Here is a 121,896-nt window from a genome sequence, read left to right as displayed (position 1 = left end):
GTGGTTAATTAAAAACAAAACCACCATGACATATAACATGTTAAAAACACCATTTGATTTAATGGTGGATTTAGCATCTGACAGTCACTTGCACATTTGGAGATGATTATATCTGGAGTTATCATGAACTGCCTATAGCTTTTTCTTTCCACTGCTGAATGAAATATTAGTGCAAACTATCATCATGATCTTACACACCATCTGTTTATGCTCCTCTTTTCATCTTTCTGTGATCGTACATCTCTCTATTTTAAATAGATTTATATGTCCTCTATAAACAATTAAATAAATCTTGTATGCAATAGAACTTTTGATGATCTCACTGAAACAGAGGAAGTATGCTGAAATTTAAACAGATAGGAATTAAATATTCATTGCCACTCTCAGAATGAATTAATCCAGCAGTTAAATTCGCACAGCAGCTATTCAACAGGAAACTTCTAAATGTGGATTCTATTCTATTCTGAGTATTGGTATTTTTTTTAATTGGAGGGTATATACACATGTGACCTTGTTCAGAAAAGAGTTCATTCACTGGTGTGATGACTCTCAAGCTTCCAGACAATGAGGATATAAATAATTTTACAGTAAGATGTTGGATTTTTTGGCACCTCACACCTGTTTCTTTCCTTCTTTAAAACTATCTATGTGATAGAATCAGTTAATTGATTGGCATCCTAATTTCTACTCCTAGAATTCACCATGTGATTTTTTAAATGAAATTTTCAGAAAAGAGTTTAGGCTATGAAATTTTACAATTATTGAGAGAGGCCATCACATTATCATGGTGTATAATTGTATTTGCTTCAAACAGCAACTTAATTATCAAGAAATTAGTGAACAGAGATTGAAAATTGCACTGAGGACTTCAACACAAGCTGTCATGGTTACTTCTGGAAAAAGAGGGGACGAGCAAGTAGCAACTGGGCTGGAGAAAGCCTCCAAAAAGCAGCCATGGGTCCTTCTAAAGTAACAGATTGGGCACAGCCAGGCTGAGTTAACAGGGTAGTGTGGGTGGAAGACTTCTAGAGTAGAAAGTGAGAGAGCAAAAGAAAGTAAGAGACTGATGAAAAGGAAAAACAAGGAAAAACAAGGAAAAAACAAGAAATCTGTGAAGTCAAACTGCCTGAAAACCTCTGGGGGGATGTAACAAAGCTTTTGTTCATGACCTCTTTCATTGAATGTGTAAACAGGCTGAACAACAGCTTGGGCTGCCCTTTCGGTGGCATTTAACTCTCATCTCTTGTGACTAATTAGGTTTGCTCAATAGAAGTAAACAGGATCAAGGGGCCACGTGGATTATGGCGGCGGTGATGTTTGATAAAGCGTCAGGGAACAGCAGCCTCAGACACAGCGAAACATTATGAAGATGGGGTCGCTATAGGTCATCTCAGCCGTTTTACACCACAAAGTGGTGGGTGTCTCCAAGGCCCTAACCCAGCTTGTTGTAAGCCTTTGAGACCTTTATCTTCCTTTCCTGTTTCAAAGAAAGGCAATGGTACAATATCCTTGGCATGATACACCACCCTAGAGCTTAGCAGCTAGAAGCAGGTGCTGGGCAAAGGTGCTTTACAACATCCACGTGTTCAGCTGACTCCAGAGCTGGGCAGGAGCTGCTCATTCCTCACAGAACATCAGCCACCCCACTCCCTGCTCAGCATTTTTACAGACCCAAAAATCAATCTTACACACTGGAAGTATGCTTAAGTACCCCCTGATGACAGTCACAGCATTACACTGATGTGGGAGACCCTCTGTACAGCAGAAATTACCAGAGAAAATTTGGGACCACCTAGTCCTTTTTTGGGAGAGATAAAATAGAAAGCAGCTAAGTTGGCCCAATAAATGTAAGCTATATATGCTGCTTTCCTCTGACATTCCCTACCCTCTTTTGGAATATTTCTCTTCTTTCATGCATTCCTCCTGACACATTTTAATGCAGTTCACTAAATGAAACAGTTCAGTGCTCTCACCTTACCCCATTTACCAGCACAATCATTTTTTTTATCTCAAAGAATGTACTGATCTTTATCTTTTCCAAGTAAAACACCAATACTGGAGGGCAAAATTTTCTATCATGTTTAGAGTGAAAAGCTCCAGGACTAATTTGAAGAAATGTTGTGAACCATATATTATAATTGTGGGAGGAATTACAGTAAACACCTGTATTTGGCTCTTCAAAGTAAAAAAAAAGAACTAAGAGCTTGTCTAGGCAGAACTAAGAGCTTGACTAAGATAAGACTTCACTTAATTATTATATGAAGCAGATCCCATCTTTTAGAAAATTAACCTTCAGAAAGTTGTTCCAGTTGTTATTATTTTCACTGCTAAGATAAAACTCTAATTCTGTTGAGTTTTGGCTTCAAGATTTGCCATACATCAGTATACACTGATGGCTGTGACTGTACTGTATAATTTTATTGTGTGCTGAAAATGTTGTTTTATAAAGCAAGTGTCTTAGATACTATGTTTATGTTAAACTCACAAACTTCCAGTTAATAAAGTGAATAAATTATCTTTGAAGTCTCAACCAGCATTTTCCCAAATCTTTAATAATTTTCCCAACATTTTTATTGAACTATGTGCAATTTATCTTAGACTGGACCCTGTAGCTGGATACAATATTTTAAAAGCATTTACCCTGAAAGACAGAATATCACATCTTGTATTTGATAACCCCATATTTATAATTCAAAACCACTTACTCTCCCTTTCAGGCATAGCGTTCCAGGGGGACCTTACTTCAGTGATTGCCTACCACGATCTTCAGATTTGTTCAAACCTCACTTTGTGCCTTCTGCTTCCTGAATGTTAAAAGCATGGAATAATTTACATGAGCAAGATGAGAAGCAGAAAAGGCCTTGACACTGTGTAAGCACTGTTCAGCAGTAACTAAAATATCCCTGTGTCATCAACACTCTTTTCAGCACAAATCCCAAACAGAGCCAAATAATCCCCACACAAATCCCCATACCAGCTACTGTAAAGAACTTTAACTGTCCCCAACAAAGCCAGTAGAGTCTAAGCCAAAAATTTTAAGTGTTTATCAATATAATAATGCATATGATTGTACACAGCTCTACAAGGAGGGAATTGGTGATGGTCAGAAAGATCCTCTGGTTACACTTGATCTCCTACAAGTTCTTAAGCTGGGAGAACAACTTTTTACACAGATCAGGATAGTAAAAGGGGCAATGGTTTTAAATTTTTAAAAGAGGACAGATTTAGATTAGATGTCAGGAAGAAGTTCTTTACTCAGAGGGTGGTGAGGAACTGGCACAGGTTGCCCAGAGAAATTATGGATGCCCCATTCCTGGAAGGGTTCAACGCCAAGTTGGATGGAGCCTTGAGCAACCTGGTCTAGTAAATGACATCCCTGCCCACGGCAGAGGAGTTGGAATAAGATGTCTTTAGGTCCCTTCAACCCAAGATATTCTGTGATCCTATGATTCTATGATTACTATTCTAAGATAACTGTAAATTCTTCTTTTATCCCTAAATGATAAGCTCTTACTCCTTTTTTGCAGTATCGCAATAAATAATAGTAATTTAACTTCCTGATCTTGTCTTACATTCATATTTTAGACTGTAGATAGAATTTTGAATTTTAGCAAGTGGTCAATATATTTCAGGGCTCCTTTTTTGAGTGAGCTCTTGTGTTTCATACTCTGGATTCCTCCACCTGCCAGCACACAAAGGGTTGTAGGGTCAGCCCCTAGCTGGGCTAGCAGGACCAGAAGAGCCACTTCTTCTTCAGAAATGTGAGGCAAAATAAAAGTAGCTTGTCCTCTCTGGGGCTATTTAGCTGCAACTCTCCTAGAAATTTTGACCTGCATAGGTCAAAATATAGTACTTCATAAAAAATATAGTACTTAACTGGTAAAACACGAACTGGGCATAGTTGCAATTTATGTTATCAATTATCAACCTTTAAATCTTGGTCTCACCTTAGGTAACAATACTCACCTTTACACTGGGCAGAGAAATCATCCTTAATAGAAAGTTCCTTCATAAATATTCTATTACTTGACCACATAAGAATATAATTATTACATGTGTACCCATTATTTATATAGGATGAGGGCTGCAAAGTATTTCCTGCCAATATCCACAAAAATATTTGTCTCTCAGCCTGCAGTCCCTAGAAGGCCTTGCAGAAATTCTCTTAAAGATGGCTGGCATTTTTCTGCTGATTTCTACATAAACTTTCTTCCAGCTTTTAAGGCTGAACTTACCTAACTTTCAGTGTAATATTTTTAACAATTTCCTTCTAGTTCTGTCAGTTTGTGTATAAGCATTCTCTATTAGTTTGGTCACTCATAAGATAAATTATATTAGGAGAAAATTAGGCTATTAGCAAAAACCCTAAGAAAATACAGTGAAACTTCTGCATTTTTCAGAACATTGTGGGAAATATGAATTTCAGCAGGTTCTCAAGCTCTGCTGGAGTGTCAGGGACTAATGAAAGTTATTCTACACCACCCACTGAACAGAGTTAAATAGTCTGATTAAAGTGTCAGTTCAGCCAATGGTTCCAATTTCCCTTTTTCACAAAATAAAAGCTCCAACAAAAAATTATGGAAAAAACCTATTAGATTATTTAGGTAATTTCCTGTCCTTGCAGAATAGTCCCTCCAATGACATTTTTATTCCAATTTGTTCAATGCAGTTTAAAGGCTTGGAAAGGTGTAAACCACAGCTGATGGCCACAGAAGTTACTGTCTGCTAAACCCTGATCTCTATCTTAACAGACATGTAATGACTTTTATTTTCATAACAGTATTGTATGTTGTCTACTTAAATAATGTCCTTGCACCTCTCTATACAGTGAATATTCCTATACAGCAAATACCCAAAGGCTATGCTAGAAACTTCCCGCTCATTGTCCTTCAGTGTCTGAAAAGACCTGCAATGTTTTAAGTTCTGTCAAAACACCCCAAGAATACTCCAGATGCAATCACTTTTTGTAACATCTGTACAGCGAGACACGGGCTATAGTGGTGGGAAAGAGAGAAAGTCTCCTTTCTTGCCAGATACCAGTGTTCCTCCTTTGCTCTGTCTCTGTAGTCTGGTGCAATCCAGCTGTGTGAATGTAAAATCAAATATAATATATACCACAATCAGAAATATGTTAAATTGAAGTATCAAAGGTCTGGCCTCTGGAAAGTCTGGTTTTTCTATATTTTTCATGTGGCATTTTTTTCAGGTTTTTGTAGCCCCAGTGCATGTCCTGCCTTTCCATGTGGAAGCATGCATTTTTATTGTAAAAGTGATCTGGTTACCAAAATTTTAACACCATTTTTGAACAGATTTAAAAACATTGTTGTTACAGTTCTCTGAAAACTATTACTGATTTCCACATTTCCCCCCAAGAGTAGCAGAAGATTCCACTTTTTAAATAAAACAATTGGGAAGATAAGCACAGTTCTGAACACCATCAAAGGCTTAGTGGCTCTGGATCAGGAGTATGCAGAGACAGAATTGAAAAAATCTCTCAGAGGCAGGCTCTATTAGATGCATGGAAAAAATGCATTTAAATGAAAATAGTAGCCTATATTCATCTATCTCTGCTGTTTTCATTAACAGGGTGAGAATTAAAATATTATATATTCAGGCCTTTATGACTTACTTTCTGCATTTCTGCATTCACTTTCTGCTCCCTCTCTAGAGTACATGTACTATATGTAAATACTCATAATTTTGAATGCATAATCTAGGTCAGGCACCTCTGTTTACCATGAGATCTTTGTCTTTATACCATATGTTAACTCTGCAGCAGTGGAACTGGAAAGAAAATGCTGCTTTTTCATGCAAAGTTAAAACTTTCTGTTTACCTTCCTCCAAGAAGGCAGCAGATCCCCCTGGCTGAAGAAACCACCTGGATGGACATCAATAGGTCTGCTACCTTTGGTGTTAAAGAGCTAGAGATATAGCAGTAAATTTTGAGTACCTTCTGAAGCCACTTACCTTAGTATTAAATGAGCTAGGCATAAAATATGTGAGTCCCCTGTGGTTATTTAGGTTCTTTGCAGTCTAATTACAGTATCTAATACAATTTGAATACAGTTTTGACAAAACAATGAACAATTGTGGATTATCCCACAAGGATGGTATTTGTAGCAGCAAAGCCAAGCGAGGTTTAAAACCAAACCTGGTTTTAAAGCATCCTCTGTTCCCTCAAGACATAAATTCTGTCCTGAATGTGCTTGGTTTGGTTTGGTTTGGTTTTTTTTTAAACTGTTCCGGGTGTGTCGGGCAGAATACCTGCCAATTAATTAAAAAGAATACAAACGCTATATGCAAGCAAAGTGTACTAAACCTAAAACTGGATGATGCAACACCACAATACTGTAAAGCAAGGGCCTGGAAAACGGGAAAGACAAGTAAAACCTCATTTCTGTTGCCCTGCTGAGCTCCTGGAACCTGGCGCTGCGAGAAGCCCTGTGGGCTCTCTATGGGCACCATAACAGTGGGTGTAACGGGAAGGATTTGGGAAGCAGCGCTCCTTAGGGCCGAGGCTCGGAGGTCGCCGGGCGCCGCCGACCCGCTCCCCTCAGAGCGGTCGGGCGGGCGCCTGCGCGGGGCCGCCCCTCAGGCCCCTCCGCCCCGCCCTGCAGCCGAGGCTCCCCGAGCGGAGCGGAGCGGGGCTGGGCTGGGGCCGGGGCGGGGCGGCGCTGCCGCCGCTGCTGGCGGGAGCTCGGCGGGGCGGTGCCTGGCGCGGACCGCCCGGCCCCACCGGCGGAGCAGCCGCGGGAGCGCGGCCCGGGCGACTCGGCCGCGGGCGGTTCTGGCGGCCCGAGCGCCGCGCCCTTCCCCGGCTCCATGTCGGCGTGGCTCGGCCGGGCGGTGCTGCTGCTGGGGCGGCCGGGGGGCCCCGTCGCCGTCCCCTCGTCCTGCCTGGGCTCGCTGCGGGGCCCGCGGTGCTGCTGCCGTCGCCGCCTGGGCAGCCTGCGGGGCGGCGCCGAGGGGCTGCTCCTCCCGCGAGGGTCGCGGGCGCTCGGCACGCACCCCAAGAAGGAGCCGATGGAGGCGCTGAACACGGCGCAGGGGGCCCGCGACTTCATCTACAGCCTGCACTCCACCGAGCGGAGCTGCCTGCTGCGGGAGCTCCACCGCTTCGAGTCCATCGCCATCGCCCAAGGTGAGCCGCGACCCGCCCCGAGCCCGGCTGGGGGTGGGAGGGCCCGGCCGGAACGGGGGCTGAGGCTCCGAAGTTTGGGGGTCCTCACGCTCTCGCCCAAGCGACTCCTTCGGGCGAGTAGGAAACTCCAGCCGGACGAGGCATCGAGAGGTGCTCGTCCCTGTGCGTTCGTGTAATCGGGTGTAAATGAGGCACACGACCTGAAATGTAGTTTCCAGAAGCATCCGCAGCACCTTCGGAACTTAAATCGACCCAGTGTGTCAAATCCTCGGTGGGTCTGTCATCTCACCGGGTGTTTCAGACAGCCACGGGTGGCCATTTTTCGGAATGGGAGTAGGAAAGTGTGTCTCATAAAATCCTCCTGACACCAGGGCAGCAGTAAATTGATTTCAGACCTGTTAAGAGACGCCAGGCTGCTGCTGGTCTGGGAGCTCATTCATGAGTTACACTTCCCTGCACAGAGAGTTGCCGGTTGGTTCTCGTTCGGGAAGGTGTGCATGTGTTGGGGAGGTTCATAGATGTGTCTCTGAATACGGGGCTGTGCAACGCTAATTAAAGTAATTCACAGTGATTTTTCTCGTATGATCCAACTGTTCTTGCCAACTTGACACTGTTCCTTAAACAAATCAAAACGTGACAAAACCAAATCCTCTTAATTACAACCTCCTTACTTCTAGTTCTGATCCTCAGCTGTAATTTACAATCCCTATTGTAGCAAAGATAATAGCGGGTGCTTAAGAGATCAGTGTGCATTTGATCTAGGCCTCTTTGTGACTTTGATAGTAGCGTGCCCTTGGAAAGGGCATTTCTGTGCCTTGTGGCTCCTCTGTAGATGTCTGGAAAAATTTTGGGTGGGCAGAGGACAAGTTTGAGGGTCAGCTGTAGAAGTGCTGCTTTTATGAAGAGACAGAACCCTTTCAGGTGTCTCTTTGGTTTTGTTTGTAGCACACTTGCATATAAACACTCGTGTTTCTAGTCAGAGTGAGAGTAGTGCACTTATACGCCTCATTTCAGGAGCAGCAGTGCTTCTGTTTTGCAGACAGTGAATCAGTTGTATTTGTTTTACAACATAGAAGGTAGTATGCTTTGAACTGGAAGTTGACACTAACTTTTGAATACTAACAACTAATACTCTTCCCAAATAAATCCTTCTCAGCTTCTGAAGGGTTCTTGCCATGAGGTTTTTGTGTGAGTTTCTGTCTCGTCGCTTATTGGGCAGGTTAAATGGAATGGAGCTGTGTACCTGGAGAATGATGTGGTGGATATCAAAATGAGACTTTAAAATTTCAGTATAGTGTCTCAGCGTTTACACAGATATAGATCAACAGATGGTTGTATTTAATATCTTGTTGCTCAGATGCTGCTAGTTATAATATGAAAGTCTATTGTGTAAAATAGTGTGACTTTCTGATGATTCGGGATTTAGAAGCAAAGTAACAAAAGCATTAGTTTGAATTTAGACACTTTACTGCATGGGAGATTATTAGTTGGTTTTAAATTTATTCCACTGCTGGAAATTGCAGTTCACTTGTGCCTGAAACTGTAATCATTAATCTTGCTGGAGAGATTATTTCAGCAAAATCTCACTTGTGGGCTTAGTAGCCTCACAGGTAAGGGCTGCATAAAGTGTTGTAATACCATCAGACCTCATCCTTGGAGTCAGATTCTTGATCTGCCTGCCTAGTAGCTTGATAAGACTTTTTTTGTAGATAACCTTTTCCTTTAGCTAGTTCTATTCATGTGATATTTTTACCAGACTGCAGCATGGTAACAGCGGTCAGATTTACCTATAAGAAATTCTGTTTCTTCATGTGTTACAAAAAAAGAAAAATCATAACTGAAAAAGGCTTCTAATAAGTCTGTTAAATAGAAATTGGAGAAAAAACCTATCACGGTATCCCGCAGTAATAGGGAGGAGGAGAGAGATCCAGCAGGCAGGAATTGTGCAGCAAGATTGATTTATTTAATTATTTTACAACTCTTTAATAGACTTTTTTCTTCATAGTCTAATTGGTCAAAGCATCAGCCACCCATTGGGGTGATTGGCTAAAATCCTAAATCATCCATTGTCAAAATACTTTTCTACTGCACCATAAACAAAGCTCTGCAGGGTTGCAGGTGTTCATAGTTTATAGAACTCTGCAAATATCTTTGTGAGAGAGAAACATATCTCACGGGACTGGAAAGAAGCAAGAGAAATTCTTGCTAGCTGCATATTTGTATCCACAATTGCCCATAGCTGTTTTCTGCAGAGGATTGATATTGAAAGAATTCAAATTTTGCGTGAAGAAGGGCAAAGGGGTGTCAGGTATGTATTATCACTCTCAACACTGTGGAGTGCAAGGAGAAGACAAGGTGGATAGAAGGGCTGCACTGGAAAGAAAATTAGAGACTTTTCTGAGCTACATGTTTGTATTCTGTACTTAAAATGCTTTATTATGTTTAGAAAATACTTTGTATGATTGCTCTTTCCTGCTGTTGGAATGGTGTAGCAATGACCTGAATAGGTTTGTGAGTGAGTAGCAAATGAGGGGAGAGATACTTGCTTTTAAAGTACTTTCTCTGACCGACTAGTGTCACTTTTGATTTTTACAGCTCATGAGTTTAGTCAAGACAAAACTGTTTTAGAGATGTTGGGTTTCTTATCAATCTTCTCATTCATTGGCAGCATGCTGTAGCTTCCAGCAGCTAATTCTTTAGCTGAGGTTGTTGTTTGTACTTTTGTGTTGATTTCCAGTGAAAGTGATCCAAATGCAGCCTTCAAATTCTCTTCTTTACTGCCTGAGTAATTGTGTTCTGTTTGAGTCTGAAAAATCAGTCTGAAAAATCATGAAATGCCTGTGCATTTTGCCACTGTGCTTAAGCTTGTTTTGTGCCAGTGATCTTTTCATAATTCTTTATGGAAAGGGAGGTGTTAGTCCATACCCTTCTTAACACAGTCCGTATTGGGTTAAGTTTTGACCTTCTTCCTTCACTACCTCTTCTGTGCCCTAACAGACCCCATATCAGCTAGGGGAGGCTGTCAGCAATATGGGGAGACCTGGGCACATCAAGAACCAAATGGGGCAAGTTCCTCAGCCCATTCCCAGGCCTACCACCAGAAGGATGCAGTTCCACCAACTAATTGCCCTAGCACGAAATATGACAGGACACACTATCTGTGGCCTCCACTAATGGCAGAGGCTGCAGGGAAACCCATCCTTTCCTGCGGCTGCTACGCTGAAGGACTGTCCTCAGGTAGGTGAGTTGTAGCTGTTACCTGTAAGTTAGGTGAGTCTCTGAAGCATTTTTGAAACTTGAAACATCTGCTTGTGCTGTAGTCACGAAAACTGTAGGTGGGGAGAGGTTTGAGAGTATGTTCCTGCAATCACCTTGTCACCTGTCTTACCTGGAGGTCTATGGAGCTTCCAGATGCTGGGTGCTAGCAGTTGGTTAAGCAGTGTAGCTTATGAATAAACACTGGCTGAAATTCTGTTGTTTGTTTTAGTGCTTCAGTAGACAGAGCTCTATCTGTGAGCATGTGATGGCTGAGAGCTAAAAGCCTGAGTTTAAATTCATAGATGAGTTTTGCATAGTAGAAGCTGGGGAAGACTGTGAGACTGAATCTTGATAGAATAGTTCTCAGAAAATATTTTGAAAACTGTCCTGGTTTAGACTATAATCTGTATCTTACCATTTTAAAATTTAGTCAAAACATCACTGAGCTGTTCTTTCTGAAAACAGCTGCAAATCCTTCTCATCTGGATTTAGTTTTCCTTCTGCATTAAAGTATTTTTTTTCCTTTTTGAACCTTGGAATGATGAATAAGGTGTCCAGTGTTTACACAACAAAGTGTTATTCCATCCTTCTGGAAGTCTTGTCTTGTTTGAAGATTGATTTCATGGTGCAAGTGTGGTTTGTGGTGAGGACTGCCCTCATCCCACTGAGCTGGGAGAAGAGGAACTATTGATACTGTTGTGCTTTGACAGGTACCAAGGCACCTGTTGGGGACAGTTCTCTCTTCCTCTCTCCTTTACAGACCCAGCATATACAGGTGAATGTCACGCTGTGTGTGGTGGAGCAATGTCATCTACTTCTATCTTCTTTGCTGTGACCTAGGTCAACAAATTTTTTTAACTCTAGTGTTTGATTGCTCTTCTAGGAAAAGGTTTTCTTGTCTAATTCACAAGTTTGAAGTGCCCTGTCAAGCTGGTAAAATAACAAACTCTTGCCAGCCTGTGTGAGTCCCTTTGTGTTCTTAGACCATTGCAGCCTATATCAGGACTGTTGCTAATCTCACTGCTGACTCGAAAATACTAGGTGGTGAAAGGAATATTGTGTTTGAGATGCAAAGATGTGCTACTTCTTGCTTTTGAAACTTTTTTTTTTAATATACTCTCTACCTCCTGCCCTGAGTCTTGGAGCCCTCTCATGAAGACAGAGTGCAGAAGGAAAAGTCCTACTTAGGCTCTAGTGGTCCTTTTAATTAACATCTGAACCCCATGAATCACAGAATCATAGAATCTCCTGAATTTAAAGGGACCCACAAGATTTATCGAAACCAAGTCCTGCGCTTGCACTGGACATCCCCAAGAACCACACCATGTGCCTGAGAGGAGCGTTTTCCAGACACTTCTTGAACTCTGTGAGGCTTGGTGCTGTGACCACTTCCCTGGGGAGCCTGTTCTAGGGCCCAACCACCCTCTGGGTGTAGAACCTTTTCCTAATACCGAACCTCAACCTTCCCTGACACAACTTCAGGCCTTTCCCTTGGGCCCTGTAACAGACAAAAGATCAGTGTCTGCTCCTCTGCCTCTCTTTGTGAGGAAGCTGCAGACTGCAGTGAGGTCTCCCCTCAGTCTCCTCCAGGCTGAATAAGTTTGGGCTATTCAGCCTGGAGAAGAGAAGGCTCTGGGGATGCCTTACAGTACATTCCAGCATGTTAGCAGGGTTTACAAGTGCGCTGGAGAGGACTTCTCACAAAGACATAGAGTCATAGTCAAGAGGGAATGGCTTTAAAGTGGAGGAGGGTAGGTTTAGATTAGCTATTGGAAAGAAATTCTTTACTATGAGACTGATGAGACAATGGCATAAGTTGTCTAGAGGAGCTGTGAGTGCCACTTTCCTGCAAGTCCAGGTTGGATGGGGCTTTAAGCAACCAGATCTAGTGGAAGGTGTTCCATGGTGTTGGAGCTAGATGATCATTAAATCGCTTCGAACCCAAACTACTAGGTAATTTAGGGGATGAGGTTTAATGTCATATACAAGAAAATTTGTGCATGGTCACTCGTGGTAAAACAATTCTGAAACCGCTCTCTGAAAATTTCAGCTGTATCTGTCTGCCTTTGAACCTCTTGCAGCAAGGTAATGTTTTCTGAAGCTCGTATTGTTTTTGCTATGGTGGTTTGATTTGCTTCCATATTCTGAAATTTCACCTTCTCATGTAACTTAAAGCAGGTTCTAGTCTGCTTAAATGCAGAAACTTTGTCTTATGTTTTTGCAGAGAAAACCCTGGAAACAATCGAGTGGAATTGGTGTAAAACCTACAGAAATCCAGTCTTAATATTTATAAAGGATCTTTTTCTTGCTGGTGGATGCTCCAGTATTGATTGAAAGATTTTAAATAATGACTGATTGCTGTTTTGCTTTTGAAAACTCATTGTAGCATCCCGGTATCCTAAACCACTGGTACCACTTGAGAAGCCAGCAGAGGAGGTAGAGTCACCAGAGACGACCAGTGCTTTTGGTACAGTAAAAAAAACCTGAACAGAAGAGTGTGTTTGCTGAGATGTGCATTGCATAAGGCCAGCAGGCTGCTGGTTTGACAGACTTCCCGCATGCTTGTTTTGATGCATTTGGCATGTATTGCTGCAGGAAATAAAAGTACACAGTTTCTGTTCATATTCATATAAAGCCTTCAGTCTCAAGAATTTCAGTGATCCGCATCTTCAGGTACTTACTCTTAATTTGACCAAGGTATTCAAGCATAGGTCTTGTGGAAACTGCTGCACTATACCATAGTTTCTCGTTAATACTTGACCAGAGATTTCAGACTATGAAACAACATTTTTATGAAATAGCTCAGTGTCAGCTACCTTATGCTTTTTTCTCGGAAAGTGATGTGCGTAAAATCACATGGTCCAAATATAATGCAGAAATAATACTATTGTTGAAAAATATTATTTAGTTAGCTGCCTTTGCTTTTTCCTGCAAAAGGTAAAATAAGATTTCTCCAATTAAAATTTGTTTTGTCTTTTGCATGTGTTTAAATGTGATGAATACAAAACAGGTGTCATGCACAAATACCTTTTAAATCACAAATCAGAAAAAAAATATCTGAACCTTAAGCCAGTGTTCTTCAGCTGCTTCTTTTGTAAAATAGCACATTTTGGAGCTAAAAGGAAAATTTGTCTTCCAGTAACTCTCTTGTCCAGTACAAAGACTGCTTTTGATTTAGGGCTTTTCAGGGAAGATCACTTGAAATGTAGCTTTTACTTAGAGTGCAGCTTAAACCTTTGAGAGTGATAGATTCAAAACACTCAGATCTCCCTGCAACAGGCATGAATGAAATAGATCATGTTCATTCTGTGAACACAGAAGTTCCAGTGTGTAACCTCAATGAAAAGAAAAGGAAGTCTTCCAGTTTCTCTAAGAAAGAAATTATTTAAAGCTGACTCATTCAACTGAAAACTCTTAGCTTTAATCAGCCTTATTTATTATTTAATCAATCCAAATATGAAACTACAGAGGTATCTGGTGTCTCCAGAAAAAAATCCTTTCTAAAAACAACAAGTAAGTGGAAAAATAAGATACCATGCAAGCAGAGTACTTAAAGAAGCTGTCTTGGCTCCCTGTGCTGTTGTTTAGATTTTTCTACAAAAACGACTCATTTTGGGGAAAGCTGGACATGAATATGTGAGCTGCCTTGTGCCTCCCTTCTACTTTATCCTTAAATTAGCATGGTGATATTTCAAATATCTGAAAGCATGCCTTTTTGTTTCTGTTTTGTTGCTGTGTGTGAGAAGTTCCTTTAACAGTGAATGAGTCCCTTGGAATTTCTGGGATGTGACTAACCCATGCCTGAAACACATGCTTCCTCTGAAACTTGGGGAGCATTTTAAGGCAAAGCCCACAAAATCCTTTTTTCAACCCAACTGAGTGCATGTTTCATTCAAAACTATGGAATAGAAAACCATAGGTTTTTTATTCCAATGTTCATTTACTTAGGATTCTTAGATATTTATATGTTAATTGTTAATAAAATACCCTCCCTAGCAGCCATAATACATAGTGATACTTGCTATACTTTTTTTTAAAATCATATTATTTTCTCTAGATAATAAAAAGGGGAAATAGGAACATATTTAAGACTCTGTATTTTGAGATGGATTGTATTCTGTATCAACTCTCCTATTGGCTTAAAGCAGTCATAAGAAGCAGGTGGTTTGTTTTATTGTCTCCTGCTGTATCTAGGGTTAAAACCTTTCCTCAATGCTCTTAAATACTTCATGGCTTTTAGGCATTTCCAGAATTAAAACATGCCTTACTGTTTGGCAGTGATCCTAGTGAAAGGCTCCTGCATGATGTGGGGGAAGAACACAGCTTTGAAAAATCTTTCTCATTTCAGGAAAAATTGAAAAGTTTGAGACAAAAAGGCTTCTACAGTGAGACCAATTTCAACTGAGAGGAGCCAGATATAGGGTCTGCAGTGGCCCAGCCTTAGGTTCCCAAAGCTCACTTCTTGGAGATAGTCTGGGACGTGTTGTCTGGGCACCAGCACTTCTTTCAAAACATTCTGGGAAGCTTTGAGGCAGGTTTGGGAGGGGACAGTCCCTGATATGTGATTCTTATCTGTGCCATGGACAGAGGTCTGTGCTTTGGGTTGTGTTGTTGTATGTAAAGTTGTATTGCCACAAAGCTCAGGTCCAAATGCATACTGGGAACCAACAAGTAACTGCTGCACTTTCACCTGCTACATTTTGCTTTTAGGCATTATCAGTTTCTGGTTATTGTACTGTTAGAGTAACTTTTCTTCCATGGCTTTTAATTATTTGCACTTGATAGCATTTGACTTTGTGCAGTGATCTATCCCTTAGTGCTGGCAGGTTTGCTGTAACTTATCTTACTCTAAGAGTGTGAATCATTGGTCTCCATGAGGATATTATCCCATCTTTCATAACAATCTTAAATGGTAGAAATTGTGTTTTATTGGCTTTGTTTAATTTTGTGGAAGACTAGAGAAAAATGTGCATGGAACAAACCAATTTCTTTAGCCAGCTGCTCTTTCAAATACCATCAACTTGTGTTTTCAGATTACAGATAACCTTTTGATCCAGTTGTTTCTTTGCTTCAGTTCTGGCAACAGGCTGATTTTCACAAAGTGCAGGTAAAGCTGTGATGTTACAAATGTAAAATTAACTGTTTTGCTCAAGATTGTGAGATGTAAGAATTTCTAGCTAGATTCACAGCCTTCTTGCCTAATAAAGTTTTTTGCCATAAAGAAGGGATGGGAGAACAGCTTGAAATCCACTGCTCCTTCCCCAGTTTTATTACCTACTTATATTATTTTATGGAGTAAAGTAAATAAAGTAAATAGGTAGCTGCAAAAGTGACAGTGCTATTACAAATAATCAGCCTGGTGACCTTTTCCTCCTGCAAATATCCGACAGACGAATTCTGATTCAGTGTCCCTCTCTCTCAACAGAACAAATGTACCAAAGGTTCAGTTGAGTTCTGATAAATGACAAATGGCCCAGGTTGAAAAAGACTGCTCCCATGGGAAATTATATGTGACCTCATCTAAGTTTTTTACTCATTTATCGGATCTGGTTTATCAAAACAAATAAAAAAGTCTTTGGATTTGTAAAGTTTTCACTGTTGGATTACATCTCAGGGTTGGATGCTAGGAACCTATTGTATCTACCTGGTTTCCATGCTTATATCAGTTTTTGCAGTTGCACACTAATATGGCTGAGTTTTACTGTGGTTTGTATCTGACCCTGTGTTAAAAGCTCAGCTTAAAAAAAAGAGCTCACTTTAATTTCTTTTTCCCAGCCATAGAGGAAAACCATTTTCCCGGGTTTCCCACAGTGGGTAAGGGCAGGCCCGCATGAGCTGTGGATGAGGTGATGTGTAGTAGATGTGACTTGGCCATAGGGGTGTGGATTTACTGCTGGCTTCACCTGTGTTGTTGTAAAGAGTGTTCTGTTCTTTCCCTGCTCCCAAAACCTCTGGGTATGAAAGTCTCAATTCTGCTTCCCATGCTAGCACTGCTGTTCTTCTCTGGGCCTGGCTGTGCACCTGACTGAGTGCCAGAATAAAGGAGAAGTCCCAAATACATGATCAGGAGGGAATTTAGAAGCAGGAAGAAAAGTATCAGATCACCCCTTGCAGTAACAACATGACTTTAGATCACTTCAAGGTGCAGTTTTCTGTTTGACCTAAGGTTCTGTCTTTCTGTTTTCTGATGGGCAGTGCCAGGAGGGTTTTTGTGCCTCAGGCTGGAGTCTGTTCTGGGATCTCTGTGTTGCTAACAGCACACAGTGACTTGCACTAGTGAGCAATACTGGCTTGATCTCCCAGGTTACCTTTGCAGTTTTGTCAACTACTTGCAATTTTAGTTTTTACCTCAACGTTGTCTTGTAGCTAGGAAGGGAGCTGTCTCTCCTCTCCTCTCCCTTCCTCTGGCTCTCTATTCAGGATTATTTATTGTGGTCTGAGTGGCTGCCCCCCCACATCACACAGTACTTTGCTTCAGCACTGCAAAAGGCAACCTCAGCCTGAATCCATCCCCTTCCTTGCTGCTGGAAAAGGGGCTGTGTAAACATTGCACAGATTTTGGAGAAGCAGAGGGAGGGAAGGATGCAGGAGGCAGACTGTGATCAGCATCCATTGCACAGCATGAAAAACTATAGGGGTGCATATTTCATTAAGATCTCCAGTAAATAGCGGCGTTGCAGTTATGTCACTGATGCAGGCAGTGCCACAGCATACTTTCCATTGTCAGTGGGAGAAGGGTTAAATACATTAGATTCCATATTTCCTCCCCTGTGGAAAACAAAACAGGCTTATGCCTGCAGAAAACTTTGAACTGAGGATTTGTGTTTGTATTTCACTAATTTTCAAGCTGATTAGGAGAACTGGAGGTGAAGGGTGTAATTTCAGCATTCACAGGAGTCTGCTGCCTGCTTACAGTAAAGCTGTGACAGAAGAACAAGTTAAAAATAATGGTGGAAAAGGGAAAGTGCATAAAGTTGAAAAACAAAACTGTCTTAAGTAGCAGAACTGTGTGTTTCATAACCTGGCATTGGGTAGTTTCTGGGAAAGTTAAGAAGCATTGGGATTAAATAGATGGACCAGATGTGCAGCTCTTCATAGAGCAGAGGTCCTGAAGCAGCTTTAGAGGGAGTGTGTGCACAGCTGGCACTTGCAGGGGTGTGACAGGAACCGAAGCTTGCATTGGCTCTGCAGCTGGAAGCTGCAGGGATGCACTTGCAGCTGAATCCTCCTGAGAGAGGCCTCATGCTTGCCAGAGGCTGGAGAAACACCAACCAGGAGAAGGATGTTCTTGGGTTTTTTTGTTTTGCAGAATAAAGGCAATTGGTTGAAAGAACTAAAAGTGAGCTTAGTCAGAACTGTTCACTCTTAGGAAGAGTAGAGCACAGTAGCCTTTGTCTTCTGTTTCTCCTTATTTATATGACTTTATTTACAAAACCAGCAATATTAATATTTCAGATAATTTTGAACAGAGTGAATTTTTTATTAGAACTTAAAATTCATGTGCAGAATAAATTATTGCATAAGCAACTGCATAACAGCCCTGTAGATATTCCATATTCTTATAACATAAAAGCCAAAAGAAAATATTTTAAGGTAAAGTTGCATGTGAAGTGATTTTATCTGTTTTTGTATTATAATCATTCCTTCAGCTGTTTGCCAGAGAAAACTGTCATTGCAGCTTGAATTTGATTATGCAGGGAGTCAGATGGGGAAGTAGGACTAATTTCACAAATGAGGCTTTACTAAGTTACATGGGGAAGGGAAGGGGGTATCAAAGTGATGAATCTACTGCACTACCTCTAGCAGCAGGTGAAGAGTTAAGAATAGCTTCATTGCTACTGCATTCTGTATTCATTAGGCATTTATAGAGAGAGGCACAAATTACTTGCATGTAATTTATGGCTGGAACTTAAATTGTCAGTGGTTTCTTATGGTGTTCCTTTTGCTGACAGGATTGAATAGATTCTTAAGAACTTCAAGGCAGCTGATACTTTTGTCTTTAATGCCCCAATGCAATGAAAAATTAGAAGGAATGTCATTACACTTAGTATGAGTCTGTAACAAAATGTTTGACGATCATTCAGCTTATCTGGCCTCTCTGTCTCTCTTATTTTGGGTAGCTGTATTAAGTCTGAGACAGATGATAAGCACTAAACTCTACATGCATTTAAAATTATTTCAGACAGAAGCTTATTTCTGCGGTTGTACTTGCTTCCAAGGTCGTCCTCAGGCAGGGAATGGAACTTTCTGCTTACAAGAAGGCTGTTACTTAGTGGTGTGTGTTTTAATAGCAGTTTTTCTTCAGGTCTCTGTAAAGATTGTAGTCGAGCTCTCTTAAAGGAGAAGAATAATCCCACCAAACACATTTAATGTGCCAGCCCCCTGTCTGGTGCTCGTGCACTGCTGCAGCTGCCTGCAGGTGGTGGCCACTGTGGGAAGGGTTGTTGTTGTCTGAGTGCAGGTGCTGCTGGTACCAGGGGCTGTGGGAAGCATGGCTGTTGCTGTTGACCGAGGCACAAGCCCCCTGTGTTGTTAATACTCTCAGTTTTGTGCCAGGGCAGTGGAGGAAGGAGTGTCCTGGTTCCCCTGGGTTCTGCACAGGCTGTTGTCAGTGATCTGTCTCCTCTAAGGGGTTCTGCTGCTGGCTGCAGGTACCAGGCCTTGGCCTGAAAGCCAGGGCTGCTCTTTGTTCTCAAAACTATTTTCCCACTCGCTTTCTTTCCTGGGGAAACAAGTATAGTTTTGTGCAGGAGGGGAAAGGGCATAGGTGAGAGGAGGGGCAAGAATAAACCAAGCTTGTCTCTCACCAGCTTCTCAGATTTCTTGTTAAAACAGGGCCTGGGGGAACATAAATGAATAAACGATACTATAATTGTGTATATATAACTCCCTAGATATTTCATGAGCTCTCATGTTTAGACATCAGTGATGTCTAACACAACTCTATTTAAAGGTGATGAAAGTCCTCCAATAGATCAGATCTCCGATTGTGCACAGAATGCTGATAATTTTTGTTAACAAATCTTCTGTGGTGTCCCACAGAATTGCTTTGCTTGTCCTTTTACAGGAACATGTTATGCCCTAATAATACACAGATACCACAGTCTTGTTTCCAGTTCAGCACTGTTGCTGTGCTGCTACTCCATTCAACTGCAAACCCATGAAATGTTGGATAGATCCCTGCCTCGAATGAGAGGGGCCCAAGAAGATCAGTACTGACAGAGAAATGCTGAAACAGTTAAATGAATATATTTGGATGAAGTTAATTCCACTCTGTTAGTCAGGACTCATCTGGTCTTTTTCCAAATCTATTGGAGACAGTGTAAATAATCCCAGGGGAGGATTCATTCATCCAAAGATAGAAGAGTTTGCTATGCCACTGGGAGGTGTCCCTCCTGTAGCTCCTGGGAGCTCCCTGCAGTCCTCAAGTGTTGAAATGGAGAGGATGAGGAGGGAAGGCAGAGCCAACCTCCTCTTGGTGAACTAGTATTTGGTTTTATAAGGCAGGGAATTTTAACTCTGAAGATGGTTCTTTCCAGTCAGGGAATTGCTATAGCAAGTTTATTTCCTGGCAACTCTCAAGTACCTACTTATTTTTTTTTTCATTAAATAATAATGCAACCATTTACTTGTGGAACACAGATCAGAATACCTCATTATTGTTCTTGTTTGCTCTCCTGTCAGTGTTATTATGTTGCTGGCACTTTTATACAAGCACTTCAGCTGATTTTTTGACATTTTCCATTTCTTTCTGAAGGAGACAGCTCGAACTCTGTATTGCTATCCTTATGCTGCATCTCTGTTACGAGCTGCAAGTCCTTTCTGTGTTGCCATCATTTTATGTGATTAACCCCCTTGAATCCCAAAGCAAGTATCTTACTTATAATTTTTTTTTTCCAGCTGTGGTTTGAGACCTTTTTAAACAAACCACTACTATTTTGGCATGAACCTGCTTGAGGGGAAATGCTGACCTTTACATTTATAAGGCACTGATAGAGATCAGGGATAAAGCCCTCTTAATGATGAGGACAGTGATTTGAGCGAGCCTCTGGATACCTGTTTGCATTTTATGCTTTCTCCTAGATTTCCAGTCAGTGTTTCCACCTTAGGTCTCTCTGTTTTGTCAAATGTCCTTAAAAGGGTATGAATGCTCTGTCACATTTTTGGAAAGGATAATAGGATAAGTGTATTTTGTACTCACTACAGGTGATCACAGGAATGACCTAAGCCTGAAGTCACTACTGGGGTTTGTTCTGAAGGGAGTTGGTTGGCCAGGGAGCACACTGCATTCCTGCAAAGCTTGTTCAGATCTTTGTCCAGTAGTTGTAGCAAAAGTTTCAAATAACGGTGATAATCTCCTGCTACTTCAAGGTTTTTCACGGAGGGTGATGCAACATGATCACTGTGTAATTCTCTACAGTGTTACAGAGAATATTAAAAAAATACTGTTCTATTTGTATTTATGCAAAATATCTCTTTGGGCATAGTTACCTTTTCCAGAGCAGTAGAGAATTTTTCTATCTATTTTTCTATATTTTCCTCTGTCTGTTTGTACCAGAGCTTCACCCAGCTTTCCCTCTGCTGGGCATGTGACTGAAGGGGCTGACAGCCAGGTTTATATTTAGCATTGCAGGAGTCAGCATCCTTTCATGCCTTAATTGCTGTAATAACAGGAAACCATTTGTGAGTTATAACAAATAATGGAGAATTTTTCTACTGTCAACTCATGGATTATTGTTTCCCCATCTGGAATATTAAAGGAACCCAACTGAAGATCAATGGGACAAAGTTTTTTAATTTTGCTAGATTGCAGTTTTGGTGAAAACATTGAAGAAGAAGAGAGAAGGAAAAAAGGACAATGAGGAAGCATCTTACGAGTTTATTCCATGAATGAACTCAAACATCAGAGTCAGAATTTGCTTTTAAGGATTCACCTCTGAACAAAGCAATAACACATCTCATTTTTAGGCTCCAATCCAGAATTTTGGGGGTAAAGATCCTATTGTGAACTCACGTGCAAAGGAGTACCTCTTTTTAGTAGACACAACAATTGCTCTGATTTCTTGTTCTGTGCTAGTGATGCTTTTGCTGTTTCAGTGATATGTATCTGAATGATTTGCTGAAATGATCTGGACAGGCTTTTTGGAGGAAACAGATTGATGAATTCAAGACAAAACCCTCTGTAACTTCCAGATTAGATGCCTTCGGAGCCTAAAATGATGTTATAATAGATCTAGATTATTAATATTTTTTATACTCCTCTTCCTTCTTGATATTTGTTGTTTAATAATTAAACAATTCAGTCACCATTTAAAAATCTATGAAACACTCCTCATATTTTTGTCTCAGATTTAACAACACTCAGCAGTAGCAAGTATTTTCCTAGGGTAGCTCTGGCAGTAGTACTGGCATTCAGTGTTAGTGTTTCCTGCCCCTGGGTGACAGTAACAGATTCAGCTATAAAATTTATGGTGGTGTTAGCTGCAATTCGAATAAAACATAATACATGCCTTTAGGCTTGCAAGTTCTCTTGTATGCCAGTTCTTAAAAAAATGGTAATTCAGAAACCTGTGATGACAACTTGCTAGGTTTTGGTTGGGTTTTTTTAAAATAAATGCACTCCCATTACCTGTTAGTTAGTTGTGGTGAGTTTGTCAGCTAAGAATAATAATTCTAAAACTAAATTGCAAGTACTTGGCTACAATTGGCAGAGTGACTTTAACTTGCTGGGTTTGGGCCAAGTTGTGGATGATGGTATTATTTATGTTGATGGTTTTATATTTCACTCCTTCACCCCCTGTGCTTCCCCCAGGTTCTAACTATTTCTTAAAATAGTTAGAAAAAAAGATGATTACTATAAATTTTAAAAATTTCAAGAACAGATTTAAGAAGCAGTAAATGTTTTTCTGCTTCCCAGACTTTACTAATTCAGGGCTCATGACATGTATTGCACTTCAACCTTGGCTTATAACCCCACTTATGGTAATGAATGTCAGTTAGAAAATAGCAATATTCCTCACTCCACCATTTAATTTTATTCCTTCTGCAGTAAGATGAATTCTGTGTCTTATTGAGCACTGTGGCGCAGGATGAGCTGGTGAATGGCCATCGTGAAATGCAATTCTGGAGTACTTTAGAGTTGTTTTCTTTTTCCCCCAGACATTTAAACTCTGAATTGTTTGATTCTGACTGAATTGAGCTCTTTAAAGAGGGTTTTGCAATTTGGATTTTTGTTTTCCCTCTGGTAAAACAAGCAAAGGGCATGTTTCCTTTGCTGTACTCTCTGAATATTTTTATTCTTGTTTTTTTGCTGAGTCTTGAAAGTTCAAATAGTCAGAACAACTTCCTATGAATAAATACCCTATTCTGAAATATATTTTTCTATCTAGAGTTTTAAAAAATTGGTTTAAAGAATTTTTTTGGCTCTCAGTCCGTTCATATCTTGTGGAGTTTTAAAGTATGTTATGCTTTAAAGAGGTGGTGTTGGAAGTGATTCTGTAAAAAGGTTTTTGGCTTTCCAGCCACAGTGGTTGGGGGTTTTTTTCTGCTTTAATTTTTTTTCTTTCTCCATGGCCCAGCTTTAAACTAATCTTTGGCCTCTGCAAGTAGAGCTGAGCTGCACCAGCCCTTTCCCTGTGCTCTGCACCTGGCAGAGGCAGAGTGTCAGGTTTCAGGGAAGTCTCCTTTGTGCTTTAAAGCCTTGTTTTGGTGCTCCACAGGGGACAGCTTTTCCCATGAGCCTGGTTCTGCAGGTACAATGTGACAAAGTGCTGAGTCCCCTGGTCTGACTTGGCCCTGCTTTGTGCTGGGGTAGGATGAGATGCTCAGGCTCTGTCCTGGCTCAGGCAGAGAGGGAGCTTCCCTGTCCAGCGTGTGTGCAGGATTCACCAGCCCCAGTTATCTGAACTTCATCTGGCAGACTTGTCCAATCCCTGTCTCATTAATATGTGTAACCACAGATTTTTTTCACAGATTAATTTTTATCTTAATGATGAGGGAAGCTGTAAGATAGGCACACTTCCAGATGAGTTTACAAGACTCCCTTTTATAAAATAAAGTTCTTGCATGTGCAGCACAAAGACCCGTTATTGACATGAGCTCCCTGTGGCTGATCAGGAGCAGTCTGGTCTCCAGAGCATTGTGCCACCATGCTGTCCCTAGTGACCTCTCTTGCAACTTTTGTCCTGATAGTGTTGAAGTACTGCTTCATAAAATGCCTATTTAGGAGGAATCCCACACTACTGAAACAGATTATGTCAATGATTAAGTTATTTTTGCTTATATTTCATCCCCTGGTATTTCCCTCTATATTGTACTAACTTGTCTTTCCTCTAACCTCAAAGCTGTGTCCCCCAGCCTCCCTTCTTTTAGAAACATCCCAAGGTAGTCCTTGATGTATGTTCTGAGGGACAAGTTTATGTTCTTTTTAGTTATTTAGTTAGACTCGGAACTCCCATTATTCCTAGACGTAAGACATTTCTATTTCTTTTTCCTTCTACCAAACACTTTTAATTCTTCCTTTTGGTACTAAGTTTCTAAAGTCAGTTATGCACTGGGTTTTTTAGCTTTTTTTAATAGTTGTCTAGCTAGTCTGAATAGAATGTAATTGTGTAGGCTGATGGGTGCTAGCAAACTCTTTTGTAGTTAAATCCAGAGAACTGATGTTCTAGAGCACTGTAGTTATTTTGTGACAAGCTGAATAGTCTTTTGTATGCTGTATTGGTACCCAGAATAGATGGAAACTATATAACCTAACTGGCTGTCATAACCAGGGAAAGCTATGAAAAGATGTCCTCCTCAGAGGTAGAGTGTTTCCTGGAAATTTGTTGTTACAGTTTCTTATCACAAAATCCTTGCATATGGAGACCTAGATCTAGAGACTAGATGGCACTGCAGCAGCAGGGATGGTTTCAGTGGCAGTGCTGCAGGAAGCCTAGGAACCACAGTGGTTGGTGTGATGGCTTCCCATCAGAGCAGAAAGCCATGGAGGGCAGCACTCTGTGACCTCCTGTGCTTGTGTTCGGTTTTGGGTTTTTATTCTCTCCCTGGCATTCAGCAGGATGGAGCAGATGAGTTTAGTCGAGCTTCATTAGGAATGTGAGGGTGTTGACTTAGGTTGCTTGGCCACCCTCAGGGCATCTGTAGCTTGAGGAAACCGTGGCATCAGCTACTCTCTTTGTTTCAAGGTGGCTCTGATTTTCCCCAGTGTTGTAGGAATTTACGGTCTCTGAGAAAAGCTGCCCAAAGAGCAGTACTGGTGTATATAGATCTTTCTTTGTCCATGCTTCTGTAAAAGATTTTCTTAACCTGTGAGGACAGAAGGAGACCATATGAAAATGGGTCCCATCCCCAATCTCATCCTTCTTGAACACAAGCCAAAAATTTTAGTCTGACGTTTTCTTGTTGTCAATACTCGAGGCTTCAGAAGATTGACTCTCACAGGGCTCCCCTCTATTTATCATGTTCCTCTTCCATGTTCCTCTGAGCTTTGAATCTGTGAATTTCTTGACATTTTCTAGGGGAAAGCAAAATATCTTTATTTCTGTAGTATTTGGGCTATACTTGTCCCATTTGCATGATAAGTACAACTGGTGTTTCTAGACCTTAGGTAGTGTTTACATTGGGCAGAGGGAAGAAGGACCTCTTCAGTAACTGCTATACCTTGAAAGTTGTTAAAGACCTTCCATTAATGAAACTTTATTGGAAGTCAGTGTCCTGGTTGGCTGAATACTGGTGTTATGATCTCACTCTTTTCCTCAAAGCTACTTTAAGTGAGTATTTTAGTTTCTTTACAATAGTATTGAATAGAAGAGTGACTTGGATGCAAGAATACTCACTCTAGTCTGCACTGCTCAGATATGTGTTCAAATGAATCACAGTCTGTGTTTGCAGCATTGTCTTTCCATGTACTTGGCTTCCCCAAGTAAAATTTGAATACTTGAGTGTTGTAGGTTCTGTGTTTTACCATTTTTAACCTTTTTCTGTAGAAGTTACCTCAGCAGAAGTATGGAAGCAACTTGTCAGAATCTCAGGGTTCATAATACTGGAAAATATTGTGGGAATGATTCTTTCAGTTCTAAAAAGGAGGTCTTATTCTCAATATTGATGTGAAAAAATACACAAAATAAGAGAAACCTAAAAAAGTAGCTAGGTTTCTTTCCCTTGCTGTTAAATGAGTAACTTGCTGCTGCATTCTGCACAGCATCTCTAGTCATGACTGCATTGATTTTGTGTACAGAAAGTACTCTGTCAGGTTCAGGAGTGATGTCCTGGTCCTTGCAAACTCTTAGTGATTTGAGTCCAGGATACTTGCAACATGCACCAAATGACCAAACTTAATCTGCTGTTACTGAAATCAGTGGTCTCTATTTTTCTTTTATTCTTATATTGCTGTGAAAAGATGCCTTTTGTGAGACTATAAATGGTAGGATTTTTTTTTTGTAGACTCTCAGTGGGGGAAAGAAAGTTGTCAGCTGCATGTTTATAGGACCTCTAAAAATTAATAACATACAATTGTCTCTAGAAGATTTGATTTTTCTAATTTTAGTGTGTTTTTGTAATTTTCAAATGAAGATGGCTGTTGGACTGCTTCTGAAGTGTGCTGTTACTTTGCATAATCACTTGTACCAGTTTAAGCTTGTAATATTCTAAGACTTCTTGGCTTTAATACCATGTTTTCTTTTGTAAAAATAGTAAAAATGTAGGTGTGAAGTATTTTTCTTTCCAACTTGAAAGCTGTTAAATAACATAACTGCTTTTTTGTCTGCTAGTAATTTGGTAAAGACTTTATAGTAAACCAAATTTGTGATGAAGCAGCTAACTTTCTCATTTCATTTTGACTTCTCTAGAGAAGTTGGAGGTTGCACCACCATCTCCGGGACAACTGAGACATGGTAAAAGAAGAATGTTGAATATGGTTCAGTATCTGTGGAGTCTCTCTTTGAATTGGTGTCATCTTTGTTGTACAAGTGCTTGTCTGTCCTCATCCCTGTTGTACGGAGTAAGAGAAAACCAAAGCAAGCACCAACACTCACCCTGCTGCCTTTGTTTCATAACACCTCGGCTGGAGAATGTGCAGCACTTAGTGAAAGTAGGACAGAAAGCCCAAATGAGAGCATGCTGTTCAAAGCCAGTAACAAACACTGTTTTTCAAAGCCAAGCAGTGTTGATGCTTCAGTACCTTGTGGAGGTTTTGTGTTTTAAAAGGACTGAGAAGTGGTATAAAATTGCAGAGAAATTGGAGTATTTATAATACGGTGATGATTCAAATTCTGATTTAAGTTTCCAAATTAGTGTATTTTTGTGATTTTATACTCTCCAGTGGGCAATTTATTTAGGCAAAATTTTCCTTTTCTAAGCATCTACATTTATTCTCATTTGGGGGGTTTTTTCCTCCCTTTGTCACTGGGGTTCTGTTTGCTCCATGAATTCCAAAATTCTGTCCATTTCACTAAGAATTTGAGCTCCCTTTTTAGCTCCAGTTTGGTACACACATTTGAAAATACCAGGCATATCTGTGTGCTTTTTTTGTTATTTATGTTTTGGTGGGTTTGTCTTGTGATAGCTTAAAAAGAAATTTGAAAGTTTCATACATTTTGTGCTGTAGTCTTTTACCTGTGCAGTTTGGAAGATAGGTGTATTCTCACTAAGTAGTTGCAACTGTCCATTCACGTTCTAGTACCTAAACATGAAAGATCTTGAGTGTGGCTTTGGTTTTTTGTGTGGTCATGGATTCATACTGTCTGCAGGAAGGAAACCCAAAAGGTACTGGTACCAGTTTCTTTTCACATGATTGTGAGGGTCATGTACTCTTCTTTCTTCCCTCTTTGTAGGTTTGCATCTCTTTAAGTTTATAAAATGTAGGAATTATAGTCCAATCTGAAGTGAAAAAAAAACCCAAACTCCAACCAAATCCAAAGTAATATCTGCTGCATTATGAATGTTAAAGAAAGTGAAAATTTTCAACTTTCAGCTGTGTTTTTGTCAAGTAGCATGTCCTCGAGCTGTGTTTAGTCTTACGAAGTGAGCACCTTGAAACTCAGCTGGAGGCAATGCTGTGCAAATTCAATCCCACACCCATCAAAAGCTTACAAGCTAAAACCTGGGAGAGAAAATGAAGCAGGACAAAAAGGAATGATACAGTAGCACTGTACTCATTCTTAGAAATTACCCAGAGCAGTATGTTCCAAGCTTCTGCAATAGAAAATATTTTCAAAAAGGATTTAATGGGTTTCAGAAGTAAAAAAGAAGAAAATGCATGAAACAAAAGGTGGAACTTGGTTTCTTAAGCAGCTACAAATCTAACTTGCTCTGAGGACAGTGCACAAACAAAATCAAGACAGAAGTTTGGGTTGAATTAGTGAGATAATTAACAGTATATGACACACTAGTGAAAATCACCTTAGCATTTGCCAATTTGGCTGGAGTGTTGACAAGAATTGTCTAGCTCCAGACAATGCTTTTAAAACATGAATTTTTAGGAATGTGTGAAGAAGATGGAGCTCTTGCACAGAAGTAGCGAGGGACTTGCAGAGAAAGGGCCTTTATTTCAAAAGCAAGAGAAGCATGCAGGGAGTCTGGTGAGACAGTTTGGTGATCTTCAGTGATACTGCAACATCATTGGAAGGTCTGTAAATAATACCAGAGTTTGTGTAGCTTTAAATATTTCTCTTGTGAACTAGTAGGCTTCCATGTGAAATTGTACAAGTATTTGCAGAGTAAATTTTTTAGCTGGTTCTTCACAAGCCATTAGTAACATTTCTGTGTAGCCGAGGGTTTTACCACACCTGCCAGCAACAAAAAGGTCACCAGCAGAATTAGTAGGAAATGAATTTTGTGTATGTTGCCTTTGTTTCTCTTAAAACCAGTATTAGACATTTCAATTGTTCCTGTGCCCGAGTGAACTCTCTTATAATTATTTATTTTCTCTCTTACTTATTTCTTTTAGTGTTCTTCCACAATGCATTACCTTTTGTAGGGTTTGGATTTTTGGATAACGCAATTATGATTGCTGCGGTAAGTTCATTGTTTAATTCCGTGATTGAGTCTGTAAGATTCAAGAGATTTTCAAGTATTTTTCCAGAGAACAGAATAGACTGGCCTGTGAGGTCTAGTCTAGAAGGTCCCCCTGCTCAGGATTGTCTCAGGATCTCTAGTCTAACTCCTTGCCCAAAGCAGAACCAGCTGTAAGATGAGACCAAATTGTTCCTGGTTTTATCCTGTGGGACTTGAGAAATCCAAGGGCAGCCTGTCTGAGCAACTTGTTCCAAGGCTCAGTTGTCCTCATGGTGGAACATGTTTTGCTATATCCGACTGGAACACGTCTTGTTTTAGTTCATGCCCATTGTCTCTCATCTTTGGACCACGTCGTGCTGTTCCATAGTGCAGTCCGTGTGATTTTGTTTCTTCAGCTGAAAACATAAGGAGCTGTGATACTGTGTTTTTATTTGTTTGCTCAGTATTTGTAGAAGTTTTCATTCAGTGCTGTACATTCAGCTAAGAATTGGGGTGGGGAAGATGGTGTGCAGGGATAGGGGTTGCAGCTTTGTCCACCAGCTGCCTGCTTACAAGAGTATGAAATATTAAAAGAATTTCAGAAGTAGGCTCTTGCCTTAGGGGGAAATATATATGCCAGGAAGGTAGGATCTGTGTGATCTAATAGAAGAAATGTCCATTTATCCTTTCGCTTTTAACATAGACAAGCAGTAAGCAATAATTCTGTCAGTTGTATCACTATAATTTATTTTAATTCCAGATCCCTCAAATAATGAGAAAACTGTTTATTTTTCAGGGTACCCAAATAGAATTGTCAATTGGAGTTGTCTTAGGAATTTCAACTATGGCAGGCAAGTATTAAAAATGCAGCACATTTAGTCTAATATGGCACATTCCTATATTTTAGGCTGAAAGTAGCACACAGGGCTGGAAATGGCTCTTCCTCAGTCTTGCAGCTGCCTTTCCTAATAAAGAAACAACCTCTGGGTGAAGCAAGGACATATTCCATTTCCAGAAATGGAATTTCAGTTCAAATAGCTTTTGAAATGCTTGTTGTTGGTTTCAACCTAATAATTCAAATCCTGGGTCAATTGGGAAAGTGTATTTGCATTTCTGTAGTGGAACTGCTCTAAATTCCCCAGGACCCAGTATTGATGTATGTGGATATATGTATTTGTACGTTGCTGTTTGCTTGCAGTGCTAAGTGGAGATCAGTGTTGGTGTCTTTCTACTGCAGTTCTTGGTGGCTCCTCTGGCTTGGTGAGATACCACAGGAAGGCCAAGCAGCCACCCTGCTCCTGCCCTGGGCCAAAACTGATAAGCTCTTCTTGACAGCTTTGGTGCCTCTGCAGTGTCAGAGGGTACAAAGCTGCTCATGGATCCACCAGCTGCAGGTGCAGCGTTGTTCGAAAGCACACAGAGGGAGAGCTTAACTGGAAATGTTACAGCAGAGCGAGTTAAAGATTTGGGAATTTGCAGTCCTTGGTTCAGTGTGAGAGAGTCACAGGCAAGCTTATCTCAGTAAGGCCTGCTGTGAAATCATGTATTTTGTGTGTAGCTTTGTTCATTCATGTACAGTATTTCTTCTTAAATTGACACAGTTCATGGATATGTTGACATTGTTTATCAAAGCTGCATATCTGAGTGACAGCTCCTTCTATTTCCAGTGCTCCTGTGCCTCTTCAGGCTCTGGAAGGCCTTGCTTGGTGTCCAGCATTAGCTGCATGGAGCTGGCAACCACACACAGCTGTTCTAACATTGATCTCGAAACTTATGTTGATTTCCAGGTGTTAGTGTTGTCTTTTTGTATTTGTCAAGTTTTCTCCATGTAAATTGAGAAAAATACTTGCACCTCCTATTAATTTTAGTCTGCCGCTGTTACTAAACTGTAATAAGGTCAGAATAAAAACATTATAATAAAAGGAACTTAGTTCTACTCTTTAATTCTATATAAATTGATAATAAGCGAGGGTCACTGGGGGCTGGGAGCTGGTAGGTTTTGTTCATAACTAGAATAATACCTTTTTCTCTTCCCTCTTCCTGCATCCAGCTGCAGCTTTGGGAAACCTTGTTTCAGATTTAGCTGGACTGGGGTATGTATGAACTTGTATTAGGAATATTAAGTGCATTCATTGAGATGCAAAGTGAGAAAATAAATTTTTTTGTAACATAATATAGCTCTGCCTAGTATACGTTCTCAGAGTGTTATCCCCACATCTGAAGAGATTTTCCTCTCCTCAGCTAAAACAATATCTTGGCAATGTCTTCAGGTCTAGGCACACCTGTTTCTGATAAAAAGAGATACAGCTTATTTTAGTTTATAAAGGAAATTTCTGCATAGCTGCTGAAAGTAAAGCTGTTTGTTCTGCCTGTTTTTCCCACTTTGCCTCTGTTTTGTTTTCTGCAAATTACACGGCTTACTACTAACTAGTCTGTGTGTGACCGTTCCTCCAGTAAAGGTAACTTAAAAAGCTCTGCAAAAATGCATTAACATTCGTACCAGTTGTGCTGTACTGCATAAAGTTTTTCTGGAAATACTGTATATTAAATCAGTGAGATAATTAACTTACATTGGAAAATGTGACCTTTGGAAGTCTGAACTCTTTGCCATAGTCTTCTTTCAGTCACTTTATCGGTATGCTGAAGGAAAAGCTCTTGATTTTAAGTTCAAGTATTTCAAAACCCTCACTAGAAGATACTGTGAGATTCAAAATAGTTTGTTCTTGTCTTCTGGTTCTTCCAGTCTTGCAGGTTATGTAGAAGCTTTGGCTTCACGACTGGGTTTGTCAATCCCTGACCTGACGCCCAAACAGGCTGACATGTGGCAGACGCGTCTCAGTGCACACTTGGTGAGTATCCTGTGGGCAGCACTGCTGGCGTGGAGCGTTTTCTGTTTAAGCTAGCTGATAAATGCTTTTTGTCACTTTTTCCATTTATTCCTTAATGACCACCAACATTGTGCCTGTTCCCCAGAAGGTTTAGTCATGATCCCATGTCAGGGAGAATCATGAGACTGGATTTTTTTGGGCTTGAGTGGTTTTTTGTATGCAGCAAGCCCCAAGTGACTAGTGGCGTGGATAGTCTCTGCAATAACTTTGTGTATGCTGTGCAGATACCTGGGTTGACCTCTGGCTATGGTGACAATTTACTTGGAAGTTATGACTCCTTAGTAGTTTACTCCTGTACGTTCTTTGTCAAGTGCATGCTGTTTATACCTGTGCTGGTATGTAGTAATTTCTAATATTCTATAATTAGCTTGGATATGAAATTAGCTTTACTCTGGCCAAACTTTTAGCATTTGAGTAATAATCACTGCCTGTGTTTATGGTTACAGGATACTCATCTTGCAGATTCATTTTCCGGGTGGTTACTTACTTAACATTTAAACATTTGAAGTGGTCCCACTTCAACACTGAGAGCAGTGATTAAAGAAATAGATTATCAGAAACTGAGTAAAGAAACAGATACTTATTTCACTTTGTCAGAATGAGCCTTCACTGGGAAAAATACTTTTGCAGATTTAAGGGAAGAGAAATAGCACTTACTGAGGAAAAGCTGTGGGAGAAAGTTAGGTTTAGCAGTGATAGATCAAAGCACTGAGCAGTGAAGGGTTGGCATATGGTCAGAAGGCTGCCCTATAGTGTGTCCGTTCTAAGAGTCTTCTCAGTAAATCTGAGCCTGTGGAAAAACCCTTTTATTGCACTCTATTCACGTCCCTTTTATGTGAAGACTTCTGTGCACCTTTGCCTGTATGGTAGCATTTTTTCTTTTTTACCTGCTGTCTCAAGTGTTTCAGCACTATCCACCTACTGCTGGTGATGTGGTTTGGAGGCTGCTTGTCTTTATTTCCTCTCCTCTTGACTTATACATTCAGGTCAATTCTGAAATGTTTTGCAATTTTTATTGGTTTTGCCTTGTGCCTTTGAAAGGAGCCACTCATTTCTGACTTTGATGACTTGCAGTAGCAGATACAAGCAGATGCATTTATAATTGCACCTAAAATGTGTGTAGGTGTTGTTCAGTGGTTTGTTGTTTTGGGTTTTTTTTTTTCCCTTTCCTGTCTTCCTGGCCATTCTGCTAATCCTTTGAGTGTCTGTTTTCTCTCTTACCACTTGTGCAGCTCTTCATGAGCATTGCTCTCCTCTTTCTTCAGAATTGTCTTTTATCACAGCAAACACTGTTTCTAACCTTGTCATATCTGTCTCTCTCTCATAGACTGTGTTTCTAGTCTGCATGCTAAGAAAAAATACGACTCCTAACTGAAAACTAGAATGAGGGGTGTGTGTTCCTGGTTGTGGTGGTACATGGGAAATGAGTAACAACTGATCAGTGAAAACCTAAATTTTTTTCCCCCCTTTCTTTAGGGTAAAGCTATTGGAGTGACCATTGGCTGCATTTTAGGAATGTTTCCTTTGTTGTTCTTTGGCGAGGAGGAAGAAAAACTGGAAGAAAAATAATAATCTTTTTACAAGACATATACAAATGTAAACTACTGTACCTCAATTATTCAATTATGCTGTCAATATTTAGGAATTAACAGACAGTAAAAAATGTATAGGCTTGGGAACAAAACCTTCAGCATGTCATTTTATGGAAACACTAATTTATTGTGGCCTTGTTGTGTTCAGTACTTCTTTTTATAAGATACCATCTAACTTTTTATTTAATTGTAAATTTTTGAAGTGTTTTCACTTATGGCAAGATGTTTACCACTTTCCCCTTTGAACTTATTCTTTAATGGATTATTACTTCAATAATCCACCATGGATAACAGTATCACTCTTGAGTTGCATATTGGTTGCTTAACAGTTGTAATTGCATGACAGATATATATCACTGGTGTTCATCAGGTCCTTCAATGCAGATTATTAAGAAGGTCAGTGATGAATAATTTGAAGTCCCTCATTTTGCAAGGTGACTGGTTGTCCCTCACCAGCCATCATTTTGCACTGCCTTAGATTAGATATTTCAGTGAACTTTGACAGTATAGTTTCATTTTTTTCACAATTCTGACTTAAGTGTCTCTGAATTGTCTTCTGAGATGATCATGTTGATGTTTTGACAAGGTAAGTGTTTCCAGTGTAGGCTCTCTACCAAGTCCACTTTAAAAGTAGTGTTTTAACACCTTCTGTCTTTCCATATTCATGCCTCTTTTTTCCTTTCTAAACAGTGTTTTGAGAATTGAGTTGAAATATCCTTAAATTTGTCTTTCTGTGTTTTGAGTGTGGTATTGAAGAATTCAAAACGACTGTTTCAAAACCACAAACAAATTTTTTAATTATTCTGTTTAAAATAAGGTTTGAATAGTTGATTGAGATGAGGCCAGGGAGTAGTTCAGGGTATGAATGAGTGCTGGTGTTGCAAGTTTGTAATGAGTGGTGCAGTTGAAATGATAAGTGTACCATCAGTCTGGATTAGAGGACCTGGTTTGATGATAATACCTTTGTATTTAAGATTAAGCCTTTGCTACTTTTTTTTCTGTGAGACAATTAGTAAAAAAAACCTTTTTACTTTGTCTGACTTTTATTTTTGCAGTCTTACTTGATGTATTATAGACCTGACAGTGCAGTATCATGTAACTGCTTTTTTATATGGTTATGAATAAAATGATGACAGCTATTGAATATTCATAATATTTCAAGATCTGACTTGCAAATAGCATAATGCTAAACTGCTAATTGTCCCTTAGAGGAGAAGGTTTCTTACTTGTTTGAATACCATTTGGAAAAGCTACTAAAAAGTGGCACAGCCAGGGCACTTTGAAAGTTTTATTGCTGAAATTGCTAGCACTTCACAAACCTAGAAAGAAATGTTAAAAAAAAAATTAAGTCCCCTGATGATTTTTATTTGCTATAGGAAAAGTCTTATTGTAATGTGTGTGTTTTACAAAGCTCATTGCTTATCTCATTGTCATAAATCTGACTTCTGTGTTCTGATTTCTAGAAGCCCTTCAACAGCAATACTGAAACTTTGACTTTAATGAAGGTGACACTGTTGTATCTGTTTCTTGAAAAGCAGATTTGGAAAGCTTAGACTGAGTAGTTGTAGTAGTATGTGCTGTACTTGGCACATTAAACCATAAAAATCTGGACCAAGCTGTAAAACTGAATGAAAGTTCAGCCAAGTATCAAATACAAATGCAGAGGAGTTTCTGCTTGCACTTCAAAGAGGAAGCTTTATTGAAATAAAATTAAATAAAATAACAAAAAACCCCACAACTCTAACAAAAAAACCCCCAAGCCACAAAAACAATCCAGAAAACCAATTATGCACTCTTTCCCCAACACATTGCTGCTGGTTTACAGTGCTTCTGTGTTCAGAGGTTTTTTTACTCAACCACACATTTGTCTTGCTTTAAACTTTTAACTGTTCTGCCTCTGCATGCACTTTTGTTTCTATACAAAGCTGTATGTATTTCCCATGTTTTTCTTAAACTGAAGTACAAGTCAAAGCAATTTTGCATAGCTTCTTTTGTAGCTGTTTTTATAATTATTTCAACACTGTTTACCACTATGATACTGGCATCATAATTGGAATCTTCCAGCAGTCGCCAAATCTCTGTTCTTTGGCATTGTACCATTGGAACACTGTTTTCATCACTCTTTTACAGCTCATGAGAACAACTGGAAGGTTGTGCCAGCTGTCACAGTACTGATTGTTTATAATGGCAATAGGAAAGACTATACTATTGTTAAATAGCTTGTGCATGTAAATTGAATACCTTTTGTTGCTGTATGTCAAACTATTGTACTGCAACCAGTGCTTTTATTGAGAATCAATGAACTAAAATGTCTTGAAAGAAGTTAATCATGTGTCGTCTTGTTAAACTGTTTAGCTGACCACAAAAATGTGGAGGGCAAGTGACACATGGTAAGAAATCTTGGGTGTTTCAGTCTGATACCATAATGAAGAAGGTGACCTCTGGGGTTTTAGTATTTGACAAAGGTGAAGAATATCTTGTGATTTGAGAGGATTAGTGGTGCTAATCCAGTGGTGCTGGAGGCTGAGAGAAGGTGCTTGTTGGGGTCAAGGTGCCCCCCTGAGAACCATGGGGTAGTTTCTTTGGCTACAGGATCCACACTTGAGTGGACATGGCACTGCTTCGTGTGGAAGGGAAGATTTGTGCCTGATCTGTGCCCTGTCTCTCCACAAGGAGAGTGGGTTTTTGTGGGGTGTATGGATGAAAGTAATCCCTGATGCTCTCATCACAGTTTCTAAAAACTTAAATGAGAAGACAGAGTCCCCTTTATTTTCTGGTATCTTCTCCCTCCTTGATACAAGGAAAACCAAAACACTGCAGGCTTGTTCAGAGACTTCAGTATTGCTCTATTTTTGTGTTCTATCAGTTTGTCCTGTGTTAACAGGAATTTTTTTTTTTTGCATTGAGGGACTGGTAGACTCGAAATGGTTTTTGAAATACTGTCTCCTATTGTCACTTAAATTATAAATGTATTTTTGACTGTATGTTACCTCTAGTAACAAATAACATGCATCTGATAATAGGGTCGCCCAAATCTTCTTGCCAGTATTTTCTCATGCATGTACTTTTACATAAATTATTTGAATTCAGACAACATATTTTGTATTGTCTTTAATTAAATTGTTGAACTTTCTGTAAACTTTTGTACTACAGCAAAGCTGTTCTGTGTTTCTTTATTAGACCAGATGCTGGAGGGGAAATGTTAATAATATCCTGTGGGTATTCAGCCTCAGTTATACAAAACAGGAATTTATTATATTTAAGTTATATGCAAGTGGTCCTTTGTCACTGTCATAGGAAATACCACCATGAAGTGGTACTTCTGTCTCTTCATGCTTGGAAGAGAGCAATTTAAATAATTAAAATATTTGCATGGTAAACTGGTGGTGTTTGTGATTAATATTAATCAGAAGTTCACTTGCACTTGAACTTTTGGAATTAACTGAGGTTTTTTGTATGTAACCTAAACCTTTTTGAACTTTCCTGGACTTTGGAGCTCCTCAGTTTTTTTTTTTTTAACTCATTGGTCAGTCCCTTTTGTGGATGTATGTGCAAAAAGAAGTGCTGTGAGTAAAACATCTGTACTGTAAGGATGGTCTCATCTAATTTTGAGAATCTTTTCAGGTTGGCTGTTATTTTACTCTATTCTGGTTGCATCGTGTACTTGAACTCTTCATTAATGCTGTTCAGAGACTCTGTCACACTTCTACCCAACATTTCCCTCTTATTGGTCTGATGTTTTACATGGTCTCATGACAAGCTGACAGAGCAGCAGTTTATAAACTGAAGGCTTTAATAAAGGAGGAATTATCACCCTGTTCTGAGAGTCCTATGCCTCTGGAATTTTTCAATCTAAAATGTTAAGAAAATAGCTAGAGCTCTCATAACACAAATTGACACATGCTGGAACATTGGAAGATTCCAAAGAGCTGATGAGGTTTCCTTCCACCAGACTGGCTTCTCTGCATATTTCAGCTATTGAATCATAGAAGGAACCATTAAAGGAAAAATGATAGAAAAGGACAGGGGTCCTTGAACAGGAAGAGGAGAATGTTTACAGGTGATTTACCTTTGCAGTACAAGTGTCAGGCTACCAAAGGCCACACCAAAAGCCAGTTGGATATTAAAGGGAACAGCTTATTTTGTTGAAGTTTCAGGTAAGCTTTGATGCAGATCTGTGAGTGATTTTTTCTCTGCATGGTTTCCCCTATTAGTTACTTGCCCCCTTTTGTGTAGGAACACTGAAGGGTAACATTTTCCTTCTACACACTTTGTTCCCTGAGAGCCCCACAACCTGTAAGGAATGTCAGGACTGGGGATGGGTCTGTAACCAGAGCCATTGTTTGTTGGAAAACATCCCAAGAAGAACCCATGCTGTGATAGGTAGTTTTATCTTCATTTGTAGTCCTCATTTGCCTTGTAAAGGCAGGCAGACAGTGGAATAGTTTCTCTGGGAAAAGAAATGTTTTTCTTGGATTGTATTCATTTATGGCAAGGGTTATTGTGCTGACATGCTGAGGAACAGGGCAGTCCTTCATGTGGATATTGAAAAAAGAAGAGATTTCTCTTGACCTCCATTGGAATCCTTAATGTCTCCTCTCCTTATCTCTGCACTAGATGAATGGCCTGGCTGTATGTTTGGCAGATTATAAAGCCCTGGGAACGCCAAAAGGCAGTTACATGTCATTTTTCTACAGGTCACTAAGATGACGTGAGGGGTTTGGGTACTTGTGAACTCAGTCACATGCATGTCCTTGAGGCTTCAAAGCTCACTTTTCATATGTTTGGGAGATTCTTGAAATAGGATTTCCCTGCCTAAATGTAGACTTTCCATGTTGCAACTGGGCCACTCCATCTGTGTTACATACCTCATGACCCCTTTGTGTATGGCAGAACCAGTCCTATAGGGTGTATTTTGTCTGATAAAGATGTTGCAGTTGAGGGTGGGATTGCTTATGTGCTGCTGGCAGGAGGGTACTGGCTTACAGCCTCTGCACCAAAAATACAGTGCTGATGTTAATTTTTACAGTCTTCTAATATTCTTTAGGCCATGGTGAGTGTTCAGAGTGTAGTGGAGTTTCAGCAGTGCCTTTTGTCCAGAATTTGTACAAGTTTTGATTGACCTGACCTGTGCCATGTTGCTTTTGGTCAGTGAAATTATGAATTGTGCAAGTTAGCTTGTTCCATGAAGTGGAAGAGTTTATTTCCCCATGAAATAACTGGTTCATTGGATGGAAACTGCTGACTGTTGTAAAGCAAACCGGCCTTGTGAGTGGAGCAGCTTGGTAGCAAAGAGGGGTGACAGGGAAACAAATTACTTCTTTAAAACTTTCCTGCGGGGAAGAGCTGCTCCTTTCTTGATGGCTGTTCTCTCTGACACTCTGTGTCGGCAGCAAATTACAATTTTTTTTTGGTTTTCATTTCAGCTGCTGTGACAAGTGACGCCAATGTTTTGTGTCATGCAGCAGCAGGGATCTCTGTAGAAAATTACTCTGCTTGAAAAATGAAGTCTGCTAAAATAAACAGATTGTCCAACAAAAAGGAACTTAAAGTGTACTTACAAGTAACCTTCTGCTAAAATCTGTCATCTTGGTGTTGTTGAAAGTTGGTATAACACAAGGTAGGCCAATGGTGTGACGTATCAAAAAGTGTCACTGATGAATCATTAAGAGAATTATGTCCTACAAAAAGTTACGATTTTCATTAACATTCTGCAGCTGTTCCCTCTCAATGCTGGGTTTCCTTTTTTTTTCTTGAGTCACTTGTGGTTCTGATGCCAGCATGGGAGGCACATAATGAAACATTAAAATATAATTGCAAAAGAAGAGAATGTAGAAAGGAAATAAACCCTCCCTTCAAAGAAATGCAAACAAATTATTAATGTCATTAAAATACTTTAGAAAACAACACTAGCAGTGTTTCAGTCTAAACCAGCTACTACTGATAGTTGCAAAAGTAGAAGGTTTCAGAGTTCTAGATGATGAAAACTCCCTTGGTGCAGGTCCTGTATTGACCTGATTCTGATTTAAACTGAGTTCTAGTAAAGAGAAATTGTGGATTTTGCATGGTTTATTTTTTAATCCTTCTATTTTCACATTATGTAGTTAGCATGCTTCTCTCATGTAAAAGCAGCCTGTGAAAGTGCAAGAGTTGCCATTTCTGCTTTGTGCTTGGTATTGTAAATAACTATTGGGTACAATAGAGGGTAGGGTTTTTCCCTATATGATAACATAATACCCAGCATACTTAAAAACTGTTGTATGGTTCCTAGTTGGATAAATGTTGTTAAGATGGTTTTTACGGTGTCACACATAAACCACTCTGAATCTAAAAAGGGAGTAATTGTTAGGATGTAATTCCTTTTCTCCATTAGTGGCAGTCTGTGCTTCACTTTGATAGGTAGGTGATGGCAATTACTTAGTGCCCTTTATGATTTGACTGTTTCCCTTAAAAGACCTTTCCAGCCATGATGGAAGATACAATGGCAGCTGTTACAGCGGGGATACTGTAACACGTGTATCAATCAACGAGGCCCATGGAAAAGAAATATATATATATATGACGGATTCTTGATAGATGTTTCAGAGAGATGTTTATTTTCCCAGCCGCATGGCCGGGATCTGCCCAGGAACTGAGGCAATCCCGGGACCCGAGGGTCCTTTGCCCGCGCAGGGGAACACAAAACAACCAATGGGGAACGAGGCTGACCAGGGGCAGGGAAACCCCGTGCGTCCCCCTCAGGGCCCCTCTCCCAGGACCACATGGCGGGGGGAGAGACCCCGATATTTCACCCGTTTATTTTTAACAAAAAGAGATTTAAAACTTAACATTGAAAACAACTGGATAAATATGAGATAACAAGGACAGTTTCAAAACAAAACAAGCCACCCTCCTGAGTCTTTAAATGTCCAAACAGATTCTCTGGAACATCTTAAGGCTGACAGAAGGGAGACAGGACTCTCTGAGCATGCTTTGTGGGGAAACTGAGGCAGGAGAGGGTTTCTTCATTTGTACCTGTTGGAACTCTAAACAACAATAGTTAAATTCTTCCCTCCCCCTCTTCATCTCCCACTTGGCATTGGACAGGGATTTTTGGGGAAACAATTGGTGAAGGCATGGTTTTGTGAGGGAAACCATGGGTGAAAAAACGGATTGGGAATACACTGGGGGTAATAGGATATAGGGTAAAAGGGAAAGGTGGGATTAGGAAAGGGAGACTGTAGGGACTGTTTATAATGGAGATATTGTCTAACATGACTACGATTTTTTGCATATATACTTCCTTTTACAGAAACACCATTAGGCCCAGTGACCTGCGATGCTTGTAACCCTTTTCTGCCTTGCACAATTTTGAACTCTACTACTTCTCTATCTCCTTAACTTGGGATGTATTTTTCAGGGTTATTCTTTTTAATAGCAGTTCTATGAACTAATATGTCTTCTTGATTGTCACATCTTGTTATAAAACCATAATTTTGTTTAACATTCTAAAACCGTAGCTATGATGATTTTTTCCTTTTTCCGAGTGGCTGCTGTTTTCTGTCTCACTTTGTTTTTGCTTTCGCTTTTGCTGGCTCCTGTGTTGGAATTTCCAGGGCTGCTGGGGCCGTCGGGGCTGCTCGTGCCTGCGCGCTCTCCCCGGGGCCGCATTTGGGGCCGCGTGGGCTGGGCCGGGCCGGGCAGTGCCACTCAGCTCCCCGCACGCCGCCACCTCTGCTTCAGCTGCTTTGCTGCTTCCTGGGGCCATGCCCACATCTTGGCCGGGCCCCCGAGCGACGACTTCCCCACGCCCTGCTCCAGCGCGTGTTTCGGCTGGGCACGGCTCCGCTCCACCGCCAGCCGCCACCCGTGCGCTGCTCCTCTCACGGGGCTCGCTCCACCACGTGCTGTGCAGGGCCGGGCAGGCTCCCACCACGCCTCACTCCGCCACCGACACTGCAGCTCGTGTCACTCTGCCCATGCGTGGGAACTGCCTCGCTGCTGCTCAGAGAGCGCTCGGTCCACGTGGGCAAGGCCGCACGGTCCCTGAGGCAGGCTTCCCTTCGCCAGGACACAGCTGACATTGCTCAACAGTTTTGGTAATTACATAACATTCATGAAAATATTCTTCCCTCAGCATATATTTTGACTCAGAAATCAACTGTGTCCAAAGAGTCTTCCAAAAGTCTTTGGTAAGAATCAAATCCCAAGAAACGTAGAAAAAGTTCTTAAACAACCATGAAAGGAAATGGTTCAATTCCTTTTGAGCTTGAATTAAGCTAAACTTTACAAATCATTGTTCAAAAATCTTTTCAAGTTTAAGATAAATGTTCATATGTGGCTCTGAGAGCCAAGAGTCTTTCCAGGGTTCCTCCATAGTTTAGAGATGGAACAGCAAAACAAAAACAAGAAGAGAAATCCGGAGTTTACTCACAAATGAGTCGCTGTCCTTAGGGATCGGGGGTCGTTCTGCTCTCATTACCCACCATTTGTTACAGTGGGGTACTGCAACACGCGTATCAGACAGCGAGGCCCAGGGAAAAGAAATATATATGGACTGATTCTTGATAGATGTTTCAGAGAGATGTTTATTTCTCCAGCCGCATGGCCGGAGGTCTGCCCAGGAACTGCTCAATCACGGGACCCGAGGGTCCTTGCCCACGCAGGGAAACACAAAACAAGCAATGGGGAACGAGGCTGACCAGGGGCAGGGAAACCCCGTGTCTCCCCCCCAGGGCCCCTCTCCCAGGACCACATGGCAGGGGAGGGAGACCCCAACAGGCAGCAACTTGTTAACTGTGGTTTCATACTGGTTTCATAAATTTTATTTCCTTCTTTCTGATCTAAACATGCAATCTCTTCTTGCTTTCTATTAGGGCATTGATCTTTTGTACATCCTGATTAGGTGGCCCTGAATGTTGTGGAAGAAACCTTTTTGGTATAATTTCCCACCAAAATAATCTGGCTTGTGCCTTCAATTAATGTAAATCAAGTTTAAAATGTTCTGATGGAAGTACTTGAAGTATAAATCTCTCATATGCTGTGACTCACACATGCTGATGATCTGGTCAAGTCACGAATCTCTGTTTCAGTTCCTGTAGTTTTTGTAGGAAGTATTTAGGAAATCATCCTAAATCATCATTTAGAATCCAGCTCTGTGAGTGGATGGGCTGGGACTCTGTTACACACACAGCCTGTAATCCTGGGCATGGCAGCATGGGAGACGTGATGTCCACGTTGCAGCGGTGCCATTGCAGACCTTGGGATTTGCCGTGTAGAATCACAGAATATCCTGAGTTGGAAGGGACCCACAAAGAACATGGAGCCTGACTCCTGGACATACTGGTGGCTCCAGCAAGCTCAAGCGTAGTTGGCGTAATTCCTGTGGTGAGCAAGTCCCTCATGGGGCAGCACCCACATTTCATGCCTGTGAAAACAGACCAGAGGGCAAGGACAGCAACTCAGAGGCTGGAAAGCTGCTGCTGCCAGAAGCACTTGTTTAAGAAAGAAACAGTCTGCTGCAGGACAAGTCATAGGTGTCTTCCAGCATACCAGGGGTTGTGTCCTCTGATAAACTCGCAGTATGCACTGTGGTTTTTGCAGATTTTCTCGCATGGTCATCTAATCTTACTCTGGGTAAAGTTTGCAGATAGCTTCCTTTAGCTGGTGATGTGGTGATTGCTCTTATTTCCTCCATGTTGTGAGAAAGTGCAGAGGGAGCAGTGGTGCCACAGGTGGCTAGAACAAAAGGCGGGAGAGTTTCTGCACTTCCTCAACATGTTTTTTTCTTTGCATGGATGCTCTGGAGATGTGTGAATGTTAAAAAAAAATCTCAAAGCATCCATAGCTGTTGCTGTGTCCATGAATGATTGTTCTGCCTACACCTGGCAGAATTGTGTCTGAGATGTTGCAGGCAGGATGACACTGTAGCTTTTTTACAAACTGTGGTCTACAGCTTTGATATATTTTACTTTCATTTTCACAGTTGTGTGGGTTTTTTTCCCTAACCTTCATTTTTAACTGTTCTCCAGTTTGCTGCTTTGAATTAGTACTCCTCTGTGTCATACTGAGTAATTCCTCCCCATGGTAAGTGTATATGCATATTGAAAAATATTCATCTGTTAGAAAGATATCCATTCTTTTAACTACATTTAGTCACTGTTGGAACATAACCACTCTTTTATGTATATCCTGTTAATCCCCTGTAGCACTATTCTTTCCACAAGTAAATAAGCTCCATTTTCCTGTGCTTTAAAACACAGGATGAAGTAGTTCAGGGATTGCCACAAGATAGCTATGACAAATAAGAAGTTTACTGCAGTTACTTTCCCTTCCTCCTGATACTCTTGTCTGTGCAGTCAAAACTGTGTCAGCCTTTATGACTGCACAGAGGAAATGTCCATCATATTCACTCACCTTTGAATTTCCAACCCTGATGACTCCTAACACTGACTGGTTGTTCCCAATTTCTTTGTACTTGTGCAATTAGATTTTACTTTGTATTCAAAATGTTTGAATTTCCTCCTAACCTCTTTGACTCCTTCTCACAGTATCCTGCCATTAGCAGAGTGTAAGCAGTAGTTGAGGGGAAAGTGTATTTCGTTATTAACATTAATATTTTGCTTCCTGTTTTGTAAATGCCAGTTATGTCAAACTGTCCTTATTCTCAGCATTACTGACCACCCATGCAAAACCAATATTTTTTGATAGTTTTCTCCACAATCTGTGTCTCTTTTTTTTTCCCCCCATAATTTTGAAGAACTATTAAATGTTTAACCCACAGGAGCAAACTCTGATTTTGCTGATCTTAGTGAATCAATTTATAGAAGCTGGCAGTTTTGTCACTTAATAACATTGCTGGAGGAATATACAGCATGTTAGCTTGTCATTCTGCTTGCAGGGTAATATTTGTCTCATTTAACTGTGGCTGTCTAGAAGTTACACATCCCTCTGAGCCACGCAGGGAGTCAGAGAGGCACTTCTGGAGGATGTTGCATTCCCCTGCTTTCAAAGAGGAAGAATAGCCGACTAACTGTAAGTTATGCCCCAAACTTTACACTTGTGGGTGAGGTGAGGTAAATCCAGTGTCAGCACTTTAATGGCTTTTGAACTGTGTGTAGTTTCTGGCTCCTCAGGACCAGATCCTGTGCTCATGGTGTATCAGACTGTGGGGCCGAGTTTGAAGATTTGCTACCCAGTGTGGGAGAAGGTGAGCCAGCAAAGTCTGTTGCACATCTGAATCACAGGGTTGATGCAGCCCAGTGAGATGGGCAGATGTGATGGATACCTCCTGGGGCTGTCCCACATTAATTTCCCTGACTCCTGGGACTCTTGACTGCATGGTGATTTTGATACATGGCTGGTAGGGTCTGGAAGATGAGTGACTTTTGCAATCAGTGTATGTGTAGAGAGGAATAATAGTGGTGAATGAGAATTGATTTTAACATGACTATGCTCCAACATGGAGAAAACTCAAAGCTATAATAAAGTCTTTCACCTTCAGGACTAAACACAATGAAATTCAAAATAAAGGCATTGTTTTTGGTTGTGGTGTGGGGTTAGCAGAGTGGCATTTCTGTTGGCAGACAATAAAAGAGCTGCTGTCCTTTACTGGAAAAAGAGGGAGGCTGTTGTGTTCTTGGCCTGAAGTATAGTGCCTCATCCATATTGGAGACTTGCCTCAATGTCTTAAGTGACTTTTGGAAAAGCAGCTCAGATTCTTTGCTAAACTCCTTTCACAGCCTCTAGTTCCCTATTCAGTTTCAGAAACTTGGCAGAGCAGATTCTGGCAGTGGTATACCAAGTCTTCTAGACAATTTGAAGCACGTTGACAGGGCTGTAACCAGAACACAACAGTAAATGGAAAATGTTCAAAGACTTTGTGAATTCTGTGAACAGACAGCAGGGCCTCAGTCCAGTGGCTGCTGGTCTGATTGTCCGCCAGGTGAGATGCACAGATTGCTGTGGGCATTTTGTCTGTTTAAGGTGCATGATGAGTGTCTGGGTAATTGGGGAGGCTCCTTTTCCAGGAGCATAAGCTCTGGTTAAACTTGAGCAGCTGCTACGGGATGAGCATCCGTTGTGTGCACAAGACCTCGGGTAAACTCATGTTGTGCTGAGGCCACTCCAATTTATTTCTTGTGATGAGCCCTTTAGTTAAAGTTTATTCGGGGCTGTAAGATCTGTGCATAGGTACAGAGCATCTAACTATAGATACGGTGCATTCCTGCCCTCTGCCCTGCTGTAGGTGTATTATTTGTCTAAAATTTACTTGGGCTTTTAACACCAAAGTACATATGTAACTACTAAGGATCCAGTCTGGTGAAGCTGGAATCACTCAGGTGTGGAAAGTTACAGTTCAGTGTCTCCCTGCAGGAGTGTTCTGGGGTAAAGGGTTCATGGTATCTGAGGTATAGCACCAATAGCAAGTAAGGTGTGAATGGCCCTTCAGTCTAGAAGATGAGGACTTACTGTAGGCACAGGATTTTTTTCACCAAATGATAATAAAGATTTCTCCTTATAGTGTGGAAAAATTGGTGGTTTTTTGGTCACAAGTGTGGCAGATTTTGTCATGACATCGAGAGAGGTTTTCCATCCCTGTTGCCTCAGTGTGTCCTCTGCCTGAGACACTCACTTGTCCTGTCATAGCTTCAGCCCGCCTTGCTGACCTGATGTTTGGCCTCTAGTCATGTGGGTGAAGAAATCTGCTGAAGAAACTCATTCATTGAGGAGCTGCTGGCAGACAGCATCAGTGACAGCAAAGGGTTCCAGCCAAGTCTGGCACCAGGAGAGATTGGGTTCAGCAACAGGGAGATGTTGATGCATTTAAAATACAATTTGGCACTGGACACAAAACCAACTGTCACAGCAACGCAGTGCTAAGTCCAGCTACTCATACTGAATGCTTGGTGCTGTGGAAGAGAGGTCTTAAAAATTGTTAGAAGCTCACAACTTGGGGAAAAAAGCCCCGTGGAGTCAGTGAGGAAGGAGAGGCAGGAGGAAAAGAGGAAAAGTAGCACTGAAAGTCATGGTGGTTGAAATGGGATGTAAGCTTGTTTCAGAAGGGTTGTGACATATAGGTGGGGGATGCCTACTGCTGTGGAAGTTTATTTGGAGTGCACAGAATGGATGGGTCAAACAGGGAGGTGTGAGAGAAAACAGTATTTGGGTGTTAAAAACTGGTCTGATGGGGAGGGGTAAGTGATGAGTCAGCAGGACAGAGGACAGATGAAGGAGGGATGAGAATTCACTTCTAAGAAATTGATAGAAATACGGAAAAAATGCTTCAAAATGTTGCCAAATTAACCAACATATCAAATTTCATAGGGTGTGCGGACTGTTACGGATATTAAGGCAGGCAGTAGGAATGCCCTTGCCAGTATTCTTTGGGCTCTGATAGTGGGTTGCTGTGAAAATCAGAGATGCTTTGGTTGAAGAGCTTGAGACACTGCATTTTGTTGCTCTGATTAACCTGCTTGAAAGGTTTAGATTCTGCATGACTTTTCCTTGTGATCTTGGGGTTGTTTTAGAAATGTCTGGCATTTTGTTGCAATTTGGCAGAGATGTGCAGCTTTTTGCATTTCAGAATGGAAATTGATTAAATTGGGGGGGTAATCTGTGTAGCTCAATAGCAGATAGAAGTCAAGAAATTTCCCTCTCACCTGGCTTCAAATGAAGCCATCTTAATTAACATGCATTTCATAACACATGCTTAGTCTTTATCATTAATCTTAATATAGATCATGAATTTAAGTCAAGAGGCAACAAGAATAAGTCAGCATATGAATGGCTGTGGCACATTCTTTTCACTCAGGAACACATTTATCTTGATGACATCTCTGCTGGAGTTCCAGCAAAAGTGCTTTTCCAGGGGAGATAGGGGAAGGAATATCTACTTACCTGATAGTCTGTAATACAAACCTCGCTCTGATGTTAAATTGGTTATTCTTAAACAAAGCAGGAATGTGTGTTGTTCTAGATAAGCATAAAACTGAATTACAATTCAAGGGTCATTATTTAAACTTTAAAACAGTATAATTTGTCCTGCAGTACATGTGCATCACTTCTCTCTAGTTCTAAATGAATTTGGGTACCCTTCTACAGACATGATGGGCACAGTGGTCAAGTGGAGAGTGATGGATGTTGTTTATCCTGCCTTTAGCAAGTGGACAGTGAAGTGGACTGAAAACTGTCTGAATATCTGGGCACAGAGCCATATTCAGCCAGAGGACAGTCACTGGTGGCCCGGGGGTTGATACTGGGGCCACAACTGTTTAACCTCATTGTTAATGAACCTGGTTGATTGTGCTGCTGTGTCAGCACATTTGCAGATGGTATGAAACTGGGAGGAGTGACTAATGCACCAGAGTTGTGCTGCCATCCAGGGGGACCTGGACAGGCTGGAGAAATGTGACAGGATCCTCATGATGTCCAACCAAGGGATATGACAAGTGCTTGCACTGGGCAGGAGTAGCCCCATGCACTGCTACAGTCTGGGGCTGACCCCAGAAAGGCCCTTGGGGTCCTGATGGACTCCAGGATGACCATAAGCCATCAATTGCCCTTGTGGCAGAGGTGACCATCTATGTCTGGGACCTGTGCCCAAAGATGGGCTCCTTGTTACAGGAGAGACATGGACATACGGGAGCAAATCTAGTAAAGTGCCATAAAGATGGTTAAGGAATGGAGCATGTGTCATATGAGAGGGCTTTAGAGAGCTGGGATTATTTAGTCTGGAGAAGGGAAGGTTCAAGGGGACCTTATCCATGTGTGAATACATGGGGGGAGGGTAAAGAAGAGAGATCTAGTTCTCAGTGGTTCCCTGTGTTGGGACAGGAAATTCTATTTAAACATAACAAAATACCCAACATTTTATTGTGAGAGTGATGGAAACTGGATCAGGTTGTCCAAAGAGATTGTGGATCTCCATCCTTGAAGATACTGAAAACCTGACTGGACACAGCACTGAGCAACATGCTGTAGGTGATCCTGTTTTGAGAAAGAGGTTGGACTAAGCCATCTATAGAGGTCTCTTCCCACCCCAGTCATGATGTGATTCTGTGGGTAGGATATATTTTTGTTATCATGTGAAAAAAAAATTCTTCACTGGAATGAAACTGCAACTGTTCAGATGGTTTCAGTAAAAAATAGGAGTAAAAAGCACTGTATAGCTGAAAGTTCATTGGTAGTTAAAACTTGAAAACATTGCTGTGTTCAAATCTGTGTTTTACCTTTTACTGGATTGTGAGTTCTTGTCAGAGGATCACAGAATCATGGAGTGGTTTGGGTTGGAAGGAACATTAAAAATCATTTAATTCTGCCCCTGCCACCATGGACAGGAGATGCCACCCTCTAAGTCAGGTTGCTCAGGACCCCATCTAGCCTGGCCTTGGAAGAGAATGAAGGGAACTTGCTTTGAACTACTAAGAGAGTTTTGGTGGTGGAAGCCTGGCTTGGAAAAAGTGACTTTGAATTTCTTAGCAGGATGAGCTCTTGCAAGCAGCCTATCAAGTACATGGTGTTACCTGTGTGTGTGATGTACCACAGCTGGGGGGAATTCCTAGAAAAGCTTGTCTGCTTCTGTGCTTCCCAGCCAACAGTAAACAGGACCAGGATCTCTACTGCTTTTTAAACACATCTGATTTGTTGTTCACCTCCTTTTTGTGTGTTTATTCCCAGAGGTGTTGGCTTTCTAAGTTGGTTGGCTCTGAGAAAGCTGGAGGTATAACAGCTGCAGGATCTGATCTCTCTGGAATGGGTTTCTTATAACACGTGAGAAATGCAGTCTAAAACTTCAGTAGCTTGCAGGGCTTGGCATGAAATAGCTCTTGTGGGTCCCTTCCAACCTGAGGTATTCTGTGATTCTCATGTGGGCCAAGTTTATCTCAGTGCAGCCACTGAGCATTATTCATACCCTCTGGGCTGTTCCCTCCTGTAAGCCATGGTTTTATTATCAAGCCTGGATAGTATTGATCACTGGAAGGGAATAACTTGGCAGGTTTTGAGGGCTCTGTTTGAACTGGAGGTGGCAGCAGTGGGAGTGGGCATTTCTTTTTGTCTGGAGGGGAGGGAAGAAAACTGAAGAATTTTATTCTAAACCATCTTTGGTATTAATGTGTGGTTTAAACAGTGGCTGGGGAGGGGATATAATCTGCAGTTGACTGGTGGTGGGCATAAGAAAAGGACTGGTTGTAGTGTAAGTGAAAAAGATGCTGGCAAGAAGAGCTTCTGAAGTACTATCTGCTGAATAGTAATCCTGGTTACAGGCACCCCCAGTGTAATTAGTGTGTGAGTGGGCTGTGGGGCTGCAGCTGGAGAAGAGAATTTTCTTCCGAATATATTTATCATTGTGAATAAAAACGTGGAGAGGAGGTGGGTTTTTTTATTAATAAAAATTGCTGCACATCATCAGCTTTATGCAAATACTGGATAAGAGACATGTCTTGTGCACAATGAGATGTAAAAGCTGCTGGAATAAAACTTGGAAAACATAAAGGCTTTCTGTTCTGTGCAGTGTGGGGAATGCATGGGCCTGACACGATGAAAACATGTTTTTTACAGCTGTCTGTGTTAGACTCCTGGATCCCAGGTTTCTTTTACAGTCAAGACTTTTGGGCCCATCTGGAAGTAGTGTGAATTCACTATACCAAAGCCTGCATCCACGCAGAGATCCTGCAGTAACCCTGTACCTTGGGAGAATATAAAATGATGATTGTTCTGCAGGATTTTCTGGATAAGCCATAGAAACTTTATGTTGATTCCTGTCCCTGGAGATGCAGGGTTGGATTTCTCCATCAGGAAAGAAATCCTGCTACTCCTGCATCGACAAGGAGGAGGTAGACCCTTTCTTCTTTACCCTTTCTTCCCTGACTTTCACATCAGTCATGGCAGAGTCAGGCCCTTGGCCTTTCCCTGCCCAGAAGCTCTAGGGGTGAGTGATGAGGACTCATTTCCAGTGGGACAGAAAAAAGTTCAGGATGGGCTAGTTTCCCTGTGTTTCCTCAAACTGTGCTGATGCTCAACCCTATGGCACCATCTCAGTACTTAGGTAACATTCAGGCTGGTGCAGAGCTGGTGAGAGTTGTCTCTGCACTCAGGCTGGACACTGGAGGAGGCTTTCACCAAGCACTGGGGCAGGAGGTAGGGAAGAGTCAGGGTGCAAAATACACAAGAACAGAGGATGATGAGACAGTCAGTGATTGCTATGAATCATAGTTGGCCTGGTGGAAGGCCCACGTAGGGTGGATATGGGTTGGATCCTGAATACTTATGTATGCCTGCAAGGACCTAAACTTGAAATTTAGAGGAAAACTGAAGATTTCCAGAAATTCTGAAACGCAGAAGAACTGCAGCTAACAAATCCTTTTGTGTTTATCCTTAGAGTTTCCCAGGGGCCAACTGCATCAACGTGAGCCTCCTTCAGCAGCCACAGCAAGAGCTGATACTTGCTGTTGGTGAGTTCGATCCCATCTTACTGCTGGAGAGAACTCCTTTTTCTTGATGTCTGAGGGTGCCTTGAACTCTGAATATTTAAAATTCAGCATGAAATGAGGCTGGTCTTTTTAAGTGCAAGAAAGTTGTTGCTGACAAGTTTGCAACAATGTGTAAACAAACAAGAGATGATAGGGAGCAAGAAATGTGTCTGTGGTTATAAAAGTAAATGTAAATATTAGGCTTAGAGAGAACCAGAATGGTGTTGCAATCCGGTCTCCAGGCTGTTGGTGCCTACCATTTCATGAGGCTTTCCTGCTGTGCCTTTGTACAGAGGCTTTTCAGGTTGAACCTGACCCTAACACTGGTCAAGACCAAGAAAACGCAAAGACCAGAGATGAGCGGATCACCAGAAGTGAGCCTATGAGACCAGCAGCATTACAGAGAAACCACAAGCAGGATTCACCCATTCACACCCTCTCTCTCTAATAAGGATGCTGATAGAAAAAGTATTTAATTCTCTGTGGTAATTAGAGAAGGGAATAGTGAGACTTAGTTGCCATTAGAGAGAAGACAGGCAGCCAGGGCAGAGAAGTGTGCTGGTACCTGTCTGCTGGGGCTTGGCTACAGCCTGGGCTTGAAAGTTGGAAGGAGGAAAAAAGGAGCCAGGTGAAGGGAGACTTGCAGAGATTTCGTCAGAGCAGCCTGTCTTGGGCAGATAGAATGTCTTTGGTGCACTGTAAGACCAAACACAGACATGTTGCTGAGTTGAACCTGCAACAGAGATGCCCATGATGTCATTTGCCTTTTACATAATGTGGACTTGAGAACAAACATAACTTGGAGGCAGAATGAGGACTATGCAGCTTGGTGAGCAGTTAAATTTTATTTCTATTTTTTGAAACCTCTGTAAGGACTGCTGTAAAATCTTGGTGATCACCTTGGAGTTTTTGGTGTAAACATGAATTAATGAATAACAAACAAGAGGGCAAAACGAAAATGTGTGAACCATTATAACAGCTTTGGAAGAGAGCTGTCTCCTGGGTCTCACTAGCAGGTTCTCCTGGAGTACAAGGCTATTTGCACCAGGGCTGCTCAGCAGCTGAGCCCTCAGGACAGACTCACAGACACCACAGTGCAGCTGCAAATCTGATGTGGAGAGTACCTTCCATGTTTTTAAGAATAATGTGCTAGTTGCATTGGTATAATCCAGCTGTTTCCTGCATTTGTGCTGCAAGCCGGTCATCCTTCACAGGTGAATGACCAGAACTAAGTGGTCATCACCTGCAGGGGAGCATTTTAAATGTTTTGTATTTTGCAGCATTTCACATTAGCTGGAATAAATTCAATCTTCAGGTGGAATATATTCCCAGTGAAGAGTATAGTTTCATCAAAATGGAAATGTTCACCTGATACCTGCTGATTTTTATGGATCTCTAACTGGAAGATCTCTTTTCTTCCATTGAAATGCCTTAAGTGTTTCCTTTAGACTTATGTCTGCAAAGAGGTTATTGTATTCCCTTTGGTGTAATACAATATTCAAACTTGAGTGAGTGGAAAAGATGCAAATGGAAAGTGCCAGAAGGAGCAGAGAGAGACTTTGTTCTGTAAGAAAGGGGTTGAAGTTTCTTGTCAGAGGCACTACTGGCAATGTTTGTGCTGATTAATAATACATTTTTGTGGGGGAATTTATTATAAATAAAATGTAACTCAGCTGTGATGTTTGATCTTAAGGTATGGTGTATTTAGGGGTTTTATCAATAAGAATTTGGAGCAATTGTGAGATTACATAGTCTGATCTCATAGACTCCTGGAATTCTATTATTCTCTTCTAAATTTTGTATATTATTCCCTTAAACTGACACTTGATACATTGTGTTGGAGCTTGAACAGATAGAGGTGGACTATAATGTGAGATAAACCGTGGGCACAGAGGAAGAGAATGAATGAATGCAAGAGGTGAGCAAGGTGATGCATTTGAAGGCCGGTGCTTTTCTAAGGCACAGAGGAGGAACCTGGCCTGTGTCCCAGAGCTCCATCTACCTCTCTTTTCCTTTCTGTAGTGTGGAGGGGATGAGTGGAGGGCCCCAAACCCCCTGCCATGAAGGTGTGGTACAGAAGGTGCCATTGCTGGTGACTGCCTTCCCACAGCCTCCAGCTCTCAGAGGCCAAGCAGCATTTCTCTGGACCACCAGGAAGCAGGCATGGCCTGGTGCTTGGGACCTGACGTGCCAAAGGGACAATATTCTGCAGTCAGCCCCAAGCAATTAGTTTTGAAGAGACACTGTTGTTTTGTAAAGATGCCAGGCTCTGGATGGAGTCAGGATGTGGATTTATTTATTCAAATTAATTCACTTGCTGGCAAATAATTCCCTTTCCGGGTGCTGCTGCAGGCACTGACTGTGGTGCCACTGCTCAGCACTAAGGTAAACCAAACCCCTTTGGGGGACCCTGTGTAAGCCCCCAAAAATCTCACTTGACAAGACACTTAAAAGGGCTTAGTTGTTCATGTACTCTGAATTAGACACACGGGAGAAATACCAATGATATTCCCAAAAGGTCAAAACAACAGAAAGAACTCTACTGGCAACTTTGGAAAATCAAAGAACTTCGACAAAAGATTTAGAGCAGCATTCAGTCAACACAAAACATTTCTCAAAGCATTAAATTAGCCCATTCAACTAGCAAACTCTAAACCTGTCTGATTTTAAGTTTCTCAAAATCCCAAGAAGAGGAGGAAAGTGAGAAAGACAGAAAAGATATAGAAAAGAAGAAACATAACTACCACTCCTGGTTCCAGCGGTGTTCAGCTGATAAAAATTCTGAGAGGAGATAGGGTCAAGATGGGCTCACCTCGTGTCTCAGGTTAAATACCTTTTGGCTTTCCTGGGCCCATCCCTTAGGTGGGACTCCCAGTCATTTGGCCTCTCAAGAGCTAGGCTAGGGGCTCCAGAGGTGGGTGTGGAGTGTTGCCTCTGGCATGCCAGGGATTGGCAGCCACTGCAGAGCTGGGATACAGGCTGGGGGTGTGGGGTGTGTGGGGCAGGGCAGGCCTTGGCTCTGGTGAGGTGATGCCCTGCCCCTTCCCCCCAACACCTGCATGAAATATTTCGAGCCAGCAATGCTTCCAGCCTCTCACACCCTGAGGTGCTGCCCTCCCCTTGGCAGGCACACATGAACAACCGTGTAGAGCGGGGTTGCAGAGAGCTGGCCCTGTGCTGTCCCACCACGGCACAGCAAGGGCTGCATGTGGGATGTGTCCAGCCCCAGTTGTGTCCCAGGCAGACAGTGTAAGCCTGGGATAAAAGCTGCCTCCTTTCCCAGCTGTCTATATTTGTATGCAATCTTCTTTCTGCTAATAATTTTTCTACACCTTGACTTAGCAATTTCTGACTTTCATCTTTCTCCAAAATTCAGTTCTTTTGACTTGAATGGAGCAGAGGAATGAATAACCTGAGGAAGGATGGAATGATTTCATGTCTAAGGGAGCTGAATGCTTTCTTCAATATATTCATAACAAACTAAAAAGGGGAATGATCAATGGCAGTAAGTTTTTTGGGGGCAGTAAAAAAATCAGACCATGTGTGAAGAATTCAAAAAGGATCTTTGGAGGCATAATGACTAGGCAGAAAACAATGAGATTCCAGTATTTGTAATTGTACAGGGATATATGTGGTGAAAACTAGTCCTAACATCATGTACAAAATATTTGGCTCTGAGCTGACCATTGCCATTCAGGTGAGATTTACCTGGGCTGTGACAGCTTGTGAAGACATTGTCTTGGTTGCTCAACAGTGGTCGAAAAAATAAGTCAAGGTGCCCAGGAATTAGTAGGAAGAGGACAGAGCAGCAAATTCTAGGACTCCTGAGCAGTCTCAGGCAATCAGGATAACAACCGATTCAGGATATGGAAAACTCCCGTCAAATGTGTCATGTGAGCATTTAAGTAATGGTAAGCAGGTGTTATTCATAAGGGTATGGCTATACTGGAGTACAGGCAGAGCAAATTTATACCCTAAACCCATTAGACACTTACCTGTAAGCATCACTGCTGGTGTTATGCGCAGCAGAAAATTCAGTGATGCAATGTAAATTTTTACTGGCTCAAATTCAAGACTGAGTACATTATTCATAAGAAGCAGAGGTACTACTGAATTATTCAGGGCTTGTTGAACAAGTGTTGAAAACCCAGCAACATCACACTAACTTAAGTGGGTTTTTTTTAGTTATACCACAGCCTGCAAAGCCAGGGCCCTCTAGCTGTTGCAGCTTTCTCTACAGGCTTGGTAGCCTAAAACAAATACTTGATGCTCAAAATATGCATATGAGACATCAATGGGTTTTCTTGATCAATGGCTTCATGATAATGTGTTGCAGCTTGTTTGCATGTTTCCAGCAGCTTGGGGAGGACGTCTAAAAGTGCCGTGGCAGGTGCCGATAGTTGAGATGGCAGCAGGACCACCCTGCTCTGGCTGTTCTGTGTATTTATGGAGGAAAAAAATGTCTCAATCCTCTCCTCCTGAGAAGGTTAAGACACCAAGACAGTCTCCCTGCTCACACGCACGGTTCTCCATCCTCTTTGCATCCTGGGCAGAGTGAGCCCAGTGGGTGCTGCCAGCAGATGCAGGTGTTGCTGCACAGCAGTAAGGAACTCTCATTTCCAGAGATTGTAAGATATGTCTGGTGTTTGTTAAAGGCTGAGCATTATTTACCCTGAAAACGAGATTTATAGAATTTTAAGGAGAAACTCTATGCCTTTGGGGGAAAAGAGATTTTATGTGTTATTTTCAGGGTTACTGAATTTTTAAAGCTTTCCTTAGAGAGTGGGTCACATTTTCACCTGGCATAAATATTGTGCAGTTAATGTGAAGCATATATTGGCCTTTTGCCAAGTGAACATTGGACTTTTTATGTAATTTCCTAAAATCCATTGTAAAAATACTTTCTTGTTTTTCTCAATGCAAGGATTTTCTTGCTAGGGGGGAAGGTAACTGGCCATTTATGCACACAACATTGACTAAAAGACAACATAAATAATGAAAACAGGTTAAAATGTGTCTGCCTTCTCAGAAGCCTTGGCATGTTGTCTAGCTGCATAAAGACACAACTTTGGGTCAGGTTTCTGGCTGTTTGAACTGGTGGTTGATGTACAACCAGTATTTAGAGGCATTAGAGTGCAAGCTGTCAAACTTGGAAATGGAGTTAGTGGGAAGAGAGCTGGTGAGATGGTCAGACATAAATGGTATCTTTGGGAAAATCACAGCTTGCTGAGGAAATGTCATTTGTAGAACAAGACAAAACATTGTACCTTAATAATTTAACTGAACAGGGAAATAAAAGCACCCTTTTGATGCTTTTTTTTTTTTTCTTTTCTGTGTGATACAATGATAGCACTACAGACTTCTGGCACTACCAGTTCTGCTTCCCAGAGTGAAGCCCCTCCTGCTATTAATGGGTGCCATCCAGCTTGCTGAAAAAAGCCACAGCAAAAGTCTGATTAAATTCTGTTGATTTCATTAAAGACCTCTGTTAACCTGTACTGTCCTATTCCTGATAGGTGACGGGCATCACGCAGGAAGACCCCTGCGCCTGCAGAAGCCTGCAGGGATTTCTGTGTCACTGTCAGCTGGGCTGAGGCCAGCACAGGTAATTGGCCTTTCTCACGCTGATAAGGTGCTGCAGTTAACTCTGGCACGGTCTGAATGAACAGTGCTAAGTCTGTACTTTATAACTGATTCTCCAATGACTCTGTCAACAGCCATCTTTTAGGGCTCCTCAGCATATTGCTCACGTCCACCTGACAGCTGTTAGACATTCACTTAAAGATCTCATTGCTGAGCTTTTCAGGGGCCTCTTGCCCAGCAGGACCTTGACCATTTTGGGAAGACCTTCTCAAAAGGACCTGTAATTTTGTAATTTTATTTTCTCTCTGGTGAAGGTGACCTTAAATACCCTTATATTCATTGATTCAAATCTTCAACTCTGAGCTAAGTGCATTATACCCTAAAACCATTCCAAATAGCCAAAATAATTTTCTCTACTTCATTATAAGTTTTCCTGGCTAGCTGTGTCACGTGGGTTCTCAACTGGTTGTTAAATAGCAAAGCAAAAACTGTTTTTATGCCTGTAGGTTAAATACAGGCTAAACACATCTCACAAATGAAATTTCCAAATTAAGCGTGGATATACCTAATTCATTCTAATTTGGCTTTTCTGTGGTTACCCATACAGATAAGAATTCCTATTAACTAGTTTGATTTATCTTTCTTTCCAACCCCTATCAGATTAAATAATAATAATTGTTTTCTATTATGACTTATTGTTATGCCATTAAAAATTATGAGCAAACATTAGATTTAATCACCTCAATGTTTCAGAGGCAAAGTTTGATTGATGGACTCCCAGGACAGCTTCTCAAAATAAGTTTTCACCTATCTTAACACAACATACTGTCATGACACATTTTTATTAGGCAGGTAGCAGTTATTTGGATAAAAAAAAGTGCTCTTGAACTTCTTATCTTCAGCTTTAACTTCTAGGTCTGAGTCTGGATGTCCAGCATTTTTCTTGTCAAAGCAATTAAGTCTATCATCCTGAAAGGTCATATCTGGTTTAGTTTAGCCTTTTGCTTTTGGTAGTTCAGTCTGCATAACTTCTGTAAGTAGAAACCATCCTTCTTGTTGGTGATCTAATCAACTGATTTAATGCTTGAACCATGTCTGTTATAAATTATTTCCTTAAATTTAACTTTTTAATTCCCTAGCCTGTTAAATAACAGTCATCTGGTTGGTTGAGGTGAACTGTAGTGAGTCAGAATGTCTCTTTGGTATGAATCATCATTACATCAAGTAGTAATGACAGCAAAGTAATACTGCCTATAATTTAAAACTTGAGAACAATTTACAGTGGAAACCACACTGACCTATTAAATTTGTCAAATAAAGCTACAGGACTGCCAGAGGCAGACAAAGCAATAAATGAGCCAATAACACCTTTGGTCAATGCTTTGTGCTTTTTCAAGGAAGATCCTTTTCAAGCTCATATTGCTATTACTAAAAAATGTTTGTCTATCTTTCTGTTGCAAGATTTTTAGAAATTGAGGGTAGAGTTAGACTCATGGTGTCTAGCCACATCAAACCCCTGACACCCCATATTTAGTGGAGGAAGGGAGACCTCTCTAGAGATGCTATTGCACCCACACAAATCCCTGTGTTAGGATGGGCTCATGCTTTTCTTTTGGAACAGCTAAATGTTTAGAATCACACAGAAAAACATTTTACTGATGCCCACTTCAAATGGATTCAGTTATCATTTGAATTCTGTTAAATTTAAGAAGCTTAGATTCTCTCTTTCAGATATGTATCTGGCATAAATATTTTATTGACTTCAATCATATTTTTATGGGTCCCCATAAAAAAGTCTAATTTTATTTGTCAGACTTTTACAGGAAAATGGATGGACTCTGAAAGTCCATACCAGTACTTTCTCTTCTGTCTTTTTCCTGTAGTTTGCTTAGTAACATAAATCCAGCTGCTCAGATTGGGAGATATGTAGAGGTGGGTCCTTCTAGGAGCTCTAAAAATACTAAAATTAATACTTAACTCCCTAATGATTTGCTTTAGGATCTGATTTTCTAGGCAAGGATGTACACCCTAAATCTCTCTGTGTAAGTTGGAAATGCTTACCCTGGATGGAGGATAGAGCCTTTGCCTTTTTGTAAACATGGGCTGCCAGAACTTGTCAGTTCAGCACCAGGAACCAGCCACTAGAACAACTGGGAAAGGTGAAGGAGACTAATTAATGTATGGCTCACCTGATTGCTCACTTGATCAAAGATCATCAATTACCCTTATTAATGTGATGGCCACAACTCACATCTGTAACCTAAATGGGTTTGTGCCCTTGTTGGGGCAGCAGAGGGATGTCTGATGAGCCACGGTTGCCCTGCTTGAAATAGTAGCAGAAGGCAGGAATTGTCATCTGTACAGAGGGGATGTGACACAATGAGGGGGCCCAAGCACAACACAGATTTTGTCAAGCACCTGGTGCCTCAGCTGCTGTCCTTGCTAGGGGAGCTCTTCCACTCTCTCCTTGTGCAGAGCATTAACATCATAACACACATGGTGAAGCATCACCGCAGGAAGAGGTTTAGGAAGGAGATGAGGTGAGGTGCCTGTAAATACAGATGAGTGTTTTTCCCTGGGCAGATGGACTGCAGTTAATGACAGTCCAGGTCCTTCCATGAACAAAAGCATTTATATCTGAAAATGAAATTATGAAAGAAGAAACAAACATGCTAAAGTGATTGCAGAAACCTTGCACTGGTGTTTAGCACTAGAAAGTTATTTCATGGGTTAGCAAGCATAGTCCCGGCAGTGATGTTCTTGCAAAGGGGTGCTTACAGCTTCCTCTGAGACCTGACAGAACCTATCAGCTGGCCAGTTTGAATATGGACAATTCTTTAAGCCACTTAAAATTGTGACTGCCTCTGTGATACACACTTAAGAATAGAAACCGCCCCCCCCCCCCCACAGCTCTCTCTCGTTTCTGGTGCTGGGACAGGTGGCTGCGGGACCCAAGCAGGGCCCAGTGGGCCCAGCCCAGGCCCTGCTTGGGCCAGGCCGGGCTGGGCCACGGCCATCCTGGAGCCGATGGGCCCTGATCCACCTGCGGAACCCCCCCCCACAGCAGGGCTGTGGGCAGCTGGAGCAGCTCAGCTCCCCCCCCTCTCCACTGCGGCCAAGATTTGAGCTGAAGCTGCCCTGCTGTCCAGCAGAGGCCATGTGACCGACAGTGATAAGCAACATTCCAGCTGCAAGGCCGAGGTGAGATTAGCCCTTTTATTGCTGTGAAGAGCTGAAAACCTGAGGGAAGAGAAAGAGGAGATGCTTAAAGCTGAAAGTCTGTTGTGAAGCTATGATATATCAGAGTATCCTGTTGTAATTTCATGAAGATATGGGGGGTGGAGTGTTCAACTCGCTCGTAAGCAAAAGCACCTGCGCTGAGATAGGCAGATGCTGATGCAGCTGTAATTGGAAGCAATGTAGATGGAAGCAATGAGGACTTTTGCTTCAAGTGGGAAAGGAGAAAACCTCAGTTCCTAGAGATGCTCCCAGAGATTTCTTAGAGATTAAATGCTCCCAGAGATAGGTGAAGAGAACTTTTGTTTCTGAACAGCTCAACCTTAAAATTGTACCCCAAAAAACTTCAAGAGTGGACCCTTGAAAGCAGTTGTGGGAAAAGCTGCAAGGTGGGGGAAGGGACTCACATGCGAGCAGAGAGACTCCTCTTCCTAAATGGGCTGAACAAGGTTATTATGGAAGTGGTAAACAGACTGAACATCTGAAGGGTTGTCTTTTTACGTTGTCAGTGGGAGAAGGGAGAAAGATGGGGGGAGGAGAAGAGTTCTGAAGGTGGAGTATGATTTATTTTCTTCTTTTAGGTCTGTTAATAAACTTCTTTATAGTCTTTCAAGATTGGTGCCTGCTTTGCAGTTCTCCTAATTCTTATCTCACAGAAGGTAAACAGTAATGAGTATTTTGGACCAAACCACTACATTACCATGTGTCCCGTGGTGGCAGAGGGAAGCCAGATGTTTCCTGCAGGAGTAGCAAGTACCAGCTACTTTCAACAACCCAAATGCCTGTCAAGTGTTCTGATACACTGTGCTAGAAGCCAGAAGGAGCAGTCCACTGGAAAATGAATAGAGCAATGAGTTTCTGATGGGGCAGTCAACAAGTGTCATGGGGCATCATTTCATCCTAGTATAAGAAAGAAATTTTTTACAGTGAGAACAATCAATCACTGGAACAACCTCCTCAGGGATGTGGCAAAGTCCCCATCACTGGAGGTTTTCAAGGTGTGATAGGATATGGTGCTATGTGTCTCAGTTTTGGAGACAAAACTTAAGGAGGAAACACTCTGGAATGAGTGTCTTCTTTTCCTCCACCAATAAGACAAGTGAAAGTGGAAAAAAACAAACTGTTTATTAACACACAAACAAAACAGGGTAGAACAGGATTAAAAAAACCCTCAAAATACAATGAATTCCCAGAAAGGGAACAGACATGTGGGCTCGGACCAGCCAGGGCCACCGTGCGGGCCTGCTGGGGCCACCCCTGCAGGCTTCCTGGACCAGCGAGGAGGGAAGGGAGGCAGTGAGGCAAAAGGAAGGAAAGGGAAAAAAGAACAAGAAAAACCACCAGAACCTTTTCCCAGCTAGCTGGAACACACAGGAAGCCCAGAAAAGCAGCACAGTGCTCCCAGCGCACTCCCTGCCGAGCCCCGCCGAGCCCCCGAGCCCCCGAGCCGCTGGGCTGAGCCGCTGAACCGCCCCGCACTCGGGTCCTGCGGCTCCGGCCCCGCCCCCGGGTCCCTCTTACAGGCACCGCGTCCTTGGGCATTGAGCGCACGGTTAAGGAATGAAGGGACTTCATAACATCACCCCCAGGTAATTTCATCCAGGCTCCCCTTTCCACAGAATGTTGCCTCAGGTGACCTTTCAAGGTTCCCTTCCTGACCCGGTCTATGATTCTGAAAGTGGAAGTCCTAGTGACATGGGCCTGGATATGGGTATGTAAGAGCCATCAATTTGTTCTTGGGATCCAACTGTGTGTTATAGTGATCAAACTTATCTGAGGAATTTGCACTAAACTTTCTTAGGGCACAGTTCCTGCTGAAGGATGCTAGGAAGAGACATTCTGTTTCAACATTTGATTGCCCATACCAGAATGTGCCAGAACAACTCTACTTGGGCAGGACAAGGTGAGTCAAGAGTAAATACATTGCTGTTATTCCTGTGCAGGAGTAATTTCTACCTCATTTGATAGAAAGCCAAGCAGCACAAATCTTACCTGCTTCCATCATTTTCCACACTTCAGTTTTGCACTCTTGAAATTCAAATTTCCTTTGGTTGCTTCACAATACCAGGTTAACACAACATTAATGAAATCAGAAGCATTTTTTCCCTCTGAAGCCTCATGCATTGATTAGTTGGGAGGTGGCAGAAGAAGAAGCAAATGTTTGTATATCCCATTCCAAGCAGCTAAAGCAGTGTGCAGGTTGCTGATTTTCATTCCAAACACATCCTAGTGATACATTCCACACTGGGGATAGCACAGCGTGAAGGAGAGGTGTTCAGGATAAAGATCAGCAGTGCTATTCCTCAGTCTTGTATTTGTGAGCTAGTGAGACTACAGAGTCATCACTACAAGACTCCACTTATTGCACCAGTGTCACTGAATATGTGTTGCTTCAATCTACATAGGGACCTGGAAAACATCAGGAGAGGCTTTAACCAGTCCCAGGGTGTTGTGATTCTCCTTGCTGAGCCCTTCCTCACTGGGTCTCACAGCAGCCACTGTAAGTACAGATTGTCTGCAGCATCAAGGCACTGCAAGGAAAGGGCCAGGGCAAGCTTGGGAGCTCACTGGAGACCTGAAAAGTAGAGTGATTTCCTGAGCTCACCCAGACCAAGAGATGCTTCTGAGCACACCCAGGCTCAGGAGTATCCTCATTCCCATAAACACTTGTACAAGATTTAACCAACACTTCACCTGATGTCAGAGTTGCATCCCTCATGGTTTTCCACCATTATGGCTCCTTTCTTCCCGGGCTTTATATTTTCCATTCCTTGTAATGTACTTAGCTCCTTTTGATAGCCCACTATCTTTCTTCTAATTTATAAATATTTTGATAACAAAACCAAACCTGGAACACAAGCTAGGATGCAGGTATTTTTCCTTTTGTTAGTAAAGATCCAGACAATCCCAAACCATTTTGGGGCTGACTCATTTGCTACCCTTGCAGCATTTGATGGACTGCCAAGCATCCATAGCATCCAACTTCTAATTGTTGAGTTTGTAAGCATGTTTAATATGGAAAATCTGCCAGCTCCAGACTGCTAACAGACTTCAAGGGCACGTGGGCCATAGTTTGGAAACTGCTGCAATGCAGAATAAGAGCAATAACTGTGTGACACTGTTTGGCAGATGGTGACATTGTCATTCAGTTGTGGCAGAAATGGAGCCTGCCATATTCATCCATACTGTCCTGTTGCAGGTTGACCGTGACAGGGAAAGAAGTGGATTTGCCTGTGCAGCTGATGCAGAAGTGCTTTTTCTCTGTGTATACTGGGACTGTATAGTTACCTCCAATGAACCCAAACAGTATGTCCTAGTGACCCCGGCACTGTGTTCCACCAAGAAAACTGGAGATACCTGCTTTGAAAGCAGGGAAAGTTTTCCCAAGACAAAACAATGTCTCTTTATCCCACTGAAACCTGCTGCAACTCTAGGAGCAGACTGGACAAGGATGATCACTTTCCCCCAAAATGGAAGGATCTGATCTAATCTAGGGGAGGGGTAAACATGTCCTCCATTCCTTGATCAGGCTTTGTGGGTGACCTTCAACAGCCGTTTCAGCTCTGTGCCTCAAGTGCCCACTTCTAGAAAGAGGTAATGGCACCAACCCACTTGTCCCATGTGGGTCAGAAATATCCAGACAGGCTGGGTAAGCACCAACAGTGCTTGTGGGTGGGAAAGTTGCCAATCACTGGTTTCTGGTGGCTTCCATGCCAAATTCAGTAGCAGGGGAACAGCTCTTGTGTGATGGAGAATTGAGACTCTGTCTAATGGAGAATAATGGCAACTTCTGAAAGTTTTGTTCAAAATCATGCTGAGAGCAAATGATCTGGTTTATGATTACTCATATGGGCTTGGTTAAGAGATGAGGAGAGCTATGGCTTCCTCTCCTCCTGTACAGAGCAATTACAAAGCATCAAATGACTGTGAGAAGTGTCAGTGCAGGCTGGAAGTAATGAGCTGCATCAGCAGGATGCAGTTGGAAGGGGCAGGGGCCAAGAAACCTTTGCAAGGTGAGCGGATGAGTAGCAGTAGTCTCCATATAGATGTTGCTGTTTTTCTCACAAAAATGCCTAAGATGCTTAAGAGGTTAATCAGAAATTTGTGAAGGGATGCCTGGCAGCTGGCCAGTGCTTTATGAAAGACAGCAGCTTCCTTAAAATAAATGAGGCTGTTAACTAATCATTGGGTTCTTGGCATATAGTTATCAACATGCATAGGCAAATGAGCAAATGAATAATTTTATTAGCTTATTCACAGTGGTTTATACTCAATGAATGCTAATTTAAGTGTCAGTAAAAATGTGAGGTTAATTCTGGCATATCTAATTATAACATAAATAGGTTTTACTTCTCACTATTGAGATACTCAGTTAAAATCTAAAGTGAATAAAATGACTGTGAAAGCCTCCAGTACCCTGCAGAGTCTGCAGGCCTCATATTTGAGGTGGAGGGCACTGTTTTATGCCCCACCTGCCCTGCAGAGGCAAGCAGAGGCAGGCATGGGGTGGGAGGTGAGCTGGCAGCTCTCGGGAATGACATTTCCTCCCTGGTTTGCATCAGGGATTTGGTGCCGATGCAGCTCCGTGTGTGCAGCCAAGCTGTGCTGGCACTGTATGAAAACACACCAAAGTAGAGGTGCAGCTGCAGAGTTCACAGTGTGAGTAAGTGGGATATGAGGAAGAGGAGGAATGGAAAGTTGCTGATATTTCCAGGCTACAAATGAGATGTGAAGAGGGATAAAATTGTTTTGCTTAAGTCATGCAAGGCAGTACCACTGAAGTACTCAGCTTCTGCCTCCTGCATCCCAGCCCAGCATCTCACATGGGTCCTGCCTCTCAGCTTCCCCTGGCTCAGTCCTATGGCAGGGGAAGTCCTCTTTCCTCTTTTTTTCCTTTCTTATATGGCCATATTTTTATATGGGCATATTTCCCCATATTATGGCATCCAAAATAGTTGTGTGTTATTTTTTTTTCTCTTTCCCTGTGGTTACTCATGAATAAAGAGCTGCAGAAAAGTAATTACAGTAAATAAATGCTGATTACAGTGTCAGACTGAAGCAGTGAATTGTGAGGGTGACAGTTAACTCTCTGATTCATTTGCATTATTTTTGGTTTGTGAATATTTAAAAAAATCCATAGCTCATCAGTAGGAATCTGTGAGTCAGGACCCAAGGCTTTTCCAGAGAACATGATACAGTGAAGAAGTTACAGGCAGAGATCAATGAGTGAAACTCATGGGTGTAGTCCCATGGAGAACCTGGGAGGCTACTGCTGGATGGGGGATCTGTGTCACCGGTGTGCAGTGCTGCAAACCTACAGCCTGTTATTAGAAATAAGTCTGCAGTTGGAGTTCAAGAATTTTTTAACAATATGTAACTTCTCCTTTGGGGTCATGTGAAAGACAATATGAGCATAAGCACATAGGAGCTGTCCTTGAGGAACAGCCTGCTTGAGAAACGTAGTTTGTAGATGCTTTTACTGAAATCCCCCTCTGCCTTCCCCATACAAATCAGGATTTCAGCCTTCCTGTATTGACTTCAGCTGCTAAACGTGTGTTAGTATTACAAGAGCACCATGAAGAGTTTAGCAAATATCACAAATTAAATGCTCAGTTTTATGCCAAAAATTAATATCTCCATAAATGAAGAAATTATCCCAGATTGACTGGAAATAAATAAAACCAGCAAATAGTAAAACAGCAAAGAGTGTCCAACAGCAAATAGTAGAACAGAAACATATCTTGTCATCTTTGTGCAGCAGCCAAGATATTCTTGAAAAAAAGATGAGTAGAAAACAATAGATGATTATACTGTTTATTCTTTTACCATAACAGGTGCGCATGAGGAAGGAGTACAAAGAAAATGCTTTTTACAAACCCACTATCTGCAGCATCAAATCAACCAATGTTGTTAAGAAAAAAAATGGACTTGAATGTTTGAAAGGCAGCAAATGTCTGAGTGTGAAAAGGACAGAGACAGCTGGTCTGTTTATCAGAATCTCTGAGGCAACAGTGATTTTAGAATTGGATATTTCTTTTGTTTTGTAACTGTTCTGTCTCAGATGAGTCATATCATGGTTATCCATTCTCTTTGCTGTGTTTTATGGTGGTAGCATGTTCCTTAACTCTGAGACTCAGATTTACTGAATGTTCTACAAGTAATGCCTCCTAAATCTGGAAGAGGATGAGCAAAACCTGTCAGGTAGAGATTGGAAAAATAATTGAATTTTACCAAGTTGAAATGAGCTTTTCTGGAGCAGAACTTTGGCCTGTATTGAGCTAACTCTGATTTCTTTGAACTCAATAGGAATACAAAGCCTGTGTAGGGCACTTTTAAGAGTCTCAATGAGTTTATTTTCATAGTATCCTGAGAATACTGCTGTAGTCAGATGCCTCTGGCCTGAATTCATTTTTTCTCAAATGCTTTTATGTGGCTCAAGGTAAGGTGTCTGACATTGTCTGTTGAAGAGGAGGTGTGAATTGGCAGATGCTGTTTCTTTGCAGACTGTGGTGCCAGAGACCTTGGGGTGGGGAACAGCTCACCCAGAACCTAGCAGAGAGCAAGGGAAAAAGCTGCCATCAGCAGAAAGCTTTAAGCAACAAAAGTATTTCAGAGTTGTTAGATGTCCTGTGGCATTCACCCAGCCATTAATCAGCACCACAGAAATGCACACACCTACTTACGTGCTTGTTGGCAAAGCTGAATTTGCTTAATATGTTTCAGCCTCTTCTTAGGGCGTAGAAATCACTTGCAAGGCAAATCAAAAGATCTTGTTTGCAACTTAGTTCTATAAATACTGTACTCATACAGAAACTGTCCCCATGTTTTGCTGCCTACACCTCACTCACATGTACAGCTCCATCCTCTACTTTCTGCTCCCTATAAACAGCTCCATAGGATCCCAAAAGGTAGATTTTTTTTCCCTATGCATTCACTCAACCCATCACTGGAAACCCTCTCACTGACTGCAGTGTGTTTTGATGTGGGTTGTAAGTGAGTGATAGAGAAGATACAAAGGCAGGTTTTTAGAAAAAACCCAGGATTTCTTGTTGTATCTTTGCTACTGTGCAGTTGTATGGGATTTGTTTCAAGTCAGCAATGAAAACACCAGTTTTCAGAACAGTTTCAGGGAAGAGTGATCTTCCATAGCTGACCTGTTACTTCTTGTTTCAGAACAGTAAAGTAACCAAATTCTGCAAAGGACACTTGCGTATAAATGCTAATTTACCACAGGTCTGCTAGTGATCTCTCAAAAATGAAATACATGCAGTGTCTGCCTCTACTGAGAGGGGAAAGATATGTCTGATATTTGCAGTAAATCAGTAATCTTCTTTCTGTTTCTCTATACCTTTGTTTATTCAACTGTAAAACAGAATTTAAAAATTCTTGCCCAGAGAGCCTATTTTAAACACTAATATCTGCAGAAATGTGTTCTGAACTCTGACTAGGAAGTATTTCTTATGCTAAGTGAAGAGGAACACTAAATTTCAACTTCAGGTTTCATTTTTTTCAGCAATTCACCACAGCAGCAAAATTTCACAGTCTTACATAAACAAATTTTCTTTTTGGATTTAAATAATTCTGATTACTCCATGAAAATAATTCCTAAAGGAACCAATAAACAATTACTACACTGTTTCCTTGCACTATATAGAAAATTTTGAGTAAAATTGTGATGTAATAAATTTCTTTGCTAATGGCAAGGTATTAATAAGGAATACACATTTTTAATGAGGAACTCAGTGGAGGTGATAGGGATGGTGTTCCTCTATGCAGAACACCAGGGCTGCCATGGCTGATGTTGGCTTCAGAGCTGGCTGGTGTGTGTTGTGCTGATGTGCCACCTGTAATTTTGTGTATATTGTGATTACTGCATGTCTGTATCTGAGCAATTTCCTAGACCCACTTTACAATCCATGGGGGAAAACTGACAGTCTCAGAATTTCCTTCATGTCATTCTATAGTTTTAGAATTAAACTACATTTAGAAATACTTAGAACGAAACATATTTAGAATATGTTGTTTGGATAAAGGTGCCTGTTTCCCTCCATTTAACATACAGTCCATGCTAACCAGCTAAGAAAGAGAGATAGAACACTCAGTGAAGTGAGTCTCCTGTTGTGCTGATTTTGGCTGGGATGGAGTTAACTTTCTCCACAGCAGCTGTATCAGGCTGTGTTTTGGATTTGTGCTGGAAACAGTTGATAAAGCACTGATGTTTCCATTATTCCTGAGCACTGCTGACACAGAGTCAAGGCCTTTTCTGCTCCTCACCCCACCAGTGAGGCGGCTGGGGGTGCACAAGGAGTTGGGAGGGGACACAGCCAGAACTGCTGACCTTAGCACTGGTGGACCCTTTCTGCCATTCAACTCCAGACAGGGCATGGGCTCCTGGGCCTGGTGCCACATATGGAGGCCAATATGGATTTGGTAAACTGAGATGAAAGAAAATTGTATACTAAAGGCTTGCCCTCCATTCTCACCATGGATTCATGGATGGGGGATTCAGTAGTTAGCAAAGACAGAAAGTGGTGAAGTCCACTGCCAATAACTTATTCAGAAAGGGCATATGCTTCCTTGAAACATACATTTTAAAATACTACCTGGAATAGTTTAGTTTTTTCCCAATCATTTACCTACAAGATAAATATTCATGATGATTTCATTGCATGTCATTGATAATGTCACTTGTTGATGTGGGCTACATTATCAGTCTTGGGAAACTTATTTTCCATTAGGAAGAGTAAATAGATCAAATCATGATTAGGTTAAAAATGTTGCTGGTTTAAGGCCTTTCTTGTCAGTTTAATGTCATTCCTTTGAGACCTTTGCAAATCAAAATATTGATACCATGATCTGAATAGTCAGAATATCTTTTCTGACTGGCATGTACACTTTTGCTCTTCTGACATCTCTTATTCTCTTGATTCTCTACATTAATTAATCCTGTCTGTCAAAAACTCCCCACAAATCTCTTGGTGTAGTGTATGTCCAAAGCCATGTATTTCCTTGTAATGTTGGGGCAGTTATGATGGTGAGAGCTCAGACAGGCGGCTGCACTCTGCTCCTTCCGGCTGTCTCGGGAATGTCGAGGAGGACTCTTCAGTGGCGTGTGTTGCCTCTGCAGATCTCAGCCTTCAAACAAAAGTTTACAACATGCTGAGGAGTATTTCTAACAGCTGTAACTTTTGTTCTCTGACACCCAACAGATGTCAGCACATTTTAATGCTTTGCTGTCAAAGAACCATCGATCTCACTATGGCATGCTTAGAAATGTGCTTTCTTTATCCAGTATAAAGAAACTGGTTCTTTAATGCAGTTTCCCATATTCAAATGCATTCTTTTAAATTCTGTCCATTTTACCAAGTAGCCCAGATCACTTTGCAAAGTAAGACATTCTCTTGCTTGCTTGCTAGTTGCCTGATCTTGTTATCTGCTGCATATTTTACCAGCAAAACGCGTGTGTCGCAGTCAAAGCATTTATTTAATGCTGGCTCAGAGTCTGATCTCTGCAGGAGCCTGCAACAAACAAGTCCCCTTTGGTGCTGTTGATGCCTGGGCACACTTGAAGACCTATATGTGACCCAGCCTTGAATGTATCTAATCATTCATAATCATAGAATCATAGAACGTGCTGAGTTGGAAGGGACTCACCAGGATCGTCCAGTCCAACTCCAGGCCCTGTGCAGGACACCCCAAGAATCACACCATGTGCCTCCAAGCATTGTCCAAACGCTTCTTGAACTCAGACAGGCTTGGTGCTGTGACCACTTCCCTTTGGCCAGCCAAAGCCCAGAGTGGGCTCCACATGAGGCACAGGGTGTACACCTCTGTCAGGCATGTTGATTGGTGAACACACTTGTTGTGATTTAACCCCAGCCAGCAACTCAGCCCCACACAGCTGCTCACTCACTCTCCTGAGTGAGGTGGGGGAGAGACCAAGAGCAATAAAAATGAGAAAACTTGTGGATACAGGTAAGGACAGTTTAACAGGTAAAGCAAAATCCACATGCTCAAGCAAAGCAAACCAAGGAATTAATTCACCACATCCTATGGGTAGTCAGGTGTTCAGCCATCCCCTGCAAAGCAGGGCTCCATCACGCATAACTGTGACTTGAGAAAACAAATGCCATCTCTCCAAACATCCCCCCACCTTCTTCCTTCTTCATCAGCTTTATGAGCTGAGCATGATGTCATATGGTGTGGGATGTCCCTTGGGTCAGTTGGGGTCAGCTGTCCTTGGTGTGTACCCTTCCAGCTCCCTGTGTACCCTCGGCCTCCTCGCTGGTGGGGTGAGCAGCAGAAAAGGCCTTGACTTCGTGTCAGCACTGCTCAGGAGTAACAAAACATCCCTGTATTACCACACTGTTTCCAGCACAAATCCAAAACACAGCCCCATACAGCTACTCTGAAGAAAATTAACACTATCTCAGCCAAAACCAGCACAATATTGCATAACACTCAAGTGGCTCAGGAATATCTAAGAATATATACAGTGTATAGATCTGTAATCTTGTTGGGAAAATGCCCAAGCCTTCCTTTTTCACAAGCCTTTGCTGAATTACAGAGTCAGATCTGCTGATCTAGACCCTAAATTAAATGGTTGTTTTACTGATCTGAGATAACCTTCCTACAATGTACAATACCTGGGGTCATCACGTTCTTCTTTGGGAGCTTCAGCAGCGTTTCAGCCCCATGGCACTTCCCCTAGTTTCCTTAGAGATGTTGAAACATCTCTGCTTCTTCCCCCCAGGGGTCTTGTCTGCAAATTTTAGCAGGTGGCACCTCACCTCCTCTTCTGTTCTTCCTGTGGGTTGAACACCAGGGTCACCAACATCATATGAATTGAATATATCCCTCTGCTCCATTCCCAGTTTGGCATGGGCAAGACAAAGTCCAGAGTGGGCTCCACATGAGGCACAGGGTGTCTGCTCAAGAACCAGTAGTGCCTGGACTGCAGCTCCCAGCCCAGACAGGCAGGAAGCCTTGCCCTGCCACAGCTTCTGTTGGGACGGTGTGCAGGAGTGGCACAGTACAGTCTGTACCTACTTGGTAGAAAACAGTACTAACGTGTACTATATATTTCACAGTGCCTTGGGAGCTGAAAAGCTAAACACTTACACAACAAGCTTGGCAACTGTCTGTCTAAACCTACACATCTAAACCTGATGAGAGCTGAAGATTTTCATATTAAAATATTGCCAAAATCAACGTGTTTTAGTGCAGAAAGTTGCAGTATGGCTGTACGTAGGATTTTCTCTCTGGCTAAATGACTCTGACTGTAGGCACAGCCCAAAGCAGCTCGTGGTAAGGACACGGTTGGCCCTTTTGGCTGCCAGCTCATGCTCTTGGCTCAGTTCAGCTTACCATCAGCCCAAATGAATTTTAAAACTCATGGCTGTCTTAGTGGGCAGTTTAGTCAGAAAAGCTGTCTCAGTCAGCTGGTTTTTCTAGGATCACTCCTGGTGTCAGTGTGGGATAAGCACAAGGAAAGTGGTGGCTCCTCTGCCACAGAGTGCCACATATGAGCCATCAGCAGAGCCAGGACATTGTCCCCGGCAGTGACAGGAGCTGGTGCCACACAGGGAGGGCAGCAGATACTGACTGGTGCAGGCTGGTGCTTAGGCTGGCTCTGGCATTTGTGCAACACATGGACTGAGAACTGAGACCTTCTTATTTCAAGGCTGTTTCATCCAGATTTCATGGAGAAGTTGCTGTATGAAGTGCTCAGTCATCTGGCACTGCTACAGATCAGACTTGAGTTATGATCTGAAATCGAAGGCAACAAGATCACAGGGGATGGTATTCAAGGTTTTCCTTTATTGCTTCTGTCTCTTGTCTCTCTCAGGGAATCACATAGGAAAAGGTTAAAAAAGCATGAATTTTGCAAGGTGCCTCTTTGGAAATGTTTTGGCAATATTTTGATATACTTGCAAAATAAGTTATAGTGAGGTTTTGTCCATTCATTTCTCCTAGATAAATATCTCAGAAATCGGAGGCACTTTTCAGATTCAGCAGTACCAAGGGAGACAGCAAAGATGATGGGTCAGATTTAGGTCTGCTTTTTAGTGCAGGTCTACTTGTTTTCCTGGTACAGAAGAGGGACTTCAGGCAACAGCCATGACTTCAGAGAAATTAGGGCAAATATTTCAGGGGAGGTTCCAAGATGCTGCCTACTTGGTACCTAACCTAGAAAACATCCTTTTAAGCAAAGAGATTAAACTCAGAAAAGGAATTTTTGTGGTCTGAGCTGTACCACAGGCTGCTGCCTGTACCTGAGCACAGAGTCTAACTCCATGCCTGTTAACCTTCTCTGTGCTTTGGAAAACGGAAATGTGCTACTGGAAAATGTCCCTGGAAAAGGAGATGATGGGTGTCCTGTGCTGCCATAAAATTTCTGCATGAGTTTCCTTTAATATGATTACTTATTTGAGGTGTGAAGGACACCAATAACTCTCTCTAATTTGATGGGAGTTGTAAGCACTCAGTCCATGAAATATGGAGAATGGTGTGTAGAGGTGGGTAAACACACATCATCTCATAAATACGAGAGAAAGCTGCAGTGCTTTTTCCTCCTAGTCTGACACACACATCAAATCCTATACACATATTTTTCAGCAGCATTTCACTTTTTATAAGGCAATCACATTACCGGAAAATTAAAATTAACCATAGAGAGACAGATCCTGCAAATTCTTTGCAGTGAAGGGAGAGAAAACGGACAGAGTTTTATCAGGAAATTAAAATCAGGCTGGCTTTATTGCTTCATCAGGTGTTATTTATTGCAATGGGCTTGTTTTAAGTCCAGCACTCATTTAAAGAAAAGCCTCAAACCAGCCATCTGATCTGAATGAACAAACTGACTTCCCAATGCAAAGCCATTCACAGAGTGTGCAGCAGAGTTTGCTCAGTAGCTCAGTTTGTGCCACAGAATGAATGGGAAGGTTTTGCCAAGCAGTTTACTAGTCTTTTGCCTTTATTACAAGCAGAGGTACTGACAAGAATGAAGCTGTATCCATGAATCTCCATCCTGCTCCTTCTTTCCTGAGGTGGCTGTGGAGCCACTGTCCCCAGGATGTTGCTCTGTGTGTGTGTGTAACTGCAAGAGGACCAAGACTGTACCAGTTTGTGCCTGTCTACTGGCCCCATTTTCTGCACCTTCCAGCTGAGCACTGAGCCTTGTAGATTCTCCCCGCTTTTCCTTTGGTAAAACATGTGGGATAGCCCTAAATACAAAACCTGAACCCAATTTTTTACCAGGCTTGAAAGCAGTTCACCCATAAAATTATTGCTTCTACAGTCAGGTTTGATTATTATTAATCAGCTGCTAATCAAAAAATAACATGTTATATAAACAAACTGCTACCACCCCCAGCCTCAAAATTTATTTTTTGAAAGATATTTTTGCATGGAGTTAAAATACTCCTGTTGATAGATTTTCACTCTGCCTCCTCTACACTTCACAGATAACAGTGGAGTTATATTTAGTGACAGAGTCTGGCAGTAGTGAGGAAGTATTTCCTGAGGAGGCTGTTACTGGTGTGTGTTTAGGTGAGAGCTGCAGACAAAATCCTGCCCCACCAGCATGGGCAGTGAGAGTTTCAGTGGCCTGGGAATGCCATGACAGTGTGCACCTTTATTCTGCCTGCATCACTAAAGACAAACAGTGTCTGGACGACACTTGAATGGGAGAGAAGTCATCATGTTCCATGGGTGGGAGCACTGAAGTCAGGGCAAGAGGCACAAATTGTTGCTAATTCTGCCATTTTCTATTGGATCATATATAAATATTAAGCAGACAGTTAATTGCTATGAGCTTTTAGGAGCAAGGGAGCTTTTATGTGGTTTTACAAACTGTCTAGCAGAGTGGGAGTATCAGCTTGGCAGGGAGCTATACAAGATGAAGTCTTTATATTATAGCACAACTACAATGGACTAGGGAGAAAAGATAGGCAAGAACAGAGGCTCAGTGTTAATTTGGGGCTCTTGTTCCTCCAAGCCAGCATGTGGTGGAAGGAGAATGGGGGAGTGAAATCCCCCTGAGGGCAAATACGAAAATAGAAGATGAAAGCTGGAGTGAAGTGGTGATACAAAGGTCAGACAGGTCATTTCCATAGGAGCCATAGGGGGTTGTGAAGAGACAGTTGCCATCAAACTGATACAGTCTGTTCTCACAGTACCTTGCACTTCAGCTGCCCAAAGGCACCCTGAACCCAAACTGTTTGAACAGAACAGCTCAGCCTGGTTTCTCTGTGTAAACCATGAGAAGTCCTATTCTGTGGTTCAGGCATCAGATCTGGAGTTGAGACCTGGTTGCTTCACCTCTATTTACAACACCTCCCCACCCCTGCCCTTGCCTGTGCTGTACTCCACTGAGAGGGTGAAGTAGGGACAAATCACAGCTATTGCTGAAAGAACTGGTCTAGGCTAGAGCTTAGCTAACTGAGCAAGTGGGTTTGAATTCTTCATCTATTTCCTTTATGCCTTGTATCACTTAGGACTCATAACTCAAACGTGCAGAGCAAGCAGACCAATGTTGCTGAAGCCAGAGGAGCATCATCCTGAGCGCCTGCCCAGGGCAAGGGGCTCCTCGCCGTGTGTTGTGTTGTCACCAGGAGAGGAGACAGTGCATTTGCAAAGCATTTTGACTCCTAATAACGAGGTTATAAATAAGGCAGTGGAGTATCTTTCTTTTCATTTGTGCTTGATTAGGGCTGCTTCAGCTTCTAATGTACTTTGGAATGGTAGCAAAGCTTTACTATTAAACAGTCCAAGTCTCCTGCTGAATCTCTGGGTGAACTGAGGACTGGAGATACTGGGGCACCACACATGTTTCTCTGGCTCCATGATGGGAAGAAATTCCTGTAGCAACAGCCCTGGACATAATGTTTCCTCTCCTGCCGCAGATCTTTGTGGCCCTGGCAGTTGCTTAATGCCTGTGGCTGGATGAGGATAAAGGCACACATCTGTACTTGTTCCCTGATGCTGAGCCCAGCTGCTGTGGGGTGGCCCATCTCTTCCAGGCAAACTTCAGATGGTGTAGCCTGACCACATCCAGTCTGTCTGTTGACAATGGTGTTAGCTCCACATGCAAGCCTGAGCCATGTCTGGGGATTATCAGAGACAGTGCTTGCCAGCACTATGGTGACAATTTAACAATATGGAAAATTGAGAACCTGTGCCAGGGAATGTTTCCTTTGGGCTTTCCAGGCTGAGGCACATCTTTACATCACCAGAGGTAAAATTGCAAAGGTGCACACACATGTGTATGCATAAATTATATACAAGGCGTAGTTATGAGAATAAATATAGGAAACATTTTTTAGGTGCTTGGATTTATAGCAAAGATATTTAGGCCCTAATGGTCAAAGAAATGTCAGTGGGAATTCAGTATATCTCCATATTTGCAGATCTAGGCCACAGTCCTTGTCCCAGAGGGGTTATAGTCCCACTAGATACTTCTCTGCTATCAAGAATGAAGAACCAGCATAAATGATGATGTGCATTTTCCTTTGATCCTTCCCCTGCTTGGCATTCTCTTCCTTTGATAAGGAGCCAATCACTCTCACATGCTCCCCCCACTGTTCCTTTTTTTCCAGACCACACAGAGGAAGCTCAGAGGTACTTGCAGTGATTTGAGTGGGCTGATTAGCCTTCACCAGCCCTCAGTGCCCCAGGTATGGAGCTGAAGGCCATAAATCTCACTCAGATTCCCATCTTAACGTGGTTTCTTGAGGCTCTTTAGGCTGGGGTTTGGATGGAGCTGCTCACTGAGTTCATTCATTTTTCTTACTCTGTTGCAGATTTCACCAGCTTACTGATCTATATTTAGGTTAGCTTCATAAAGCCTGATTTCTGTTCTAGGGCTTCATAAAGTATAAATTCTGTTCTAGTCTTCATCTGGGAAGACAGTTGGAGGGGGCTGGATGACAAATGGATGAGACTGCATGGATCTCCAAAGTGAGTGTTGGTCTGTGACTCTTACTTAGTGCCTTATAACTATTTGCAAAGACTTGTGAATTGCAGTAAGCTATGTGTGAGAGACAGAAATTGTTAAACATTGCTAAAATCATTGCAGGACTTTTGCCCACCATAGCAAACAGCAAAGACATAGCTGGACATCTGTGAGCACCGAATTCCACGCCTCCCCAAATATGTCTAATAACTGGAATTTGGATTGTGACGGGAACTTGAGATAAGATAAAGGGCATACTGTTGTCCAATCATCCCAGATCTAGGGAGGAGAATGAATCCACAAGCAATACTGGAAGAGAGACTGGAATGCTGATGGTTCAAACATTCAGGGGGGAAGCTGCCGATGTGCAAAGGCACAGAGGGTGAGCACAGCCCACCTCAGGCTACAGCTGGTGTTGAAGGAGATAACAAAAGCGGCAAACCTTGTGGGGCGAGAATAATCCCCTTGTCCTTACTCCAGTGAACTCAAATGTGTTAACTCCCCTGCTGGGGAAGTACCAGAACACTCAGAAGTAGCCTGGAGGTGTTCATCTCTGCTGATGGGCCACCATGGGCTGTAATGGACTCAACTGCACTGATGCAATAGGCAGCTGTATCTTCTTAGAAGGTGTCAAAGACTTTGCAACATTACATCATCCAGTTGAAACTCCCCGCCCCAGGGGAGGTATTTGGGCATTCCTGCTTGAGCCTGAGTGAATATAAACCAGAGTTTGTGTTCTGGGGGTTTTTTCACCATCTGATTGGTCTAGTCTGTAACTCCTGCTTTCACTAAGACTGTGACCATCACTTTGACCAATAAATGTCAAAATTGCAACAGCTGTGCCTCTTCACAAGGCCTATGTGTGGTGAGATTTTTCTACTCTTTTACTTTTCTTTCTTACACGTTTTCTTAAGTGATATTTTAATGCTTTTATTGTCATATTACTGCAGATAACAGCAACCAAAATGGCTACACACCTGTTTCCTGTGCAACCAAATTGTTCTACAATAAACCCTACATATGTATAACTACAAAAAAATCCAATAAACCAATCATTCAGTGTTGTTTCACTCTAATCCACCCCAAATGAGTGGAATACTGAGTATTGATAGTATGGGCTAAAAGTGTTTAAAATATCACTTAAGAAAGTGAACTCTCCTTTAAATGTGGCACAGTGGGGACTTGGCTGCTGGTGGGGAAGAGCAGAAAGGGAAGAAAAGCAGATAGAGTTTAATGGCAAATGGTTTTCTGCTTTGTTAATCCTGAAATAAGGATTTAAAAAGGAAGTCTGGGTAGCTGTGAGGTCAGACCTGGCAGCAGTATGCACAACCTCTGCCATAAGGGTGACAAGGAGGAAGCTGGAGCTGGGTGAAGAAGGAGAAAAGGAAGGCAAAGCAGGCAAAGAAGAAAAGAGGTGTGAAGGGTGAGTGGGAGAAAGGGAGAACAATTAAATGATCATCAACCCTGATCTACATTTGTACAAGATGTATGGTTTTTACAGATTCTCAGAAGAGAGAAAAGTCTGCTCAGAAACAGCTTTATCTGTCACTTTGCAAAGCAAATCTCTTTTTTCACACTAGTAGGGAAAAGCCATAAAACAGCACTTTGCAGAAGTGAACTGAGTTCCCATGATCAGCTGGACTGTAAACCTGTCCTCATCAGGCTCTTTTTCTGTACTAGGGACCTCATTCACGTCAGTTTTTGAATCAAGCAGTCAAAGTGTAGCCCTTCAGTGAATTTGAAGGGATGAAAAATTAGAGGTCAGAACAATCTTATTATACATGAGGAAGGAGACTTACCTTTTCTCTGGATCCATAATCTGATTTTTCCATTGTAGCTTTTCTCCATACATGAAATGTCCAAGAAAAAGAATTTAGTTTAATGGTTATATAATAATTTTCCGGTTGTTTTTTATTAAATTTGAAAATTATAAATATCTCAGTTAATTTTTAAAAAAATATGCTGTTCCTAATAAATTTCAGCAGACATCTGCCAATGAGGCAAATCTTATGTAAGGCAAGTGCTAGAGTTGCAGGAATATTGAAAAATAGAGGAAAAGTCTACATGTGCATCACTATGCACACACATAAATAGCAACAGATGTTAATATGTAGGCAACCATCCTTTGGTGTGTTTGCCAATTAAACCAGTTCCAAAGCTGCCTATATTCCCATCACGCTGAGAAGGGATTCAGCTTGCAGCAAAGATTTCAGTGTCACTTAATTGTGTAGTGTAGTCAGGGCCAGTCAGACTTCACAAAGCCCCATGGTGTGGGAAAGGTTAGTCATGAACCTGAATGGGGGAGAAGGAGATGTGAGCTTTTGCCCCATGTACAACAAATTGTGGTGTGTCTGCAACTGGTATTTGGGAGGAAGCTTCATTTTCATAATGATTTAAAAATCCGAGTACAAACCCCAAGCAAGGATTACATTTCCTTTCAGCAGCACTAATTTGCCATTCTGAGTCCCAGCAGGTGTTTTGCCATTGCAGTTTTTGTGTGTTTTAGAGTTTGTATTTTTCTGACTCCCATTTTAATTTTTTTCCTAGAGTTCCTCCTCTGCAAGGCCATTTTCTTGTTCTTGGCTCTGCTGGGATGAAAGAGAGGTCAAGTGCGGGGGCCAGCTTTCCCATGCTGTGTCTGGTCCTTCCATCTGCAGCAGCCCCACTGGAGAGGGAATCCCCCTGCCAGGAGCCTGGAGCTTGTGCAGGATCCCTGGGGAGTGCCTATGCTTTCCGTCCACACATTGCTACCTGCTTGTTCAATTCCCCAAGCTATAAAGCTGGCCAGGAAAACAAGCATGGCATTTGAAGCTAGAGCCCTGCTCTCATTTAGGAACTGTGGTGATATTTTAGGAACTCAGGATGGCTGAGATGGTTTGCCTCTCTGAAATGCGAATGTTCAGTGCCTTGTTGCCTCGTTTAATAACAAAGTTACTGACTGTCAAGTGCATTGAAGACCTGGGATGAAAACTGTCTCCTCTTAAGCAACTCTGATTTTAGTGTGATGGTGGTAGGCTGCCTGCTAATTACATGGCTCTCTTGAAACTGGTAACCCAGCTTCCTGTGAGGCCTGCTGTGATTCCAGACACGTGGTGTCTTAATTTTCAGAGAGCAGCAAGCAGATCAGTCAACAGCTTGCAGATCAGAGGACAATGCTGCAGCAAGAGGGAACTGGGACTTCAGTATATTGTCCAATAAAAACCAAACCCAGCTAACTTGTTTTCTATACAGGACACAGCCTGGTTCTTAATGCTTTACTTATTCTGCAGCTGCATAGCAATGTGGGGTTTGAGTTTGCTTCTGAAGAGGAGCTGAGTGCTACAAGGTCAGGTCATGGCACAGAAGCACCTGCTGTGCCAGGGGAAGGCGACAGGAATTTAGAAGCATTTGGGTCTAAGACATCTTCTACTTTGTTAGAGTACAATTTCCTTTCCAAATCTATTTCCAGAAAGCAGAAGCTGTAGGTCACTGCCCCAAAAGCTTCCTGCAGGAGGAGGGAGTAATCTAAACAGAAGGGACACTCAAACAGAGCTGGGAGGACCAAAACAGGGTACTGGTTTCTCACACAGCAAAGCTGAAAGATCCCACCTTTGGATGTCAGTCTATGCCTTTCCCCAGGTTCCCCCTCCTTCAGGTGTCTGTTCATGCTTCATCTGTCATCCCATGGCAGATGAAAGTAAAATGTTGCTGGTAAGATTTTCTCTCCACTGTTGCTGACAAGCAAGCTGTCCATTGCTTATCTTTAACACTGTGCTAGAGAGCCCTGCTCATCTGTGTGTACTGCTAAAGGTCTTGCAGCTGATATGGAAATGTCTAATGTGTCTGCATGCCCTGGACCTCACATTACAGTGGGGATTGACATTTCCTTTAGAACTGAGGTCAAAAGCCATATAAAAATAAAAACCCTTTATCAGATGATATAAATGAACTTGCTCCATAGCTGGCCTGAACCTCCTTAGTATCCACAGCAATCAGGTCAGTAATATTTTCTAAGATAACAAGGTTCCAGAATAAAAGCTTCTCTGTTCCCAGAGCACTGTTGGAAAATAAAAGCACCCCTCTTTATCCATCCAAGATCCAGTGCTTTGTTCCTGCCCTGTGAGCAGGACTAGCATCTTCCCCACAGGTCAGTCCAGCTTTGAGATCCTGATGAGTGTTACACTACAGATTTGTTGGCACTAAGCACTGTTGGTGTTCCAGGCTCCCTTGTCTGATTTAGGTGGCAAAATCTGACCCAAGGATTTGAGAACATCTGGTGGAACTCAGGACAAAAGCTGGATGGAACAGCCTTGTGCCAGAAGTGGCCTACCTGCCAAAGACTCTTCTCCCAAAACTTTCTCAGTGTACTGTTGTCTATTGTCATCATTGTCACCACAATTATTAATAATTTGAACCACTGTACTGCTTTGAGTACATGTCTGTTATAGGAAGAGGATCTCCCTGAAGTAGAGTGCACCTGTGTGTAGCAAGAGATGGTCCATGCAATGGAGAGCTCACAACATAAATATGTGAGATTGGAGGCTGGGAGAAAGCAGGTGGCAGATCCTCCACTCAAGGCTCCTCTCCCTGTATTAAGCTCTACCCTACTTATGAAACCCAGAAAGATCTTTGGCAACCATATGCTGTTAGTAGGAAAGCTCAATTGTTCTTAAATCCTTACAGGATGTTACTTAGCAGGTAGGAGTGTACATCCATCTCCAGCTATTTAGGAGTTAGCCATCTCCTCTAAACTAGTTTTCCATGGTATAACTTTGAGAAAGAGATAGGAACATATTGACTGCATTCTTTGGCTACTCTCTTCAAAGTGTAGTGAGTGCTTCCTTTGGGAGTGCCCACCAGCTAACAGAAGGTGCTTAGGTAGGTCTCTCAGACTAGAACTTGACATCCATATGATCAGATAATTTGAGATTATAAACAAACTTGTGGAATAAGTGACAGAAGAAAATGCTGAGCTGTTGATAAGCAAATAACTGCTAAGAAGTTTCAGGAACTCCAGCTGTATCATTTTAGGATGTCATTAGATTAGTAAAGTGCACCTCAACTACATGCTATGGAAAAAGGGGTGTTTCTTCTCATGTCTTTATGGAGGTTGCAGATCTCACCTAGCAGCAGATGTAGCTGGAGTTTTTGGACCTCTTCCTCAGGACAAAGCCTGAAGGTTTAAGCTACCTAAAGCCCCACTGGTGAGTGGTGAGTGCTGGTGGCAACAGAGAACATTAAAAGACTCAAAGAAAAAAGATTAGAAAATCTGAAGAAAGGGGCAAGAGCAAATATTAAAATAACCTCAACACTTTAATCCCCATCCCATTTTAATCTAGGAATGTGCTCTGTTAGCATAAAAATACCAATTACATTTATTTTGTTAAGGCTTTGGTGAGTAGACTGACCCCTAGACTAATGCAGTTATCAAATATACTTCTGTTCTACACAGAGGTGAACAGATGGCTTTTTTTGTGTGTGACTGTTTAAGAAAACCTATTTCTGCAAACAGGGGATGTCAGGCAAGTTAGTGGAACAAACTTCTCCTTCTATAACAAATTAATTGTCTAGCAAAACAGAGCTTAGTGTCAGGTTAGTTTCCACTCAGCTCAGGTAAATTAATTAACTTTCCAGTGTGTTACTGGAAAACTGAAGGATATGCTGGTGTTTCTGGATGTGTATGACATCAGAACACACATTGCAAGTGGGACCAGGAGCCTTTTCCTCCTTGCTGATATCAACATAACCCCTGTCATAACTCAGTCTGGCTTGGATGGCGATGAATCAATGATGAATACTTTAAAAAGATAGCTGTGAAATCCCATTGAAGAGTAAAATATTTGGGGCTAGGAAAAGCCATTAATGACCATCTCAACCTTCAGTAAGGCAGAGGGAAAGATTTTCAATTGGTTAGGTTCAGATGCATTGCATTGTATTTGATTATACTGGTAAAACAATGAAATACCTTTTTATTGCTGACTGCTAATAAAAATGTTTTTGTATAAAAACATTAAATCTCATTAACTAGAATTAGAAATACATATATCTATGTATTTTAAATGGATATGTGCTGCTGAATATGAGCAAAAATATTGTGATTACTCCCATTTGGCTGCAGACATGTTTGATGAAGACTCTGTCTAAGCTTTGGAGAGAAACAAGGACTTCATTTTTTTTTTAGGCATTTGCATTATGATGAGATGGCCAAAACCTTAAAGACTCTATAGCTCTGTGCTGATTGAAATGAAGAGGTAATGATTAACATAGAGATAAACGTCTGCATTGAAGGCATCCATATTTCCTAAATAAATCTGACTGTATTTTTACTGAAAAACTTTTAGTATTTAAAAAGAAAAAAAAGGCATTCCTTAGAAAAACCTGGAAGAGTTTGTAAATTGGCCAGGTGAAATTCCCAGGCTCCTTTGTCATGCACCAGAAATTACAATGGGAAAATACTCAACTTTGAGTGCTCTGTGCTCCTGGGATTTTACTAAATAAGGGCATGCAACTGCCAAGTGAAGACTTACACGCGAGCTGCATTTGAACTACACTTCATAGGGATTAACATTTTATTGAGTGAATCAGAATCTATATAAATTTAGGTTGCTTTTTGTCAGATGTGGAAGGGATGGTAAGCAGAGTGAAGGCAACAGAGGCTGTGAATAATGATAAATATACATGACATGTCTTTGTTACTGTAAATAGGATTATTTCTGCCAAAATCAGTGCTCTGTTTTAACTTGAATATTCAGCCAGGCCTATTATTATACTGCACAAATTATGTGACTTAAAACTTTTCCTCTGATGCCTCTCTTAAAGGCCCGGAAAATTCAGTGAGAGAATGGCATGAACTACAAGCATAACAGTTTTTCCTCTGACTCAAGATAGCCATGTATCAGCAGTGTTCCCAAATCAGCTTATTAATCTTCAGCATGCAAAGATATTTTTTAGAAAAGGTTGAAGAGAAAAAGAAAGAGAAATCAAAATTGGAGAGTTGGTGAGATGCTGAAATGCAACATTTGCAAGATACTATTTAGAAAATTTCACATGCAGAAGGAATTTTGAGAAAAGAGAGCTTTTTCCAGTGCTACTTTCTCAGAGCAAAATTACTTCTTTGTGAAGTTTTCAGTCTCATCTGCAGTGCTGAGGTTTTGTTCTCCCCTCCACCAGGGCTTCAGGAGCTCATGGGGTTCATTACACAGCAGGAGGTCAGGAGTATCTTCTGTCCTGCTACAAGTCAAGTGGGCTGACCACAGAGGAGCTGGTGTAGTGACATCTGGAAAGAGATACTCAAACCTGACATGAATACTACCTACAGGTAGTGGGTATAAACTTACCTGAGTCTTCTGGGGGGAGCCTCACGAGGTGTCCCATGGACCTCACAGCCAGGGAAGGAGGAGACCTGGGCATGGCTTGCCCTGGACTCCACTGCTCAGTGTGGAGCTGGCTCTCAAGGACATGGGCCTCTTTCACCATGTTGTTCTCTATCCTTCCCTCACCCTGGGGTAGGTGTGGTGTGTGGGCAGCACCCCTGCAGGAACACCTTATAGATCTATCCCAGCTGGGGTCATAATCCTGCTCTGCAGATCAAGGATGCTTTTCCTCATCTCCTCCTGCTGCACAGGAAGGGTAATGATGCCAAGTAACTTATAAAACTTCATATCCAACATATTTTGGCTTCTTTCTGCATTCATGGAGAGCCAAGTGTGTCTGACCATTTTCTCTGTTTATAGGCAGGGCATGGAAACAAAATCAGGGACATGTGTTGTGTTTGTTCCAGCAGCTGTGCAGCTTAGATTGCGGAATAAACCAGCAAGCACTGGCACACAGAGCTACATATGGCAAAGGTACACAGCCCCACACAGCAAAGTCTGTATGATATAATGATGCCAAGTCCTATAGCTCCCACTGGAAGCTTTGGGTATGTCTTTCTGGGCACCCAGGAGCACTTGACCTCACGTGCTTCTCCTTTGTGCCTTTTTCTTCTACTTACTGCTGATGATAAATTGCTGTCTGACAGAGAAATAACTGGGCCAAAGTACACTCAGGCAGGAAGGAGAAAAGGAAAATGTATGTTATATTTATGCACATTTTATAGCTGCCACAGAAGCACAAGCTTTGATGTGCAGTATTTTCAGGAGCTCAAACCCTAGTACTAATTGTGACGTGAGTGGTATTTACCATGTATAGGTTTTCCTTAAGGGGGATAATGTGAAGTCATCACTGCTATCCAGACTGGCATTTTTGGAGAAGGGCACCCTCTGTCACACAAAATCCCATGTGCCTTGTGTACCCCCTCCCTTGTGCTGGTGGCAGCAGCTCAGCTATGTACCAAAGGTTAGCTGCTGAGTCACTGGAACCAAAGCAGCCAAATAGTGACTTACTTGAAAGCTACTTGCTAGGAATGGTGATTCACTGATTTGAGGTCTCTTTCATATGACTTTGAGAGTAATTTGATTACCCTTCTTTCCTGAAAGATTTTTTCCATTTCATATTTTTCCAGGAACAGGAGCAGCAGAGCAGCCATACCATGCTGGATGCTCATCTTGGCAATTTCCAAAGTGCTGTGAGCAGAGTATGTCAGGAATCTTGTTTCTAAACAACCACTCAAGTTCTTCTGCCTCTGTAAAAGCTTCCAGGCTCTGAAAGCTAGAAAACTTTTCCTATGCATAAATATATTAAACCTCTCTGTGCAAACTTGGGCTTTTTGACTTATCTGAGGAAGCTGCCCTAGCACTTCCTTGGACTGAATCTGCTTTTCCCTGCTCTTGCTCCACAGACCTACAGTCACTAAGTCAGTCACCCTGTCTGCTGTTAAACATTGAAATTAATCCCCTACTTGTTATTTTGGCAGCATCCTCATTAGGCCAAGTTCTTTCTGATATATCTTTCAGCTAGGAGAGAACCAGCTTTATCTGAGCTGAGAACTGCCTGGAGAAACTCAGTGTGAGTTCCAGAGTATTTACACACAGTGGATAAGCATGGCTGATAAGCGTGGCTTGGTAACTCACAGGTGACTGAGTGATTTAGTAGAAGAATCAGAAACAGCTGCAGCTTCCTAATTAGCACAACTTGATATGACTTAGCAGAGGGCAAAATTCCACTTGGTTTACCCAGGCTCCATGTGCTGTACAGTGAAAGGTAATTATTGGGGCATGATTTTTTACAGGATGTGACAACAGTCTCTCTAAGTTCTTGGGGTTCAGATTAATTTTTTCATTTCGTATCTGTCTGGTACCTAGCACACTTGTTGTTTTGTCTTATCATAGAGATTCCAGTAATAACATCATCATATTCATAACAGCCCCTGCGTTTTCTGACCTGTATTTCTCTTGCAGATTAAATATCTCGCCATACAAAAACCATATAAATACAGTCTCATGGAGCAAAGGTGCAGTCTGGGCTATCAGCCTGGGATGGGAGAAGAGAATTATGCTCTACTCTTTTGGTTTTCTGAATTGCAATCCCACTGAGCACAGCTGAGAATTGCAATAAATCCAAATATTCAGGACAGAGCTGAAGACTTTAGTTGCGCACATTGTCAAACACTGCCTCACATGAGAGAAAGTTTCCCTGACTTGGTTGGAAGAAATAGTGTCCTGACTGTAGCTTTTATTTTTTAACCCAGACAGGGAAATCTAAATAGCCCAGGACAAGGGTGTCATGTATTTGGAGCTGCAGAGCAAATCAATGAGCTGTAAAAAAAGTGGAAAAAGAGGTGATTTCTTGCAGCATCAGATTGCAAGTTACAGATATAGATTTTGTGTCCAATAAAGTTGAGGAGTGCCTGCAGATGGGTTGAGCAGGATCTGACTGATCATGAATCATCAGAATTCCTGACATGGGCTCAAGGAGCTAGCTTCCCTTATATTCAACCAAGAGAAACAGTAATTTCTACACAGGATCCCTAATATAGACACCCACATTGACTAGAAAGGAATTTATGGGTGACCAACATGACTGTACCTTCATCTATAATTAGATCATGTATTTCATTTGTGATTTCATGGCTGCTCATACTCAAATGTCCGAAAACCCCCAACTTTGCCCTCCAGGTGGTCACTCAGGGTGGCTTTCCAAGGACAGTCCTGGCCAGCTGGTTTGTCAATACAGATCTACTTCACACTTGCCTTGGCTACATAAACTGTCTTGCAGATCAAGAGGTGCTATCCTAATGTGGAAAGGCTGTTTGTATTCCTGTTACTGTTTTGATTCTATTCCCTGAGCTTTCTCCATGCATTGAATTAATTTGAATGTGTCTGTTTAGGCTAACAAGAGAGATTGCTTGGACTACATGAAGACTGGGACAGTGAACAAACTGTCTTTGTAAATAGGGTAAATATGTGCTTCCCATACAACACACAAGCCCTTAGGGGGAAAAAAAAAAAGAAAAAGAGGCAGTTTTGAATCTCTCTTTCATCCTCATCAAAGTAGCTAGGAACACTTGTTACCACTTGTTTATGAATTGAACTTGATTTAGTGATTTAGGAACCACTTAACTCCACATTCTTGGAATGAATGTGGTTAAAAATTAATCCAGGTGGTTTACACTTCAGGAACTGGCAACCTGTCTAAAACAAGCTTTCAAACACTGGAATCTTCTAGTGTTATTGGCCACTCAGAAATGACAGAATTATTCTGGAAAAGATCTCTTAAAACAGAATTGACTCAACTGTTGAGGTCCTTATCAGCCAGTGGCAGCTTGAGTCAAATACAATCTACAGCAGATTGAAACTTCAGAGCATTTGACACTTATGTGCCTGGGAGAGATTTTGGAGCTGTGAGTTGATATGTGTTTGGATTCCTTGAACTCAGTGAACTTGTTGCCTGAAGAGGCCACCTAAAACAGAGTCTAGACAAGAATAAGGGAATAAAGGTAGGTATTTATTTGAAGGGCCTTCAAATGTACACCCTGGGGAGCCAGAGGCTACTGTAAAAATGGACCCCAAGATAGACAACAGGTCACGAGTTCTTCACACTTTTGTAAGTTTGGGTCATTTGCATATCAGAGTTAATTCTCCAATTAAGGCTTCAGTCAATGATGTAGTTTCCCCAAGCCTGCCCCCCTTCAGAGGTTTTGGTTTACACATTTTGGGCCTAGGACAGTCTGAGTATCCTTGGAGAGCAGGCCTGGAGAGGCTTTGTTATGTCTACCTAGCATGAGAGAGCAGAAGTTAACAGGCTACAAGAAACTTCAGTTACACACTAGGCAGTACAGGGTTTAAAAAATATAAAAGTTAAAACCTAAGGCATCAAACTGAGTAAAGGAGAGTGATGGTAACAGATGCCAATGCCCTTGCTACCCAGAGGCTGGAGCAGGAAGTGAGCACCACAAGGGCCTGAGGAAAGGGCTTTCTGATGCTTTTTGGTGTGACTGAGAAGGGATTTTCCTAATAAGAAAAGTAAATCAGTGCAGTGATCAGCCAGACCTACTATCACTGTTTTTGCTTTCTTTGCAGCTGCTGCCATGGTGGCACAAACCCCACTGCAGCAATGGAGTGATTCCTGCCTCTGCCTTATAGGAGAGACAGCCTGGACTCTCCATCAGTCAGATAAACTTGCTGGCTTTTTGTGAAGGAATGCATTCTTTCAAACAATAGTAGGGGAACCACAGCAGTCCTTACAGCTCTCGGTGAGACACCAGATGTTATATTTAACACTTTAAATATACAAATGCAACTCTCTTTTTGTTGTATAGCTCAGTAACAAGACCCTTTTATGCCAAAATGCCTACAAAAACAGTTTCTGCTAGCCTGCCCTGACCTTCCTGTTCCTCCTCTCTAAATATCATGTTGAGAAGCGGGGAGAGCTGTTAGAGGGCGGGGAAAAAAAAACAAGCAGTGCTTTTCTCATGTTTGGATTGCTGTGGTGATTTATGCACAGGGTTATCTTCTGGAGCTTAAGGGAGCAGCAATTACAGATCTCAGGTCATCAGATTAGTTCTCAAGGGGCCAAAAGCTCCCCTTAGGAGTGGTGACAGATTCAGCTACCAAGCACTGCCTTTTATGGAGCATCTGCAGTCACTTCAGAAGGCCAAAGGTTTTACTGCAAATGAGATTTTTTTTTTAATTTGCCGCAGAGCAAAGAACCAGAAAACAGCAGGACTTGCCCCAGGGCGCGTCCATTGCTGGGAGGGGATGAAGGAACTGTGTTTCTGCAGAGCCGGTGGGGCTGGTCCCAGTTCCCCCCAGCCCTCCCCACCCAAACAATGGTGCCTGCCTTCACAGGGAGTGTTTGCACAAGTGCAGCATGATCCAGTCTCTCCCTTGCCATGCTCTGTGGTGGGCCACTTCCAGCTGGGAGATCTTCAAGGACCTTGAGGACTTGTGCTGCATCCCACAGGGAATAATAAGCAGTGCCTTACATCTGAGTGTGCTCAGAGCTCATGGGCTTCCCCAGCACCAGTGCAGCAAAGATTCATCCCATGTACAGGACAAGGTCTCTCTGCTGTGCCTTTGCTATGTGGGAGGTGAGTTAATGTAGCTATGTCTGTGTGGCCCCGATGTGTAACTGATTGAAAGGGCAGCAAGAGGCTGATAGAAATTATTATTTATACTTGTGAACTGAACTGAGTTAAACCAGACAGCAAAGATGCTGCAAGCAACAATGGGCACTATTTTCCTTGAAATTGCATTGAAGTTTTATCACTGCTGCTGTTGAATTCATATTCTTAAGAGACCCATTCAGACAATGGGCTGGCTGGTAAACATGAGCCACCATGGCCCAAAGCTGGTCCCATCACTGATGTGCAGACACCAGGGCAAAACAGCACTGTGTTTTGAAAGCAAGGAAATGGATTATTTTATTTGAAATAACCAGTTAAATAAAAAAACATCAGTTCATAATCATTGGTTGTTTAGTAGGCAGTTAAAGAGAAATGCTGTTCATTAGATAATCTCATTAAAAGCCAAGGAAATCAAGCAATTTACTGACACCTATGCGGGCTATTAGTTTGCTCATTTCCATTGATTTGTCTCATTTCACATTTCTGGAATAATGCTTACCATCCCTTTCCATGAAGCCTATAAATTATGGTATGCTCTCTGTCAGAGAGGCTATAACACAAAAAATATTCTCTTACTTCAATAAACAATCTAACGTTGCCCTAAGAAAACACAGCACCTTATGATCTTCTCCTTAATGAAGTCAGGATAAGTTTTGTAGTACATATGGAATTTCCATGGGCCAAGGAAGATGAAAAGCTGGCTCTGATTTTGGAATAAAGTAAATTATCTTCTTTATTAAGCAGGGCAACTTGGGTATTGAGTGGGCAATGACCATGTCCTGTAGAAGTTTTCAAAGAGAAGTAAAACTGATTTTGTAGAGGGTGACTTGGGAATGCCATCTCAGTCTGTCCTGGTCTAACTACTGATGCCTTTGCATTTGAGGTTAAGGCTCCTCAGGCTGTTGCAGATTCACAGTCACCATTCAAATGTGGCATCTGAAGGTGACAAAAGCCACAGTTTGTGGACCCAGGGCCATTATGAAAGTTTCCAGCTGCTATAACTGTCCTGTCTGATGCAGAATAAGTATCCTTCATAAATTCACCAATAGGAAAAGAAACCCCTGTGCTTTTCTCTGTATGTCTGTCTGTGCCCTGAATTCTCTCTCACACATTGTCTCCAGTAGCCCTCAGCCAAAGAAATGCCTTTTCTATTTAACCCTAACAGATGATACATTTTATATCTGCTTTAAACTCGCAAAGTTCTTTGGATGCATTATTTCTTTTCTTTTTTCTTTTTTTCTCTCTTTTTTTTTTTTCCCCAGTGGATAGATTGCAGTTGTCCTGCTTGGCAAAGCACAGAACTGAGATGGTTTCTCTTCATTCAGGCTTGCGATGAGTAACTTCACAGTCCCATTTTCAACATTGACTTTAGTCATTTATATCCTGACAAGGTGAACTATCTCCTGCAATCTGGATCTAACTAATGTGATGAAGGATGTATGATAAGTTACTCTAATAAGTTCTAAGTTCAGAAATACCTGGAATCTTGTCTTGGTCTTGCCTAGATTGTCACCCAGAAGAGGTTTGTGGTGATTGGCAGTACTCTGGGAATAATCATTAACAACACCTTAGGACTTCTTAGGACTAGAAAAATTATCTTGAGTAATTCAACTTCACAGCACATCTGAGAAGGTGAGTGATGATTTGCCAGTCTCTGAGACAAGAAAAAACTGAGCTATGCTAGTTTACCTCATACCCAAGTTTCATAGCCCAAACACAGCCCCAGTTTTGTTTGCTAACCTCTGAGGCCACTATTCACCTACAAGTGGAGTCCATCCATTTAACTGGCCACGTGAAAAATTTTGTTGGTTTGTTTTTGGTTGGGTGTTTTTGTCAAAACCTTCTGATCAGAAGCATTTTCCTGCATCAAATGTAAAACTGGCACTCAGAACCAAACTCTCCAAACTACATTCCCAGCACTGCCCGCAGGAGTTTGGCGGGGGGTTCAGTGGAAACAAAATAATGTTCATATTTCAGCTACTGTAGATTTGCAATAAATAGCCAAAGTATGTAAAAAAAAAAGCTGCTTAAATGTAAATGAAGCTCTGCCTCAGTACAGTTACGCATCTTAAGGATGCCAAACAACTTCTCTGCTCTAGCCATGAAATAACAATACAACACTGGCAGCATTGCGTACTTGCCTTGCAGTCCCAGAACGTATGTGGAACTCAAGGAAGAGCTGGAGAGAAATATGTATTCTTTCTGAATGCCTCATGAGCCACAATGAAACTTAGCACTTCTGACTACAAAAACATCAGTTGTCATATTGGCCTTTTTTTAAGGCAGTGGCTTGCTCAAAGCTTCTGATCCAAATGGGGGATGAGCATGCTGCTATGTGGTGTGTATACACCTACAAACTAACAAGCTTACTTCCCTTAATCCTTGAGTGGAAACTGATTAGTCTTTATAAAGTTAATGTAAACTGGATAGAAACAGAAATATTGGCTGCTGGGACTTTTAAAGAATGCTCTATATTTCACTTTTTATAAGCATTGAATAAAATGTGATTGATCAAAATGTACAACCACATTATGAAGATAAATGTCTGTGCTGTTTGTGCACATTAAATATCTCCAAGCACATATTGCAAATAGGGTAAAACAGATTTTGTTCTGAAACATTCCCCAGATAGCTGATGTAGGTGCTTTGTTCCTATGTCTGAAGAATCTAAGAGCAATTCTTCAGTGAAGGTCATTACTGATTTACAGAAGATGTATATATTTAGAATTTGAATAAATAAACAGCTAAAAAATTAATACTCATAAAAACTGAAGTTCTTCCCTGAAGAACATTGGCCTTGTCAGGTGTTTCAATTTTAAAATACCTAGTGATATTTTTAATCCAAAATTATGCTATTTATGGCTCAATATGGCTTTTAATTATTTAGGCTAATATTTTTGGTAAACACAATATGACATCAAAATACTTTCCACTGTCATCAAACTTTTTTTTGACAGGCAGTTTCAAGCCTCCAAGATTTGGAATTATTGTCTTCATCTAAAAATGACTTTTTTATCCCTGAGAAGGCAACTGTATAAGATATTTGTTGTTCATGAAAGCATGGTTTGGGGGTTCATTTCCCTTCCAAGCTAATCCCTTCTAGGGAAAGTTAAATCTGTTATTAATATCCTCAGATGCCCAGCAGTGGCTGTGGTGCTTGGCCAAAATGTGGCCTTATGTACCTTGATAGTGGTGTGTGGTTTGGAGTTGTTCAATATTTTATCATCCTTCCACACTGTTGTTGGAAGCCCTTGAATATCATTTAGCCTGCTGATGACACAAAGTAGATGTTTTCTAATAGTGCTTAATGTGGAAAACAGAGCAGCTGAATTAGACAAAGCAGTGTAATGAGGTGGTAAATAATCTTGTCAGGTGTTGTCTTAATAGGCAGTAGAAGGTAATTACCTCCAAAGGGATCTCCAACTAATTAATTGTTAGCCAGACAATTCAGCTCACTGGTTGTTCAGAGAACCTCAAATGCTGCCACATGCTCCTATGGGCTAATTCCCTTAGCCAAGGGCCTTCAGGTGATAAAACCTTGTAAACATAAATACAATTGATTTGACCACTGGTTCTACCCATATTGAAGTGTGGATTTAACCATAGTAATTAGTTTTAAATTTTACAATAAAAGGAACTGGCTGGAGCATCATGTGGAACTGTAAATACAAGGTAGACCCAGGTTCTGGTTATATTAATCACAGAATAGTTAGGGTTGGAAGGGACCTCTGGAGTTCATCTAGTCCAACCCCTGATCTTCTAGTCCCCTTGTGGAAAGGTACTGCAGTAATGTCAGATTTTTTGTGTGACTTCAGGCTGATGCTGACAAATTTTCATAACCCTCATGCTGTTACAGATCTGTCCTACAGAGCTGGAGGGACCAACCTAAACAGATCCTCCCGGGTGACCATGTCTCTCTGGCCCGGGTGCCAGTCTGGTCTACAAGGAATTATCTCCAAGAAGAGCTGTGAGAATGAAAACTGAGTTTCTCTTCCTCTTACATGACTGAAGCAGCCGAAAGCTGTTGGAGCCCTCACTCATGTTGTGCATGAGTGAGGCAGCGCTGCTGGTCACTGGCTGCCCATGTTTGTCATGGGTCCCACTCCAGAATGGTACATGGGTCTGGTGTGATTGGAGTGTCTGAGGATGAGCTTAGAGCAACAGTGGGGATTCATCTTCTGAACATTCTCAGCTACTAACAGCCTCATTGCCCTGGCCTGGTCTGTTCTCCTTACAGTACAATTGAGAGAACAGCCAGGGCTTGGGCCATCTTGTGAAAAAGAGTTTTCAGCACAATGAAGTGCTGCCAAGGGATGTTAAACCCATTTGCTGGGTAAAATGTGCCTCCTGCTAACCCCAAGTGTGGTTGGTTGCTTAAGTACCCACACTTGCCTTCCTTCGGCCACAATCCATGTGCCTCACATGCTCACATTTGAACCCTCCTGCCCAGAAGCTGCAGTGCCTGGAAGTGTCCCAGTCCCTCACAGTGCCTCCTGCTCTTTGCGTGCACTCACCTTTGCATGCACTCAGGAGAAGAACAGTGTTTCAGTGGCACAATCACTTTTCAGGAAGACCAAGTAAAGTCATCAGAATTGGCTGGAAGGAGGTGATGCAAACCATCAGAGAGCCAAGACCTCACTGACGAATTACCTTCAGAGGCAAGGTCAGGGGTCACTGAATCCACTGATTTTGTTTTTCAGAGCCTCCAAAAATTCACTTTCTTTCCTCACTGAGATGGCAGATGCCAGTGCATTGGCAGTGACAAAAGGAATTCTGCTGTTGAAATAACTCACTAATTTTAAGAGCATGACCTGAACGGCACAATGGAGAACTGATGATGTAAAACCAGAAGAGAGCAGCTAAAATGTCTTCCCCCATCAGTACTTTGTAATCAGCTTTGTAACATTAAAAAAACATGCTTTTGTGAGAATGCAATCCGACAAACCCCATTTCAAATGAATAAATCAACTTTCCCTGATGGCAAGCTATGTGCAGTACTGGAGCATTTAGTGTAGCTATGGTGACAGTATCTTCCTGCTACAATAAGCTGCAATCAGAGAAGGATTTGTGAACAACCAATAAGTGGGCATCCAGACAATAAGAGTTTGTAGAAAACAGTGTTGCAAAGTTCTTGGACACGAGTGTTTGTAATACACCATTTCAGTGTTACAATTTGATTCTGAAAACAGCCAAACCAGCACTTGCTTGGTTTGCTGAAGGGGTGTAACTGGGCCAGGATTACAGCTTTTTGTCATTTGTAAAGGTTGTGGCTTATCTCTGCTTTGACAATTTTCAGCTCCTTTGGAAAAGGTCTCCTGAACTTTTCACCCAGCTGATGTTTGCTCACAGCCTGGATGTGCATACACAGAGATGCCCTGTTCCTGTCATGGCTCAAGGGACTTTTCCTACACAAATCTCTGGAGGTCTTGGAGAGAACGAGTTGTTGAGGGACAGTAATTACAACATGGTGGTGGTGGGCAGCCACAGGATCTATAACACAACTGTCTGCCAGGCTGTATTCCCACAAGGCATATCCATCATACTCTCCATTGCACATCCAAAAATTCATACCTGCACTGTGTCTCTCAGGTCACACAGCCCATCCTGGCATAGTAGAGCAGCTGTGTCAGACTGTGTGGTGCAGACTGTTCTGGTACTCCCAGCACCTCTGCTGGATAACTTGTGCCTGCCCCTCAGATGGCTGCTGGGAATCAGCAGATGGCTCATCCCCAGGTCCCCAGCAATGGCACATCTCTCTTGGCTGCTCAAACAGCGTGTAAAACATGGTGTCCATTGATAACAGAAATGTTTTCTGGGCAGTTTCCATCCTGTTCATAGAACCTTTCTGTTGGTAATTTAAATTGCCAGAGGCTCACACTGTGAGCACCCAGCATCTGCTCCTTTAATAACATACTCTTTTCCTGCTGTAGGGCAGTTGTTATATTTGATATATTTCTTCATTTTCCAAGGAAGTGACAATATGGAAGATTTTAGGAAGCATTCAGCACAGCAACACTGCCAGGACGAGTATGTCAGCTTGGACGAAGATATCCTTGCCCAAAGCTTTCAAAAACATTTTGTTGTCCCTGTGGTCACTAGGACATGGACATCACTGGTGTCAATGTCACTTCCTTGATTTTCTGTGCCTCTGCTGGGTTTGTGACAGAAGTCTAAAATCATGGGTCAAACAGAAGAAGTAAATAAGAAAGAAAAGGTGAGTTGGCTTCACAGCACAAACGAGGAGCACTGCATAGAGGGTTCAAAAGAAACAAGAGATTACTGTCTGCAACACATGGCTGACTGGTGGGACTCTCACTGCAGAGTGACACTCTGGGACTGGACAAGTGTTTCCTTGAAGATGGGAGAAATGGGAATAACAAGCCTTACTCTCAGCTCCTAAAGTCCCTGAGCAGCAATTCCTTGGAGGTCTCCAGGACAGTGTTACATTCTGGTTGCCTAGCCTTCTTTGTCTTAATAGCCCCCTGGCTATTATCAGAGATGGAATAACAAGTTTTCTTAGGCTTTAGCTTCACACACTGTGCTTGTCCTCACCTGCCAGTGCTGCAGTGCCATGGTAATGTGCACTGAGAGCCCGAGATGGAGGAGGAGGCAGTGCCAGGAGATATTTCATTTTTTATTCTGCAATGGAAAGAGAAATCCATTTCATGGACCTGGGCTGTTATCTCTGTTCAAAATAATGATGCACTGCAGCCAGGCACACCACATGGCTCTGCCTGTCTGTTGATGGCTGCACTCACTGGGAAGTTGTCCAACACCAAGCAAAATGCCCTAAAGCAGCAAACCACTGTGGCTGGGTTCTGGAGCAGAACTACATCATTTCTTTGCCTGAAGGCCAGTGGGGTGAGCTGGGCACACGGCTGTATCAGCATGGCTTCCCCACCATGAAGACCTCAGGAATCATACATTTTCTTCAGTATTCCAGGAGACCTCTCACCCTGGGAATTCCCACTGCAATCACATCCCAGGAGGGTGGGTTGCCCATGCAAATGGGAATCAAGTGGAAAACATGGCATCAGAAAAAAGGATGTTTAAAACTCTCTATTGGCAGCATTTCACCAGTTTACTGCACACAAGCTCTTTGATTTGATGCTGCCCACTGCTCTTGATACCAAATGGGGTGACCATGCCTGAGTTTGACTGGCTAAGCTCATTTTTCTTCTGAGTTTGCTGGGCCTTGTAGTATGATACTTAGCACTTTTCCTCCATGTCTCACTGAGAGAGGTTGGATTGTGTGGTTATTATTAGCACACATTCAGGCTCCTAGCAGCTGTAGGACACAAGCAGTAGCACATGTAAGGAGATTGGGTAATGTGACCTTTTGTTTGTGCCAAGGTATGGGCATGAGTTCAGAGATACAGAAAGTACCCTGGACCTTTCTTCCCTCCCTTGTTCTATTTACAACCTGAGTGTATTTAGGGTACAGGGACATGAATCAAAACTGACTTAGACTTTTCCTTACCGCTGTAGTTGCAGTTCTTATTTTGACCTCATTAAATATTTTCTTGGAAGATTGTTTTCCTTTGGCTCATTCATTGATCATTTCACATGAGAAGTATCGAGGAATTTTATTGATTTTTTTTTACTGTTTTGCCTCTACAGTTAATTTTATAAACTGGTTCTTCAGACCAGTAGGTGGACAGTCAGTATTTCAATGTACAGAAATGTGTGTACCTGGTGCTATCACAAAATGCTTTGAGGAGTGAATCAACCAGTATTTGTCATGTGTGAGCTTAACACACTCACTAAACAGCCTTTTCATGCTTTCTCTTTCTAAAATAGGAAATGATGATGTAAAAGATGATCATCTCAGTAATAATATTTAGGAAGCGTATATCACCTTTCACCTCAAGATATGTGTTTTATAAACCACTAAGACTCAAACTTAGCAGGGTGCTATTGTAATGAGTATTGAGGCATCCTACTTCACCTTGAGCTGAAAATAGCCTTGAGGATGCCAATAAGTTTCTATTATAGACCTCCCTGTGGTGAGTGTTAGCAGGGGTTGAGCTATTATGAACAGGATGGGCAGCCAAAAATTAAGGTCAAAGTAAAAATTGTTGTGGTTTACAAAGACAACAAAAGTAGTTTCTTTTCCAAATGCCCCTAAGCAAAATAGGATTTTTGTTTTATTTTTATTAATACAAATGGTTATTTACCTAGCATGGGAAAGGATCCCCTTCTTAAAATTTCAATTGTAAACCAAGCTCCAAAGTCCATCATACGATTTTTTTTCATTGTTTTATTTACTTAAATTTGTGGAGGAGACACTTTTTTTTTTTTTAAAGCAGAAGTGTTCACATCATCATGTGATTTCAGAAGGTCTAGTTTTAAGTAAAACACCAGGTATTAAGAGTTTTATGATAAAATGATAATAAGTAGCAAAAATTACAAGAGAATTATTTATTGAACCTAAACCAAGTCTTGTTCAGTATTTCTTCATGGATCAACAGGAGTTTTAAAGGAATATGAATTGTTCTAAAACAATGTGTGCAGAGGGGTAAGGAAGGTGATACTAAATTCTTACATAGAAAAGAATGAAACCAGGAGACATTTTAAATTTCTGAATGGGATATGACACTGTGTTGTAAAGAGCAAAGGTTTCGTGAATAAGTTTTAAGGAAAGTTTGCATTTCTAGTCTCGCTGTAAGCACAACTTTAGTATTTCTATGTTGCTATAAATATCCCATCCTAGTGGCACTGAACTTCAACAACTAAAAATATGAATAAGGTCAGAGAATGATGTTTTTGTCAGTATTTGTTGGTAAACTCAGAAGGAGCATGAAACTGTCAGAAAAGAATTTTAAAGTGTCTTTAATTATCCCATGGCATCCTTCAGGAGTTTATCCAGGTTCAGGTCATTACAGCCCAATAGTTGCTGGATTCATCACAAATTAAACTAGTGATAACCCATCAAACATGCAATTTCCATCTAAATTGGAAATAGCTACTAATGATTTTTATTAATGGGTTTAGTATAGAATTATTAGATACTGTTCTCATATACATGATGGGCTTTTCACCCACTCAGACAAGGATATAGTTTCACTTGGAACTTGCTGTATGAAAACTGTGGCTCTTCTACCCATCAAAGCCCTTGAGATTTCTAGCTAGCCAAGGGCTTCTTGTATTCTAGTTTGATGTATTTTTCTGACTTGGTCTATCAAATCGTGCTACTCTCCTGCCTTTCCTCTTACACAGCAGAAAGATCAAGGAATGAGTTTCAAAACAATAAAAGGTCCCTTCTGTTTCTTGATTCAACAACAGAAACAGCTTGAAAAACCTGGAAGCTGATGCCTGCTATTTTATTTTCTGCTTTTTTCTTTCAGCTGGGAACATTTTTCTTTTGCTACTTGACCAAACAAGTACCCTCCTCCCCCCAATATTCAGCACTTGCCTATTTTATGTGCAGGCATAAAGGCAGCTTCAAGCTTCAAGGCAGTAACTGAAGCACACACTTTATTGCCCATATCTTGGTAAGGTGTGACTTGTCCTCAAAGATAACGAAAACTATACTCACTGAAATGATTTGTGCCACCTTTGCTCTTTCTGTAACATTGCTGGGACAAGTCTTGTGCACACAACCATTGCCAGCACCACATGTAGGCCCATAGCAGTCAGGTGTGCAGCACTGACCATAGCTCTAACTGATGAAATGAGTTTAAACCCATTTAAATCTGCACTGGATTTATTAGGAATCTTTAATATCTTTGTGAAGTGGCACAGACAGAAATATGCTGCTCATGAGAAGAGGCCTCCATTCAACACAGTTCCTATTCCCATCTAACTTGGTGGCATATCTTCATGGTGCTGGGTAACAGAGATGTGATGCAACCTTCTCCCTGTCATAGACAGGTGACAGAACTCTTGATTCAGCTCTGAAATGTCTGTATTTTTCATATGGCAATGAATTAACCCAACCACAGCATTCCTGTTTATAAAGGTTGGCTGAACCTATTCCCTGTAAAGAAAAATCCCCATAGCCAGTGATACAGGGAACAGCTGTAGACACTGTGGTTAGATACCAGTGCAAGAGGCAGTTCCAGTGCACAGCCCTACAAGCTACATTCTGACTTCAGAATTATAGGAGTCATATTAATTTCTTAAAATGCTTCTCTTGGCACATGCTGGTATCCTGGCTTGTGAACCCACCAGCTGTATGGTAATGTCCTGATGGATTTAGCTCTGCCTGTACCTTGGAGAAGGTTCACCATGGGTAGCACAAGGAGCTTGAAGGAGCACACCAAGAATAACCCTCCTTAGTCACAGCCACCCAGCTCGAAGGAAAGTGGGAGTCTGTCATGAGAGTGATGGAAGACAGAGGGGCTTCAGGCAGCCTCCCATTATGAGTTATGTGTTTAGCATTATTTCTAGAGCAGATGCAATTTAATCTCCTTCCAGTCAATACACAGACATTTGTTTTCTGCTTAAGTCAGGTATATACCTCAGAAAGATATATAGAGCTATTATTCTAAAGCCACTTTTCCTTACACAGACAAAAAAGTCAGGAACAAAATATGCTTGGATGTTTTGGTAGATACATTTTTGAGGAGTACAACTCAAATGCTGTGGAAACTTAGGTAGCTGGCAGGAAAACAGACCAACTCTGTTCTGCCTTCAAAATCCCTGCATTTTTAACTCTTTTTTTGATGTCTCTGGATTTCAACCAAGCTGCATGTGGGAGAAAAATGAGGTCTGAGCAGATGGTTGACATGAAATAAACAGCGAATTACTGCACAACTGTAGGAAGTCCAGCACATTCTGCAATGCTCTAAGTCTACAGGTAATATGGATGCCAAAGCAATCAGACTTGAGGGACACTCAAACATTTAGGAATAGATGTGAAGTACACAGCCTAAAGACTGAAATCCTTGATCCTATGAACAGAAATGCTTTATCAAAATTTCTATAGATTGGACTTCTTGTTCCCCTCATAATAAAGCAATATGGACAGCATATATTGAGGGAATATATAGAAATCCAAATTTTACTTGTCTCTGCAACAAAGCTTTCTGTAGAAGGATAGACCAGATATCCCAAGGTACAGGGCTTGGTTATTTTAAATGACTGAACAGGAGCTAGGAAAAGATTAGACTATTGTCTTGATAAAAGCAGTACCTGTAACCAGAATAGACAGAGTGAAAGCAGTTCTGCAATAGATTTCTAGTTTATAGTTTGGGTCACAAGTTAATCAGTACCTGAAAGGACATCGATGGAAACCATTTTTCAGGGCAAATCACTGCATGACAACCTGGGGACAGCTATTCAACTTCTGGATCCTCCAGAGATGGCTTTCCTCAGAGATGGAGGACCAGGCTTCGAGTGCTAGATGGGGTGAAGCTGACCTGGTAGTCCCTTGCTTGTTGTACATTCTACCTAAATGCTTGATGAAAAAAAAGCATTAAAAATTGTGTGTGCTCACCATGAGAATGTGTTGTGGCTGGCATCTAGCTTGAGTGGCTCCATCCCACCTATGTAGCACCCCTCTGTGCTTCTGGGTAGGAAGGGAGAATGCATAGTTTATGGTATCTTGCCTTTATATCTCTACACAACACACCACCCGATTTCAGTCCTGAGCGAATATGAAAAGAGGGCTTCGGTGGATCAACACTGCATTTGTCCCTACTGGGTCCCTCATGGACGGCTTAGGTGGCGCTCTGCCAGCACCTACGTGTGCACACAGTCTCACCTTGGCAGGTAACTTGCCCAAAAAGCAGGAAGTGATGTGCCAGAATAATTCCCTGTTAACACAGTTGATTTTGTTGACTATCCCAAGCTTTTATTGGTATCATTCTGCTTACAGACTGACAGTTTAGTATGACTGGAACAGCAACACGAGTGAGCTGCACTCATGGACATATCTGTGACAGCCCTGCCTCCCTGATAACAGATGTGGTCATCCTTAGTCTGTGAGATACTGTAGTACACTGAACATCCTGTTTTCTCCCCGTTCACCTTTCTAGGCCTTTCATTCCATAAGCACAAGGGCCTCCCTTTACCCGAGGATGCTGTAAGCCCCAAAAAGGTCACAAACAACATGAAAGCAATCAAAAGGACCAAGAAATAGTGTTTAACTATCTCCAAAGTGGTACTTAATATCTCTTTTGTCCCTAAAGTTTGAGGCTATCAGGTCTCCAAAGTATGTCCATGCAAAGGAGTTTGGGTCCCACAGCTGCAGTTGTTACCATGGAATTCAGCTGGATTAGGGTACCAGAGGTACCAGATTAGGTACTGGATTAGGATACCAGAGGTCACGTCCCAATGTGCCTTGTAGCAAAGGAGCTCTGTGTTCCCTTGCTCCTTTGATCATCCTCCAGCCCCAGAAGTTTTTCTCCAAGAACTAAGGGAAATCAGAAAAAAGTCCTCTTTATTTCCCAGATCTGCATTGGAAAAGGGCAGCCTTTTTCTCCCTGGTTATTCTCAGCCTTATGTGTTCAGAGACAGAGCCCATAAATTCACAGAAAAAGCTCATGCTTTTTTGCCTAGGAGAATAGGAAAGAAGGATCAAACAGATCTCCTCCTGGCACTGGACTCTCTCTCTCTCCTTTGCTGTAGTCTAAGTCAGCTGCTCTTCCAAATTTTCTATCGCAGTATCACAGCACAGTTGCTAAAGCAAAGCTCTGTTAAAGTGGTTGTGTTAGGTCTTGCCAGGGCACACAGCTCAGGTGGGGGGATCTGCAGGCATGTTATGAAGCTGAAGCATTTTGATTTCACTTACAATGCCATTCCAAGGGTGAGGTTAGCAAGATTATATTCCTTCCCTGCCCTCATCTTTCCTAAGGGGATGTGCAACCCGCAATTAAGAACCACCATAATTGCAACCCGTGCTCATCAGGTCTATGGATGTGCTGCAAATAATAGCACCAGCATGGGGAAGCTGCAAGTCAGCAAAGATGTTTCCAGGAAAACAAATTTCCCCTTGCTCTTCTGCCCTCTCAAACTATGCTTCCCAGAGCTCCTTTGAGTGGGGTGGCAGAGCACTGGGGCAGCCAGCCGGGAGTGCTGTCAGCTCTGCAGCTCTCCTCTGCCAGAAACAAATCAGGAAACCTGCAGTGAGTTCAGGAGCTCAGAGCCAGCATGGAGAGCTGAAAGGACTTTGCAAAGCAGAGATTAATTTCTGGCAAAGGATGTTTGACATTCATGAGCTATTAAAGCTTTTGGATATAAAAAACACTGGCCTGTTTTATTACGGGTGAGCCCAGCTAGCTGGGTTTCTTTGCCGTGGGAACTGAAATACTGCTGCTTTCTGAACCCACAGGTCAGTTTTATAACTCTGCTCAACTGCCATTTCTTTGCTTCCACTCTTCACTGTATGTGCTTGGGTCAGAGCTGAATGACATGACTGGCGTTTTTTCCACATCTGGATCCTGTCACTAGAAATGAAGATATTTTTAGCCTGAATTGAATCGTTGCTATTCTTAGATTTTTGGCTGGAGCTTCTGCTGTATTCTCCCTTCTTCTCCATCTTATATCTCCTGAAGGTTTTTTTGCTTTGTTTCTCCCAAAGCTCACGAATGAGGGTATTGGGAATATATTGCTGCTAGTAGAGGAGGGAGTGTTAGGATTGCTCTGAATTTTAAAAGACTATACGAATAATATGCAAGTCTTTCTGTAAGAAACCATCATCACTGCATTATTGGAGGGGGGGATGTTACTTTTAAAATCTGTCTCCAAATTTTGTCTTACAGGTAGGATCTTGTCTTGACTTGCTTGGACTAGGAAAAGCATAAAGGTAAGATACATATAGCTCCTGACCTCTTAAATGGCAAAAAATAAAACAAAGGAGAGATGAAATGATCAGAGATCCCTGAATGCATCAGCATCACCATGAAACCCAGCTCTTCTCAGCTGGGAGTGAGGTTGTCTTTGCCCTGTGTCTACAATTGTTCTTGCTCCCATTTTGCCCACCATTGTGCAACCTTCTGAGAGAGCTGGTGGTTTGAGATTGTGCTATAAGGGAAAACAAATGAACTGATAAAATCTTTTATTTCCCATTTTTTTTTAGAAGCAGATATCTTAAATTAATGCCAAAGCTGTCATTTAAAGTCCAGCGTCCTCTAAATTGTCCAATTTAAATTAGTTGGGGGGAGCTCATTTCACTGTAACTGGTTATAAAAATATGTAATAATAAAGTTGATAATAATAATAATAATATACACTGCTCAGGCATTAACAGGGCATGATTTCTCTTGAGTTATTGCCATGCCATGAAGCTGCTAGCTGGGGTCCATCCCCAGGGCTTTAAGGCAGCCAAACACTAACAAGGAAGTACGTGGGTGCTGTACTGACATACAGAGGCACAACAGCTCCTTCCTTTTAGCAGCTCAGCTCAGTGGCTGTCTCTGAGCTGGTGGTTACTCAGGCAGGAACGTGAGGAGAGAGTTCAGTCAACCCAGGCTTGCCACTCCCTCCTCCACAGGGCATTTGGGGACTGGTGGATGATTATACAGATCCCCATAACAAAGGAATTGAGCAGCATGGTGACCCTCAGAGCTGCCTCTTTCCTGCACTCTGTCCACCCATCAGGAGATACATCTGCCCTTACCGAGCTCTGAGCAGCTTGTATTAGCAGCTACAGCTGCAGGAATATCAACATACCCAGTAAAACATCTCCTTCCTCTAGCTTCCCCAAACAGTTTCTATTCAGCTGGGATGCAGTGGAGTTCAGTCCTTCCCTGTGCCTAGAATATGATTTTCCACAAAACCCTCAAGACAGAAATGGGGAAAATATCCATGTAGAAAACGTAATTCTTCTTCAAAAATTAGGAACCAAAGAGTTTGCTGAAGACAGAGATGTGTGCAAGTATGTTGGTCTATGTAGAACAAGAGTTTTCAGAGCATTATAAAGAAGACAGAACATTGAATATGAGAGATAGTCTCTCTTGGCCTCACAGGAAGCTATCTGGGAGCCCCTTATGCATCTGCAGGCTGTCTGTCAAGGCTGACTGTACAATCCAGCAGAAGTGGTTTGCTGTGCACTGGCTGTAACAGTCTGTAGGGCTTTATTCTCCTTCTCACGAGCAGCTCTGGGGCTGCTGCCTCCAACTCAGTGTACCTCCATGCAAGGGCTCCAGGTTGTGCTGGATGTGGGTCACTCAAACTTCAGCAGCATCCCAATACATCACCCAGCATCCACTCCTCTGAGCACAGGGTTATGGTCTCCCCTTGACTTGTAAACCGCTCAGATTGAAACTGTTGCTCATAGGGAAGCGATGAAAAATGACACCCCAAAAGCAGTCTAAGATACCAGCCTTGCTTTTCAAAAGGCTGTTACAAGCAGAAAAAACGGTAGCATATGAGAACAGATGTGTTACTGACAGTCACATGCTTTTTGAATGTCTATGTTTGCAAAATTCAAGGGTGAGATTAACAAATTAACAAGGACATAGTTTTAAGCCGTGTGCCTGCATGTGTAGCTGTGTGTACATGCTTGTGTTCAGGTTTCTAAAATGCAAAAGTAGCAGAAAAACTTTACAGGTTTTTGGGTTTATAACATGGCAAATGCAAATACTTTTCTTCAATTCACATTTCTGCTTCTTTTGTTATCCTAAATGGACTTTTATTCCATTAAACTGTAATAGAAATCTATAATCCTACCAGCCACCTGGACCAGAGAAGAAAGCACATTTGCTGCCATTCCTTATCAAATCCCAGTGGCAGAATATGGAAGTAGATTGTGTTTGTCAGCACAAAGAGCAGTCCTTTCAAACAAACTCAGAAGGAGGACACAACAGTGAAACATGAAATTGCTTTCAAGGTAGGAAGAACAAGATGACAAACCAAAGTGTGCAGCTAAATGCAATAATAGATTTGATGCTGTTGGGCCACCTGACATCAACCATTGCAATAACATAACAGTGCGTCGCTGCTTCTCTTACTGACTAGCCTGAAAGATAGATGTAGCTGTATCCTCCATAAGACAGTTATACAAAAATAGATCACTTAATTGCATATTAATGCATCTAAAATTATAAAGAGCTGAGCTGCAGAAGGGAGGCTTCAGTTCAATTTTTCTGTATTGGAGGTAATCAGATTTCTGTGTCTCTGAAGGTTTGCTGCCCATTTATGACCCTTACCAACTTGTCATGCCCTACCCCAATCAGCTGTAGTATTTCCATTTTTGAAGGTTCATGAAAGTTTGGAATTTTCAACTGGTGTTTGATTATTCAGCCACTTACACAAGAAAGCAGCTGGAGAGTTGAGAGAATCCTGAGGGCATTTGGGACTGGGCTGTGACATGACAGATTTTAGTTGCTTATACACAAATGCATCATCTTAATGTGGGTCTTGGTTTGATAGAGCAGGGAAAGCAGGCTTCTCCCACAGCTGCAGCATGGAAATAAAAGGAGAGGCAGTTTCCATGTTGAGTTACTGCTGAGCTAACCCTGCACACAGCTGGAGAAAGCAGATTTAATACGTTCTCTCAAAAACTCAGTTTCCAAATAGAAGAACAACAGAAAAATTTCAGCTAGACTTGAAGAGAACATACATCTTAATAGTGCTACTGCCTACTCCCTCTGTTCTCCCAGAGGACCCACTGAGAAAGCAACAGACTTCTCTAAGTATTACATGTCTCAGTACGAGAAGCCTTGGTTGGCCTTGGGTGGCCCCATTTTGGATCTCTGAACTCTCCTGTGATCTGATGACAATATTAAACATGAGCAGGGACACACCAGCTCCTGGTCCTTCTCTAGTCACACAGCAAGCCCTGGCTGGTGAACACAAGGGAGTTTGAAAGGTCACCTGAGCCTCGATGCGATTATGTAGCACCCGGCCTCATCATAGCTTGAAACCCCTCAGTGACGGGGCTCCACCACATGCCTGCAGAGGTTGTTACAGTGTGTCATCATTCTCACTGTAAAAAATGTCTTTGTTAGATCGAGAAGAAACTTCTTATTGTGCAAGTTGTACCTGCTGACCTCCTCTCTGTGTGCCTTTGTGAAGAGACTCCCATCCTCTTTGTAGCTTCCCTTGAAGTATTGAAGTAGTCTGATGAGTCTCCCACTGAGCCTTCTCCAGGATGAAAAGAACTATTTCCCTCCACCTTCCCTCACAGGGCAGGTTCTCCAGCCCTCTGAATATCTCTGTGGCCCTCCTTTGGACCCTATCCAGTCTGTTCGTGTCTTTTTTGAATTGTAGGAACTGGAACCGTAGAAATTATCTCCAAGCACAGGTTCTTCTTTAACTGTTGTCCTTGTTTTTGTTGTTATCCCTCTATGACATTATCATCCATATGCAGCTTTTCATTCACAGACCACACAACAACTGCACGTGAAGATGAGAATTTGAAAAAAGGTCCACTTGAAGGAGTGTCTTGGTTTGAAAGACAGGTGTCTGCTAAGGAAGACAGGAGCCTCCCTTGGAATGGAAAAATGTAATCCCCTGCCCTCTGAATTATTGTAATTTTGAAATTACGGGGCGTTCAGGCAAAGATATGAGAAATAGGAATAACAGTTCCTTACTAGTATATATAACAAGGCAATAATACAGAAACACTGGCCTAAACTGCCAGTCAGGATACAACCTGACACCCTGCTGGGCAGGGTGGTGGCTGCAGTCCAATTAAATGGTGGCTGCAATCCTCTTGAGGTGATAGATGTGATTCTGTTGAAGCAGTGATCCTGTAGAAGGATCTGGTCTTCCTCTGATGGTCCAGTGGTGGCTATGTAGCTCTTGTCCTCTGGGATTCCAGTGGGTAAGGGCTGACTGTGGTATTCCAAACCTCAGATTATATCCAGGTAGGAATGCTTGGTTCCTCCCCCTGGGCGGAGCATCTCACAATGGGATGATTTTATGACTCAGGTAGTGAAGCTGGATGGCCTATTAACAAAAGATATCTCTCTGGAGGGAGTTATCAGGGATATGTCATGGAAGAGACAAAGAACACTGCCCCACCTGGTTTCAACAGATGGTGATAGAATACATGCTTCTGGTTACATCTTACATTGTAACCTAAGATAAGGAGTTTTGAAAGTTTGCAGAATATGGAAAATATTCAGTACATAATCCCTCAGAAGGTTTAGGTGAAAGGTTATTATTCTTAGCTGTGAAATGACACTTCAGAATTAGGGCTGTAATGGCTGCAATTTTAATCTTAATGTGTAGCACTGAAAGATGCACATAAACATTTGCTTATAGTGAGTGTCAAGTAGTAACTTCTGAAGCAGCTTCAGGGTGGTCTTGATAATGCTTAAAAATACACTTGTCTCCATTGCAAAATAAGAAGTGTGAGTTACTTGTGACAAAGCAGGAGAGAGCACAGAAATGCATTTTGAACTTTTTATATAGCTTAATTATAAACATCTTTTCCACAAGAAATTAGGATTTGACAGTGTTCCTGAGAAGATATTTTTAACTGATGTGTCTTGAATGTAGTGACAAAGATCCTATTTACTATAAAAGGGCAGAATCATGCACTTAATGAAAATACATGAGTTTGAAAAAGGTAATTTCTTTCCTCCAGTCAGTTCCATAATATTTTTACTACTGCAGCATCTTGTTGTAAAGCACTTCAGTAAGGCTGAATGTCAGGTTCAGTACTTATCTCTTTCTCTAACACTTAATTTGGTGTTTTAGTGCTGAGACTTTCTCTAATTAAAAGTTATTTACATGGCATAGAAAGACTGTTCAACAGATTTTTTTTAATGGATAAATTAATTCAATCACTTGGAAATTTGGCAATCAGTGGTCATGCAAACTGAGATGATCCTTAGACTACAAATTCACCACTTTGCGTTCCAACTTTTCTCTGGCTTTCCCTAGCTCTTTTAATAATCAGGTTATGCAGACGACCCTCTTGTGCTTGTGCCTCTGCCTCTTTCATATTTTAGACTTTGCATTCTTTTTTCCCAGTATTCTCTTGAAATCTGGTTTCAAAGTGCCATGGTGCTGCCAGAGTTACCGATGCAGCAAATAAATACCAAGTGAGGTTTACTTCAGCAATACAGGCTGATTAAACATGTTTACCTCTGATAAACCAATATGTGGAATAGTGTGTGGGGGTCAGGTCACCCTGTCTCCCAAAGAATAGAGTACAACTTGAAACAGAACTGAGAAAGGCAACAAGGATGATCACGCTGCCTTAGTATGAAGAAAGGCTTTAAAAGGGAGTTCAGTCTGGAATGAAAACGAGAGAGTGGATGTAACAAAAGAGAAAAGGAAAGTATTCATTTCTTCTCACAATCCATGCCACAGGTAGAGCTTAGTTAAATGCCTAGGTCATAGGTTTATATGACAGAAGAGAACACACTGTTTGATAGGAAGTGCAACTTCACAGCTGGACTTCTTAAAGGAGCTCAAAAGTAAAAACAGGCTCTGAAAGGGAACAGATAAACTCACACAGTAATGAACTATCAGCAGGTATTAGACACAGTTATCTGTGTGAAGCTTCTGTCTAAGACATCATCAAAGCACTGTTTAAAAACGTTAAAATTATTTCCAGATGGTTAATTTGGATTTGCTCCATTCTGGCCCTGAAGACTGAACACCCATCAGCAGTGGGAGTGCTTGGGGTGTTCCAGGAGCACAACTCAGATTTTATTTCAACTGATGATCCTGTCCAGCAACACTTGGGGACACAGACTGAAGCAGAATAAGACAATCAAGAAATTTTTTTCTGAAGTGCTTGGATGTGAACTGCAACACTTGAAGGCTCACCATTATACAGTTATGGATAAAGCACTTCAGTGATTCACTTTCTTTGGAAGGGGAAGATGGAAGAAAAATTATCTCCCCACATTAGTATGCAGATGACATAAATACATGAAGTGCATTAAGTGCACCTAATTATAGGAAATGGCCTAAGCATATAGTAACACTGTGGAGCACCCACAGAGGTGCTCACAATGACCATGTGGAAAATGGCCTTTGAGTGAAAAATGACTTTCCCTCTCATGGGTGGAAAATGGGTTTGACATATAACCTTCCTTGCTTTGATATACCAGAAAAGGAGAAAGAAAACAAAGGAATGTTGAAATGCTGAAATTTGATCCTCTTTAGTGTGAAGATATTGCTGCTGTTCACAGTTAGTTTACCCCACAAGTTCTTGGAGCATATAAAAAAAGTGTTTGAATTTTAAAATTCAGAACATATGTAGGAAAACATGTTTTCCTCAGTTGACTGGCTCCTAATGGCACAGTGACAATGTAGGAAAAAAAGCTAGACATTTCTCCAGCCTTGTGAATTCAGTTTTTCTGGGTTTTTGTCTGGGCTGCAGTGACATCTATTAGTTGATGAACAGTTATTTCTCTCTGAGCATCACTCTTTTTCTAGAGAGGGTAAATCTCATGGTTTGAGATGTCAAGAATCTGTTGATTCTTATGATGTTGAACCTTATGATGTTGCTCCTGGTTTCCAGTTGGTGTTATTGAGGAAATTTTATTTCTTGTGTATTTATAATAATTTCACCCTTCTTTCTGTTTTTAAAAGTCTCTCCTCCATGACAGTGTGGCAAATTGAAAATACAGCCAGAACAAAATGTACAGGCTCAAGCAGCAGAAAGCAAGCAAAAAGGTGTTAAAATATTTATTTGAAGTCTTGAAAGGATTATATCAGTGGCTGATTTTTTTGGCCGGAACAAAGATTTTTTAAACACAGCCGTTCACTTCCACCTCACCTGGGAATGTTCTTGGCAACATGCATTTCTAAGAAACATGAATTCTTTACAGGAGTCTCACTGGATTTGCTCTTAATTTGATGATCAGTTAACATGAAAATGATAAGTAGGTAGCAAGCTAATATTCTTCAGTTGATTACTTCACATAATTTTACATTATATTGATAGTGTTTCTATAGAAATGTTAGGAGGTGGGCACAACATATGAACAGCTAGACTAAAAATAATCAGAGAAAACAATCTTAAGCTTCAGAATTATAATTTGATCACCTGGCTTGGTGTAATAAAATGGTAAATAAAACCAAACAAGAACAGATCACAAGGCAGACTTGCAAGACTCCAGTCTGCTTCTTAGTAAGCAATCAGTCAAAAAAGCATATTAAAGATTGCTGATGAGAAGCAGTATTCAAAAGAAAAACTGGTTTGCCAAAATTATTTCTGTTTTGTACTTTCAACAAAACTAATCACAAATGTTATTGTAGCCAGGAAGGAGGGAGAGCATCAGGATTAATTTAATGGGGACAGAGCTGTTTAGATCCACAGGTCATGTCAGTTCACTTCAGTCTCTGGGAGTCAGTAAATCTGTTTAGTTTTTCCAGCTTTTTCACAGAGTCAGATCAAATCTAAGCTTAGCACATATCCCAGCTGAACTCTGAAACAGCTCCTTCAAAGGACCAGGTACTTCTAGAGGTTCTTATTCATTTGTTTTATGAGCACTGCTAGGGAAACAACTATTCTCACTGCTATTTTGCAGGTGGGTGGCAGTCCCATAGGCAGGGAAGGACTCGGACATACAATCCAGTCACTGTTTCAGCAGATCCATGGTCCTTTTTCTTACTTTGGAGACTGTGGCAAATGTGATTCAGTTTGATTTTCTTTGATCCTGACTCAAATACTAACCCGTTTGGAACTGTTTCACCAGAATAGCTATCTTGCAAAGATGTATCATTATACATAAAAACTAAGGCAAAATAGTTCAGCAGCCTATTAATGCTGGAAAGAATTCTTCAGGTAAATTCAGCAACTGGTCAGAAATGGAGATAGACAATGGCACTTCCAGTGCACGAAGCTACCAGCAACTAAGAGCCAGCATCAGTCCATGCGAGGTGTCAGGGCTCACTAACCACAACAGTAATGCTCTTTTCACTCTGCCTGGTAGGTCACCAATGGAACAACAGCAAATATTTTTGCAAGCCCTGTTCTGCACCTTTGGGTAGTACTGCTGGATGGGAAAGCCCAGAGGAAAAAGCCCAGCCTTGCAGGAGTTTCAGTGTTCTTGGGGGTCTTGCAGACATCAGTAAAAGTTGTGTGCCTTAGATCCTTGAAAATGTGGGTCCTGGCTTTTTGCACCAAGAATCTATAGTTTCAGTTGAATTAAATTAAAAAGACACATCTGATTATATCCCGTCGTTTCTGTGTCTGTTTCCCCATCTGTGCAAGACACATACACACCTTTTAATGGCTTTTTTGCTTGTGAAGTCCCCTGTCTAAGTCAGGTAGATTGATTCCACCACTGGAGAGATGGAGGGATGAATCCAGTGCTGCCCCTTGGATCATCCATCCTCCATTCTCATCCCACAGGCATGTTCAGAAGTCCAGATGAGAAATAAGGCTAGGAAAAACAGGACATGTTTCAAAGGCTCATTGGGTGATTGACGGAACTGCTTCGCCTAAACAATCCATTCAGAAGAGTTGGGTGTTTTCTGAGTCGTGATGGCTGCTGAGATGTATAAAGAACTTCAGACTATTAATTACTGAAGAATCATTCAACCTGAGAATTGAAGTTCCCACACAAGAGACAGCAAAGAGAAAATAATAAAGGAGCAGCATGTCCCCAGTTGGTACATGTGTTTGAAAGGAAGATGTGAATGGGTTTTATATTAAGAGTAATCCAAAATTTCCATCACTTCATGTTTGATCAGAGGGACTGCTCCAGCTCTTGACAATTTGATTCTTTTGTCATCTGAGTACATTCAGCCCTACAAATACACAAAATTGGCCCTAACAGCGGCAACATACAGAGTGACCCTGTCTTTCTACCATTTTGGCTTTATGTAGGAGAAAGAGCCTTTTTCTAAACTGTCAGCATGGTATTGTAATTCTTTGTCTAAATAAATCCTCTGCTGAATATTCAACATTTCTAAGAAGGAGCTGAGGGAAATAATTTTCCCATGATTAAAGGTTTCTGAGATGTTGTTGAGCATCCACTCCCACAGTTACTGCAGTGTAACTCGTCAGGCAGACTGTAAACAAAGACTTAATTGTTGTTGACTAACTCAAAGTTTTTTGAACATCCACATGGGATGAACTTTTCCCATGCTGAAAAAGTGACTGTAAAAACCATCAAAAAAAAGGCAATCCCATCATTCAAAATCTGGTGTATATAATTCATCCATGTAAAACCATGCTTAGTGCCTCTGCCAATGAATCCAACATCCTCCTCCCACCCTGCACCTCTGACCTGAAGCACAGGCACACTTTTGAGCTCTGATAAACATTTCTATGTATCTGTGTCTAAAATACTACAGGGATTGACTATGAAGGTTCATGGGACAGTTTTATCTGTCTCAGTAAGAGTTTTTTGGGAGCCTTAATGTCTATAAGTGTTTTGCTCTTGCTAGTATAGGATAGCTGGGAATGTAGTGTACCCACCACAGACCATTAATTTAATAAGTTTCTCCCGAACAGAACCCAACACAATTTTTTAAAATAAAGCAATAACATTGTTAAAATCATCATTCCATGTGCCATTTCATAGCAGCTATAAAACATAGTGCTAAAGTTTAAAACTGTCTAGAGTTTCACATTTCTTGGGAAATGTATATCATCACCTCCTAGGTCGATAAAACTCTAATCCTTGTTGTTTGATGGGTTGTGGGTTGCTACAAACCTTTCATTTCCTGATAGTCTACAACTGGATGTTGCCATGATTTATATAATGTGGATAAAATGCAGGAAGAAGGGGATGTAATATTAGTATATTTAAATTCATTTACCTTTTTTTTCCACTCATATTTTTATCCCTGGTAAATTGTATCTAATAGTCCAAAACAATGCTCTCACTGTGTTGGTTTGAGTCCTGAACAGACAAATGGTAACAAAGTGGCTGAAGACATTAGAAAAAGCCGAAGAGGAGCTATGTATCAAAAGTAAGTGCAAAATCTTCAGTTTGTTTTCAGTTATTATTCAGAAAGATGTCCGAATTGATTGATTAGTTCTACCTCCCATCTTCTGGTGGCTGCTTTCACATATCCCTAGTTCCTGACTTGGATGGTCATATTTGACACAGACTGAGCTCCTTATTCCTTGTGCTTGCAGTAAAACTTAAAAAATAAATGTTATGATTCAAATATCAGACAGAACGCAAATTAAAAGGATAGTTTTTTCTAGATGTGATAGCTTTAAAGACACTGTTTGTGCATCTGGTTCTTGGGGTTTTTGGGGTTTTTTTTTGATAGCCATTGGGATTAGCATTCAAGAAAGATGGTCCCAAAGAGCTAATATGGAAACCGTTTGGATGAGAGCTCTTCATCCAGAGACCGGTTTGTCCGGTGCTTAAAAGTTCTGACCAATTTTTCATGCTATGGAGAATTCATCTTGCTACCTAGAGAAAAGACCAGAACTGCAGAGGCCACTGCTGGTAGTGCCAAATCCTCTCCTCCCAGTCTTGGGGCAGCTCTGGGCTGCTCCTGCAGACAGCCCATGGGGTGAGACTGTCACTGAAGCTGCTCTGCAGTCCTGTCTGTGATCCCAGGTCCTGCTGCATCCCGGCTGAGGAGGACTCATAAACAGGCAGAGAGCAGGGATGCATCAGGGCCTGGGAAGATGCTTGCTCCATTTTTTCGTAACTGAAATTTTGGCAGAGGAAGAGTTTTGTGTCAGTTTACAGCCTGGTTTGTTTCCAAAGTGAAATCTAACTCCCGTCACTATGATGAAACCACCTATTTGTCCAAAGGCTCTATGGGATATTTTTGTATAAATGCCAGCCTCTTAGTGAAATAAGGCAGGGCACCAGCAGGGGACTGCAAAACCCCCACAAATTATGACAATAAGGAGGGGATTTGCTCCTAACACTAGCATGGCACACATGAGATCAGTGCAGCCCTTTTTAAAGCCTGTGGAAGGACAAAGGTTTGTGGAAGAATGGTTTCTTGGGCAGCCTGGGGCAACACAACCAATAGAGACTGGGGGTCCAAGGGACCAGGTGGAAACTCATCCAAATTGCACCCCTTCTCCTCCCACCACACAGCACAGAGGGAAAAACCTCAGCACCAAAAAATCTGATCTACCAAATTACTTGCTGCTGGAGGCATTGCTAATATGGGCCATGAAATGGCCTTAAATGTCTTTATTTTTAAAACCACATCAATTCCCAGCTGTATGTAAGACTGAATGACCATAATGATTTTAGTACCTTCTTAGTACCTTTTTTACCTGTCTGTAAACCAAAAATAGTAACGCTAAGCCTAACAACAGATGTGGTAAGGCTAAATTAACTTCTGCTCTCATCAAAGGATACAATTTAGGACCACTGCCTTTGATAATGCTATGCTCATACTCCTCACTAGATTTATGCCACTGGCTGTTTTATCTGATATCTTTGCATTGTAGGTGTTAGATAGAAAATAAATGGAAAAATATTTTCAGGCTGAAGAGTAAAGCCATTCTCAATTTTGCCAACCATTTCATAAACAAGAAAGTGATAAACCACCTAAAGATTATTTAAAAAAAAAATAACAAAAGCTAATGGGATTATTTTCACTTGCCATCTGGTTTTTATTCTTTAAATGCACAAATATTAAATCCAGGAAAGACTGTTAAATAATTCGTTATGATAGTCTGAATGGAAGGAGCTTAGACTTCCTCCTTTGGACTCTTGGTTGAAACCTAACAGCATGTGTTTGAGTAAAACAAGTCTTCCAGAAACACATCTTGTTCTGCTGAGCTTTCCAGAGAGGCAGAAGAGTCTCAGATCCACACAAAGGTTTAGAATGGGAACAGCTTACAAATAAATATGAGATTTTTTCATTGCCAAATATGACCCACCTCAGCATTAGGGACTTTCAGAAAAATACATTGTGAAGCCACAAGAGTTGGCAGCTAGAGGAATTTTAAATGATGGATGCTCACTTCTTGTGTTGCTTTTGAACCATTAAGCAGATGTTTGCACCTTTAGTTTCATGAAGACTTTCTGCTTTTGCTCCTGACCATTCACACAAATGCTCTCTCTGACAGAGAGTGTACAACCCAGACATCATGCTTGGAGAAACACTCAGAATTCATTCCCCACCAATTTCTAGCCCTGTGTCAAAGCAGGTTGATTTTTTTTTTTCCCTATTTTATGAAAATAACTGTCTTCAACATGGGATGTATATGACAGATGAATAAAACAGGTTAGAGACCATATATGAGAGATACATCCTAACAGAAATTAAAAATGCACCCATAAATTTTCTAACTTGCCCTGTGACATGCTGCTATAGATGAGAAGATAATGGGTCATGACTCTTCTGCCTCATTCCCAATTCTGGTACAGCTGCAGTGTAAGGGCAGTGGGACCATCTAGCTTGCAAAAAGTGCTTTCCCACAGAAAGACTCCCCTCAAATCAGAGGTCCCCTGATTTGGAGGTAAGGTCTCTCGATTTAGAGGTAAGGTCATTCTTCTGTTTCTAATTGTCAACTCTGGTCTAATTTTCAGAGTGTTAACAGGGAATCACTTTATGGCTTACTGGTTGAAGATAGCTATGTGAGCAGGACATCTTCTTGAGCTATTGCATGGCAGGCCCTGCTCCAGCACTTGAGAGTGGAGAAGGCAGGAAGTACCTGCACATTTTCTCCCTCTGGATTGGATGAGTGCATGACTTTGGTGTCAGATTTTGGGCACGGACCACTATGGCACATGACAGGTATTAGGCCCTATGCAAACAGAATGAAAAGACAGCAGTGGATGGAGAGGGCGTTGTTAATACTGTCTTATTTTACTCTTTGTGGTCAGTGCTGCAGACTGCAAACATATCTGTGTGAGAAACTCACTTCAGCTGCTGCTTAAACCACATTTTCTTGTTATTTTCATATTTAGTGGTCTGGCTTAGACCACACACATATTACAAAGTGTGTTATGACATGCAGCTGATTGATCTTTGGTTTACCAATGCCACAAAATTTCTCCACATATCTCCACTAATCCACACCCCAAATCCTCCATATTGTTGCACATATATATATTAGTATGTTCCATAAACCTAAATTTCCTAAACCCAGGGTTCCAACACCCAACTTCCTTCAGCTGATTTATAGTGTGGGAGAACAAGTTGAAGGCCTATTCTCATTGGGAAATGAAATCTCATTGTTCAAGTAGATTTTCAAGATCACAGTCCTGTGCTTCCTCCACATCCTGCAAGGACAGGAATGGCTCTTTTTTTTCAAATGTATATATTTGTCTCTGGCCACACCATCCTTTGAGGCTCCACATGGCCCTGCAATCAATCATAACCTGTGCTAGAGGTGGATTTTTAAATGGGTCTTCTATGTTAAGCTGTATAATTGATAATATGATGATGAGACAGAAAAAAAAGGAAAATAAATGTAAGCCTGTTTAGAAATCTATGTTCCTTTTGAACATAGATTAGAAATTAGACTTTGCCTAATTTTCTGAATGCAGAGTAAATTATTTCTGTGTGTAGATACAGAAAAGAATTGCCACACAAACGATTGTCGTAGGTGAAGCTTAGATTTTTCAGTCTGACTGACTGGCTTAGATAGTAACCAAACAGTGGAGATGGAGTGAGTTACCTCTGGTGTGTTGAACTGTCCAAGTTACTGCACTATGAAGTAAAGCCCCAAAAGGGAGGTAGTAGGTCAAAATTCAGTGGAAGACAATACAGACCAACTTTAATCACCAGATAAAAAAAGCTTGTCCCATTACTTTCTGAGTGGTAAGACACAGTTATTAATAGCCAAGTTTACTAAGATTTGTCAAAATCACTTTGGATGCTCAGAGAACATTCTTGCATCTCAATCTCTTTCTTAGTCAATGAAGACAGACTGTGGGGAATAATTCTGTTTATTTAAACACCATTGTAAACAGAAACAAACTGAATGTTAAATCTTTCTAGTCTATTTTGCAGACTTCTGTGGGTGTCTAGACGATGCAGTCCAGGAGGAGACATGGAAGACATTCTTCTACAGAGAAGCTAGTACTTAGAAGAATCCTGCCTGTTAATCCTCCCAGTTAAAGCTCCTTAACACACTTTTTATCTGGACCTTGAGTTGCTTAGGATCATTTCAGATCATCCAATCCACAGAAATAAGAAAAGATTGAGTGATTTTTCAAATACCTGTCCAAAGACTGGAGACACAAACACAGGTGTGCACCAGAAGTCCCACACCCTCAAAATTCCAGAGTTAAGTCTGTAAAACTATTACCACAAATTCATGCTGATTTTCATCAGTACCATTTATTATGTTGGAAAGTACTTAGAGGATAAAAGTAATTTAGTAGTAATCATGTTCTGAAATGGAATTAAATTACTTGAAAACTTTAAAGCTTTTCTTTAAGTTGAACTCTTCTTCCAGATTATGCACATTATTTTTCCTTTTGAAAACATGCACAACAACATAGCCCTGACTTAAATGCACAGGCAATACAGTCCCACACATGGGCTGTGCATTTTCTTATGCAGATGGGGTCTGATCTTGCAACCACTGAATGTGAATGAAAAGATCTATTAACTGGTGTGCAGGACCATGATCATAGGTACCTGTGAATGTGACTTTTGATTTTTCCCTACCACTATCACTCAGCTTCTAAGACTTGCAGGACATAACTAGACCAATTTTTCCACGGTAGAAGTTCCAGTCAATTGGTGTGAATTAGTGTCTCCTTGTCTTTCTGGCAAGGAAAGACATCCCTTTCATTAAAGGAATAATGTGGCAAGAAAGCAGATTACACATTGGGGTTTAGGTTTTTGAATTACTTCAGGAGCATTCACACAGTCTGAACACACCGTGGTAAATCATCCTTGCCTTCCCCTCACAACCTGTGTATGGAAGAGACAGGTATTTAAAAGATTTGAGGAAACTTGTCGGGGTCTCCTCCCCCCGCCATGTAGCCCTGAGGGGAGACACGGGGTTTCCCTGCCCCTGGTCAGCCTCGTTCCCCATTGGTTGGTTTGTGTTTCCTGTGCGGGCAAAGGAGCTTGGGTCCTGACTGTAGCAGTTCCTCGGCAGAGCCCGGCCATGCGGCTGGGGAAATAAACATCTCTGAAACATCTAGCAAGAATCCGTCCATATATATTTCTTTTCCACGGGACTCCTGGTTTGATATAGGTGTGTTACAGAATCCCCACTGCAACAAAATGGTGGGGAATTGAGAGCAGAACGATCCCCGATCCCTAAGCGACTGATTTGTGTGAGTAAACCCTAGAAACTTTGGATTCCTCTTCTTGGTTTTGTTTTGCTATTCCATATCTAAACTATGGAGGAACCGTGGGAAGACTCTTGGCTCTCAGAGCCGCATATGGACATTTATCTTAAACTTAAAATGATTCTTGAACAACAATTTGTAAATTTTAGCTTGATTCAAGCTCAGAAAGAACTGAAACACTTCCTGGCATGGTTGTTTAAGAACTTTTTCTATGTTTCTTGGGATTTAATTCTTACCAAGAGCTTTTGGAAGACCGTTTGGACACAGTTAATATTTGAGTCAAAATATATGCCGATGGAAGAATATTTTCATGAATATTATATAATTACCAAGACTGTTGAGCAATGTCAGCTGTGTCCTGGTGAAGGGAAGCCTGGCTCAGGGACCGTGCGGCCTCGGCCACGTGCACCGAGTGCTCTGCGAGCAGCAGCGAGGCAGATCCCGTGCGCGGGCGGAGCCACACGAGCCGCAGTGTCGGTGGCAGAGCGAGGCGCGGCGGGACCCAGCGGTGCCCGCCCGGCCCCGCACAGCGCATGGTGGAGCGAGCTCCGTGAGCGCCCGAACAAGAGGGGCGGCGCGCGAGTGGCGGCTGGCAGCGGTGGAGCAGAGCGGAGTCGCACCCAGCCGAAACGCACGCTGGAGCAGGGCGCGGGGGGGGTCATCACTCGGGGGGCCCGCCGAGATGCAGAGCCTGGAAGTGGCAACGCAGCTGAGAGCAGAGGAGGCGACGCACGGAGAATGGAGTGGCACGGCCCGGCCCGGCCCGCGCGGCCCCGAACGCGACCCTGGGAAAAGCGCACAGGAACCAGCAGCCCCGACAATTCCAACACAGGAGCGACCGAAAGAGAGAGCAAAGACTCAGCGAGACAGAAAACAGCAGCCACTCAGAAAAAGGAAAAGACCATAGTAGCTAAGATCTTAGGGATAGTAAAATGGTACAATGTTAAACAAAATTATGGTTTTATAACAAGATGTGATAACCAGCAAGACATATTTATTCATAGAACTGCTATTAAAAAGAATAACCCTGAAAAATGCATCCCAAGCTTGGGAGATGGAGAGGTGGTGGAATTCAAAATCATACAAGGTAGAAAAGGGTTACAAGCATCGCAGGTCACTGGGCCTGATGGTGTTTCTGTAAAAGGAAGTATATATGCAAAAAATCGTAGTCATGTTAGACAATATCTCCATTGTAAATCCCCTCTACAGTCTCCCTTTCCTAATCCCCCCACCTTTCCCTTTTACCCTATGTCCTATTACCCCCAGTGTATTCCCAATCCGTTTTTCCATCCATGGTTTCCCTCACAAAACCATGCCTTTGCCAATTGTTTCCCCAAAAATCCCTTTCCAATGCCGAGTGGGGGATGAAAAGGGGTAGGGAAGAAATTAAACCCTCTCCTGCCTCAGTTTCCACACAAAGCATGCTCAGAGAGTTCTGTCTCCCTTCTGTCAGCCTTAAGATGTTCCAGAGAATCTGTTTGGACATTTAAAGACTCAGGAGGGTGGCTTGTTTTGTTTTGAAACTTTCTTGTTATGTTTATCCAGTTGTCTTCATTCGCCTTTTATTAAAATAAAACAGGTGAAATGTCGGGGTCTCCTCCCCCCGCCATGTAGCCCTGAGGGAGACACGGGGTTTCCCTGCCCCTGGTCAGCCTCGTTCCCCATTGGTTGGTTTGTGTTTCCTGTGCGGGCAAAGGAGCTTGGGTCCCGTGACTGTAGCAGTTCCTTGGCAGAGCCCGGCCATGCGGCTGGGGAAATAAACATCTCTGAAACATCTAGCAAGAATCCGTCCATATATATATATTTCTTTTCCACGGGACTCCTGGTTTGATATAGGCGTGTTACAGTATCCCCACTGTAACAGAAACTGTTATAATCAAATGATTGAATAGAGAGGATTTCCCCATCCTCTTTTCCCCCATGCTGCTCCTTCTGTCTCTGGGACTGTGAGAGCTGGCAAACACTAGCCCCTTCCTTGCCCAGGCAGCATGTTTCAGAGAGGCTCCTGATATTTGCATGTTTCAGGAAGTTCCATCTGACATGGGAAAAAAGGACTTAAGCAATTGACATCAATGGAGGATGGAGTACCACAGAACTTGCCTGTTTGTGTCCCTCCTGCTGCTCCCATTGGATTCAGCCTGTGCATTCCTCTCAGTGCTGTGCAAGCAGAAAGTAGTGTATGTCCAAATGTCCTTGAACATATCCCAACACATTGCACAATCCTTGTGTCAGTGTGAGCTGGGAGGTATGTGACCTCCACATGTCTTGGGAGAACACTTGATACTGCCCACACTCCCTCACTGGCATAGTAAGTGCTGGCAATTTGTGATCAAAGAGTACTTTGAGCTTCCTGGGAGCAGTGTGGTGAGGTGGAATGCCAAGGGGGATGTTCTTCTCCACCCACCCTGGTGCAGACCCAAGGGAACCACACAGCTGTTGTGTGACAGCCTCCAGAAAATCCTTTGGGGACAGGGAAGTCCAGTCACAGATGCTGGGCCATTGTTCATTGGCCTCTAAGAAAACCCAAATCAAACAATTATACAGTAAATATGTGTTATCTTCCAGATGGAGATATGTGGGCTCTGGGACTGGGTTTGGCTTGCCATGAAGACAAGGATGTCCTATGCCTTTGTGAAGCCAAGACTCTTGTACGCAAATTAGAGGCTGTACTAGTTTGAAAACAAACCAGTGGGAGGCACCAAGTCAGAATAACAATTTAATGGGGAAATTAAAGAAAAGGAAAAAACTAAAAGAAAACACTGGTTCAAACTGACAGAATCAAGATACAACCTGAGTCCCTGTTAGGCAGGGTGGTGGTAGCAGTCTGGTAGAATGGTGGCTGCAGTCCTGAAGCAGTGATCCTGTAGAAAAAAGGGTCTGCTCTTCCTCAGAAGGTCCAGTGGTGGCTGTGTAGCTCCTGTCCTCTGGAAATCCAGTGGAAAGGGTTCTCTCTGGTGTTCAGAGTCTCAGATTATATCCACGATGGGATGCCTGGTTCCTCCCTCTGGGTGGAGCATCTCACAATGGGGTGATGAGTCATGAGGCCAAGTGTTGATTAGGCTCATTAACAGAAGATAGTCGGAGGGAGTTATCTCTGAGTCATGCAGCAGGACAATGATGGGCCATTAACAGAAAGGGGGAGGAGGCAAGGAAACACTGCCCCGCCTGATTTCAACAGCTCATGAGGATGGTAATAGAATACACTGCAACCCAGGACAGAGGCATTAGAGCTTTTTCCAAAATACATTAGGTTTTAATATGCAAAGCATAAACCATGTCTCAGATGATGAAATGGGTTGAGCAGCTGGTAAGAAATAGTCCTCTCTTGAGGACTATTAAAGCAGGAACATTTAGATACATAAAGGCCATTGAGTAAAGGCCAACAAAAACTCATCCCCTGACAAGCTGCTGTCTAATTCTGCTACAATTTTTGTCTCTCTGGGCCATGTTCCTGGACTCTGAGCAGTGCCTCTGCACTGAACACTGGGGACATGGTGTCTCATTTTACTGTTGCAAAGTCAGAATGATTTGGTGCTAAAATTACTCATGTTGCAGGGTGATTGTGGACCTACACCAGCAACTGGACCCTGCAGGAGCATGGGACCAGGCCATGTGCATTCTGGGGACACTGTTTGACAGTGGCTGAATACGAGCCAGCGTGTGCCCGGGTAGCCAAGAAGGCCAATGGCATCCTGGCCTGTATCAGAAACAGTGTGGCCAGCAGGACCAAGGCAGTGATTGTCTCCTGTCCTTGGCACTGGTGAGGTGACACCTCAAATTCCGTGTTCAGTTCTGGGCCCCTCACTATAAGGAGGACATTGAGGTGCTGGAGCATGTCCAAAAAGGGCATCAAAGCTGGGCAAGAGTCTGGAGAAGTCTGATGAGGAGCAGCTGAGGGATCTGCGGTTATTTAGCCTGGAGAAAAGGAGGCTCAAGGTTAGGTTAATGTTTGTATTCAATGATCTTAAAGGTCTTTTCCAACCTGAATGATTCTATCGTCTCAGAGTTGAATCAGGACAGAAAGTATTATTATCAATCAAATTCCTGTCTTTAGGTGTATTCTTGCTTTTCACACGGGGACAGGCTTCTATATCTAATGGTATGGAATTGTGCAGGACAAATTTCATGATAAAGGATCTCTTTTGCCCTCATAATTGTCTAAAATACTAAACTATCAGTAGGGTAGAGGAATTTTCCTTTAAGCAGAGACTGAGCAGTAATGAGAGACTGAAAAGGATTTGAATGCCGTAGTGAACATTAAGTTCCTTCTTCTGTTCTTTATTTAGATTATAGGTAAGCATGTAGCCAGATAGACAGTTAAAGATACCAAAATCATAGAGTTTGGGGAAATTAAGTATTAGGGCTTGGCTTGACCTGAACTCATATGAAGAACTTCCTTTCAACATTTATTATTGTCTTGAACACTGGGATTAGGCTGTACTAAGCACTGAGGAAAAAAGCCCAAACCAAACAACACAAAACTAAACCAAATCCCTGCTGGTATGAATTTACCATCTGGATACAAGTGACATTGAGCACAGACCACGTACAGGGTCTCTCATGCCTGTGTTCAGAGCTGAGGTTTTGGTCCTAACCGATCTACCCTCAGATTTTCACCTGGATTCCCAAAGCTATTGTTTCTCACCACATTTGTAGAATCATAGGAAAATTCAGTGCCAGGGGTTCTTGATTCTCAAAAGTGGCCCACAAATATATGGTTGCATAGAATACATTAGAAAGGAATTACATTAAAACCAGATTTAAAATGTCTTGAACAAAATAGGAGGTAGTGTTTCGTAAGAGATATGTACACTGCAATCGTGCACAGCACTTGAAATCTCATTGCGCTCCACGTTTTGTGTGCTGTGTGAGGAGATCTGCAGCAGAGCATGGTGTCCTGTGCTGGCTGAGTGCTCAGCCTGATCCTCACTGACTGAACCCTCACTCGTTCAGAGGAAACATGCATAATGACTGAGAAAAAGCAAATTACTAAAAAATTTCAGAAGAGAAACAACTCAGTTGTTGACTTGTGCTAAAAATACTTGCATGGTTAGCACATAGGACTCTGAGATCCTGGGTCATGCATGTGCCTCACAAGGCCTAGTGTCATGTGAGTGAATGAGCAGTAATTCTCAAATGACCTTTTACCAGTGTGTTAGGGGAGTATGGCTGGAGGTATAAATCACTGTGAAAGCTACCAGCATTTGCAAGCTAACACACTGAACAGCTGTGGTTTTTTCCACTATTAAGTCAAGCG

At 41.8% G+C, this 121,896-nt stretch overlaps 1 protein-coding gene and 3 long non-coding RNA genes across 11 annotated transcripts; all 4 read left to right on the top strand.

Moving 5' to 3' along the window:
- The first annotated feature begins 6,720 nt into the window (after positions 1-6,720).
- On the top strand, positions 6,721-115,759 carry TMEM65 (transmembrane protein 65). 7 transcript variants are annotated; one of them, XR_011148474.1, is made up of 10 exons: positions 6,721-7,141; positions 10,139-10,378; positions 26,248-26,292; positions 28,347-28,414; positions 29,190-29,244; positions 30,444-30,486; positions 31,137-31,242; positions 101,289-101,332; positions 111,302-111,363; positions 115,330-115,759. XR_011148474.1 is itself a non-coding variant. In XM_069005446.1 (9 exons), the coding sequence occupies exons 1-8, from the start codon at positions 6,823-6,825 to the stop codon at positions 101,328-101,330; spliced, it is 918 nt and encodes a 305-aa protein (XP_068861547.1). In that variant the 5' UTR covers positions 6,721-6,822; the 3' UTR covers positions 101,331-101,332; positions 115,330-115,759. The 7 variants fall into 7 exon arrangements, 3 of the variants coding, with proteins under 3 accessions (XP_068861547.1, XP_068861546.1, XP_068861548.1); XR_011148475.1 differs by having other exon boundaries at positions 111,292-111,363; positions 115,342-115,759; XR_011148473.1 differs by having other exon boundaries at positions 111,292-111,363.
- On the top strand, positions 60,678-61,614 carry LOC138105453 (uncharacterized). Its single transcript, XR_011148479.1, has 3 exons — positions 60,678-60,854; positions 60,945-61,046; positions 61,549-61,614. It is a non-coding gene; the product is annotated as an uncharacterized lncRNA (long non-coding RNA).
- On the top strand, positions 74,445-84,316 carry LOC138105451 (uncharacterized). Of its 2 annotated transcripts, XR_011148477.1 has the most exons (6): positions 74,445-75,103; positions 75,222-75,963; positions 81,259-81,328; positions 82,248-82,395; positions 82,811-82,924; positions 83,581-84,316. It is a non-coding gene; the product is annotated as an uncharacterized lncRNA (long non-coding RNA). The 2 variants fall into 2 exon arrangements; XR_011148476.1 differs by lacking the exon at positions 81,259-81,328.
- Positions 87,173-95,083, top strand: LOC138105452 (uncharacterized). The gene is made up of 3 exons (XR_011148478.1): positions 87,173-87,546; positions 89,088-89,214; positions 91,439-95,083. It is a non-coding gene; the product is annotated as an uncharacterized lncRNA (long non-coding RNA).
- Positions 115,760-121,896: the final 6,137 nt, after the last annotated feature.

Source organism: Aphelocoma coerulescens, chromosome 2 (assembly GCF_041296385.1).
Source record: "Aphelocoma coerulescens isolate FSJ_1873_10779 chromosome 2, UR_Acoe_1.0, whole genome shotgun sequence".
Classification (NCBI taxonomy): Eukaryota; Metazoa; Chordata; class Aves; order Passeriformes; family Corvidae; genus Aphelocoma; species Aphelocoma coerulescens.
This window is presented reverse-complemented; position numbering and strand designations above follow the sequence as displayed.

Bases quoted from the DNA above. Each gene is read 5' to 3' on its own strand.
- TMEM65 (XM_069005445.1), top strand. From the start codon at position 6,823: ATGTCGGCGTGGCTCGGCCGGGCGGTGCTGCTGCTGGGGCGGCCGGGG. The intron at 29,245-30,443 runs GCAAGTATTAAA...TCCTGCATCCAG, and splicing joins AGGAATTTCAACTATGGCAG to CTGCAGCTTTGGGAAACCTT. The intron at 30,487-31,136 runs GTATGTATGAAC...TGGTTCTTCCAG, and splicing joins TCAGATTTAGCTGGACTGGG to TCTTGCAGGTTATGTAGAAG.